This window comes from Curcuma longa, chromosome 17, assembly GCF_044706935.1.
Source record: "Curcuma longa cultivar G26 ecotype Majalengka, Jawa Barat chromosome 17, ITB_CL_G26_1.1, whole genome shotgun sequence".
Lineage (NCBI taxonomy): Eukaryota > Viridiplantae > Streptophyta > Magnoliopsida > Zingiberales > Zingiberaceae > Curcuma > Curcuma longa.
This window is the reverse complement of record NC_133877.1, coordinates 544,907-688,170: the sequence shown is the minus strand read 5'-3', so window position 1 is coordinate 688,170 and position 143,264 is coordinate 544,907. Positions and strand designations below refer to the sequence as shown.

At 37.4% G+C, this 143,264-nt stretch overlaps 5 protein-coding genes and 3 pseudogenes across 7 annotated transcripts; 4 read left to right on the top strand and 4 right to left on the bottom strand.

Moving 5' to 3' along the window:
- Positions 1 to 1,461: 1,461 nt before the first annotated feature.
- LOC141811818 (transcription factor bHLH144-like) lies at positions 1,462 to 2,848 on the top strand. The gene is made up of 4 exons (XM_074699874.1): positions 1,462 to 1,581; positions 1,677 to 1,750; positions 1,828 to 1,978; positions 2,063 to 2,848. The coding sequence occupies exon 4, from the start codon at positions 2,204 to 2,206 to the stop codon at positions 2,714 to 2,716; it is 513 nt and encodes a 170-aa protein (XP_074555975.1). The 5' UTR covers positions 1,462 to 1,581; positions 1,677 to 1,750; positions 1,828 to 1,978; positions 2,063 to 2,203; the 3' UTR covers positions 2,717 to 2,848.
- A 4,032-nt stretch (positions 2,849 to 6,880) lies between these two features.
- On the bottom strand, positions 6,881 to 9,189 carry LOC141811389 (aspartic proteinase nepenthesin-2-like). Its single transcript, XM_074699436.1, has one exon. The coding sequence runs from the start codon at positions 8,786 to 8,788 to the stop codon at positions 7,145 to 7,147; it is 1,644 nt and encodes a 547-aa protein (XP_074555537.1). The 5' UTR covers positions 8,789 to 9,189; the 3' UTR covers positions 6,881 to 7,144.
- A 3,198-nt stretch (positions 9,190 to 12,387) lies between these two features.
- LOC141811595 (RNA-binding KH domain-containing protein RCF3-like) lies at positions 12,388 to 21,959 on the bottom strand (annotated as a pseudogene).
- An 11,911-nt stretch (positions 21,960 to 33,870) lies between these two features.
- On the top strand, positions 33,871 to 42,922 carry LOC141848613 (uncharacterized). The gene is made up of 5 exons (XM_074736661.1): positions 33,871 to 34,430; positions 34,631 to 34,825; positions 37,999 to 38,028; positions 38,125 to 39,234; positions 42,045 to 42,922. The coding sequence occupies exons 1-5, from the start codon at positions 33,969 to 33,971 to the stop codon at positions 42,594 to 42,596; spliced, it is 2,349 nt and encodes a 782-aa protein (XP_074592762.1). The 5' UTR covers positions 33,871 to 33,968; the 3' UTR covers positions 42,597 to 42,922.
- Positions 42,923 to 44,404: 1,482 nt separating this feature from the next.
- Positions 44,405 to 46,425, bottom strand: LOC141848583 (putative pectinesterase/pectinesterase inhibitor 34; annotated as a pseudogene).
- Positions 46,426 to 71,833: 25,408 nt separating this feature from the next.
- On the top strand, positions 71,834 to 112,330 carry LOC141811781 (DNA polymerase zeta catalytic subunit). The gene is made up of 16 exons (XM_074699834.1): positions 71,834 to 71,918; positions 72,025 to 72,193; positions 72,277 to 72,368; positions 72,439 to 72,858; positions 78,449 to 79,676; positions 85,123 to 85,377; positions 85,446 to 85,891; positions 86,002 to 86,144; positions 93,105 to 93,669; positions 94,301 to 94,447; positions 103,569 to 103,838; positions 109,035 to 109,142; positions 110,515 to 110,720; positions 110,807 to 111,110; positions 111,213 to 111,866; positions 112,101 to 112,330. Exons 1-16 carry the CDS (start codon positions 71,889 to 71,891, stop codon positions 112,272 to 112,274), a joined length of 5,211 nt encoding a protein of 1,736 aa, XP_074555935.1. The 5' UTR covers positions 71,834 to 71,888; the 3' UTR covers positions 112,275 to 112,330.
- Positions 112,331 to 131,189: 18,859 nt separating this feature from the next.
- LOC141811862 (DNA replication licensing factor MCM6) lies at positions 131,190 to 136,675 on the top strand. Of its 3 annotated transcripts, none has more exons than XM_074699931.1 (18): positions 131,190 to 131,266; positions 131,368 to 131,520; positions 131,593 to 131,733; positions 131,855 to 132,017; positions 132,162 to 132,355; positions 132,442 to 132,637; positions 132,733 to 132,810; positions 133,100 to 133,329; positions 133,445 to 133,559; positions 134,538 to 134,612; positions 134,686 to 134,826; positions 134,963 to 135,166; positions 135,250 to 135,411; positions 135,496 to 135,551; positions 135,629 to 135,756; positions 135,848 to 135,973; positions 136,332 to 136,462; positions 136,535 to 136,675. In XM_074699931.1, the coding sequence occupies exons 1-18, from the start codon at positions 131,190 to 131,192 to the stop codon at positions 136,673 to 136,675; spliced, it is 2,511 nt and encodes an 836-aa protein (XP_074556032.1). The 3 variants fall into 3 exon arrangements, with proteins under 3 accessions (XP_074556032.1, XP_074556033.1, XP_074556034.1); XM_074699932.1 differs by having other exon boundaries at positions 135,845 to 135,973; XM_074699933.1 differs by having other exon boundaries at positions 135,629 to 135,759.
- A 281-nt stretch (positions 136,676 to 136,956) lies between these two features.
- The window catches only part of LOC141811891 (protein phosphatase 2C and cyclic nucleotide-binding/kinase domain-containing protein-like), an 18,118-nt pseudogene continuing 11,810 nt past the window's right edge, over positions 136,957 to 143,264 (bottom strand).

Below are 143,264 nucleotides of genomic sequence, written 5' to 3'. Positions count from 1 at the left end.
TTTACACTAAACACATGTAGAAGCTACTGATAGATTTCATACACGTTATAGTAACTACTGAATAACTTTCACATATTATAATAGTTACCGAATAGCTTTTACACGATTTAAATTCTAAATCATAAATTAATTTAAACACTTTGTACTACAACTATTGGATAACTTCTACACAATATAAATCATAAATCTTAAATTCACTTTAAATACTTTATAGCAGCGATCTGATAGTTTATACACATTATAGAAACTACTCTCGACAGCTACTACATTTGTTAAGTTACTCGTTTTTTTAAAAGGTATTTTCGAAATAAAATCACTGAAATAGAATGTCCATTTAACTTTTTGTTTTTTAAAAAAAGAGACATCAATATGATATTTCTCATAATTTGGAGGGCCCATTTAATTTTTACCCGATATAAATTGTTTATACCGGTTTTTTTTCAAACCTATTGGGACGCCTTTTGATTTTCCGAACGCCAACACATCATGTCGACCTTCCAAATTCCATCCCCAGATGTTTACCCATCCAACGTGGCAGCCTCACAAATCCGACGACCATGGAAGAGAAATAAAGGTCCCACAGCGGACAGGGAGTCCACGTAGGACGTGATCGATTCTGCAAATTCTTGCGAGAATCGTCGACGGCACATCCTCCGATGCAGTGCAGCAGCGATCGATCGCCGGCCTTCATAAAGCTCAAGAAGAGGCCAGATCACGCTCTCACTTCCTATCGACGGAGGCGGCGGCGGCGGCGGCGGCGGCGGCGGCGGCGGCGACGGCGACGCCATAGCAGAGCAGCGCAGCGCAGCGCAGGCAGCGGCAGCTAGCGCCACAGTCGATCGCCACCCACCTCCATCCATCCATCGAGCTGCAGTCTCACCGCCCTAATGGCGGCCACTCATTCCCCACGCGTGCTCCGTTAGCACTCCCTGTCCTCATCCCCACACACCGCACACCACACTCACTCTCCATTGCAGGCAGTGCATTACCCACTGCAAAACGCATGATGACCGCACCGCACCCAAATGATGCTCATGCTCCCCTTCCTCCACTTCCCCGGCACTAATGCCATCACCCAGCCATGAACGAACCATGGAGCCTCCTCCGCCATGGCCCCACCGCCATGCATCCCGCCGCTCCTCCCCCATCCCACGGCCACAACGCACCCCGAGCCACCAAAAGCATTGTCCCCTCTATACGGCCGATGAGCGGGCACGCGCAATGACGACATCGGGGGCGAGCACCTCCGTCCGCCCCCATTGGCAGTTGCCATTGCCTCCCTCCTCTGCTTCTGCCGCTGCCTCCTCCACGCCGCATTTATTGCCCTACCTCAATTTTAATGAAAGCGCACGGCTTTGGAAGCTCCCATCATTAGCCACCCCACAGGAAAGCGACGGCCGCTGCTCGCGCTGGTACATATATAGGGCAGGCAGCTCGACCTCCTCCACAGTACCACTTCTATGCCTACCATCCATAGCCCTCCCTCGTAGGCCATCCAGCTCCTCCCATTGTCTCTTGCTGCTCCAGCTTCGTTCGTGGCTTCCTGTACTTGCGCGATTCGATCGAGCTCCGCTTCTTCCAGTAGGTCCCCTTCTATATAATCCCTCTTCTGCGTTTTTACTGCGTTCAAATTTCAGCTCAAGATCGACGCCGCTCTGTTGCAACCTTGCATGCAGGAACTAATTGTGTCCATGGCGGCCGGCTACTACGAGAAGTGCGTTCTCTTGGTCGTCTTCTTCCGCGTCATTCTGTAAAGTTCTCTCTTTTATCGCCTCCTCTGCTCCGTTTCCTGCTAAGAACAATTTTGATGGGTTTCTTTTCTCGCAGGTGAGTTGATCTGTCGCCTTCCATCTGTTTGAAGAAATTGAGAATGCACATTGAGGTCGGTCCGAAGGGATTTCGAAGGGAGGAGAAGGTTGTTAAGATTATAATGAGAGTCAGGATCATTGCTCACTCTCGATCGTTGCGAGTTTGCCAGGTAGTTTCATCCTCGTTTTGCTGCATGCAGTTCGAAATCTTCTCTCTGCGATTAATCCGTTTTCCTCGAAACTTTTCCTTGCAGGCTGAGTACTTCCGCCAGTTGCTTAAGCCCGTTACGTAGAAGCTGCTCTGCTTCACCCCTGTCTTCTTCCTTCTCCATCTCTTACGTAGTTAGAACATCTCTTTCCTTTTACAGAAAGGTTCGGGTCGGTCCTTCTGAACAATGCGAAGAAACACAGGACACTTCACAGGGAAAGGGAAAGGGAAAGGCTCGTCCGATGACGAATACGAGCACCACGGTCACTACCCTGCTCCTCTCAACGACATCGAGTTCGAGCCTTCGGAGACGTGCCCGAAGAACTACGTCATCTTCGACCAGACCCGTCACAACAGCCGAGTCATGTTCCATCCCTCTCTCGCCCACAAGCTCGGCTCGCCAGGCTTCGACCCTCGCGAGGCCGGCAAGAGCTCGTACAGAGACAGCGACGAGGAGGCCGATGGCATCGACGCTTTGCTGAGCTCGGAAGAGGACGACGACGACGTCAGCACAGGGAGGACGCCCAGCAGCAGCAGCGGGAAGAAGGCGAAGGTAAAAATGATGGTGAAGACGTTGAAGGGGATCGTCCCCGGCGGCGACCGCATGGACACTCAGGCGGTGCTGGACGAGGCGGTGAAGTACCTCAAGTCTCTCAAGGTGGAAGCCAAGAAGCTCGGAGTGAAACACCTTGACCATTAATTTGGCATCAGAATCATGCTCTTGAGGCTTCGCAAAGATTGATTCGAGCACCAGCAGTTCATTCATGTGATTGTGGTGGACCTAATGAAAGCTTTGAGCATGGCTATGACGATGCTCGCTCTGTTTGGTTTCTATTTATTTATTTTTCTTCCGGTTGAATCGATCAAATATTATGTTGCGAAAGTGTTGGAGAGATCCATCAGACCATCCTTATAACTAAAGCAAAAGCAGTCGGTCAGTATCAGACTGCTCAGACGTGGATCAGCTTTGGTGGTCCATTGGCCACTCATTTCTGTTGGATTCGTTGGAGACGACGAGCAGCAGAATGAATAGAATAGACTAGTTGAAGGTTGGGCGTGCAGGTGGAAGATTTAGGGCAAAAGTCTGCGCAGGTGCATATTTCCTTACTTTATGAGCTTAAACCTTATCGTGATTGAGCACTTGGTAAAGACTAGTAAAGTAAGTAAAAGGTATTCTACGCGTGCTACGTGTTTTTGTTCCACTCCAGCGGATTCATATATCAAAAAATTATAATGGACCGCTTATACGAGATTTAAATTATTATCTAAATAAGCATATCAACTTAATTAATATTGAATTTCTTAACTAAAGTAGTATAGATAACTCGAGTAATCTTTTAATGATTGTAGTCGAAATACAGTAATCCTAAGGGGTATTGCGATAGGGGATTTGAATTTTTAATTGGACAGAGTACGAAGGGGGGGTTGTATTAAGTTCTAAATCATCTAACAATGGAAAAAACACAAATATGAGTAAACATAATGTTGGTGCCTCGATTAGTTTTAATGTGATCAACCAGGTTAAGTTAGGTCCTGTGTTGTTCTAATCCCTTTGCTAAGTGTGCAGAAACTTAGGTACGAAGGAAGTTGAGTGTAAGACATAGCGAATGAGAAAGGTTGCGCGAGGAAGTGAGCTAAAGGGCTCGGTGCAATTCGAGGGACACAGAAGCTATGGAAGAGTATGCCGGTGGAGTGAGAAAGGACGTACACGACGTCCAAGGGATGAGAAGCTGGGAGGAAGCACGCTCGAGGGGCGAAAGATCGGAGTCGGGTTCGGGTGAACCTAACTCTGGTTGGCTAGAAATCACTCAGAAGATCTACCTACAAAAACATTTGACTTGAACCAGACTTGATCAAGTTGGAAGTTTTCAAGTTACACATGCATGTGCACGTTGGAGTTAATGTTGGAGACTTTTAATGGTGCATGGCTTAGAGATTAACGTTGGAGACTTTTAATGGTGCATGACTTAGTTAGAGACTTTAACGTTGGAGGCTAATCAGTTGGAGATTAACATTGGAGACTTTTTAACGGAGGCTAATTAGTTAGAGATTAACTTTGGAGATTAACGTTGGAGGCTTATCAAGTTGAAAGTTTGAAAGTCTTTTATCAAATCAACATTTGAGATTTAAGATTATCTCCGATCAATGATTAAGATCGCATCAACAGATTAACGACCAAGAGGAAGTTCATTTACGATCAATGATCCAGATCTATTTTCTTAAGTTATAAATAAGACTTAGAGTTCTAGAAATAAGATCATCAATTATTTTTGTAATCTTCTCTCTAAGTCTCAATGTTACAACTGTAAAGGCTTCTCTGTCTAAAGGACTTTTGATTGAGTGCTAACTGTCTTGAAAGCAACGATCCAGTTGCAACCAAATTTTTTTAAAGACAAGTGTTATTCTCTTAACCGTCTATTCACCTCCCTCTAGCCGGTCCAACCCGATCCTATACATAATTGCTAAAATGAAATGAAAGTATTAAGAACAAAGTTCATGAATTTAAACAAATATTTAAAGTGCAAAATCAAACAAGAGAAAACAATATCTAAAACTGTAAGGAGATGGATGCGATGCGAAGCGAAGTGAAGCTCCACGGAAGGTATGGCGAAGGAAGGAATCCTCAACTTCGACACTCCACATAGATGATGCAGCAGGTGGAGAAGGGAATTCTCTTGACTTCCTTTTGGTGGTGGCGATGAGGATGGATAGTGATGGCGGTGAAGGTGTTAATACCAATGGAATTAAAATATCTCCATAATGACATAAGGTGTTAGTACCAATGGAATTAAAATATCTCCACAATGACATGATATTGTCCACTTTGAGTCTAAACCGACTTTGTTCTTGGGCTCTCCCCAAAAGGTCTGGCTCTCCCCAAAAGTCCTCATATCAATGGAGATATCTTCCATCCTTTTAAACCCATGATCTTTTCTATGTGTTTTAGATGTGGGACTATGTTTGCACTCTTGCAACTTAATAATCCCCCCTTTAAACAAAGGACCACAGGCCCCCCCTCAAACGGAAAGCCTCTGTTTGATGTCTTAATCCTTGACCCACCAGGACTTTCTGCCCCTCGGTCCACCCCTGCCTAGCCCCCTTAAACGGAAAGCCTCTATTTGATGTCTGAATTCTCGATCCACCAGGACTTTCTGTCCCTCTCCACCCCTGCCTAGCCCCCCCTCAAACAAAGGACCACAGGCCTCTCCCCAAACGGAAAGCCTCTGTTTGATGTCCGAATCCTCGACCCACCAGGACTTTCTGCCCCTCAGTCCATCCGATCTACTAGGACTTCCTACCTAGTTGCAACTAGGACATCAAACAGAGGCTTTCCGTTTGGGGAGGCCTGTGTTTCTGCCACTGTTTGATACTCTAGTTTTGCCCCTTGGTCCATCAAACAGAGGCCACAATCCGGCCAGAATCCGACGCCGATCGACGCACCGACAAGTGGCGCGTCGATCGGACGGCGCGGCGAGGGGCTGCGGCAGCGGCGGGGGTCGGGAGGCGGAGCACTGTACATTCTCAATTTTGGACGGTCACATGCGACGCGCAATCAGTGATGAACAGTGGATTCAGCGTCGCGCACGAGCACGCAGGAAACAGGCGCGCAGAATATCATTTTCGTATATATATATATATATATATATATATATACAGAACAGCTATGCTGGGCGTCAATCCATACGCGCCCGCGTGAGCGCCAGCCAACCTCTCCTCATTGCCGCCGTCGCCGTCCGGTCACCGCCGACCGTCGGACCGGGTGCGTTGGACGCGCAGCTCGCCGGCGCTCCGGCCGGCGTCGGATTCCGGCCGGATGGTGGCCGGAATCCGGTCGAAAACCGCCAGGAAACGCGCTGTTCGTGAGGCGCCCACCGCCTGGCGCGTCGACCCCGGCCGGTCTCTGGCCCCGATTTGGCCGGAAACCCGCCGATTTCCGGCCAACAGTGGGCACCAGCGGTTGACGGGCGATTTCGGCCGGAATCGAACGGATTCCGGCCGAATCGGGGCCGGAGACCGGCCGGGGTCGACGCGCCGTCGCCTGGCACGTCGACCCCGGCCGGTCTCCGGCCCCGATTCGGCCGGAATCCGTTCGATTCCGGCCGAAATCGCCTGTCAGCCGCTTTCTCCTGTTTCTGGCAGTTTTCGGCCGGATTCCGGCCACCATCCGGCCGGAATCCGACGCCGGTCGGAGCGCCGGCGAGCTGCGCGTCCAACGCACCCGGTCCGACGGTCGGCGGTGACCGCACGGCGACGCGGCGACGGCGACAATGAGGAGAGGTTGGCTGGCGCTCACGCGGGCGCGTATGGATTGACGCCCAGCATAGCCGTTCTGTATATATATATATATATATAATGGGAAGTGATGTTATTTTTTACTATCTATCTGATCTGCTTTATTCTATTTTCCCTACCTGATTTAATTTAGACATCAAAGAGGTCTCGTCAGGATAACTTCCAAGGAGTTCTCTAATGCCTATTATCCTTTATAGAGTCGATCACGTTATGAGAATTATGAGAAGAAAATTTCGATGTCATCGTCGAGACAGCTATGTGATTCGCGATAGATAAACAATATTTTTCGCAAAGTCTTACAAGTCATAGACTGATCGTGCATACTGGCTGCAAGTTCTATTATTGGAACGTGACATAAACTAAACTAAACTAAACGAGTGGGAGTAGATTGTGAGACTCGGTCCAAGAAATAAATGTTAAAGACAGAAGAAAGAGCCGCCACACACGGCTTTGACTATCCCTTTCCACTTCACATCTGACGACCATCTGACTGGCATTTCTGGTCAGCATACAAAACAAAGTTTCCTCTACGAAGACTTTGAACAACAACAACAATTCGAGAGTCGAAATCAGAACAAAGATTCTGAATAAACTGCTCTATCTTTTATGAAATCTTCCAATATCTAGCCGCCAGCCACAGCCAGGAGTAAAGAAAACAAGAACCAGTTCGAATAAGACTGATTAAACTGCACAGAATCGAACCAGAAATTTTCTGATTAACAGGAAAAGAGAAAGGAAAAAATATTATGAATCTGTTGTAGGCTGAACTCTCCATCTGTCGTTGCAGAGAAGAAGAGAGAATCTGTCTGTAAGCAAAATTTCTGGAATTGACTGCCTACATCTCCGCGCACCTCGTCGGCGCGAAGCCCAGCCGGGAATTCTTCATGTCGTACAGGATGTGGAAGTTCTGCTGCAGGTAGTTTCCCAGAATGGAGAGCGGGGACTGCGGCGTCGGCAGCACGGCGAGGCAGATGATCTCCTCTGGCTCCAGCCGGATGAAGTAGTTCTCCGGCGGGAAGTTCCAAACCGCACCGTCCGCGAAGAGGATGGCGAACTCCGGCACCTCCACCTTCCCCGCCCCGGACACATTGTAACAGGGGTCGAGCACCGGGAAGTCAGTCACCGCTGGGTATTTCACCTGCTTCGTGAAGGCTTCTTTAATCCTCTCGTACGCCGGGGCGGCGAAGTAGCTCAGCGTCGTGCCGGAATCTACGATAGTTCCGCCGCTGCTGTCCTTGGCTATGTCCCATGTGGTGGGTGGGATTGCCAGTTGCTCGCCGCCGACAAGGATGGACTTGATCTGGACGTAGTAGAAGGTCTCGACGGGGCTGTCCTTGCCGGCGACGAAGGTGGTGTAGTTCAAGAGTGGGTTGCGGGCGACGGTGTCGTCCTCGCCGAAGATGAGCTTGCTGCTGACGCTGAGGTCGCTGTTGCGGTCGACGAGGCAGTAGGAGAAGATGTTGCCGTAGAGCGAGCGGAGTTGGGAGGAGAACGAAAGTTGGCCGCGGCCGAGGCCCAGCAGCCCGGCCGCGCCATGGAAGAGCCCGCGGTTCCAGTGGCCGCACCCGAAGATGACGTCGTCCACCCTCCGGTACTCGCCGACACCGGTGAGGTTCATGGTGAAAGTCTCGAGCGCGAGGTCCCCGGTCGTGTTGGAGTGGTCTCCGTACCAGTAGAAGTAGGGGCAGGCTCGATCTTGGCCCGTGGCGGCGAGGCAGGGGCGGAGGGGGTCCGGCGAGGAGACGAGACCGCAGCGGCTGTCGCCGCAGCTGACGTTGCGGTAGGAGGAGGAGGCGGCGGGGTCGTAAACAGGGCCGTGCTGCTCGAAGCAGTCGTAGCACGGGAGGCACTGGATCCAGTTGAGGTCGCTGCCGGTGTCGAGGATGAGCGAGAAGTGGCGCGGCGGCGTGCCGACGAACACGTCGATGAAGTACTCGCCAGATCCAAGGGTGACGCCCGACTCGACCTGCGCCATCAGCCGCCCGGCCAGCTCCGGCGACTTCGCTGACGTCTCCTTCTGTCCGACCTCGACGCGACTTTGGTCAGCGGTGGCGGCGGCGAGGCCGGACACGGCATTTCGGTTCTTCTTCTCGGTGATCCTCCTAAAGAGGGTCTGAATCCTGAGGCCGTCTCGAAAGCTGGAGTCTTCCAACGCTTCCTTCTTGCTCCTCTCCGCCGCCTCCGCATCCGTCGCTGACCGGTGCTTGAGGTGAAGTTTCAAGGCCGGCGCCGCGCCGACACGCTCATCGACATGCGACGCCCTGCTTTCTCCCCTGCCCCGGTCGCAGCTCGAGTCGCCGGAGGATGCGCCGGAGCCGAAACTCATCAGGTGGGTGGGCAATTCGATCCCATGAAGAGGCGTCCTGTGCGAAGCGGAGGAGCTCCAGTTGTAGGCAAAAGCGGAGGAGTTCGACGGCTGCAGAAGACAACAGCAACAGAATAGCAACCAAACCAGAATCCGGCCGTCACAGGGAGCCATTTCAGACCTCAAATTTCATGAAAAATCAAAAAGAAAGAAGAATGGCAAAAAGGAGAGTTGCAGAGATGGGAAGAAGCACAAGACGAGATGGAATTTTATATCCCTTCCCTCGTTCTTCCACAAAGTCAGAATAAGGGAACACGGCAGGAAACGTAGATCTTTGAAAACGCGGCTCTGGTGCGGATGTGAAGAAGAACAATAGCTATTTCTGATGTTTGAACTTTCAATCTTCTGCGAGTGAAAATCTAGTTTAAAGGATGCGACCCAGAGCTCGCTGACTTGGTCATGGCTGACCACCGGCTTTGATTCCACCATTGTTTCTTCCTTTGCTGCAAGGACTATTCTCTTCTACAATGAAACAGTTTAGTCTGGCTCCTTTGATCATCTACCCTGCTCCCAACACTAAGTTCATGGTTTTGGGGCTGCTCGAATGAGAAGGTATATCCCTTGAAGCTATTGAATTTCTATGATTTTTGCAAGACGTTAAGGAGAAATACATAGAAAAAAGTGGAGGTCAAAGTCAAAGAATTGCTTCCTCACCTAAAAGCTTAGAAGGAAAAAAGTCAAAACCTTTAAAGTTGACTAACGGTAAGATCAAAAGAAGAAACTCAATTTAAGCCTAAAAATGTGTAATACAATAGGTATTGCAAAATTATGACAATTCTATCCTTCTTTTTTTTCAAATTTTTTTAAATAAACTTGTAAATTGGTCGAACGGTAAGATGGAAGGTACTAAATAATCATACTTAACTAACCAACCTAACTTAGAATAAAAAAACACATATGCCCCCAGATATAGTTAAGTTGGTTACGATAAAACAGAATTACAAAAATAGACAAGGATTTGAATCTTGATGAAATTGAAATAATATCCACCTCCGTCGTGGCCAACTACATCTTCTCGATTTACCTCCTTATAGATGATTGTGATGCCGATCATATAGGACCAGATGAGATGACAAAAAACACATATAACCTTGTATATGAGCCACACGAGCTGCGAGGAAGAGGATAAATATCATAGGGCCATAAGAGAGGAGAACCACTAAATCCCTAATCCAACTTGTACCTTAACTTAAAGACCAAGGTATTGAGATGGGTCTTAAATCGAACACATGGCACTATAATACCCTTATTTTTTAAATAATTTAATAGAAAATTAATTAAAACATTTTTAATAATAAATAGAAAGGACATAGGAGTTTTCAACCCGTACCGAGCTAAATCTGAGTGGTCAAAATGTTTGGAAAAAGTAAAAGCACTGCGACTCAGCCTCCCCACCGTGTAGCCCCAGCTGCCTTCAACTTGGCCCACGTTGTCGCCTATTGTCGTTGAACTCGGAAGCATGTCCCAGCTCTAGTGTGTTCTCGATTGGCTGTTGCACTTTAAAGCTTAAAAGGGAGAAGTTAATTTGTCGTCAAAAGCATGTAAATTTGGGGGTTGGTCATGAAGCAATCGGTGGGAATTGCATGGCCGGTCAATTTTGCTGGCAAATGAATCATTCACTAGGGGCAGCATGTGGATTACGGCCACCCGTGTCTGGTCTGGTGGTGGCCAAACGCCACCTTCCCCGAAGCTACTCGCTTCGCCGACGATAGTCAAGTTTGAAGATGCATAATTAATGAACAGGTAAACAAGAGACGTCTTTTACATTTTCACCTAAGAAAACATCAACAAGATATGGGCAATCCAGTTTTCTATAAGTTGGTTGAAGAAAATAAGCCAGAGAGAACAAATAGAAAATGATAATCAAATCAGTAACAACCGAAACAAACAAGATTCATACCCAAAGTACATTATCCTATGCTAGGTACGAAGTATTAAGTTAACAAAGCTAAAATATTAGTGCATTCAGAATTTAAACTCAGAGCTTATTTCCACCTCATGCTGAATTATAAATAGTATCAGCATTCCTCCTTTTTCTTTCCCCTTTGTAATTAAAGAAGCAGTGTATTGGGAAATCAATAAGAGTAGGCATAACCAATTAAACAAACTACCAAACCATGGTTCAGTTTGCAAACTAAGTAAATCAATTTCCTTCAAATTTCTGTTTGAGCCAACACAAATTGTCAAAACCCTTCGACTATAAGTTGGTTTACTTGAAGGCCAACAATTACACACACACACACACACAAAACTTGGTATCTGTAAACTAGATGTATCTAAAATGACAATGGACAACCTTCGAATATTAGCGTAAACAAGTTGGTTTACTTGAAGACCAACAATCACATTATTGCACCATCTAATCCGGAAAATGTATGTTGTGGTTTCCAAAATTGGCTGGATGTTTCACTTTTCGGTAAATAAAGATTACATCCAATCAAATAGGAACCCGAGATAATGTACTTATCAGTTTCGAATGTGGTAATTCAGGACTAGGCAAACAAATCTGATATTTCTATCAAACACAACAGGCAATCATGAAGGGAAGTATATAAATGAAATTATATATATATATACATTTTATGTGTACCTTCCTTTCCAGGGTAATTCCTTAAAGCAAACAGTGGGAGTCCAATCAAATTCAAAATGTAGAACCAACCTACAAATTGCACCATGTCTATCAATCAAACAACTAGAGTGCTTACCTGATAAACAAAAGGAGGAATGGAAGAGGAACTAAATGGAAGCCCAACTAACTGATACCAAAATAGATTGAATAAATTTGTCCAGTGTTCAAAATCTCCCACCATTTACTTCTAGTAAAGAAATGAATCCTCATAGCAGTTAGCACCTTTCCACAAATTACACTAGTTCTCATTTCCCATACAAATACTGATAACCCAAATGCATCTTGAGGTGTTGACAAATTCTAATTCCGTGTATTTGTACCATAATATCCATGGCATCTCAGCCAATTTCTTGGCTTAACAGCCTGAAACTAGTGAGAACAGTCAAATCTGTTTTTTTTTTTTGGTTGTTTTGACCACACAAAAAGAAAAAGAGAAGATGGTAGAAAAGAGAAGAGTGAAGGTAGAGGAAAAAGCACCTTTCCTGAAAAACTGTTACTATCTATTGGCTTTTTGTCACAACCAATAGCTTCCCATCTACTAGCATTGTTGCTAAATCAATCTCCCATCATACTGATACTTTTTGGAGAAAACCCATCATACTGGCACTCAAGAAAGAGTGTCTAAAGAACAAAGGAAATGAGAAAAGTGATCCTTAATTATGCATTGAAATTACCCTACATACTAGTAAAAATAAGAATGTGAGCATGTACTAAGATTGTTTTCATATCCCCTGTACCACAACAGTAAACCGAACATTAAATATTAAATATAGAACTCCATTATATGCTCTAGAATGTACAAAATCCATGATGATGCTCCATATCAAGTTGAACACTGACAGCAAAATTACAAGTAAAAAAAGGGAAGCACGTTGAGAAATGTCTGAATTATGATGCTTAAATTCTCTGGAATTGGCTGCCTGTATTTGCTAGAAACTGATGTTTAATATGGAAAACTATTGTATTGTAAATCAACAACATAACCAATGCACAGCCCCAACCATCTGTATGAAAGCAAATTACAGGAAGCAATTATTCTTAAGAAAACAACTAAAAAGTATAACCTCATTGTCATATTCTTCCAGAAAACCAAAACTCATTAGAGAATTTAGAGATAATAGCTTAAGATACTTTACTATGTTTACTGTTAACATGTGCAACATCCACAAAAGCAACCAGTAAATGTTGCATCTTCCTAACAGAATTAAAAACACACACACACACACACACACACTTAAATTCAGTTCATACAAGGAATGTAATGATCCTTTCTTGGCTTGTCTGCAAGGTAAACTAACTCATTCAGTTAAATATCCATAATTTTTGTGACCTCTCCAGAAATACTAGTCTCAATAAAACTCATGAGTTCTGACAAAAACCTACTATTGTTTGAGTGGAACATGAACCTTTAGAATCTCTAGGCTGCAAACATGTCCTCCCTTGAAGCTTCTTGATTTGCTGATGGCAAAAGTAAAGAACCACAACAATGAAAAAGTATGAATCTGACATTTGAAAACCCCAGCCAAAAGTGAAAGGATTGTAAGACAAGAAATGCATGGTTTTTCTCCACAAAACTCAAATTTTATTTTAAAAGGAAGGAAGCTCATTGAAGGTAAAGCAGATTGAACATAAAAGAAATATTAATAAAATAAAATAAAAATCACCTCAAGATTTAGCTGATTCTATGGAACTAGTTTCACTCATCACAAAAGCTTGGATGAGACTTTGAGCAGCATGGGTTTGTTCTGGTGTCCCAGCTATTATGATCACTGTTTCGGTTGCCTCTGCTCTGGGTTCAGTAATTGTAATTTTTGCTTCTGAGATCTGAAAATGAGACAAAAATGTTAGCAATAAAACAATCTGGTTTAATGCAATACAATAGATATTGATCCAACCTCACGGATCCGCCTTAGGCAACCACCATCTTCACCATACAAATTGGGTACAAGAGACCGTGGAACAACAACATCTACACTCGCAATAGGAACTAGTTGGTTTCCACTGCATGCACACCAAAAGAAAGTGGGATTGCAGCTTAAATATAAAAATATGACAAGTAGGAAATTATGCTGGCTAAAAGAAACCAGACCTAGCAAATCCACCCATCCGTCTGTGTGGACCTCCTCCAGGGTAATCAGGTAAAGGCAAAGGGCCACCAGAATCCCTCATTCCCTATCAAGTCAACAGATGATATTTAGTTAAAAAAATACAATCTGTAAGATGTTAGATACTAGATTATTCAATAAATCATCAATAAAAAATGAGCATTTGATGACTATTATAAGGTAGAGACTTAGAGGGGGATTAAAACTAATTTACATAGATAGACTTAATTGAAATTTTAGCAGCAATTCTTCAATTCCCAAAACAATGAAGCCACCACAATCACTTACATGGGCCACTGTACATGACAAGGAAATTATAGATGTAATGCATGTTACCATTCACAACATGTAAATCCCAAATTAAGGGCACTGCTTCCAGTGGGTTAGATGATCCCTCATGCTACTTGGCATATCAGAGATAATAGGTTTAATACTAACAATAGAGAGTGGTACTCAAAAGGTTGAAATTATAATGTTCCACGTCTATTTTCTTAATCAAAGAACAAAAGAATGCAAATACCTGAGGTAGCCATGGTCCAGGTCTCTTAACACCAAGAGAAGGAATACCTGAACCGTGCATTTGATGAGCAAAGGAAGTTCTTTCTTCAAATGGGCGACCAAAATCTTTCTGAAATGGGGGCAAATTAGAGTTCAACCTGGAGGGTGAAGATTCCCTCCTTCCCATGTGTAAGCCATATTTAGGTATTTGCTCAACAAAAGGAGGATGCATGTTGGGATTCATAGCAGGCAACTTATCACGGAAAAGATGCTGCTTCAGCCTAAACGTTATTTGCAACAAAGCATCCTGAACTGCTCCAAATTCTCCAGATATCTACCAAAAAATATTCAAAAGAAATTTTGTGCTAAGACAAATCTAAAATACCCACAGGCAATATACATGCAAAAGAAAGAAAAGAAATACTTTCAAATCAAATGATTTTATACAAACTACACAAAGAGAACAAAAGGATGAAGCAGCTAGAATACAAAACCTGAGACAATCAAAGCATACCTGGACCATACCATAATTTTCAGGCACACCCGTCGGAATCTGATCTTTACCAAGAATACGTACTTGAGCTCCAGAAAGCTTCCTTATTTCAGTTATTACAGCCCCACCTTTACCAAGAAGACAACCAATTTGGTTGGAAGCAACAATCAGCCTAGACAAGACAGTACTCTCTTTAGGATCAGGTACACCCATTACTATCCTTTGTTGCACACGGAGAACAGCATCCTGTACTGGTGCAACCTCATCAGATGGAAGCTACAAAGATAAGAAGTATATTATCAGACCTTGAATTTTCAATAACAAAAGTATATTTGGCTACAACCAGAAGTGACAAAATAAAATGGCTTGAAAGCAATCATTCTATAGACCTGATTTCTCTTTTTAAAGACAATGTATGACAGACAACAATAAGTAACAACGATAGAAGGTCATAAGGATGCTTTTGTTCAGAAACTTTTCCACCTTTTCCTTTTTTTCAGTAAAAAGAAAAGATTTTTGGCAAACATCAATCATCTTTCATGAAACAAAAAGAATTTTTATTTTATAGAGAAATCAAAAGGAGATGATAAGAAATATTTTTAAATTCATAGAACTACACTCTATGTATTGCAGCAAATAAGCTAACATATAAGAAGGAAGATCTGCAATCTATACATGAAAACTAAGAAAAAAGTGGCCCAGAGAAAAGCTATGCCAAAGCAAGGTCTAAAGGCCAAATCTTGCAGTCATGATCCTATCTACTGGAGATTATTCCATAATATAAACTCAAGACCAAGTTGCAAAGGAAAGCCATATCATGGCAGCAACATCTGAAAAATGCAACCAAAAATATACATTCAAATTCATTTTCTTTTTCAACTCTTCTTAGAATGTAACTAAAGAAAATATAATAAACCTTGCATACAAGCACCAATCAAGCAACAATTATGCACTGAATTTCTAAAGCCACATCTTAATGCTGACAGTAAAACATTTTGAAATAAGGTATACCAGCAGAACCTTCCAAATTCCCATCATAAACTAAATATTTACTGTAGACCAATTTAACATACTGCAAAAGAAAGGGCATAACCAAGAAGCAAAAGTACCAGGGAGAAGGCGAAATGCTAATAAGCAAGATAGCAGCATACACATCAACTTGCAAAATTATTGTTAAGATATATTTGGTAATTATGACATCAAATGTATCAACTTTCTTGGACATTTTTAATTGCATCATTCTAGTACTGTGGCACAACAAAAAATTAATCATATTGTAAATATATGAAAAATACATATAATTGATAAGGTGTGGCACTCTATGTAGCAAAAATGTTCATAGGTGATATCATGCCAAGCTAATGCACAAAGGAAAATTACAAATAGTATACGTTAACGTATATGCAGAAACCTTTTTTTTTTTTAAGTGTTAGTTATATGTCCAAATTGAATATTGTAGGTCAAAAAAAATATCATAAGCAACTGTTCACTTAAAATTAATCAGTCATACTAAACAATCAATAATTTCATTAAAAAACATTTTGCATAATCAAAACAAAACTACTAATGCACAGTATATAATATGGATAAATGCATATTAACCAACAGATATAATACAGATCGAAGAAAAATTTTATGTGAACCTAAGGAATAAAAGTATAAGAATATGCTTCTCTTATATTTATTTGGCACTACTAATTTAATCATGCAAATCATGAACATTTATTTCAACATGACTTGGACTTTAACAATTTAGGAATTGATTAAGTCCACATAATCCATATGCAACCACAAGTGGATACAATGCAGTCCCTCACTGCATAAGCTTAGTGCAGTGACTGATGCAAAGGCCTTGAAAACAAAGATCTATAACAGTAAAAAATGAGGCTCTTACACCAATCAGTATGATATGCTTTTAAAAAGTGCCCTCCCCCTAGGTGGATTTTGACAGGAACGACAAGAGGCAATGGTGAAGAAAATACTACTTTTAATTTGAACTTGTTTCAACCAAAGTAAATTGACTTAAAACCCTAAACTACCTTAATTTATAGCTTATAAATGTTAACTTAAAAAGTTGTTTTTTGCAAGTAATTAATTATATGTGTTGTGCTTTTATATTTATAATTTATTTTACATTGTTAGTTAATATTGATTGTTATACTTTAGGTATGTTGCATTGTATGGTAGGTATAGTTTTTTCTATATGGAAAAATATGTATTGCATGTGTTGATTAATATAGTTTATTATATATTGCCAATCCATGTCTTAATATTTCACATACTTGTTATATTAATATGAGGTGGGTCAACAGCATACCAATTGCATATGACCTTGGGGTTTACTTAAGTTTTGTACTTAAAAATCCATTCGATTAAGTTGACCATCCTTATCTTGTACAATTTTGTTGGTTAATCCACTAACCAAAACTCATATGCAAGCTAACAATTATAAAAAGAATTTAGTAACCTAGGGAAAATTAACGGAAATGAGTAGGTAATACAGGTTAATAAATGTCAAAGCTAGCATCACATTTAACTTTCTAGGTAACAAAATAACTACACCTCAAACTCTCTTACACAAAGGTTAAGGTAGCTAAATTTACAGTGGCAGCACAATTGTAATGAATCTAAGTGCATGACTTCACCTATACCCTCAAATTGCACAATAACAATGTAATTCACAATAAGACACTATGTATCTAAACACTTGTGAAACATCATACAAGTTACAACAAGCAGGATTGGATCAATTTAATATTTTAACGTGAAAAGAGAATATCAGTCTTTATTCACTAACTTAATAACCAGTGTACTATTAAAAAGAGTGGGGACAAAGGAGCTCACTGCAACACCAGATATGATTATAATACGATTCTCTGATTCAGGAATTGTCTCTGTAACTTTAACTTCACAACCAGTTTCACTTTGAAGAGTTTTCACAATGTTACCTCCCTTCCCTATCACACTTCCAACCTTCTCAGCAGGGCAGAGTAACCTAAAAGTAATGGACTCTGGAGATATTTGAGGATGGATGGGTGGTCCACTTTCATGAAATTTAGGAAAAGGTGGGCCCATGGCCTGGATGGAAGTCAGGCATGTCATGGGGCCTGTTGGAGAATGGTGGCCCTTGAGGAGGATAATGAAAATTTGGTGGTGGAAGACCTTCTGACCGAGGAATAGAAGCAAATGGATGTGACAAGGGACCAAAAGAATTTGCCGGAGGAAAAGAATCACGATCACGTGGTGGGTTATCTAGCAGCTGCTGACCAACTAAATGCAGAGCTTTCTTCACTGAATCAACCCCTCCAGTTACCTGCAAAGTCATATGACAAGGTTTTAAATATTTAACTATTGAACCAAAGGATAATCATCATCATTAAGCAATGGTTGTCCCAACTATATAGGGTTGGACAGTGTATCTCCTAAATCTTGACTCTAAAAATGAATTAAAAAAAAAAGATAATTATAATACAATTTGCAGCAGAAGCATCAAATAAATATAACAATGGGAACAAAAGAATAATGTAAGTGGAACCTACAACTAATCCATTGTCTAAGGCATGGATTAAAATCTCGTGCCGTGTTGGCCGAAACATGTGAAACATTTCATTCCGCCCACCAACTAGCACTCGCACACCCAACGTGAGGCCCCATGACCGCCTCGGAGGCATCGCACAAGCCCCGCGGCTGCCACAGAGGCGTCGCACAAGCCTTGCAAGCCATCATGATGGCGTCAGGGCTCGTGGGAGGGGAGGGAGTGTTTTTTTTTGCCAAGGAAAATAATTAAACTTATATTAATAATTTCAATCAACTCCTAACTATAGTTAGGGATAATCTAAATAGACTTAATTAAAACCTAATAAAATTATCTCATTAATTTAATATATATATATATATATATATATATATATATATATTATAATATATAATAAAAAATTTTATTTATTTATTAATCATATGGGAGTGGCGTGATCCTTTTTTTTCCTTTTTTAAATTTTTTTATATTTTAAATATTTATGTTATATTTTTTTATTTCTAATTAATATATTTTATATTAAAAAATACTGAAATTATATTGGAATGGTACGATACAATACCGAAACCGTATCATTCCGATCATAAACTGAAACTCAGATACGGCTTGAGATTTTAAATCATGGTCTGAGGAATGGTATTTGCTTCTTAATAAATAAAATAAATAAATAACAATGCTACTGATAGAAACATGTTAAAATATCTCCAAACACTCTTACCTGGACAATTTCATCCTGTTGTGTGCCGCACAAAGGAAGTTTCTCTTTTGGAAGTATGCGAATCTGGGCCCCACTGTCTGCTGATATTTGCTTAATAACACTCCCACCCTTCCCAAGTAGACAACCTACTTGATTAGACAGAATTAACAATCTTGCAGAAACTGTAGTTTGCTTCTTATTTTCTTCTTCATCCACCACATTGTCCGGTTCATTTTCAATAATTCTCTCAAAAATAAGTAAGAGAGCATTAACTAATAATGGTGGTCCTCCATCTACCTTTTTACTTTCTGGAGCAGAAGAGACCTCGGACTCACCAACATTCTCAGCACTTTCCTTGAGATTGTCACCACCTTCAGAAACAAGGGTGCCTTCATCTTCTTTTTTAAGTTCATTGCCAAGTTCTGCATCTTTCTCTGATCCAGTGATAAGAATAACTCTCTCGTCACAGCCAGATACAATTTCTTCAAGTCTAATTTTGGCACCAGTCTCTTTCTGTATCCTTGCAACAATTTCTCCACCGTCACCAATAAAACTGCCAGATTTTGAAGCAGGACAAAGAATACGAAACATGGTAGCCCCAGGGGGGGCTTTTTTCTGTTTCTGCTGTTTTGAATAAGGTCCTGTCTTTTGCCATTTTCCCCTCCCATTTGACTCAAGGGGATTTCTTTCATAAGAACGCTTGGAAGGTAAAAATGGAAATGACATGCTCTTCTAAACTACTGGAAATACCAGGAGTAAGGAAATGTAAACACACTGCAAATTGAAATATATATATACATATGAAGCAAAAAAGAAACCAGCACACTTAGAAAGAAGGCATTTAACATGAAAAGAAGGTAAAAAGCAAATTAAAAAAAGGAAAACAAATAGAAAATTATTTCCTGTAAACTAGTAATTATTGTCAGTTCTTTTCAGGTGGTTTACAGCGCTGTTGACTTTCTAAAGAACAATACATTGGACTGGTATTACGCAACATGTAAGTAAAAAAAGCAGGCTGAACTCAACCATGCTAAAATTAAAATAAGAGCATCATTAAGCAACACATAATAGTCCCCATAAGAAGATGCTATAAATTGTGAATTACCAACACAAGTATCAAATTTTCACTCTATGAAAAGAGAATAAATTAAAGAGAAATGAGGGGAGTACAAATAATATTCTAAGCCTGCATGTTGTTTCATTCATGTGTAGTAAAAACTTATTGAGTGAACAAGTGAAAGTTGCATTTTTGCCTTTCTATGTTTCATGCATCAGATAAGCCACTTGAGCAGCCTCTTCTATCCTTATATCATCAAAACAGAAGTGTGCATAACAAATTTTTCTGGTAACTATGTGAATTGTGTTTGCTGGTAAATGTACACGATCAGGATGACAAAACGCTCATAAACAACATAACAAACTGATAGCCTTACATCACTAGACAGACTCAAATATGGTCCATATCCATGACAAGTAGAGTGTTCCACTTCCAAGTAACAATAATTTAGTTAAACAAAAATGCTCACACATGACAGTCTAAAATGTGAATAAATGAACTCAGCATCTGCAAAATGCTAATTTTGAAAACCAAAATGCTCAGACATACAAACCTACAGTTTGAACAAAGTAATGTATAAAAAGTGGGGGATTTGGCATATTGCAGAATATTCTCTTAGCTGCTTGTTGGAAACAAATTCAAGAGCTTGGTTCCCAGATACCTCCTGCCTAAAAATGAGTAACATTGATCCAGTAAACAACAGGACAGTTTCTCAAAATCAGAATCATGCTGACATCCTTGCAAAGTAATTACTTTATTTAGATCAAAGCTGCTTCAACAGAAAAGTTAAAGTTGCTCTCAAAGAATCTGACTAACATATCTAGCCTTGATGGTTATATAAAATGTTTCCAAGGTATAAAAGACGGCAACCAATAGGCGGTCAGTCAATAACCATGCACCTAGGCATTACATGGGTGCCTACGCTGACAACCTTATAGGTAAGCATTAAAATGTATTAAAATAAATAAGAAAAGTAAATAAAATTGACTAATATTAAAGTGTGTATATATACCAATTGCATCTCTAATCAATCAAAACAAATTTATAATTTATAAGTAAATACTAACCAATAAAATCAATAAACCATTTCATTTTGCAACCAAGACAATAAAACCACAAAAAAATGTATAATTCAACACTTCATAGTCTAGTCCAAATGGCAAGAAAACATGTAGCTAACTTATGATTAATTTTATGATACAATATCAAAATATAATTTAAAAAAACTAATGTCAAATGAACCAACAACTTATAAAAATATTTGCTTTCCTTATACCCGCTTGGATTGCCTGGTAGAGAGATGGCAAGCTTGGATTGCCTAGGAGAGGGATGGCAATACACGAGGCAGGACAGGTTTTTTAAATTCTCATCCCTTCCCCATATAGGAAGCAAAGTGAGTCAAGGAGGTGAAAAAATTTCTTACCCATCCCCACCCTGCTTCTCAGGCAATGCGAGTTCAAGGTCAAGCAATAAAACATAAAGTAAAATACATATTCAGGATGTGATAAGGAGTAAGGGGGCAAGGTAAAAGGAATCTACCTCATACTCAGCCACCCACCCTTGTATAGTGCTTTTTTTTTCACATCCCCTCCGGGTTTACAGGTCGGCTAGCATCCATTGGTTGGGGCATAGTGGGCCTTAAAGGGGCAAAGCAAATTGTCATCCCTACCACCAAGGCCATCTAGCAATCCACATGGATTGCTTTTCAAAAGGGCCGCCTAACAAGGGTTGCCTAGTGACTAAACAAAATGACCCTTTGGAAAAACCTCCTAGGCGAACGCTATTCAAAGCATTCCTATTTCTATCAACGCCAACTCTAATTTGCACCGGCGAGCTATGTGGGAAGAACAAGAGAAAATTACTGATCTCATTTTCACAGTTCACAGTCCATCAAATAAAAACCAAGGTGACAATAGCAAATGGTTATCCTTAAATCTAACCATAACGCCTAGCTCACAAAACCCTAATTTGACACTTGATGGGAAAGAAGAAGCCGATATGATGGATGTACCAACCTTCCTTTACAATTGCTAGGATGAAGCCCCACGAATATGAAGGGGGAGGCAGAAGAGAGAACAATGGTTGCTGTCACCTGCGACGCAGTCGATACAAACAGAGCTTCCTACGTAGGGAAAACGCCGGGGTGCTTATCTTCGAAGGAGAACGAGGGCGCAGCCGCGTCTTCGTATGATCGTCGTCTACAACGGACGATGGTCGGACGAAGGAGGCGATTGGGGCAGCGGCGGAACCGTGAGGACGAAGGATGGGCGTGGGGTGCAGTGGCGCTGGGTATAGAAACTCTTTCACGTGAAATTCACGTGAGGCCACCAGTCTAATCCCCTGGAACGCCGGTTGGAGCCCCTTCATTGCGACCTAGATAGATCTCTCGGGGCTCACTCGTTCTGAGCCGTCCAATCCCAAACGAACGCAGCGCAGCTTCCCACAAAACGGCGGAGAAAAGTCGTTCCTCCACAGCTTGCCATGTCATCATCTTCATTTTTTCCTATTTTTTCCTATTTTTTATAAAGGAATTATTTTTTTCAAATATTCTCATTTGAGAAATTATACGTGATATGAACCCCATGCAATATAGTGTAAGTACGGAGAAAATTGCTTGATTTCGAACTTACTCCAGCACTATATTTGTAGAGGTGCTCAATCAAGTCTAAACATTTTTTAAGTACTGTTGAGGCAATATTCTTATCTGTTATTCAAAAAAATTCTTTAAGAGATTTTCTGATATGGAGTCGTTTCAGCGGTGGATTCATTAAATATTGGGCATTGAAATAGGCACCTTATGTGCTGTTACCATAGCCAATTCAGAAGTTTATCATTTTTTTATCATAACTTTTATAAGCACTCATGTAGTAGCTATAAGTCCATAGATCAATCATTTATTTAAAAAAAATTATCGTTAACTAAAGTTCGCCAACTTTCAAATGCTCACTTTTAGGATACAAATCGCTGCACCATTAATTTCGATAGGATTTTTATACATAAAACAATAACTTAGAGACTATAAAACACCACTATCTAATTTGAATAAGTAACGACTTGTATTCAGTATTCGGGTTGTGGTTACTATAATCATAGTAGCTATAATTTGTTAATGTAATCAATCTCTAGTCAAGGTTGACCAAGTCGACTAACTTTAGTGTGATTCAAGTTTGAGTTTTAGATGTTTAATCAAAATGTTACATAATTGAGTGAGATGTCAAATATGTAAAAGTTGATCGGATACTTAATAGTGGAAAGTCAAAGTGGATCACGAAGAATCAGACACTTAATGGTCGAAAGTTCAACATGCAATTAGCATGAGGTGAGAAGTTCAAGTAGGTCACAGTTGACTAACACATGGTGGTTATTGCTTTGTCTGAATGGGGTGAGGGAAAAGTTCATTAACGAAAATGAAAGGGAGGAGAAGTAAAATATTTATGTTCCCTTTATTTGCGAGAGAGGAAGGTTCATTAACGTAATATGTGTTACTCTATTTGAGAATAAATGAAGGGAGTGAAGGTTAAATATATAAAATTATAAAAATACTCTTACTTCTTAAATTAGACGTTGATTTGATTTTTAAAACAAGGAGGATAACATTGGAAAAAAAAATATTTTAGATTTCCTTCTCCTTCCTTCCTCTTCCTTAGAAAATATTTTTTTCATAGATAAAGAAGGTTAAAGCTTATCAACCTCTATCTTTCCTTTCCTTTAGTTCACTCATTTCCAAACAAGGTTCGAAGTTCCCTTTCCCCTTCCCTCACCTCCTCCCAAACAAAGTGTAAAAGTCCAACAAAGAGTTCGCAAAAGTGAAATCTAAATGAGCGGACTAGACACTTGGTAATGAAAAGGTCATAGTTGATAAAATGTTAGGCATGAGAGGAGAAAGTCTCGGTAGGTCAAGGTTGATGGAATACTCAGCGAAAGAAGTTCCAGTAAGTTAAGGTTAATTATATGCTAAGCAATAAAAAGTCATAACAGATCAAAGTTGACTAAATATTAAACAATGAGGAAGTCCCGATAAGTCAAAATTGATCGGATGTTAGACAACGAGAAATCTTGACAAGTCAAGTTTGACTAGATGTTGGACAAATAAAATCTTGATAAGTTAAGATCAACAAGATACTAAGCAAGGTGCGAATTCAACTTTAGTAAGATTGAAATATGAGATCAGTCGATTGATAGGGTGTATCAATCGATCGATGAACCATAAACTAAAATAAAGTTTGCTATAATAATTAGGGTTTGCTATAATATTTTGAGGTTTGTTGCAATAGTTAAGGTTTGCTGTAGTATTTTCGTGGTTTGCTACAACACCATCGTTTGATGAATAATGCAAAAGAAAATACTGTACAAACAAAAAGTTGTGGAATCGATTGATCAACTCAATTAATGTTAATCATGTCTAGTCAGTCTAGTCGACGGATGATATTGAATCAGCGAATAGAAGGTTTCTAAATCGATTACGACACTTGACTATTTGATAATCAATCAACTGATGAATAGTACAGTCGATGGTTAAATAGAGTTGTTGAGAGTGGCTCTGTAGGTGCAACCGTCGAATTTAATGGAACAATCGACTAATGGTGATTAACAGTTGATTGATAGATGAAAATCAATCCCAACTTGAAGGCTATAAAAGAAGGAGGTTGAGGAGATTTTCAAAGCCGGTTCTTGAGGGGTTAAAGACGAAATGTTGTTGTATTTCCTACTATCAAGAGGCAATTCTAAATAAGAAAGTATCCATAGCAAATTTTTTATTATAAAGTTATTTTTACTTTCATTTGTATTTGCAACTTGTTTGTTATTGTATTATTAAGAAAATAGGCTGTAAGGTTTTCTCGCCTCCGAAAGGTTTTCGAAAAGAAAAGGATTTAGTAGTAATAGCATCACTAGAACTAGGCTTTGGAGTAGCAATCTTAGGAGATTCTGAACTAAGTAAAATCCCTATGTTGTGCTTGTGGTATTATGGATTTATTTTAAGTTTTTGCTACGCAATCCATTGACATGATCAAAGTTATTTACCTCTTCTAGCTCGCATAGATTCTAACACAATCATAGTTGCTACAACCATAATTGCTATGTTGACTAGAGAACTTCCCAGCTCTCTTTACAATGCAAATCATAAAATAATAGAATTTTCTAATGCATAAATTTATCACATAGAGACTATGTGATTTGAATAGGTCATGATCGATATTTTAAGTCATAATTACTACAATTATAATTGCTACAATATGTAACAGTTATAATCATAATTATTACACCCTAATATTGACTACAAAATATAGATTCTAAAAGATAGACAAATACATACTTTTCTGATTGATTAGATACATGTTAACCATCAATTATTTTGAAAGCTTAAATACTTTGTTCAAAAATACTCAAAAACTCTCAGTTACTAACCTAATTGATAACACAAGATGTAAAGTTGCTTAATGGTTATACAACCATATGGAGGAAGTGTCAAAGTGCTATTGACTTCTTTTACTACAAAGGAGATTAAAAATTTATCTGTCTTTCCTCACATGAACCTCTAGCCATGATAAGAAGAATTCTAAGTCAAAGATCAAGAAGATGAAGCAACATGCTTCCATTGCATATTTGCATGGAGTCATTAGAAATGCAATTGTGCCCTTGGAGTTTGATACAACGGTCAGACACTTCGGTTATTACAAAACTGTTACTATATTTCTAATATAACCGACGGTGATACAATGAAGGGCGGCTATTATTTTAATTTTTTGTATGAATAACGGTGGATCTAACTTCATGTGTTATATATATATATATATATATATATATATATATATGAGAATTATATTCTGCGCGACCCACGCTGCGCGTGCACATAGTTGACCCCCACCATTTTCAACCGCCCTCGCCGTGCCGTCTAATCACCGCCGACCGTTGGACTAGGCCCGTCGTCCCGCATCGGATTCCGATCAAATTGCACCGGATTCTGACCACAATCTGGCTGGAATCTGATGTCGATCGACGCGCCGGCGAGTGGTGCATCGATCGGACTCGATCCGGTGCCCGACGGTGATCGGACGATGAGGCGAGGGCGGCTGAAATTTTATTAATTTTAAATCGATTTATTTTGGGCTTTTACATGAAAATAATTATTTAATGAATCGATTTGACCATATTTGTCCCATATTGCATAATTTGAGGTTTGATATAATTTTTGTGATTTAATGGTGATTTTTGGCATTAATTGGATTTTTATTGATTTTAGGGCTAAATCGGATCCGACTCGAGCTCAACCGCGGTCAAATCAAGTCAAATTTGTCAAATTGATCAAGCCAACATGAAGGACATGACTCGGATCGAGCCCGATCAAAATTTCAGAATTTTTTGGAAACCCTAAGAAGCCCTAAAGCCTAGATCAAGCTGACCGTCGGATTCAAGATCGGACGGCTGAGATTAATGGTTAATCAGCAGTATTAAAGCAAGATTTTAATCGATGAACAGTGGCTGCCGCACTGTTCATCGTCCGACCGCGAGACGCCACCCCTGCTCGACGACGTAGCTCCACGGGCAGCGACCCGTTCCACCCAAACTTCTTCCATTGCAATCCTTGATCCACGAGGAGTCCGAAACCGGCCGATTGGGTATATTCCGGCAGCTGAGGAGGCTCGTCGGAGAGGGTTTCACCGGCGGCCCGTTTCCTTGTTTCTTCGTTTTCCGGCCATCCACAGCAAATCCGGCGCCGAACTCCTTTGAGGGGTTCTCCTAGGAGCGTGAATCATTCCGGAATTACCAGCAAGTCAATCGGAGCACGGTGGAAGCAAGGAACTCAGTTTTTGCCAGCTTCAAGCGACTGTGCGGCGTTCTGTTTCTGCTCCGGCGAGGGTTTTTCCGGGGTTTTCAGGCATCGAGCAGCTAGCAAACCACCCGAAGACCGCGTGGAAGACTCCAAATTGATCAGTGAAGCTGGTTTGACACCCAGCTGAGGAGAAACAATCGGAGAAGGGAAGGAGGATGCAGTTTACAGTTTCTGTTTCTGCAATTTCTGATTTCTGAATTTCTGTTTCTGTTCAATTTTCTGAATTTTTTGATTGATCCTTGTTAATTAGCCTTTAGCAACCTTTCCAATTAACTTTAATGTTTATTGTAGTTTGTTTTTGGATTTGATTTAAGGTTTAGTTAGATTTTTAGAATTTGAATTGCTTCAATTTGAAATTCTGCTTTTTTCGTTCTGTGCCAAATTTGTCCGTGCCATGTGTTCAATTTTGCTGAAATGGCTTGGTTGATGATTTTTAGTTTAAGGATTAATTTTTGTTGTTTTGCCAATGTTGAATTTTGAAAACCTAAATAGTTCATTCCGTGCCATTTCTAAGTTTCATGTTCAGGTAATGCTAGGGTTAGTTTGTGGGTTTTCTTGCTGTTAGTTTTTTAAGCTAATGGTTTTGCATTTAATTAGATTTGGGTAGTGGAATTGCCATTGTTTGTTAGTGCCAAGTTGTTGCTTCATACATTTGTAATTTAATTCTTGATTGCTTTTGATTTTTCTAAAATTGATTTCCCCTCATTAGATTAGTTTTGCTTGTTTGGTTTGCTAGTTAGGTTGTTTTGCATTTAGTTGCATTTTAGGTTAGATTTTAATTGCATTGTTTAATTTTGCATTTTAGATTAGCAAATTGCATTTATTTGTTTTAATTTTTCATTACATTTCATTCAAAAACACCAAAACCCCCATTTTTATTCGAAAACCCAAAAAAGAACGACACGATAAGCTCAATTTAAACAATTTTCTACTAGTCCTTGGAAAAACACGACTCGAGGCCCCTATACTTCATTTATTTGAATTTATCGTGGGTTTTCGATAAAATCTATAAATTCTAATTTGAAGCCCTATCGTGACACCTAGTTTAGGGCTTTTCAAATTTTGGCGCCGTTGCCGGGGAATAACTAGTAGGAATTGTTTGTTTTGAGCTTATGAATAATTTGTTTTATTGTTACTTGGATAATTGTTGGTTTCTAAAATGTATGGAAATTCTTTTTATCAACAACCATCTTTTCAACAGTCTGAACAACAAAATTTTTATTTGCAGGGCCAATATCAAGGTTTTCAGGAACAATTTCAAGGTGGACAACCTCAAAATCAAATCCAACAGCTTTATCATGGTTTTCAACAAGTTGATCCACAATTTCAGCCCCAATTTCAGAATTTTCAGCATCATGATCAAAATTTTCAGCCTCCGTATCAACATCAACAAAATTTTCAGCTACCCTACAACAATTTTCAACCTCAAGACCATTTTTCACAGCCCTATGGTGGTTTCCAACAGCCCCTAAATCAAGGTTTTCAAGGCACAAATTTTCAGCAACATTCATGGAATTGTCAAGGGAATTTTCAGCATCAAAATCCTTCATTTCAAGCCCAAAATCAATGTCAATCGTCATTTTCTCAAAGTGGACAGATTTCAAACAATTTTCAGCAGCCAACCTATTTTCAAGATCAACAAAACTCATACCCAATCCAAGAAGACTATGAAAATTCTATTGAGTTTGTTCAACAACAACAAAGGCTTGAGGAGATGATACAACAAATGGCGATACAACAACAAAATCTTGAGAGGCAATTTGGACAGCTTGTAAATAGCATGAACCAAATACAAGCTCAAAGATCAAGCACTCAAGAATCAGAATTTCATGAAGAAATTTCAGCAACTCCTTCTCCCACACAAATCAGCCCCGAAATGGATTTTACAGTGTCACGGGTTGAGTTTAGTTTGGAGGATGCATTGGTTACTGAGGAAGATGACATAGAGCTTATTTCTGATGCAATTGCAGTGGAAGATGTTCAAATGGGTGTAGGGGATTGCACTGAGCCCCAGGGACCACCATTAGTGATTGAGGTATCAGGATTCTAGAGGAGAGATATTTAAGTGTAGGGGATTGCATGGAGGCAATACCCCAAGAATCACTTCCAGTTAGGATACATTCAATTGAGTCAGAGCAGGAATCCTCATCTGAGGAGGATGAAGTTGTGGAGCCACACAATCAGGAATTAGGGCTTATTTGTGATCACTCCAGTTTTTGCCATGCTTCAGGTACCTCCTATTCATCCTTAGATATTATTCATGCCCATCATTCAGAAAATGTCATGGAGGTACCAATTTTTGATTTTATTGGATGTGAGTCATTTCCTTATGCATGCCCTAAACATTTTGATATTGTTATTCCTGTTCTTTCTTACTCCACATGCGTGTGGAAGATGGGTTTTGTCCTTGGCCTTGCAGATTTATTCGACACACCAGATTGTGCACTTCCACGGTTGATAGAGTCTCCATTTATGTTGAAAAAGGCACCAACATTTCAAGCAACAATCGAGCTTCCCAAGTGGATGCTCCATCTGAATCACCTCCGACCACCTGAGATGCCATCCAAGGAGGTGAAGAATTTTGAAGAAAGCAACTCAGTACATTCATGACCATATTTTGAAGATGCTTAACTCACCCCGATCCATTCCATTACCGGCGTGGATTTTATTGCTAAACCTTCTACAACCGCCAGGATGAAGGGGAGTTTGTTCCAACTTTCACTTCTTTTTCATTGTTAATACCATATGTTGCTTTTACTTTGCATTTTCAGTTTAAATCAGTAATAAAATTCATTTTCATGAGCATTTTGGATTTTGCATGCATGGTTTAGGGTAGGGAATAAGAACCTTGAAAGTGTACCCCCTAGGACCTCTTTATATCATGTTAGAAGCTTTTGAAGGAAAATTACATTTGATTGATTATTCTAGGATTTAAATCCATGGATGAACACTTTGGAATGCTTGCATGACCCTTAGTAATGGAACCTAGATTGATGAACTTGAGAAAATGCGAATTTTTATACCTAGTGAGGTTAGCCATTTTGTGTGATGCACCTAGGTGATTGCCAACTAGAACTTGCTTGTTTTCTTTCAAGGCTACAATATCTATGATGGGTCCACATTTAATTAGGTTTAAAAAAAAAATTTCCCCCCATAAACCATCCACCTTTATGCTTTATCCATGTTTAGCCATTTGCATTTGAAATTTTTCTTCCCCATTTTCGATTCACTTTTCATGCTTTCTTGGACATGGGTATTTTAAATGTTATTGATGTTCCTTTGCCCGAGACGGTCAATGATTTAAGTGTGGGGGAGGAGGTTTGAAATTTTGAAGAAAAAAAAAATTTTTTTTTTGAGAAAGAAATGAGAAGTGTGCCAAAAAGTGGACTGTTTTGTGCCAATTTTTGGTTTGTAGCAATGTGTCTAATGAAGTTTTTCGTGGGAAACAATTCAGATCTTCATTTATTTGATGCTATGATGATTTTTGTGATGGATACATGATGCTATGGACTTTTTGAAGAAAATTGGAGTAGCAAGTTTCCATGTTTCCAAGTTGCTTAAGAAAGGATGAATCTGAGTTTTGTTTGTGCCAACTTGCAAATTGAACCATCTGATCAGTATGAACTGAATTCGAGCTAAAGGTGATTGCATACAATTTGAAATGTAGTGCAAGGATTAACTTTCAAACGATTGGGCTGAAATCTAAAAGAAGAGCAAAAATTGGCACATGAAAAGCTACATTCACTCTTTGAATCAAGAGGACTTTGAAGCCGCAAGTTTTTAATGGAAATTTCAAAAATTGAGAAATGCCAGAGAAGCAAATGTGATGTGATCAGTGAGATCAGAGAAATAGATTCAAAGGGGCGGTTTGAAAATCAAAAAGGAAAAAAAAAAAAAAGAAAGAAAAGAAAAAGAAAAAAATTGATGATGAGTTGAAGTTGAGAATTGTTTTGCTTGGATTTCCTTCAACAAACCAATTGCAAAGCAATCGAAGAAGTAGGTTTGGAATGGATACAAACAGATGGCATCAGTTCAAAAAGAAAAGAAAAAAAAAAAAAAAAAAAAAAAAGAAAAAAAAAAAAAAAAAAAAAAGAGGTTGTATTTCAAGGAGAGTTTCAAGAATCTGATCGGTTGATGAACCAACAAAACCTACTTCATTTCAGTTGCTTCCTAAACAACAAATTCAGATGTCAAGTTGTTCAAGATGCTGCTGCAACAGAAAAGAAAAATCGAAAAAAAAAACAGAAAAAAAAAAATTCAGAAAAACAGAAATGCAGTTTTGATTTTTCAGCTTGTGTTCTGAGCAATTTTTACGGCACTGATCCGAATCAAATTTCATGGAAATTTGCATGGCTATTAGCCTCATCAATCAAGCTTCATTGTGCAAAAAGAATGGAGGCAAAAGAGCAAGAAACAAGATAGAAAAGCAAGTTTTCGTTTTGAGAAAATCAGTTTTTCAGCCCCATTTTTTCAGCCATGTTCCCTAATTTGCTGCTATTAATCCGAATCTGGATTTCACGAAAATTTTGCATGGATATTAGCCTCATCAATCAAGCTTCATGATGCAAAAAGAATGGAAGCAAAAGAGCAAGAAACAAGGGAGAACAAGCCAAATTTCAAATGCAATTTCAATAATTTTCAGAATTAAGCATGCATTGATACATTGAAATTGTGGTTTCATGTGAGGTGAATTTTGACTCCTGAGGATTGGATGCTATTTCTTATGTCTTTTGAAACCTAAATGTGAAAGAATGGGGCTAGATTCGAAGAAGAAATGAAAAATGGCACGTTTGGGTGATGAAAAGAAAAGAAGAAGAAGAAAAGAGGAGTTTTGTATCAAGAAATGGAACCTCAAGTGAATTTTGATGTTTGATGATTGGTTGTCATTTGTTAACTCTTGCAAAACCTAGATATGAAAGGATTTGAGCTTGATTCGAAAGGAAACGCAAAATGGCACATTTGGTGAGTTTTGAGGAAAAAGGAAGAGAGGAAGTGAACTTTGTATCAAGGAGGAGAACTTCAAAAATTTAGATCAGAATTTCTTCATGGATTCGAAGAACACACTTAAACAAATGGGATACAAGAGAAAGAAATCAGAAAAAGGGCAAGGATCATTGATTAGCATTTAACTATACTCATGTCTACCACTTTCACTCATTTCCCTAATTGAATTTCTTTTCTCTTAGAATTTCATTTCTAAATTCCTATGTCATTTGTTTCAGTTCATGATCTCTTTACATTTTCAATAAGCCTAGTATATGTGGATTCCAAATCATAAATGGTAGTGGAGAGTAGAAAACAAGCAAGCCTATGGAAATGCATGAAACCTAAGTTGCTTGAGTGAGCTCCACTCTACATTGATCATGACTTAGCATTTAGGATGAGAGCCACTGATTTATCTATTGAAAACAACCTCGTGAGATTCAGTGTGATGCATTTTTCTCAATTAGTCAAGAAGGGTGAAACTTACTATGCGGTTAACCAAATACAAGTCTAATCCATGGATTTAAGTTTTTGAGACTTTACAAGCTTAGATAATTTTCTTTTAATTGTTTCTAATCATGATTGAGGATGATCTAGGGGGGTACAATCCTAGTTTATTTTGTTGACTTGAGCGGGACGCTCAAGGGTAAGTGTGGGGGAATTTGATGAGTTAGGGTTTTATTAATTTTTAAATCGATTTATTTTTGGGCTTTTACATGAAAATAATTATTTAATGAATCGATTTGATCATATTTGTCCTATATTGCATAATTTGAGGTTTGATATAATTTTTGTGATTTAATGGTGATTTTTGGCATTAATTTGGATTTTTATTGATTTTAGGGCTAAATCGGATCCGACTCGAGCTCAACCGCGGTCAAATCAAGTCAAATTTGTCAAATTGATCAAGCCAACATGGAGGACATGACTCGGATCGAGCCCGATCAAAATTTCAGAATTTTTTGGAAACCCTAGACTGCCCTAAAGCCCAGATCAAGTTTGACCGTCGGATTCAAGATCAACGGCTGAGATTAATTGATTAATCAGCGGTATATAAGCTTGGACTTTAATCGATGAACAGTGGCTGCGCCGCACTGTTCATCGTCTCCCGAAACCGCGACCGCGCCACCCCTGCTCGACGACGTACTCCACGGGCAGCCCCGTCCACCCAAATCTTCTTCCATTGCAATCCTTGATCCACGAGGAGTCCGAAACCGGCCGATTGGGTATATATTCCGGCAGCTGGAGGAGGCTCGTCGGCGAGGGTTTCACCGGCGGCCGTTTCCTTGTTTCTTCGTTTTTCCGGCCATCCACAGCAAATCCGGCGCCGCGTTCCTTTGAGGGGTTCTCCTAGGAGCGCGAGCATTCCGGAATCATACCAGAAATCAATCGGAGCACGGTGGAAGCAAGGAACTCAGTTTTTGCCAGCTTCAAGCGCTACTGTGCGGCGTTCTGTCAGCTCCGGAGAGGGTTTTTCCGGGGTTTTTCAGGCATCGAGCAGCTAGCAAACCACCCGAAGACCGCGTGGAAGGCTCCTAATTGATCAGTTCAGCTGGTTTGACACCCAGCTTGAGGAGAAGTTTCATACGTTGTTTTAGTTATTTGCATTTATAAGTTAGTGTTTTGCAATTTAGGATTCATAGGTTTAGTTTTGCATTTTTGCATTTAGTTCTTGAATTTGAATTACATTTCATTTGAAAAACACCAAAACCCCCATTTATATTTGAAAACCCAAAAACACGACACCTAAGCTCAATTTAGACAATTTTCTACTAGTCCTTGGAAAAACACGACTCGAGGCCCCTATACTTCCTTTTTTGGTATTTATTGCGGGTTTTCGATAAAAAAATATAAATTCTAATTTGAAGCCCTATCGTGACACCTAGTTTAGGGCTTTTCAGTTTCCTTCTCAATTGCCACTCACTTCAACCTCTATATCCACTCAATCTTTAGTCTTATCACTTTTCTTTAAATGAAAGCCAATGCACATGGTCTTTAGATTCCCTTTTTTTTTTTTTCAAATTTAATTGGATTAATATTTGATAAACAGTTAAATAAATAAATTAATTAAAATTAAAAATTTGATAATATCTAAATAAACCAAATAAAAAAAATTAATCAATTTGATTTCGACTTTAGTTGCATTTGACTTGTTTATTATTTGTTTCTTTACCATTTGTAACATATTCATAAAAGGCATTGCAAGTTACAACGTAGAACATTTTTTAGAGCAAAGTTTACAGGGACTTAATTGATATTTCAAAAAATATACGGGAGTAAATGCAAAAGACTGAAAGTGGCCGTGACTAGGAATATTACTATATTAGCGAACTAAAAGAGACCGCTGGGATTTCTCTTCGGCCCCGATCCGATCGCCATCCGTCCTAGGGTTCGCCGTCCGGCAGCTCCTTCTTGGTCCGGCGGCCCTCCCGGCCCTTCCTCCGCCTGCGTAACTGCCCTCCTTGATGCAGGACAGCGCGGCCGCGGAGGACGGCGACAAGGAGACTTTTGCGAAGAAGCCGCGCCACTGCGAAGCAAAGATGCCCCCTGCTGATTCCAACGAAGACTCCTTCCTCTTTCCCGTGGAGGAGATCGTCCAGTACCCGCTGCCGGGATACGTCGCCCCCTCCTCCATCAGCTTCAGCCCTGATGGGCGACTGATCTCCTATCTCTTTAGCCCCGATGGTACCCTCCATCGTAAAGTCTTCGTCTTTGACGTTGCTTCGCGGCGGCAAGAGCTGGTGTTTAGCCCACCTGATGGAGGCGGTCTCGACGAGAATAATCTCTCGGCTGAAGAGAAGCTGAGGCGGGAGAGGTCAAGGGAGAGGGGATTGGGTGTCACGAGGTACGAATGGAAGGCGAGGTCAGCGTCCTCTTCTTGCTTTCCTCCAGGGAAGCCCACTATCATGGTGCCATTGCCAAATGGGGTCTGTGCTCTGCCCTATTTCCTGATTTGATTGGCTAGTGTTGAAATTCAGCTAGTAGGCCGATTGTATTTGAAGTAGTTTCGGTTTGATCATTAAAATGCTTCATCAGAAGTAGTTATCCTATGTGCTGCTGAACTGGCTGACCTTAAACTTTCTTCTTTGAGACAGAGATATCAAGTGATCATTATCTGTTTCATCAGGTATATTTCCAGGAAATATCAGGCTCAGAGTCAGAGCTCAAGCTGACATGTTGTGCTGGTTCGCCAATCATTGACCCACATCTATCACCAGATGGAAGCAAGCTCGCATATGTCAGAGATGATGAACTCCACGTTTTGAATCTGTCTGGTGGGGAACCTAACCAATTAACTTTTGGAGCAAGTGCAAAACAAAAGGTTGGATGTTCGTATCTTGTTAATGCGTTACACATTGTTGAATTTACCTTTCTAGTTTTGGTGTTTGGAAAATAAAATCATGCGCTTGTGGTATGCATCCAATATTATCTTCTGTTTTGCTCTGGTAACCTTAAGTACTTTGGTTTGTCTTGTAACTTGACATTTAACCATTTGGACGAGTTCCATTTAGTATGCCAAATAATGAGCAATGAAGTGTACTTGTAGAAGATCATGGTTCAATGTTTTCTTTAAGTTCTCTCCTGTTTCTTATGTAGCTTGGTTGTCTCATCATAAGATGTATCAGGTTACTGAAACCTGTTTTCTATTCAAAGGACATTGATCTTTCTGCAGTTCCTATAGAAAAAAAAGCTTTCAGAAGGTTTCACAGATCAAGATGGTTGCTGGGTAGAAATGTTGATTCCTTGCACATTATATGGACTATGGAAGAACTAGGTTTTTCTTTTTGGTAGGGCATCACAAAAAGTATAATTAAAAGAACTACTGAAAAAAGATAGATCTCAAATTCGTATTTAAAAATAAAAATGATGTTTTCTTTTGAAATCTTGTTCTTATTGCATTAATTAAGAGAATCTAGGATAAATGTGCAACATATTTCCCTTTTTGTTCGGCATTGAACAATCGATGGACAACATATTATATCATTGCTTTGGATGTGAAGTACAAACACACTCAAGCTCTAATGCTTTTAGCAAACATATTTTTTGGTTCTTCCAATAATATGGTTGTGAAGTTTAAACTATTGCAATTCCCCACCACAAAACAGAAATAATTTCAGATGACCATTTTTTGACTATTGTACTTGAATTTAGATCTATTTCACATCTACTCTAATTTGTAGGATTCTTCTATTCTTTGTAGTTGTCATATTAGCATAGAATGAAATAAGTATAGTAGGATAAACTTTGAAATGCTGTAATGAAACTATACTTTTGAGGTTGTACCATGCATGTGGAAGATTGATGGTGGAAGTTGAAACTATTCAATATTTTTTTCATATAGAAACTAGTATAGTGATACATAAATAATAAAAGAGGCAATGCACTTTCTCAAAAGACCGAGTTACCTTTTTCCCCCAAGATATCAAAGGCCAAAATTTATTATTGGATTCATGCATACCAAGCGAAGTTGGGTGAGAAGTGTGTTGGGATTACAATCAAAGTCCCACATTAGAAATACATAGAGAAGATTATGAGTTTATAAGATGGAAGATATCTCCATTGGTATGAGACATTTTGGGTAAAATCCAAAGTGGATAATATTATGCCATTGTGAAAATATGTTGATTCTATCGGTTCTAACAATTGGTATCAAAGTCATGGTCTATGTGGAACCATGTGGGGAACCTCAGGAAAAAACGAAGTAGGGGAGATCCGGACCATAGGGATAATGGTAGGGGGTTCATAGTAAAATCCATGATAAATTCTCGAGGTAGGTAAGTCCTAGTAAATTGAACTGGATACTAGGCAGTCTTGACGGATCAAGAAAATCGGACATCGAGACAAGGAGAGCTTGGGGGGTCAAGAGATCGGACGTTAAGCTGGTCTCGATTGGAGTATGGTGATCCTTCATTTAAGGGGAGGATTATTGGGATTGCAATCAAAGTCTCACATCAGAAATACATGGAAAAGATTATGAATTTATAAGATGGAAGATATCTCCATTGGTATGAGGCCTTTTGGGTAAAGCTCAAAAACAAAACCATGAGGGCTTAGGTCCAAAGTGGACAATATCATATCATTGTGGAGATATGTTGATTCCATCAGTTCTAATAAAGTGATGTCAACTTTATGGTCTCAGAGTTAACAGCCTCAGAGAGCACATAACGCAAGCAAGATCATGGATAGAAGTAGGAAAAGCTTAAGGATCAAGGAAGAGGTAGAAGGAAAGGAAGTGTTGGGATTTGGGAACATTCTAGGAGACCTTGATATGCCAACTAAATGCAAAGGATACTGATTTAGGTCCCGGAGACAAGGAAAATGGAGGTGGTCATTGCAATTACAATACGGTAAGAGGGGACTGCAATATGAGCAAGAATCAAAGGGATGACCATGATTTTTTCCCATATTCTTAGGGGAACACCTGTATTATTCTGTGGATTGTGTTGAGCCACCTCTCTATTTTATGAAAAGGTCCACTTATTTTCTGAACCCCCCCCCCCCCCCCCCCCCCCCCCCCCCCACGGATTGTAGGTTCAACAAATATAGTTGTTTTCCAACCAGGCTAGAATTGGCCAATTTCTCACTCCTGGTCCAATTTCTTCAGTTGGATTTTATTGTGTTTTCTCACTTCTGGTCCAATTTCTTCTGTTGGATTTTATTGTGTTGTAAAACTTGTTCTGTTATTGTTTAATGCACTGTTAATGTCAAATTGAAGTTGGGTGATTGGGAGGTCCATATCCATACATGCAAATTTTTCTAGACAAAGGAAGTTTCTGCTAATCCATGTGTCCAACAAAGATTATGCTAGAGAAGTTGTAATGCAGCACAAAAGAAGCCCGATACTCTACATATCTTTGTAATGACTGTTGAATGAAATACGGTGGCAATATGCGAGCTCCTAGAATTTCTTGGTAGCTGCATCAGCATAGTCATGGCAAGGCACCCAGTTCTTTTAGTTACACTGTGCAGGGAGTTGGGAGGTATATTAGCGTGATAAGGCTGTCTATATCCTTGGAATATGCTGATCATTTCTGAGTTTGCTAAAATAACTCATTGGTAAACCCTCTCTTTACTGTATTCTATGAGCTCATTAGATTGTCTATAGATATTATTGAAATACTGTCTTCAGAAATAGATGTTAGGAAAATATTCCTTCAGAAAAAAGATTAGACATAGTTCTATTATATTCAAGCAACATAGCATGTCACTAACTGATTTGGAGTTAACTCTTTGCAATGTTTGTATTCGGGTTCACTATGCACAAAGCAGTGCATCTCTTGATGTATTTTTTCCTGATTTTCTTATAAACTAGGATTATTTCTATGCAAACTTTGCAGATTGTATATGTTGTGAGCTTGAATTTATATGCACACATTTTCATGGTTGCTAGCACACCTACGCTTGTTTTTGTTAATAAACTTATTGTATATATGAATCTCTTATTTGATGTCTTCATTCAGAGTATCTAACAGTTCTGATCTGTTCTGTTTTCAGACTCATGGTCTTGCTGAATACATTGCTCAGGTGCAATTTTTCTCCTCTCTCTGAAATTTTAAACATTGTCATGCTAGACCATTGAAAATCACTTTATTGTCCTACCAATTCTTTCTTTGGCCATAGGAAGAGATGGATAGGAAGACTGGATTTTGGTGGTCTCTTGATAGCAAGTATATTGCATTTGCTGAGGTTGACTCAGCTGAGATCCCTCTTTTCAGAATTATGCACCAGGGGAAAAGCTCAGTTGGCGTAGATGCACAGGAAGACCATGCATACCCATTTGCTGGAGCTGCTAATGTAAAGGTTCGAATCGGAGTTGTTCCTGCCTCTGGCGGTGAAGTTACTTGGATGGACCTTATTTGTGGATTATCAGGTGAAGCTGGTGGAGATGCAGAATATCTAGCTAGAGTCAATTGGATGCCAGATAATTCTCTTATAGCTCAGGTCCTCAACAGGTCCCATTCCAAATTAGAGATTTTAAAGTATGATATTCAGACTGGACAAAAGGAAATTTTACTTGTAGAAGAGCACGATATCTGGATAAACTTGCATGATTGCTTCACACCTTTAGATAAAGGAGTGAATAATTTTTCTGGTGGTTTCATTTGGGCAAGTGAAAAGACTGGTTTTAGGCACCTCTACCTTCATGACAAGAGTGGGGCTTGCTTAGGACCCATTACACAAGGTGATTGGATGGTTGAGCAAATTGCCGGTGTAAATGAAAATGCAGGTCTTATTTACTTCACTGGCACCATGGATGGGCCATTGGAATTTAACTTATATTGCACTAGCCTTATTCCAGACTGGACTGTTCCTTTAAAACCACCAACGAGGTTGACTCAGGGCAGTGGAAGACATGCAGTTATCCTTGATCATCAGATGCAGAGATTTGTTGATGTCCATGATTCTCTTAACTCTCCTCCCAGAGTAACCCTTTGTTCCTTGCACGATGGGAGTGTGATACTTCCGTTATACGAGCAGCCTCTTACTGTTCCTCGTTTTAGAAAGTTACAACTTCTATCACCAGAGATTGTGCAAATATCTGCTAAAGATGGTACTACTTTGTATGGGGCTTTATACAAACCTGATGCAAAGACATTTGGGCCGCCTCCATATAAAGCATTGATTGGTGTTTATGGTGGTCCTAGTGTCCAGCTTGTGGTTGATTCATGGATAAATACAGTTGACATGAGAGCACAATACCTACGGAATAAGGGAATCTTAGTGTGGAAGGTAAATCTGTTAGCTATTATCTTTTGTTTTTAAGTTTCTAGACTAAAATATACTCTATGCTCTGCCATCTGATTTATTTTTTAATTAGTACATTTTTGTTAAAGATCCATATCCTATAGCAAGGTAAGATAAAATGGGAACTGTTTGTATTACTGGTGTTGATTTCTAGTACCGTGTATTCTTCCAAAAACACAATTAACTTCTTTTATTTATTTGTCATTTTTATACTTGTTCTTCATGGATTCTTGAAATTGTTGGGTATATAGTAAAGTTCTATTTCAAAATCAAAGTTTTAAAGTTATAGTTGTTCTAGATTTTTTTGATCAAATTAGTCTGAATATCGTGAACTATATAACTTCAGTTTGTGAATATTTCTTTGTGTAGTTAATATATATTTTATACTGTATATTTTCTAATTTTATTTGCTGAAAAATATAAGAAACTTAGTTTGCAAAAATAAAATATTGTTGTTGTACCTCATATTACAAGGTTACAACCAATATTAGGATGGGGCTAGAGTTTGTGTATCTTAAGTGCATGGAAGCTTGCATTCATCCTGTTCTGATCTCATTGGTTACCTGCAGTGTGCATGGCTTATATGCTTTTTCAGAGATTTTAGTTACTATTTTGAGGAGAAATCCAATCAATGGGAAGAACTGATGATAGAATGGTTCAATATGAGATAGAAGAGTCCCGACAAACTCTAATATTAGCCAATTTACCCTTTTCACTTCACATTTACTTTTTTTCTTTCTTTGTTGTTTGTTTGTGTATAGTTGTTTCTTCCTATGTTGACCTTCAAGCTACAAAATAGTCTCAATCTTTAGCACTCACTTCTCTTTGCAAGCTAGCCTGGTTCCCCATCAACCAACTCTTCTCAGAATCTAGGATAGAGACTCAAACCTGTCTCTTGAGCTTGGTAAACTCCTTTTGTTCGCATGCAGTTGTCTCTTTTCTTTCTGCAGTGACTTACATGATACAAAATAACTCAATCTTTATGATTCACCTTCTCTTTTACGTCTCTTTCCAAGCTAGTCCCAGTGTCCCATGAACAAGTTCTTCGCAGAAACTGGGGTAGAGATCAAAGCTGTCTCTTGAGCTTGGATAGTTTCTTCAACATTGATTACCAAATCAACATGGAATTACCAGTCAATTTTCTTTATTGCACGGTTAGCTACTTAGTTTTGTAGCATTTTAACCTCTTAATTAATTGACAAAGTAGAGCCAAGCTTCATAACCTTTTTTGACAAACTTACATTATAGGAATCTGTTTCGAGCTTTCATTTTGACCCTATTCGACCAGATTTGTAGCTTTTAAACCCCCTTAACTAATTGACAAAGTAGATCCAAGATTCATAACCTCTGTTGACTCACATGCTATGGGGATCTATTCCCACCTTTCATTTTGGCCCTATTTGACCTCCCTGAGTCTGGATGTGCTAACTGGAACTGGTTTGTGGCAATATTCCCACAATCATGAGATAGTATGTTGAATCTAGATAGTCAGATTTGTATATTAGCTAACTTTTTTGTCAAAAGCTGAGGTATATGACTTTTCAGCATAGGCTAAGTTTTGTTTTCTTAAGTAGGGTGCCTACAGTTACCTGTATTACAATCATTTCTAGTAAAATAAGTATTCTTTAGCTCACGCAGTGTGTATAAACTTATGTCAAATTTGATTAAATCGTCCAGATTACAAATTGAATTGGAGACTTTAGAGAAAATAGGAGGCACATGTATTTACAAGTAAACTACATGGGTTGTATATATAATTAACCCTTTTTATTTTACATCCAAATGAATCACATTCTTGTTAGCTGACCAGGTTATGTCACCATGGATAGGAGAGGAACTGTACAATGTCATTAACTTTATGGTTTAAGTGCAGATTGATATCGGTTGGCATGACTGGGATGTACCATTTTGATCACTGACTGATATTGCATGGGTAAATGTGGTTATTTTGTTCACGCCCAACACAAGTTCAGTGGTATATACCAAGATAGACACATCTCATCTTGTTGCCATATAAAACCTGATTGAGATGCTGCTGATGCTTCAATCATTGCTGCCAATCATGGGAAAGAGATGCTACTGGAGGAGGAGGAGGGGGGGGGGGGGGGGGGGGGGGGGGGGGGGGGGGCTAGTCTAAGTCCAACTGCCACCAATTAACTGACATTATTTATGGATATGGAGAAACTAGTTTCAATACTAGATGTCCTGAGAATACTATTTAATCTAGATTTTCAAAAATTACTATGTTCGCCGCACTAGGATGCTACAAGAATCAATATTCTCATTCGATGAAAGGCATTCATTTTGGAATTAGTAAGTATAATCATTAGTCTTGTTTGATATACTTTTCTAACTTATCACTTCAAAATTTTAATTCACTTTTTAATTGTTATAGATTTTTTATAGCTAAATAAGCCAAGTGGAAGATGATGATAAAAATGTAAACTTAATTAAATTGATCTTGGCATGCTTTAATGTGTGCCAAAGCTTTTTGTGTGTGCTGTGTTGACATGACAGAATAGAGTACCTAAACTGTATTGTTCTGGTTGGAGTCAGAATGATACTTCATTAGTTAACTGTATTCATGAATCTCTATGCCATGTCATAGTAGATAGTCATATGATTGTTTGTCATAAATGGTCCATGAAAAAACTACTGCTTGCATCTGACCTCTCTTTTCCTATTGCGATCAACAATTGTTTTGCCTATCTCTGCTATAATTGATACAGTTGCTCTATAATAAAATGATTATGGTGCAGAACATGACAAAGACAATTTTTTCTTCTGTAATGCAGCTAGATAACAGAGGGACTGCAAGGCGAGGATTGAAGTTTGAGGGCCATCTGAAGCACAACTTTGGCCAGGTAGACGTGGAAGATCAAGTGACAGGTGTAGAGTGGCTTGTGAGGCAAGGTCTTGCCAAAGCAGACCATATTGGTATATATGGTTGGAGCTATGGAGGCTTTCTGTCAGCAATGAGCCTGGCAAGGTTTCCCAACACTTTCTGCTGTGCAGTATCAGGTGCCCCAGTGACTTCATGGGATGGATACGACACCTTCTACACCGAGAAGTATATGGGCTTGCCGGATGAAAACCCTGAAGGCTATGAGTACGGATCAATAATGCACCATGTGCACAAGCTGAAAGGGAAGCTACTCCTTGTTCATGGAATGATCGATGAGAATGTGCACTTCAGGCACACAGCCAGACTTGTAAACTCACTCATTGCCGCTGGCAAGCCGTACGAGCTTCTGCTTTTTCCAGACGAAAGGCACATGCCGCGTCGGCTACGAGATCGAGTTTACATGGAGGAGAGGATCTGGGAATTCATAGAGAGAAACTTGTGAGAGGTGCAGAATTTTTCCTCCTTTGGCACGTCAGATGCTCGTTGAATAGGCATATACCATCAGTCTGGTAGAAGATCCAGTTGTGGAAGTCTGGAACTGGAAGGCAGGTCCAAACCTTTCAGATTTTCTCAAATAAGAAGATTTGAGGATCAGTTTCCTCATAGGGTCTGCTTGGAAATAAGTTACGTGGGAGCTTTTGTTGGATCGATGTACAATTTGGACTATGGAGATTGAGGGGGTCCCTTTCATGTATTTATTGTATGGCAATCTACAAATTCCCTTCTGATTCGAGATGAGTTCTAAAGGCATTGCTTCTGTTTAACCTAGCAATGGTTGAATCTCCCAGAGTATGGTTGAAGTCACGGTGACAGAGATTCGACAAATAATAATCAACTAAGTTTATTCATACTATAATCAATATTATCAGCCTTGGATGGATCTCAATGGAATGTTAACCAAACTCAAACACAGGTCCGATTGAAGGCTCAAACTAAGCCACAAGGTTGTGTATTCCTACCCAGCTACTTTGATCTTGCCTAAATTAAAATCTCTTAAGATTATAATTCACACTAGTAATGTCACACCCTCGTGCTTCTGAGTCTTCTTATCACATCATATCATCTTGCATTGGGACTCATGTTCGGTGAATGTGCCTTAAAACCGAACCGAATCGAACCGAATTAACCGAAAATCGAATAAACCGATTTTTTTTGAACCAACCGAACCGACCGAATTTCCCAATAAAAACCGAACAAACCGAACTGAAATTTTATCGGTTAATTCGGTTTTCGACCGAATTAACCGAATTAACCGATTTTTTTTAAATATTATAAAAAATTTACTAATAAATTAGAAATTTATATATTTATTTACTTAAATTTTATAAATTATTTTTTTAATTTAATTAATTCGGTTTATTCGGTTTAACCGAATAAGAAAATTTAAAACCGAAACCGAACCGAATTAACCGATTTTTTTAAAAAAATAACCGAATTTCCGAAATAACCGAACCGAATTAAAAATTCGGTTCGGTTTGATCGATTTATTCGGTTTATCCGAATTTTTGCTCACCCCTATGCCTACTCCTCAACCTTATTTCAATCTGTCTTATAGTCCACCTTGTGTTAGGCTTCTAATACATTGAAGTAAATAAACTCCCTAAGCTAGTTTCCTACCTCATCCGAACCATGCTTCCTTTTCTAGAGTGTCATTCAAACTCCAAAACTCCAACAACACTGATTTTGGACCTTTAAACCAACTTGACCTTTTCAAGCTAAAATATCTCCACTGGCTCTGTATGTACTATGTTGTTCTTTGTATGTACTGTGTTCTCCAAGGTGTGGCACTCCATTGCTAACATGTTGTTCTCGTCTCAAATGCGAAACACGTTGAAAAGTACACACACAGTGATGTGAAGTGAGGTGAGGTCGGGCATTAATGGCAGTGCGTAACCCCACCGTTCAGTTTCAGTCACCTCCATCAATTCCACCACCACCCCTGAAACCTCTCCAATCCATAAATTTTCCAATTAATTCTCCAGCCCTGAGCTGCCTCTCACCGACACTCCCACGAGCCATGAAGCAGTGAATCAGCGGGAACCTTCTTCCTCTGCCTTTCACTCTGCTTTCTAACATGTCGTGCAGCTCTCTCATCGTGCTGTTTTGGCCTCCTTGGCAGATGTTTGATTGATTGATAAATTCTGGGAATTGACTTGCTATCATCCTAAAGGACAGCTCGGTCCTACGTGCAGCTGTTCTTAGCTATCGCCCTTAAGTGAAGTTGCTATCCTTAGATACAAATCAACATATTATAGAACAAAGGGAATGGAATGTAGGAGAAAAGAAATTTGTAGAGGAAGGCACTGATTTTTATATTTTTACACGGACAAGCCGGCCAAGAAGGCGACGCCTGTGGAGGGCAACCATGAGGAACCGAAGATGAACTGCGCCACCGTGAACTTGCTGGCCTCCGCCGGCAGCGTGATCACCCGGTAGCCTGGCCACTGCACTCTCTTTCCGACGGCGGCCCCTGGGCCGTAGTTCATGTACTCGCCGTAGTACAAGGTGTCGAGGGCGAAGGTGGCGTTCCACTCCAGCCACCCTGCTGGCTGGATGTGGTCCTCGATGTAGGACATCATGACAACGGTCCTGGAGTAGAGCTTCCACGGCCGACCGAGGTAGGTGGGGTAGTTGGCCTTGGTCGACTCCAAGTCGGCCGCCGCCACCACCCGGCAGGCGTGGATGGAGATGCCGGTGTTCTGGTTGGGGTCCTTGCGGTTCTGTGCCGTGACGGTGTTCTTCTGCATCGGCATCGGGCGCCGCGCCCACAGGCTGCAGTTCTGCAGCACCACCGCCGCGTTGCCGAAGATGAAGTCGACGGTGCCGTAGACGTCGCACTCCCGGAAGAACTGCCGCTGCGAGTGCACGTATAGAGTGTCCTGGTACCCGATCACGTTGCACCTGTAAACCACCGCGTGGTCCGCCCCCACCCGCAGTGCCACCGCCTGGTGTTTCTCCGGCCCCGCCCAATTCTGCACCGTTATGTCCCTCATTATGAATCCCGTCCCTGTCGCCGCTGCAAACACCAAATTCACAACCACAACTTCATCCTCTGTTTCTGTAAACATCAGTAAAAGTCCCGATAATCATTATAAATACCGAAAGTGGCCGTGTGGAAGGTGGTGAAGTTCTCGGACACACTCCGGGACCCGGCGATGATGGTCTTGCTTTTGCCGTCGCCGATGAACATGAGATTCGTCTTCTTCCGTCCAACTTTGATGTTCTCGTCGTACTGCCCGGCCTTGATGTAGATGATGATGCGGCGAGTGCTGTATTCTGGTGCCGCCTTCACCGCGTCGGCAATGGAGGTGTAAGTACCGTTTCCGTCCTTGGACACGACCATGTCGGCCTGGATGCTCGACGCCGGCGCCTGGAGCAGTCGTCTGTCCTTCTTCAGCACCCACGAAGGGAACTCCAGTAGCTTCCTTCTCTTCCTGTCGTGGATCGGAATGCCGGCGAAGTCTTTATTGCGGCCGAAGCCGGAGAAGATGGCGAGGCAATTGCTGACGAGCTCGGTGAGGTCCTTCGTCTGGCTCTTCATGTGCCGCTTCACGCGGAGGTCGGTCACCTGTTGCAGCCCCTCGTCGCAGGTGTCCTGGTTGGTGAGCGCGGCGCTGAGCCAGGTGACCACGTCCTCGTCGGAGAACCCCTTCACCCGGGCCCGCGACCCCGCCGAAGCGCCGGAAGGGGCCACCGCCAGGAGCGAGTTGGAGAGCTGCTCCTGCGAGTGGTCGAGCAGCTCCATGCAGTCCTCGTACGCGGAGCGGGCGAGCGAGTCCATGGCCGCCCCGGCGATGGCGGAGGCGCCGTGATGGCCGCACTGACGCGGTGGAGCGTCATGTTGAGCGACACGTGGACGAGGTCGCGCTCCCGGGCCGCGTCGCGGGCCCCGGGAAGTCGAGCAGCGAGCGCAGGCAGAGATCCGGGTACCGAGTCAATCCGCAGGCGCGCGATATGGTCTGGCTCGGCGTCCGCCGGCGCGGCGGAGGCGTCGCCGCCTCATCCGGCTCCCGGCGGCGCACGAATAGCGCCACCGAGAAACCGGAAGCCACGAGCAAAAGCACGGCGACAAGGCCAAGGCAGAGGAACACCCTGCGGCGCGCCCTGGACGCGTCGCGACTCGCTTGCAGTTGCAGATCGGACAAGGAGGGGAGCGACTCGGACGAGGCGACTCGGCCGTAGCCCATGTGGCGATCTACACTCGAAGATCAAAAGGAAAGACGACGGCAAGAAAAGTAGAAGGACGTCGAGTCTCTGCGTGTGTGTGTGTGTCAGTGAGGTAGGTTTATAATTATAACAAGGCAACAGTAGTAAGTAATTACAAGAGTTTGGTGGGAGGTCCATGTCCTGCTCCGTGAGCTGGCTTCTACTTCCTCTCCCTCTCTGCTTTATCTCGCCCACAGCAGTGCCACAGCATGCAACAGCAGTGCCCTCTGTTTTCTGCTTCGTAGCTGCAGCTCTGGCTGGCTAGATGAGTTAAGCACCATCATTTACTCGACATGAAGCTTGGCTAGCTGCGAGGATTTGCAGGAGGCATGCATTTGCACCATGCAAGGCTGCCTGAAAGAGAAGCATGAGGAGAGGCAGGAAACAGGGCATGTGGCACATTATGAGAAATATTTAAAGTGGGCACATGAGGGACAAGAGCTTCCGGTTTAGCGAAAACCAACTAAGTGTTTGATTGTTGTCGAAGGACTCTGTGATCGGATCACCTGGGAAGAAGATAAGGCAGTGGTAGACCCTTTTGCATGTCGATGGCTTAGTGAATGGTTTCTTGGGGCATTGACTGCTTGATTTGAAGGCCAGGCGATCAGGCAAATGAAAAATGGTGGTAGGACACATGAAGACTTACGTGTTGTTGCCGGTGGCCTTGCCCAATATATCAGGACACAATATTGTAGATGAGCCTCATTCAAGTCATCCATTTAGACAAAATCAAAGTGCATTAAAAAGTAAGATCCAAAATGTTAAATTCTAAGATCAAATAACTTGTTTCACTATACTTGATAACTGTTATGGATTGGCATGACTGAGTCTAGAATGTCAAGATTTGATTCGAGACGATGACACGTCAAAAAAAAAAAAGATTCCAAGTTGACTGGCTTGATCCCACGCCCCAACCCATCAACTCTGGCTCAGTATCACGTTCGACTTAGGCTCACGAACTTGACTCAAGAGGCAGCCCAAGTCGAAGTCAAATACCCAACTCAGCATTCGCCTCAGCTCAGGATCTTACATCCGACATCTCTCAAAGCTTAGCTCTGAGCTCTGAGTCCGAGCCACTCCACTGAGTCACCTCTCCTGCTGATCAAGTCCTCGGCCTCAAGGCCCGTCTCAGTCGACCTCGACTCGGGCTCTCTCTGTCACCCATGCTCAACCGAATCTGCTCCATTCAGTCCACCGCCATAAGGACACATGCAATTATATGATATCTCAGGTAACGTATCACCCTATTAATGCGGCATGATAAGACTTTTCACTACTACGGCGGCGATGGAATGTTCCCCTTACCTGGATAGGACATTTTCCCTGATAAAATCTCCACTAAGGAATATACTCCTTAATCAAGTTGAAATAATTTTTCATTACTCTCTTATGACATGCATCTATATATCTCCTCCATCGTTCGTGAACGAGCCGAGCTCGAGCCTGATTTTGAGCCCGAAAATATTATCGAGTCGAGCTGAGCTTAACAGTATTTGGTTTGTGAGCTCGCGAACATGTTCGTTTAAAGGCTGACAAACCTGTTCGCGATGTTCATCACACGTGTTTGTTACTCACGAATATATATATATATATATATATATATATAATATGAATTATAAATATTATATATTAATGAACTAAACTCGAACTAAGCTCGTTTAACTTTTAAACGAACTATTTTCGAACCGAGCTCGAACTAAATTCATTTAACTTTAAAACAAGCCTTTTTCGAACCAAGCTCAAGTCATTCGTGAACTATTTAATTTCATTACGAGCCGAGCTCGAGCTTAAGAATTAAAACTCGAATCGAACTTGAGCTTAGGAAAAACAAACCGAGCTCGAGCCTCTTACTGTTCGGCTAGGCTCGGTTCAATTACACCTCTAATGACAGGTATGCATACACACTAAGAAACTCAAAAAAATGCTCATTCCTTTCCTTATTCTCTTCTCCTCTCCCTCTCTAATAAGGGAGCTGACTTGAGCATCGGAATGGTTAACCAGGACACTTCTGACTTCTGTTCTTATCATCTTCTTCCTTTTGCTATGCAGAGTTTGGAGGTGCATCAGAGTTTGCCATCTGCATCCTTCGCTTTGCATAGGCACCACTTGACCTTTAACCTATCAGCTAGATGGCCGACAACTCGTCTGGAAGACGATCTCAACAGGAACACTAATTATGAAGTATGTGCTGTAATATAATGGATAAATCAATACATATACTTCAATGAGTTTGGCTACTTTAAGTTCTTAAATAAAGGTTTTGCAGTTCTCAAGAAGTAATAAATTATATGGTCTTACACCTCTTGAAACTCTCAAACTTGCAATAAAGCTAGCTCCCAATTTAATGAGAAATAGTTGCACAATTTTAAATTGCATATTTTTTTAAATAATAGATAAATAATTTCTACTAAAATCTGTATACATATTCAAAATAAACTTTTAAAATATTCATCCCTAATAATATAAAATTTGAATCTTAATTCTCTTTATTACTCTAAGGATGATGAGTGCTTTATCACTGCACCCTAACTTTTAACAAGAGGATGATGAATTATTTTTTTAAATATCACAATTATTATAGGTCTAGACCCTTCTTTGTCATGTGTCCTAAAATCTAGAAACATAAGTTAACTAATTTTGTATTGTGCAAAAATTTATTTGTGCTTTCTACACTAACAAATTAAATACTCCATCTACCTAGCTAATAAAAATGATCCATTCAATCTCTAATCCACACAATCTAACTAATGTTGATAACCTTTTTTAATCAAAAACATCTATTACAATGAAAATCATTATATGCTTAACCTCCTTTTAATTTATAGAAATTTCTATGCCATTTTGGATATGTATATCACCATTCTCTTGCCCTAATATTTGTTTAATTTTATGCTCTCAAAGTCCTTAGCTCTATAACCAGTGAAGTACTCCCTCTTAAGAACACAGTTATAAAATGCCCTAACCTCATAATTCACCCTATTTCAAAATTCTAGATGTTTTCATAGTTAAGATAGATATCGAAGCATTTTCTCTCTTCTCTTTGACCTATTTGCTCACTAACCTTCATCCTTAGCTTTTTTAATTTTGCTCCTACCAATCTCTTTATGTCAAGTACCTCATCTTACTCCCTTTATTTGCAATCCTCATTCAAAATGTTGTCTCTAATTGTGGCTTAAGTCAACTTCCAAACTATCTAGTAAAGAAATGAGAAATACTAATACTTGCACCTTATTAGCTAAAGTAAGTTTTATAGCAACCATCTTATAAGTATTTTTTGAATTAATTTTATGTTCAAAAGCATCTTCTTCATCCTTAAATTTAGAATTACTAGTCTTTTATGAGTGTCTGATTTTCTACTAATATGGATTTTCAAGTCGCATTGGAGGAATATACTTTTGTATCTAATGCAACTTGATGAATGAAACTTAGGTATATCCATCTTCTAATCATAACACAATCTAACTAGCCATTTACAAAGTTGTATCATTCTTGTCCTTTGTCTTCATTCTTCTCGAACAATATATTCTACCAAACGCTTAAGATACAAGATATGTATCATTAATAGTTTCCAAATTCCTTAGTTAGCAAAGTCCAACTTAATTATAGTGGCTCCTATATCTTGATCATCTATCTATGCCTCAATTAAGATGTTATAAAAGAAATCTCAAATCGTATAAAACATTTTCCAAATGAACAACCATATACTATCTATCTATGTTAGTACGCATCCAAGTAGATGATCTCAAATGTGTTCTTTGAAGGATATGCACTAATGCCACAGTCTCTATATTTACCAGGCTCACCATCACTTATAACACAACAAACGATTGAGTGTTGCGAGGTCTAACATATCCACTACACCACAATGTCCCATGATACTTAAGGTCTTACAACCTTAAATTTTCTACTATTTTGCCACTACAAGAGGTTTCTTCTATTCCACTCCACTTCCTTTATCACTTTTGTTGGATATGAAAACATTGGAGCTAGATATTGGGTGATGGATGTAAGGGTATTGTCGATGAGAGTCAACCTTTCTCAAATAAAAGAAGCCCCACGCATGAGTCAACCTTCCTCAAATAAAAGAAGCCCCTCGCGTGACAGAGTGAGTCTTTTATGAACTTTTGACACCAAAAAGTTTCAATAAGTTTTATTGGCTTCTTACATTTCCAAGTTAGTACCTAAGATATGGGATTGAGAAGTTCATCAAAGGACAACCAAAGGTTTGAGCTAGCTCCTCTCCTTGACTCATGTTGTGTTACCAAGGTAAGGTTGACACTTTCAAATTTTGAGCATAATTGATGTTTGTTTTTTGGAATAGCAATCTATCATCCTTTCAAGATTTGGAAACCTTGTGGAAGGATATCTTGTCTATTGGCTTCTGAATGTGCTACATCCTATCCTAAAGAGTTAGTACCTAAGATATGGGATTGAGAAGTTCATCAAAGGACAACCAAAGGTTTGAGCTAGCTCCTCTCCTTGACTCATGCATGTTGTGTTACCAAGGTAAGGTAGGACAAGGTCACTTTCAAATTTTGAGCATAATTGATGTTTGTTTTTTGGAATAGCAATCTATCATCCTTTCAAGATTTGGAAACCTTGTGGAAGGATATCTCTACCCACCCCATGAATGTCCTACATCCTACCCTTTCAATAAAATATGATGGAGAACATTAATCAAAAGAATATAAAAGGTAAGGTGATAGTGGATTGACTCTCTCTAAGGTAGGACAAGGTGCTATAAAAGCTTTAAAATAATCAAGCTTTGTCAACATTGTCTCTTCTTTGCTATTTTTACACCAATTCACAATTTCAGTTTAGTTGCATTAATAGAATAAATCAATATCCCCCTTCCTTTAAAAAGGTGAATTGAGATTCTCCTACCCAACCTAAAATAATTATTTATAACCTTCAACTTTCTTGCCAAGACCTTGAAAATTATCTAAAATATAATATGCTCTCTCTATTGGATCGCGGTGATAATGAGGTGAACGATAATGCTGGAGGGGGAGGGATTAATAACATGTATGCAAATAATAAGGTCACAGACACAATTAGTAGTGGAATATATATACACACCACATGTTGAGACACAAGCAATATAATAGTGTTCGGCAACCCTTAGGGTCTTAGTCCATGACCTATGATCCTTTAAATTGATCACTTTCGAAATCCTTTATCTTTCTTCTCTTTGGTAAAATGATAGAGGTGAAGAAACCTATTACAAGATCGTGAAACATAGCTTTGGCGGCTTACAACAGAATTGATCAATTTATTATTGTTGTCTTCGTGACATCTTAACCCTCTTTTAAAGTCTTCTCTACATAGTGAAATCTTGACATGTTCTTATTGATGTTGCACTCGTTAGTTAATGGATATTTCACCATTAGTCGATTAATGCCACTAATTCCCATGGCAATCGATTCCTACAATGATTACTACTTCATTTAATGTTCATTAATCGATTAAAAACCATCCATCAATGGACTAATCTTGATCAAATCTTCTAGCTCATGATTGATTCCTTTAATTCTTTGAATTACACCTGCCTTAGTCAATTGATTACAAATTATCAGTCAACTAAAAATCATCCATTAGTTGATTAACTTTGATCAGATCTTGCTCCTCATAATCAATTCCCTTGATTCTTTGAATAATACTTGCATTAGTTGGCTTGTCATAAATCATCAATTGATCACTAGCCAAAATAGAAATACGATATTAAATATTTCTTAGTTGACTGATTATAAGTAATTAGTTGGCTGTACAATAAAAAACAAACTTAAAATAAAATTTTTAATCAACTTCTCTAGTCGACTTACCTTTAATCAACTACCCAATCAATTAATAATTTAACTTTAGTCCATCTAATGGTTGAATTTGCCTAAGTTAAGATCTACCCACACTTGATTAGATTTTCACTCAACTCTCAACTCATTTTGATGTAGAAGGATTTAAAGATTATTATTATTATTTTTGATAATTTTTATTTTTTAGTAATTTTTTTGATATTTAGAGTATTTTTGATAATTTTTATCTTTTATATTTTAGAATTTTGAGTATGTTTAAGATTTTTAAGATTTTGAATCTGTTAAAATATTTTTTTTGTTAGGATTTTTCTTTCTTTTGCATCTTAGAGTTTTGAGTTTATATAAGCGTCTATTTAGTTAATGTTTAAGGAGAAGTTTTTTGGATTAATAATATTTTTCAACATTGTTGTTTATTTTTTGATTTCCTGGTATTCTTTCAAATCAATAGATTTTAAAAAATTAATTTTAACATTTGCAATCAAATCAACGGAATTAATACTGCTTGTAGGATAATCACTATCACGTCCGACATCACACGTTAAGCTTCTCGCCCCTTGGATACACTGAACCCTCAGCTCCCTTCCTATACAATCTTTCTCACTCCATTGATGTAGTGAGTCTTCAATAATTTTACTCTAAGATATCAAATCCACTAAGTCCTCTGGCTCCCTTCTCGTGTCATTCTTCTCATTCCATCTGCATACTTTGCTATCCTTCTCATTCCATTTACATACTTTGCTTCCCAGGCACAACTGTCTCTAATATTCCTCATCCTACAGTCTTTGGGTATCCCATACTATCTTTTTCTCATCTTTCACAGGCTTTGAGTCATCAAACACTCCATCTATATATACATAAATGCTTGGCACACAAATCAAATATAAAGATAAAGTCTAACTTAAATCCTTTATTCAAACGGCAAAACTCATAGTCACACTGGACCACTCAACAATAAAAAATTTCAATACCCCAACTTTTAGAGTTAAAGTAATGTAAAAGCAATTTAAATTCTATGTCCAAGCTTTACTATCATGAATTCACTAAAAATAGTTGAATCTTGACTTTCATATCCTCCCTCATTAAATCCGCCATTGTTAGTCCCAAGTCCAGATGAAAAAGGGTGAGAATTGCATATTAGGTTGTCAGCTAGCATAGACTTTTAAATAAATTTCAATGAATAAATCCATCAAACTATTATACTAAGATGGTAGGAGTACAAGTATTAGAAAAAATATACGACAACTCGAATGCAACATGAGATAAGATGGAATCAAAATTGAAAATAGTAGCTAAGAGTACACTCAGTGAGTCAAAGGAACGTGCACCATCTAGTAAAGAATCTTGATGATGGAATGAGAAAGTATAGGAGAAAGTGAAGGAAAAATTAATAACCTATAAGATATTATATATTTATAAGAACAAGAAAAATTTAAAAAATATATATAGTAGCTAAGAAAGAGGCCAAGAAAGTAGTGAATAAAGCTAAAAATGAAACTTTTGAATACTTATATCAAAAATTAGATATAAAAGAAGAGGAAAGAGACATTTATAAAATAGTTAAAGTGAGAAAGAGGAAGACAAGAGATCTTATCCGAATAAGATGTATTAAAGATGAATGCAATAAAGTACTGATAAATGATGAGGAAATAAAAGAGTGATAGAAGAGACATTTTCATTAACTTTTTAATAAAGATTTAAGTATCCAACTTAACTTAGATAATTTAAGTAGGTTAAATGAGTGTAAAATTTAAATTTTTATCGTAGAATTCAAGCTTCAGAAGTTAAACATACTTTAAATGGGATGTAAAATGGAAAACATTTGGACTAGATGATATTTGGATCTTGGTATCGAAGTGCTTAGGGAAATAAGCTATTGAATGATAATGCGGTGGAGATAGTTGTCCCCACATGACATAGTCAAGTCAACAGTCATATTGAGTTGGAGATCAAAGTCAAGATGAGATCAGCTCTTCTCCGAAATCTGACTTGAGCTTCAAAGTGGTTGAGCCAAGTCTCATCTTGGCAGTCCTCCTAATGTTTTCTTCAAGTCTCCTAAGACCTCTATTCGAAGATCTCCTTACTCGGCAATTGGAAGTAGATTCCTTTGGATGCCCAACTCCTTATGATGCAGTGGAGATAGCCATCCCCATGTGGTATATTGTCAATTAAACAGTCATACTGAGCTAGAGGTCCAAGTTAATACTAGCTCAACTCTGGTCAAAACAAGTTTGAGTCAACTCAAGCCAAGTTTAGGTTCGCGGATCAAGTTAGACTGAGTTCGGGTCGAGTCAAATGGAACTTGGATCAAATCAACCCCAAAAGAAGTATCTCTCGGCAAGTTGAGATTTGACTCAACAGTTATTGAAGCGCCAATCACCAAGGGACAAGGCAGTTAAGGCACCAATCGCCAAGAGAGGTATCTCTCGGCAAAGAAAGGAAGAGATGTGCTCTTTGTGAACCAGGGTGACCTTTTTGTTTTTTATTTAAAGGTAACAGGTTACAACACCAAGGCAATTCATTTTGTTTACTGCTTTCTACTTATCATTTTTCTTCGTTCTCTCCACCTTTTCTCAAAAATTTGACTTAAGCATTAGAGTGGCAGATTCGAGTCTCAACTCGGTGGTCCTCCTAACGTTTTCTTCAAGTCTCCTCATACCTCTGTTTGAAGATCTCCTTATTCTACAATTGGAAGTAGACTTCTTTAAATGCTCTGTTGGGATCGTCCCGGTGTAATGCGTGCGTTTACATGTTTCGTAAACGTACGCAGCGGAAACAAAACAAATAATTAAGACTAATTATCATCAACACACGCATGCATATAGGAAATAAACAGCGTACAAAGCATGACAAGAATTTAAAATTTTTTGAATAACAATTATTCTACGTGCACAAATAAAATTTACAGAATAAAAGATTATTCTACGCGTACCTCTTTGATGACGTATGAATGGAGTTAGTATCAATCATTCGGTCCTCGTCAGAGTCCCGCCTCTATTGGTGATCCACGCCAAGCTCCCGTCTGGACGGCTTCGGAAGCCACGGGTCGCGTCATCATCTTCGGTACTAGCCGATGATCGATGACTATCGAATCGAGAGAAGCCTTATTCCAGAAACCACGCAATAACGTGTGTCACAATCGTTCCGGGACTTTTAACTATCATCGAGAATCATATTCCCAATGTAGTTTATCAATGGTCAACCGGTTACCGTCGATTAGGACAAACAACCAGAAATTCTTTCCGATAACGATGGTGAAATAATATTCCGACAATGATTTCGTAAATCGTTTCGAGAAAAGAAAACAAAGCAGGTTTCTTCTTTCCTCTCCCGTACAACCACAGAATACAATTTCTCTCCTCAATCACACAGCCAAAAATAGAGGAACCAGATCTCTAGTTTCTCCGGTCACCTTCTCCTCCTGGACTGACAAAGAAGAACAAGTCTCTTCTTCTTCCTCTCCGGCGGTCTAACCTTCTCCCACGTGGTCGACTGAATTGAGCAGGGCGGAGGTGTGCATCTGGACAGCACCATAGAGCGCGATCGCCGGCAGGAAGGTATACCTCATCTAGGGTTTTCATCACAGCCAACCCCTGGCTTCTCCTGTGGCTTGGTGAGAAGAGCAGACACCGACACATTGAGAGGAGGAAGAACATAGACCACCCCTCTGTTTTGTCGTACGATCATCGTGCTCATGATTCTTTGCTGCGAGGGGTTGGGATGGAAGATTCGGCTAGCAAGGAGGAGGAGAAGAACATGGATTCGGCTCTCAAGCTTCCCACCACGGCGGGACCGAAGGAGTGTCGTAGGGTTTCTCCCATCGCGTGGAAGAAGCCGACGCCGGTAGCTTTGGGGTTTCAATCCTCTCCTCCCAATCGTGAGCCGAGCGGAGCAAGGTTCACCCATTTGCGTTCCGACGGCGGTGGCAGAGGAGAGGGCGGCGGTGGCAGAGGAGAAGGCAAGCAGGTGCGGTGAGGAAATAGAGTTGCGATGGAGATGATCTACAGTGCCACGCACGATTTTTCCTTTATAATGAGAAGCTAGATTTAGGGTTTAACTAGCCGGTGCAATTTGAATGAACCAAACTCAATTGAACCGGTTCATATGGGCTAAACCGAACTGGTTCGGTTCAGACAAATACTATCACAAATAAGATTTGTTTTGGTTCGCTCGGTTCAACAATCAAACGACCTCTGATTTGACCCAAATTAGTTTTGTTCAATTCGTCTTCATAAGACGAATCTTTTCATCGCATCCGTTCTGCCAAAATCTCTTCCATCGTGAACCAAACCAAGTTGGTTTAATTCAGTTCAAAATTGAATCATTTAGTTCATTAACCAAATGGTCTCTGATTTATACAAAGTCAGTTTCGTTCGTTTCGTCTTCGTAAGATGAATTCCATCATTTTGTCCTTTATCTGGTCCAATCAGATTTTATTTCTCTCATTATGAGAATCTGATTCTCAAACTCGTTTTAAGTCCTTCGGAGAACTTGTTGTGCGTGTGACCCAATAGGTTCCCGGTTATGTTGGCCGTCCGTAATTAATCATTAATTATGGAACGATCATGAGTGACACCTAGTAGTATATCATGATCCCCAATTGATCAAAAAATCAACGATTGATTTCAGAACATCTTCTAAACCTTTCAATAGCTACACTGAATCGTGCCTCGTTTCTTTCACCGTCTTATACCCGCTTGGTTTAGGACATGGTCTATGTGTCGGTCCCCACTAGGCTGACTACGTCACACCTAGCCTAAGCTGCTTTCTTGTCCTGTGGATTCAAGTTACTCATACACGTATCCAAGAGTACCGTACTCTTAACATGTAATGCTTTGGCCAAAGACTTTTAGTAACAATCCTGACAAGCGGCCGCAAGGTATACGTCTCCTTTTTAAAGGAGCGGTGAATCCTCTGTGGGCTATTCAAACACCTTCAGGCACTTCGTCTTATACCCAATCATCTCGGGTCTACACCTCCTCGGAGATGCTTGCTTAAGATGTCAAAGTATAAACCTTCCATGACCAAGGTAACTTGAATACCACAAGTCAAATGAAACTTGCACTTAAGCTGCATTGAGATCTTCATTGACATATGAATCGAACCATATGAAGTCTCATGGCAGGTCACTCCAATGAACTGGTTACCTTTAATCAGCATCCACGTTTAACTCTCAACATCGAATGTCTCCAACAATGAGATCAGCTGCTTGGCTAACCAAGGAGTTCAAAACGTGCTAGTCTCGACAGAATCGATAGCATTCGTACTCATCAATTCCTTGACTAGGGATAATTCTAATACATTCATAATTACACGTGTAGAGATGCTCAATAGTTGTAATCCAATCACAAATTCTCTCACGCTATGAATTGTATTACGGATATTCAGTATTCGAGTTTAAGATCCAATCAAATACATATGGAATGTGCACTCAAATAGTGAATTGCTATTTATTAAATAAATAGTATGACCGTAAGGCGATTGCCTTAAAACACCCCTCAAATTAACATGCCCAACTCCTTTTGACGCTTGACTCCTTTGGAAGTTTGACGATTGTGAAAGCTTGACTCCTTTATATCCAGCAGGTTAAAAGTACTTGACCATAGTTACTTTACTGAGTCATCTCATCCCTTAATCTCAAACTGGATCATGTTGATGTCGTTTATGCGAAATAACCGAGCTGAGATGTTGAAATGGAAGACACAAGCAAAAGATATTGAGGTCAAAGATTTGAAGATGAAACACTATTTGATGTACTACTCTGACTCACCGACCTAGTAGATGACCTCCCGTGGAGATCTTGCCGAGTAGAGATGACATCTAACTGAGCTCTTGCCAAGCAAAGTCGACCTCCCAACTTGCTGACCTCCTGACTCGTCAACTGGACGAGCTGTGAAGTTGTTCCCATTGACCGACTACCAAGTTCCAAGTTGGGAGTACTGAGCAACTGAGATCCTAAGTCTGAATGGGTTGTGCCCCAAGGTCCATATACAAGTGTAGGACCAAATTAGGCAAGAGGGGGCGGGGGGGGGGGGGGGGGGGTGAATCTCGCACCTTTGAAAATTTTCTTTTCTTTTCGTAAATCAAACATAGATACGTATCAGAAATACAAATTACAAAGACACGGTCATTTACTTGGTTCATAGTCCAGCGACTGCTAATTCAAGGTCCATGATCCCTTGGATCGTTTTCGATTGGGCAATCTACTAATGCTTTCCTCTCTGAAAACTTTTGGAGAAGATGGAAAGCTCATACAAAGGATGAAGAAGATAATAACAAGCTACTACCCTTAATGTAAATGCAAGTAATAAAGTTATCGATAACTAAGGATTGGAACTTCGTAGTAGGTTGTTAGAGAGCCTCTCGACATGTCGATGGCAACACTTGCACGAACAAAATAGTAGGAGAGAAAGACTAGTCATTCAGAATTGATTTTAAGTCTTAGATCTTGAGACTTCTTTTATAGGCTTTATCCAATTAACTAAACCTTGTTTAGTCGATTGTGTTAGTGCAAGGAGTACTAGTATGTTCTCAGAGTTTTGATGTTTGATAATATACCTAGCTCTGATCAATTTGACCAAGGATTAATCCAAACATGACCTAATATTTGAATGTGAGTGAAGTCTAGTCAGGTTAGTTTGACCAGAAGACTAGCGAGAAATCCTAGTCAGTTGGATCGAACAAGAAGTCCTAGTCGGTTAGATCGGGCAAGGAGAAGTCCTAGTTGAAGCTAGGCAGGAAAAGTCCTAGTTGCGGTTAGACAAAAGAAGTCCTAATCTGGAAGATTGGGTAAAGAAGACCTGATTTAGAGAATTGGGCAAGGAAGACCTAGTGAGTGAAGTTGGGTAGGAAGTCTTGGTTGGAGGCTGGGCAGGAAGTCTTGGTGAGTGAAGTTGGGTAAGGAAGTCCTAACTGGAGGTTAGGCAAAGGAAAGTCCAAGTAGGTCAAGGGTGATCGAATGTCTAGTAGGTGAGAAGTTTACCTATCGAAGTGACTAGTCCTAACTGGATGTTAGAAAAGAAAAAGTCCAAATAGGATGTTTGGTAGGTGGGAAGTCTACCTATAGAAATGACTAATCTTAATTGGAAGTTAGGCACGGATAAGTCTAGTAGGTTAAACTTATAGGGTTAGACTTAGGTAAGCCTAGTAGGTCAAACAAACTACAGGTAGGCTTAGATTGCTTGTTTGTTTATATGCTAATATTGCAGGAATCAAGAGATGGAAGCAAGACGGAGAAGAAGCATAAGAGGAATAAACCGAAACAGTCAAACCAAGCTCGGGATCAACTCAGGTCAAATTCAAGTTGATTGGATCTGGGTGCCCGAATGTTACTCCAAGCGTCCGGACGGTCCAGGTGCCCAGATCAAGAAGAATCGGCCCTAATAAAGACTTAAGAGATTGGATCGAATCTAGACGTCCGGATAAGAATTTAGGCGTCTGGAAGAGTCTATATAAGGGCCTCAATATGCACCATGATGAGTTAGGATTTTTATGCACTTTATCGATTCAATTTTGGGTTCTTTCATGAAAATAAATTGCTTAATGATTTAATTTGATTATATTTGTGATATATTGCATAATTTGAGGCTTGATTATAATTTTCATGATTTAATGGCGAATTTTACATTAATTGAGTTTAATTGATTGTAGGACTCAAATTGAACCGAGATCAAGCTCAACCATGATCGAATCGAGCCAAGATTGACCCAATTGATCGATCCAACTTCATGAATCAAGACTCAAGTGCGATTAGGATGGAACCCATGCGAACCGGAGCCAATTTGGAGCTAAATTGAGTGAATTTGATTGAAATGGGCTAACTCAGACTCAAGTCAGGCTAACCGAACCCACTGCTACAGTACCCAAGCTTTAATGAGAAAGCTACAGTAACCTAAAAATCGCGGTTACTGTAGCGTTACTGTAGCATCCAGCAGCGCCGCCGATCTTCTTCGTTTTCCTTCGTTTTTCTTCCTTTTTCGATGCGGTTTTTTTAGGGAAGCTCGGATTTCTTCATTCCACATTGATCTCCAGATTCCAGAGGGTGATTACAAGCTGTTTTCGGCGTCAATCGGGATCGGAATCGGCTGGTGAGGGTCTCGCCATTGCTCGGTTCCGCCGCTTGGATTTCAGCTGGGTTCTTCGGATACCACCAATCGGAGCAACCAAGATCGTGAGGAGGGGTTCTCCAAGGGTTCTTGAGGACTCCGGAGCATCAAATTGCAAGCAATTTCGAAGATTTTCAGCTGGATTTTCAGAACCTGATTGGCTCTGTTCTTGGCTTTGTTCGGCGCAACGAGGAGGAGGGTTTCTGAGCTGCGTTCGTCGGAGCTGATTCAGAGCAAGCTGAGCCAAGATTTAGAGCTATTTCTCTGGGATTTCTGATCATCTATCAGGCCTTGTGTGACGGCAAGGAGGAGATTGAGATGGAAGGGAGAATTCGAGTTTTTGATTTCATTATCTGAAGTTTCTGTTTTAGTTTTAGTTTCTGATACTATACTGTCTTTAGTTTCAGATTTTGCCAAATTCGATTTTGAAACATCTTGTTTGTTCAATGGAGTTGTTAACGAATCTTGAATTCAAATGGCTTGTTTAATTTATCAATTAGTGTAGTTGAACTCCATCATCTGATTTCCATTCTGAAATTTACTGTTTCTTGCCAATTTCATGCCATTTGACAGGTTTGCTAGGTTTAAATTTTGATTTAAGCATTTATGGTTTCAATAGCTCGGTTTTTGATTGTTTGATTCAACTCCACTTGAATTTAGATTTCATATGGTCAACTTAGTTTCATGTAGCTTGCATTAGGTTTAGCTCGGTTTAATAGTTTCATTTTTAGGTTAGTGACTTGCATTTTTCATATACTTGCTAATTTTGAGTTACATTTCATTTTTAAACTCCAAAACCCCATTTTCAGTGAAAACCCCAAAAAGAACGACACCCAAGCTTGAATTAAACGGTTTTCTACTAGTCCTTGGAAAAATACGACTCGAGGCCCCTATACTTGCTTGCTCGTATTTATCATGGGTTTTCGATATTTAAATTCTAATTTGCAACCCTACTCGTGACAAATGCACTATTCACCCTCTCCCCTTTAGCGTGCCTACCGGTCCTACAGACTGAACCTTATTAGTCGACTGAACCATCCAGGCAACGGAACCTCCTCTTTCTTTATGTGCTCTGATCTGATCTAATCAATCCCGTGAAATCCACTTGTTTGGTTGACTGATCCACATGATTAGTCAACTGATCCCCAAAATTTTCTTTGCTAATTGATTTGATCTCATCCGATCCATACTTTCCAAAGTTGTCTAAACTCTATTTCCATTTGGTCTTGATAGCATTCTGATATGTGCTTATTGGGTTGGATTAGTTGACTAAATCCTTTGGTTTGGTCGACTGAACCCTTTGATTTCAGACAACTTTATCTTAACTACAAAACAAAGTCAACACAATATAGAGATAGAATTCTTGAAAAATAGAGCTAGAACAGTTTATATATGCATGAATTATCTGACAATTCAGACTGTTTAATCTCGACTTAGAAATCTCCATTGGTTTCTTCAGTCGAATCAACGCCCAAGGTTCTGTCAACTAAGACACGTCCTCACTGTATCTCAATCTAATAGAAGTAGTAATGTAAAATATTAAACTTAGATTGACCAAATCCACTCATTCGGTCGACAATGCATGGTCAATCGAACCCTTTATTTCAGTTACACTTGCTTGAAGTTCACTCCACCAAGATTTCTCATTATCTAAGGTTCACTTCCTTGGGATTTTCCTTTTGCTTGGAATTTACTCCTCTAAGATTTCTCACTACCTAAGGTTCACTCTCTTAGGATTTTTCCTCTTGTCAAGCATCTCATCACTCTTAACTTGCTTGTGCTTTTTCTTTGTCAGACATTCAGTCATCATTGACCTGTCTAGACTTTTCCCTTACTAGTCATCCAGTCAACCTTAACATGATTCTTGACTGTGAAATATCTAGTCAACATTGATTTGCTTAATTTTCTCACCAACTTGGTCAACCTTGACCAACTCTCTTAAATATATTATCGAACAAACATCAAAATCATAGAGGTTGATTGCACCAACAACGATGACTCTTCTTTAACTCTTTTTAATTCATTCATCTAACCATTATAATATTATTTTTATCCATTTATAAATTTGTCTCCTTAAAGTGTCGTTAGAAATTCTCAAGTACTTCTATAATTCTTTTTGTCTTGAACAAAAGCGTCCAATAACAATTCTCTTTGTCTTGAACAAAGACGTTCATCAACAAATCCCTCTGTCTAGAACAAAGACATCCTTCAAACAACTTCCTATCTTGGACAGGCGTCAATCGACAAAATTTCCTTGGTCTCAAACCAAGGCGCCTAATTCTCTATCTCGGACATAGATGTTCTTCAAAGAATGTTCTCTTGATCTTGGACCAAGGCGTCCAATCCTCTATCTCAGATAGAGATGTTCTTGAAACAATATTCCTTGGTCGCTGACCAAGGCATCCAATCCTTTGTCTCAGACAGAGATGTTCTTCAAACAATATTCCCTTGGTCTTGTACTAAGGCGTCCACCTGTATTTCAGAACCTCTACTCCGGACAGAGTCACAAGTTTAATATTTTCATCTCATTTTTAACAAAGTCATATTTCTATTTACTATCCATAGTGATGATTTCTCCAATCTGATCGACTCATTGTATCTTACTGACTTGCAAAAAGTTAAAAATGGGATTAAGTCTTTCAACAAAGTCCTTTGTCTAACACACTCCAAAATTTTCTCCATCCTGCTTGAGACTGCCTCCAACATTCCTTTGTTTGGAATAATATCGCTGCTTGCATCTCCTCTACATCGAGCAGAGTCGCTATTTTCATATTCTAATTCCTCTTGCAATAATAAAGAAGCATACCATCATGAGTCGAGTAGAATGATGGGCGCCAAATGACTTCCCCGCTAGCCAAGCCCAAGTGGCTTATGGTGCCAAGCGACTTTCTGAGCTCGAGGCCAAGTGGGTTGTGAGCACCGAATGATTTCTTAAGTCCAAGTGGATTTCAAGCATTCAATAGTTGCCTGAGTGAGCAGCTCCCGAGCTCATTGTCCACCCAAGCACCATTCTAACTGCCCAAATGCTCGATCCCAAGTGGGTGATGAGCATTCCCGAGCACCATCCAAAAGCACAGTACATGTTTCTCTCTCTCACACATTACTGAGTGTCATGACATCCATCAAGGTGGGGTCCTCGGGACGTACTCTCTCCAAAAACCATGCATTAATGCTGAGAATCTCTCTAAAGTGGGACCCACTCCTCTTTCCATCAAAATATTGCCAAACACCCAAGCTGAGCACTCAAGTTACGTTGTTGAACACCACTTCATTCACTAAGAACACTTATCGCCTGAACAATCATCATCCGAGCACTTTGACTCCAGGCTAAGTCCTTGGAAGCAGAGGTTTGATAGCCCAACTGCTTGAGCATTGTAGCATCTTGAGCACCGCCGCAGCTTGAGTACTACAATATATAGCTCGAGCACCCTGAGCACTCGAGTGCAGATTGCTAACTATCAAGTATTGACTTGGGCACTCAAATATTGAGTACATAGGCACTCAGTGTCCAAGTTTGATCTCATTTACTCAATTTTTGAGTATAAATTGAAGCTCTTTCTTCCCGATCTACCTCGAGGTGCTCCACCTTAGCCGCCTCAGTGTTTCAGCGACGTGGACCCTACTATCATTCCCTTACAAACGAAGCTACCTCAACACAATAGTCTAGTCAGTCGGACTCCTACCTCCTTCGACTATACTTGGTGGGGAGATTTGTGATGTGGTAGAGATAACTGTCTCCATGTGGCATAGTCAAGTCAACAGTCATACTGAGATGGAGGTCAAAGTCAAGATGAGCTCAGTCTGATCAAGACAAGCTTTAAGTCAAGCCGAGTTTAGGTTCGAGTTAAATGGAACTTGGATCAAATCAGCCCCAAAAGAAGACCTTAAGCCAATTTAGTTTGAGTCACATCCGAATGTAGTCCATCTAAATTGATATTTGATTTGACATTTATTGAAGCACCGATCACTAAGGGACAAGGCAGTTAAGGCACCGATCACCAAGAGAGGTGTTTCTCTGCAAGGAAAGGAAGAGGTGCGCTCTTTGTGAACCAAGACCACCCTTTTACTTTCTATTTAAAGATAAGTAATTCATTTTGTTTACTACTTTCTACTTATCGTTTTTCTCTGTTCTCTCCACCTTTTCTTTGAAATTTGACTTGAGTGTCGGAGTGACCGAGCTGAGTCCCGACTCAGTGATCCTCCTAATGTTTTCTTCAAGTCTCCTTAGACCTTTATTTGAAGATCTCCTTACTCGGCGATTGGAAGTGGTACTTTGGACACCTGACTCCTTTGGAAGCCCAATTATTGTGGAAACCCGACTCCTTTAGAGATTGATCAGATTTGTATCCAGCTGATTAAAAGTGCTTTACCATGGTTAGTTGAGTCATCCCATCCCTTGATCTCAAACCAAATCAAATGGCTTACAAATTAAAGTTATTCAACCTGATATTGAAAATTAAAAAAATACCTAATCAGTAGAGGATAAGTACTCTAGTTCCCTTATCTAAGAATAAAGGAGACATACAAATTTGTATAAATTATAAGGGTATTAAACTAATGAGTCATACCATGAAACTTTGAGAAATAGTACTAATAGAAAAAAGACGAAGGAAAGATACCATAATGATCGAAAATCAATTTAGATTTATGTTTGGAAGGTCAATAATAGAAGTTATACATCTTCTCAGACAATTAATTAAAAGATATTGGGAACAAAAGTAAGACATATATATGATATTCATCAACCTAGAAAAAATTTATGATAGAGTCTCAAGATAAATTATATGGAGAATTCTAAAAAAGAGAGGTGTTAGCATAATATATATTGAATCAATTAAAAAAATGATAATCCCAGTTACTCGTATTGACTCAATCTCTGGGGGTGATCGGTCCAGTCCCACGAAAGTTTCCCATCGATCACTAGGGTAAATCGGGAAGCGCACGCAGCGGCCAACCCAAATGCCCAACATCTAATTGCGATCCCCATTTGGAGGAAAATTCCTGCAAATACGCCGTAATATATATTGAACTAATTAAGAATATATACGAGGAGGATTTAATGACAAGAGTGAAGAGTTCAAGTGATTAATTAAATCATTTCTCATAAAGATAGAATTACATTAAGGATCAACTCTAAGTCTCTATCTTTTTATACTAATCATGGGCGAATTCACTGGACATATCTAAGATATGGTACCATAGTGCATGTTATTTGCAGATGATATTATTTTGGTAGATGAGACACATGGAGTAAATGCTAAACTCATTTTAGTGGAAAATATTAGAAGTGAAATATTTTTTGCTTAGTAGAGTAAAAATAATATATGAAATTTAAGTTTAGTAATATTAGATATAATAAGATAATTATTAAGATAAGAGATGGTGAATTATCTGTAACAAATTTTAAGTATTTAATATTATTTTTGTAAAAGGATAGAGGGATTGAGAAAGATGTCTTATATAAAATACAAGCAGTATAATCGAAATAGAGAAGAGCGTCAGATGTTCTTTATGATCGTAGAGTACCTTTAAGATTTTAAAAAAAGTTTTATAAAATAGCAGTCAGACTTGCTATGTTATATGAAGCTAAATATTGGACTATGAATCAAAAACATGAGTGGAAGATGAGAATTGCAAAGATAAGGATGTTAAGGTAGATATGCGGGTATACAAAGATAAACAAAATAAGAAATAAAAATATTAGAGAGAAAATCAGGATTACATGTATTGAGAAAAAACTCTAAGAGACAAGTTTAAGATGGTTTGGATATGTACTTAGATGACTAATAAATGCACTCATTAGGCTATGTGAAACTATGACAAATATGCATATTAAACAAGAAAGAGAAAGATCAAAAAAGACTTAATTAATAATAATAAAATTAGATAAAATTTATTTAAATATAAATGATGATATAGTAGGAGATAGAATCCAGTGATATAAAAAGATTTATATATTCAATCCCCATCTAATGAGATAAGACTTGATTGTTGTTGTATTTGTCTAGCCACATACTCTTGTTCCTACCTAAACTTTTAATGGATTCAATGATTTATTCATTTTAAAATGATTGTACTAACCTTAAATGGTTGGATGCATCATAAAGGATGGAGTTAAGACCCCTCCTACTCCATGACCCATGACACATTCAATTCGCGTCACCTTCTAATGAATACATTAATCTACCCCTTTAAATGAATTGATGGAGTAAACCTTTTTAAGTATGAATGAGTTATTGTTAGAACTCAATGTATTGATGAGCTTTGGAGAACTCAATATGACCTTCGACTAAGAACCCTTGATCTAGGCTCCTCTTAGATTAAAAAAACTCTTGAGTAAAAGTGTATTCAATAGAGATGTTGTTAAAATTCATTGTCAAACAACTCTTCCCTGTACCCCTAATCAAAGGACTCATTTAATTCATTTGTTGCATTCAAAGGGGTGCAATTATTTATTATGCTTGAGATGCTATGCCTTTGAATATTAATCTCTATAAACTCGTCCTTATCATTGAGATGAGCAACATAATTAGAAGTGTTATCATATAAATGACATTTAAATATTACATAACATATAGTTTCATCAAAATACTTTAACTCAATTACTTCTTTAGTGTAACCATAGAAATTATTTACATCTTGATTACATATGACACAATCAATATAAATATTAAAACAATTCACAATATTTTTACCTTTTGAACAGTTATGAGAGTGAGATTTGTACCTATCCACAAAATAACCTTTGTACATTTGCAAATATATTGATTAATGGCCTATTAATTGCACTATCCTAAATAAGGCTTTGTTGAAGAAATTATGCTTATATTCATTTCCAACTATATATCTTTAGCTAAATTTGTTTGTGGATTGAACAAAATTTAAAGAAAATTTTAAAAATGGAAGAAAAGTTTTTATAGTAGAATATACATATTCAATATTTTTATTTGGTTCACTCTTTGCTCATTTAGATTTCTTATTAAAATCATTTATACTAACTCATCTAGGACTTTCCAAAATCTATCTTTAGTATTTTCATCTAATTCTACTTGAGTTGCATATATGTTATTTACTATTCATAATTTCATTTGCTACCATTATTTTGAGAGATATAATCCTATCTCCGTTTCTAAGTACTCCTACTTTGACCCTTAATGAACTATCTACAATAATACAAACTTATTTATTGTTTTACTTTTTGTTGTATACTTTAACTAAAACTAAGTTCTCTATTCCTTCTCCCCTAACCATTTTATTTCTTATAAACACAATATTAATTTTCTCCTAATCGTCATATCTATTATTTTGTGTGTACAAGAGACAAAATGGGTAGGCGAAAAGGCAAAGTTGATAGAGAACTCGGGTTATAAGTTATGGTACACAGGGAAGAGTAAAACAAGAAATGGAGTTGGTGTTATTGTAGATAGTTCGTTAAAGGATGAAGTTGTAGGAGTAAATAGAAAGGGGGATAGAGTTATAGCTCTCAAAATAGTAGTGGAGAAAGACACTATAAATGTAATTAGTGTATATGCACCTCAAGCAGGATTAGATGAAAATACCAAATTAAGGTTTTGGGATGATCTAGATGAAGTATTACAAAATATTCCATCAAATGAAATGATTTTAATAGGAGGTGATCTAAATGGACATGTTGGAGTGAAAAATGAGGAATATGAGAGGGTGCATGGGGATTATGGATTTGGAACAAGAAATGAGGAAGGTAAAACTATACTGGATTTTGCGATAGCATTTGATCTTATACTAGCTAATACGTTTTTTAAGAAAAGAGAAGAACACTTGATCACATTTAAAAGCGGGAATAATAAATCGCAAATTGACTTTCTTATGGTTAGGAAGAGGGATAGAAAGATTTGTAAAGATTGTAAGGTCATTCCTGGAGAAAGTTTAACTACCCAACATAGGTTAGTAGTATTAGATATACGTCTTAAGCATAATATTCATAAAAAGAAAATATCCACTACTCCTAGAATTAAGTGGTGGAAGTTGAAGGATGAGAAACAAAATATATTTAAGGAGAAGGTAGAAGGACAAGTATTAGGTGAAGTATACGGTGACCCTACTACGACATGAGATAAAATGGTATCAAAGTTGAAAATAATAGCCAAGAGTATACTCGGCGAGTCAAAGGGCATGTACCACCAAGTAAAGAATCTTGGTGGTGGAATGAGAAAGTACAGGAAAAAGTGAAGGAAAAACGAATAGCCTATAAGAAATTATATATTTGCAAGAATGAAGAAAATTTAAAAAAATATACATTAGCTAAGAAAGAGGCTAAAAAAGCAGTGAATGAAGCTAAAAATACAACTTTTGAGCAGTTATATCGAAAATTGGATACAAAAGAAGGAGAAAAAGACATTTATAAAATAGCTAAAGTGAGAGAGAGGAAGACAAAAGATATTAGCCAAATAAGATGTATTAAAGATGAATGCAATAGGGTATTAGTAAATGATGGAGAAATAAAAGAGCGGTGGAAGAGGTATTTTCATCAACTTTTTAATGAAGGTGTAGGTGATCAACTTAACTTAGGTAATTTAAGCAGGTCAAATGAGTATAGAAATTTAAATTTTTACCGTAGAATTCAAATTTCAGAAGTAGAACAAGCTTTAAACGGAATGAAAAATGGAAAAGCCGTTGGACCAGATGATATCCCGATAGAGGTATGGAAGTGCCTAGGGAAACAAGGTATTGAATGACTTACAAAATTATTTAACATGATATTGAAAACAAAGAAAATGCCAGATCAATGGAGAGTAAGTACTCTAATTCCCTTATATAAGAATAAGGGGGACGTACAAAATTGTGCAAATTATAGGGGCATTAAATTAATGAGTCATACCATGAAACTTTGGGAAAGAGTAATAGAAAAACGATTAAGGAAAGAGACTATGGTCACCGAAAATCAATTTGAGTTTATGCCTGGTAGGTCGACAATAGAAGCTATACATCTTCTCAGGCAACTAATTGAAAAGTATCGGGGGCAAAAGCAAGATCTACATATGATATTTGTTGATTTAGAAAAAGCTTATGATAGAGTCCCAAGGGAAATTATATGGAGGATTCTAGAAAAGAAGGATGTTAGCGTAGTATATATTGACCTGATTAAGGATATATATGAGGAAGTAACGACTAGAGTGAAGACTTCAGGCGGATTAACTGAAGCATTTCCAATAAAGATAGGGTTACATCAAGGGTCAACTCTAAGTCCTTATCTTTTTACACTAATCATGGATGAACTTACTGGACACATTCAAGATACCGTACCACGGTGCATGTTGTTTGTAGATGATATTGTATTGGTAGATGAGACACGTGAGGGAGTAAATGCTAAATTAGAATCTTGGCGAGAAACACTAGAAGAGAAAGGTTTTAGGCTTAGTAGAGTAAAGACAGAATATATGGAATTTAAGTTTAGCAATATTGAACGTAATGAGACAAGTATTAAAATAGGAGATGATGAGTTGTCTGGAACTGAGAATTTTAAATATTTAGGATTATTTTTGCAAGCCGATGGAGGGATTGAGAGAGATGTCTTACATAGAATACAAACAGGATGGTTGAAGTGGAGGAAAGCATCAGGTGTTTTATGTGATCGTAAAGTGCCTCTAAAACTTAAAGGAAAGTTCTATAAAACGGCAGTTAGACCTGCCATGTTATATGGCGCTGAATGTTGGGCTATGACTCGAGCACATGAGCAAAAGATGAGAGTTGCGGAGATGAGGATGTTAAGATGGATGTGTGGACATACGAAGATGGACAGAATAAGAAATGAGAGCATTAGAGAGAAGTTGGAGTTGCATCTATTGAGGAAAAACTCCGTGAGACACGTTTAAGGTGGTACGGACATGTACTTAGACGACCGATAAATGCTCCAGTTAGGCGGTGTGAAACTATGACAAATACGCATATCAAACGAGGGCGAGGTAGACCAAAAAAGACTTGGTTAGCAACAATAAAACAAGATAAAATTTATTTAAATATAAATGATGATATAATAGGAGATAGAGCTCAATGGCGTAAAAGGATCCATATAGCCGACCCCACTTAGTGGGATAAGGCTTGGTTGTTGTTGTTGTTGTTGTCGTCATATCTATTATCTCCATTGCTTTGCCAATGAGTGTTTTTATGCTCTAGGTTCTAAATCTAAGATAATCATAGTATCTATACCTAAGTTCTTATGAGGATATAGCGGTCCTTGTTAAGACGTTACAGTCGGACCCTATAATGTATCCTTTCCGGAGAACAACTTAACATAGCATAATAGTTTGATGTATTCATACATAATATTTGCTTATGTCTTACATTGATTGACAACTTAACCTAGCCTTCCTTTATTCGAGCTTGGGACTCACCATCGGCCATGGGGAGTTTATTCACCATGGGTGGTGTTATATTACCTCATTAGTGAACCCAGTAAAAAATTTCCACCAAGAAACTTTAGAAAAACCCATTTATTTCAGATGATTACTATGTAAATTTTCTAAGTCTTTGAGAGGTTGTATACTATTTTTGGACCATCTTGCATGTAGAGAATGTTAGGGGTCACGATAAGACTACCTATGAACTAACCTTACAAAATTCTCAGTCAAAACATAATTGAGTCTTGGAACGAGGCCATTACAATAAATTGTCGAGCTTGTCCATTCACACAAGCTCTGACTGTGAAGGTAATCTTTGGTGAGGCAGCATGAAGAAGGTTGAGACATTTATGGCATTTGTAAATGGTGAGCAACAATTTTTAGGTGCCCCTTGGTCCGAAGACGACAATTACAACCATTACATATTATCCCATCTCTTTTTGTTGCTGTTGCTTCCTCTTCTCTTCCTCTGCCCACCTTTGAACCACATTGACAAGGTTGACCAGTTTCGACCTGTATTATGTGTTGGCTTATATCAGCAATGGTATTGAGTCGTTCTGACTGAAACTGGTTTCAACACACTGATATTTTAAACCTGGCAATAATATAAAATAATACTGAGCTTGAAACTATGATGAAGCTACTCTTGGACTGAACTTTGGAAAAAAATTTCTTCATTCTACAACTCTATGTTAACTAAGCTTTGACTTGTGGATATTTGCAGGATTAACACTAGGATCCTCCCTAAATTCTGCAACTCTATGTTAAAAACTTGATGAGGGGGATTTTTTGAAATGACAATCCTAAAGGCGCACAGTGCTATTTTTTTATTATTCCTGTTTATTCTCGTTCTTTCCTTATCCTTTCTTAGTTTCTGTTTCTTAACCTCTGCCTTGCCTTTTTTTTTTCACATTCCAGCTAGTATCTTTGTTTATATATTATTAAACTTGTTAGCTGTTAGTCACATGGCAGGTGACCCTTAGTTTTTGTCATTGGTTATTTCTTATACAACTGATTACCTGGTACTTCATATAAGTTGTCTTAAATTGTAGTTCTGTTGGTTGTATTATTGTTCATATAGTTGTTTCAGTATGTTATAACTTAAAGGTAGACTTTATTGAGGATAACCATCATGTTTTGCTTGCTTATTTAGGTTGACTATAACTTGTATGGAATGAGCCATGCACACAGTTCGAAGATAAAGTTTCGCCCTCCACTACCAGATAGTTTTGTAGGGAAGATGGCTAATCAGAAAAAGAATGGCCTTGAAGTAATCACAGACAAAATTGCAACCTGCTAATTAGCTTGATAATACTTTTTTCAATCTGCTTATTTAAAATGTAGAGAACTTTATTTTGCTTTGTTTTGCATATCAGGGTGTAGGTAAGGAGGGAGTTAGGGAGTCAGCAATATGGGTTTCTTCTATGGTTTCAAGTTCTTTGATGTGGTCGGATTCAGTTATATCTCAACGTTCCAATGAGAAGCTGTCTACTATGCCTAGACGTCAGAGCATATGTGAGCTTGAGGGAGATTCAGTTGTAGATGGTTTGTCTTTTTGTCCTGTAACGTCAAAATCTGAGTTTACACATCTGAATTAAAGTTTCATTTGATTCTTTTCTGACTTGCAGATATTTTAAATGAGAAAAATAAGGTATTTACATCTTTCTCCCAGTCCAAGTGCGAGGTTAAAATGGTGCAATCACTGGTATCAATCTGGGAGGTAATATGTTGGTTAAAACTATGGAGTTCTGTTAAAAATTATTATTAACCCGACTATTCTTATTTTTTAGGAGTTTGCAAGGTATGGAGTTCAGGAAATGACAAAGCGACTTGAACTAACTCAACCTCATCCTGAATATGTCCTTGAAAAATTTGTACGAGGGCTGCAGTATGATAATCTGCTCTCTGATTCCCTTGCAACAATGCATGAATCATTTCCAGAGAATGCTCTTGCATCTGAAGGTGGTGAAAAATTAAAGGTGCACATTGAATCACAAATTAGAACTGATGTATACGGTACATCTAAGCAATGTCAAAACAAAAGCACTGTTTTGGGGGAGTTTACGGATAATCATGAAGGTAATAACACTTCTAATATGTCTCATTGTCTTCCCTCCGATGACAAAGAAGATATTCTGTTACATGCAAAAGTATCTGATGCTCATGAACTAAGAACCGGCAAAAAGATCTCATTTAGCTCTGAAGAAGAGGTATGCACTAATTTGATCATTCATCTTCCCCCACATGCCATGGTTTAGTCTTCCAGTTTCTATCTGTTGGAAATTAAATTGTATTGTCTCAGAAACATCATATTGTACAACCTTACTTATATATGATACTATATCTAGAAAATAAGGAAAGATAACTTATCAAATCTCCTAAAAAAAGAAAAAAGAACAATTAGAGTAATATATATCCATATCTATAAGGAAGCAAGAATATTTTATAATATTTTATACTCCCTCTCAAGTCAAGCTGGGTTATAAATGCTGATCAACCTTAGCTTGGAGCTTAAATCTCAAAGATCTTCCTTGGTAGAGCCTTAGTAAGGATGTCTATTACCTGAAGACTAGTTGGCAAATACTGATATGATTAATCGTAACTTGATTATTCCCTTTTCTATCTTTTCCTTCATGAAGTGACTATCAATTTCGACGTGCTTTGTTCTATCGTAATGTATTGGATTCTTTGTTATGATATAAAAGGCATGGTTCAAAATCTCGAGTTGTACCAAAGTTTCGTTCTTTGACTTGAATGATACTGTTTTAGTATCGCGGTAATGTTTCGGTGCATGGTGCTAGTAATGGATTAAAGTTGAAGAAAAAAGATGAAATATAGGAAGGGGACATTGGCAGTGCTAAATATGATTTTAAAACTTATACCATGCTGTGTGAAATGGTCGAAATATAATATTCTGGTAATTTATCGTTGTCTCATTTTGTTTCATTTCCTTTCTTCTTCAACCTCCAACTGTCATTGACATTATGCATTGGAGCTCGAGATGATATTAGAATAGTATCTTTCCAATCAAAGGTTGAAACTATGGCATGACTCGAGATTTTGAACTTTGGTGTCAAATGGTATCAAGTTCGGTGATTTGCCGGAATGATATATTTCAACCGTTTCGTCCGGTACGGTATGAGATTTCAAACTATGATAAAAGTTGATATAAAAGGGACTCATTATCGCAAAACATCTTTATAAGTTCTTCAACAATGATCGTAAACTCTTTTAAGAGTCTTCATAGCCACATCCCTTCACTTATATGTGTTTCATTGCTCTAAGTTGGACTTCTGCTTTGCTTCTTGACAACATACATTTTTTCTATGACATGTAACTAAAAGTTTTCTCATACACGTATAGCAGCCGGAAGTTGATCTTCGATCTCTCTTGCCCAATCAACATCATCGAATATCTTAATGCTTTTCTCTATTGATTTCCTAAAATTACAAGCCTTTTCCTGGGGTTAGTTTTAAATATATCAAAATCCTATAGAATTCCTTCATAATTGTTCATGAATTAACTCATTGTACTAATTGAGTAGCCAACGTCAGATCTGGTGTCTTTATCAACTGGTGCAAAATTCGCTTTGATTTCTAGTTTGATTGTCGAGTCCATGGCTTGCATCTGAGCATTTCAGATATTTTCAGAAGGTCCAGAATATATTTTCATCGGGAGACTCAGATTCCTGCGTTTGACTGAGCTATTTCCATTTGAAGAAAATACATGAGGCTTCCCAAATCTTTGATATTGAATTCTTTGGCTAGTAAGCTCTTGAGTGTACTTATCTCCTACATATGATCTCGTAGAATAATATCATCTATGCATACAATAAGGACGACAATTTTTCCTTGAGATGAACATTTAACAAAGAGGATGTAGATAATCATACTGGTTAGTCGCTACACTAAATCTGTCAAACTAAACTCTTGGGATTGTTTGAGTCGTTTAATGATCGTTTCAATCTATAAACTTTGTTGATTGTGGCTTGCGACTCAAATCCAAGAGCAATGCTCATGTAAACTTCTTTGCTAGGTCTTCGTTGAGAAAAGTATTCTTGATATCTAATTGATGAAGTGGTTAATCAAGATTTGCGGCTAGAGATAGGATAACTTGAGCTATGTTCAATTTGGCTTCAGGAGTGAGAGTTTCTTCATAATCAATTCTACAAGATTGTGTGAATCCTTTTACAACAAATTAAGCCTTGCATCGATCAACACTTGCATTTTCTTTGTATTTAATTGTGAAGACCCATTTACAACCTACAATAAGTTTTTTTGGTGGTAGTTCAATAATCTTCTTTTGTGAAGACCCATTTACAACCTACAATAAGTTTTTTTTTGTGGTAGTTCAATAATCTTCGAAGTTCAATTCTTTTCTAGTGCTCGGATCTCTTCTTCAAGAGCAACCTTCCATCTCGGAAGTTTGGATGTTGATATAATTAAGATAATTTTTTATGTTGATAATTTGTTAATTGCTTGAAGGCTATACTATTTTTTTATGTTTTATTAATATTGTATAATAATAAATTAATTAATATTTTCTATTTTTTTACTATGAAAATGTTTCAAATCAAATATATTTTTATTTTTTACTTAAAGATCACAATATAAATTAAGCGAATGTTTTGTCAAACAAGATTGACTTTTTTTTATTATCTCTTTTTAAACTTTTTTTGTTGTGTCATACCAAATAGATTTTATAAATTATATCTAAAATTGTTAATCATTTAAAAAAAATTTAAAAAAGTTTGGTTCTCAAATACATTTTTGTTCCCTTTGGAATTTGTGATAAAGAATAGAGTGCAATGTTAAAGAAGAGATGAAGCTAGAATGCCTAGGTGACAATATTCAAAGCTAGGATATAAAAATGAAATCTAGCAATATAATAAGAAGTAGAACTGTTAGACTGGAATTGCTGACTGGAGAGGGTTGATAGACTAGAGAGCATGAATATACTACTATTTTTTTAAAAATAATACTAAATTTGTTCAATGTGAGTGCATGACAATATATTAAGTGAAATAGCTAAAGCAAGTATAGTGCGTGCAAAAACAAAAATGAATAATGCTAACATGGGAGTCTACTCCAAAATAAAAACACTTACAAGCTCCTTTGTCTTAATTAACAATAAGAGTATAGATCTAACAAACCTCACTTTTCTTTCTATAGCACAAGAAAGTATGCTACCACAAAAATTTGAAACTTGAGAAAGTTTAAAGTTTTAATCAATCGAAGCTTTAAGTACTTGACAAATCCACTCTGCACAAATCCACTTAACTCTAAGTCCTTATCAAGTCGTCACATATTATCACGTGCACAATAAGACCCAAAACATTATACCTACATAAAAAGTAACTTGTCAAATTAGAACATGTTGATCTTAAAACACCTATTATTAGTGTTAATCACTAATCATAGAGGAGCGATCAACAAGAACATAACTTTTTAGAGAGCTATAGGGAAATTCAAATTCGAGGTCGATATAGGAGGTGGTGCTAAGTGAGCACTTAAGTCTTGTGGCTGCCTACACTATCCTTAATAAGGCTTTAGCATTTAAGATTTTGTTGGGGAAGATAAATGAATAAACCAATGTGTTAAAGTCTTAAAAGTAGATGAGTTGAAAAAGGGTAACATAGAAAAAAAAAAGGTTACGTGATAGAGATAAATATACATTGTAACTCATGGGACTTGCAAGTACACCTTTTGCAATTAAGAATGACAATGGAAGACATGCCTTTTTATATTTGCTTGGAGATAAAAAAATAAACAAAATATATAAACTCAAACACTTTTGGTGAAATCTAGTATATGTAATCATGTGGAAACAAGATGGTAAAAAACCTAACTATAATAGAAGAAGACAAGCTAGAAGAGGAGTAAATACAACATCATCCCTAAGCGATATGTCTACGTGAATAAGAAGTGTACGAGTAGTCTCAAGTCTCAATCAATTTATGATTATTCCTTTTAGCTACATCATTCTATTTGGGTGTATGAGGGCAAGAAGACTTATGAAGAATGCTCTCATATAGGAAGGATTGAAAGGGGTTAGAAATATTTCTTAGAAGAGACTAATGAATACACCAAACTAGATTAAATCTTAGCGTCGAAGAAGAAAGATTAAGTAGACATTAGAACACTATTTTAATAAGAAAATCAAGTCATTCTTGGCTAGTTAGCAATAAAAACAACTGATTATTTATATCCAAGTTTGAGCAAACTTAAAGAGAATGATGTAATCCCAATAACATTAAGTAAACTTAAAGAGAATTGTGTTGAAGTACCTTTTTTGACATTAAGTGAATCATAGATGAAACACATTTTCCCAACTGATAGAAAACTCTCTTGTAAGATGACTTAAATGAGACTCCATCTTCTAAAATATACTAACCTTTGGATCGCTAAGAGTTGTGAATTTGTATAAAAAGCACAGAGGGTTCAACCACAAGAGTAGATGGATAAGGTGCTAATAGTCTATACACACTTCGAGATTTATGCTCAACGTCGTTCACCTTGTTTGTAAATCTTGAATTAGAATAGAGTTGCTGATAGGCAAAGGTAGGAGGCTCCATGCCCATTGAACCCATATGAACAAGTGTGGTGATCCATCATGTAAATATAAATTGCCACATTTTCTAATAGCTCGAGCTTCTGGGATAAGTGATTAACCAATCATCTTTAACATGGTGTCACAATAGGAATAGGCCCATAACCTTTGGGTCATGTGAGCATGAAGGGGTATGTTGAAGAAAGGAGGCTTTATGGCTACTGGTCCCATATGGACAATTACGGTGCAATTTAAAAATTTAATAAACTTATTACTTAATAATAAAATCAAAAGGAAATTAGATAGAGAAAATAAGAGACCCAATAAAAGGATAAAAAACATAATAACTTGTCTAGATGTCTGCTTTGCGAATGCCAAAGAACAATTATCACTTGAACTCAGTAAGGAGTATTCGACAAGGGTATCAAGCTAAGTGTTACACTCATCATCTTGTAAAAATGTGGACATGGAGTAAAAAGATTTAAATTTGTGTGTATGAGGACACATTGAACCTTAAAATTTACATATTAATATTAATCTAAAGCTAAAACTAATTTATAAGTTGTATTATAAAACCATAACTTAAAACTTATAATATAACCAATAGTAGCTATAACCTATAATATAGCCAATAGTAGTTATAATAATCGAGCATTTTGGTGATCGTGGTGTGTTATTTGCTTGCAACAGTAATTGAACTGCAGATAATGAGAGAGGTTGACGTGCGAGCAGATCCATCATTGGAGAAGGAGCACGATGTGATGTGATTGGGATTATGTATCACGACAACCTAGATCCGACACATTAACCTAATTCTGATACCATGTAAAGGTTGATATTCAACCTCAAGTAGTCCTTTTACCTCTGTCTATTATTCATCAATGTAAAATTACACTTTAGTAAATACAAGTAGATTCCTAATATTTATAGTTCGTTCCCTAACAATTATAATGAGACAAACGTAGATGACTGCACGTCCATTTTGAACTTGGGAAGGCCTTCATCATCACTATCCACCAAGATCAGTTGCATTGTTTTATTTATGATATCTTCTTGTGCTAAACAATTTCTTTGAAGTCTTCTTTAACCTTTTTTGCTTTCCCTTGTGATTTTCCTTTTTTGACAATCCTTATTTCCACACTAATGGGAAAAAAAACTTGATACAAATCCTATAGTGTGCTTTGTGATTTGTTTACTATACTTTATTGAACTTCCTGAACTTTTTGTGGATCGTTTCTTTTGTTCTTACAGAGCTTAAGTACAGAAGCTATTAGGCTTTTAAGCTGGCTAGCATCATCACAAGTGGCAGAAGACTTGGATATTGATGACGAATTAGTTCAGGATTCTATCCTCAGTCCTTTGCTTTCTGTAAAATCCTTCAAAAGGGCTCTAGAGATGGCCAATTTGGACTATGAGCATGCTTCTCAGCAGGAGTGCCAGGACATTCTTGATTCTGTAGAACAAAAATTGCTGCCTGATGTGGATAAGGAGCATGCCTCACATACAGCTTATCATGAGCAAATAATCACTGCTTCCTCAGGTAATCCCATTTTCCAAGCTGATGGATCATGGGATGATAGCTTTAGTATCCCTAAGCACAATTATGAGATGAGTTCCAGTACTAGTAAATTGAGATCATCTGCAGATGCCGGTGTTTCTTTTATGTATACAAACATCAGTTTGAACAAGAACAAGAACACTAATATGCAGGGTCAATTACCTTTTTCATCTAGTCAAAAGGAGCAGGAATTTGATGAACTATATTCTTTTCCTGATGACTCAATTAAAAATGATGAATCTAGCATCTTATATAGAAGTAAAGGGGATAATAGAATTGATTCTTCAACCACAGACTCAGATTCATCTGGCAAGAATCTGCAAAAGAAACTGGGCTCTTGTTCTGTGAGGGACTTGATGAGGTGGAAACGTAGCTCCAGGGCAGAGTTTATGGAACCTGAAAGGAGTTCAATAGAGTGTTCTTTTGAGGCTAACAATGATAAAAGTAAAAGATTATGTTTGGAAGGTTCACCTAGTTGTGTAGTCCCTATCATGTCAAATGTTAGATCATCTTGTGTTGGTCAAGAGAATTCCAAAAACTCTGCGAATTGCATGCTGAGGCACTCGACATCACACATTGATGATCATGTAGTTTTGGATGATGACATCCAGGACATGAGTAAATACAATCTTCATAATGTTAGAGACATTTTTCACGATGCACATGCTAGTAGTGACATGATGAAAAGAAAGAAATATAATCGTACTGGTCGTAGCACATGTATCCCTAACAAAAGAATGCTTACAACTTCTGAGTTGGAGAAAAATGATAATGACTTCATTGAGATGAGTTATAACCAGAATCCACCTTCTAAAGATCAACTAATGGATTCTTTTGCAGTATCTACAAATGCTACCAGGTTTGAGGATAAAGCAGATGCTCATAAAGAGTTACTTGCCATAGATTCTTGCTCCATGATTGGTATGTTACTGTTTCATGAACTGTTAAACAATTCAATAGGATCTTAAACAATTTGTAAGAGATAACTTTTAACGTGTCTATATCATCTCAATGTGACCCGTTTTATTTGACTTTATCCTCCATTGGAGCTAAACCTATTTGCTTTAGAATGTATGAATTGGTTGTAATATATTTTTCATAAGTCAATATATCTTTATTATCTTCTTTCTAGTCACTTACACAAGCATCTTAGCATTTTATACTTCCTACATTAATTTTTTTGTATGAATTTTGTACTGTATAGTTGTAATATATTTTTTTTCCATGTGGAAGTATGATTTAGATGTGTAAATCAATATTTATTTTGTATACGCTTCTCATTTTATTAATATAAATATTTTTTAATGTTAAATGCAAATTGCTTACACACCACATACCATAAATTATGCACTGGGTCCACCATATGTCGTATGCTTTCTAGGATCTAGATCATTGAGCTTTCAATTTCACTTTGATATATTGACTTAAACTTATTGATTTGTTTGGGTCACATATATGAAGATTTTTTATGCAAATTGAGCACTAAGTGATAACCGTTTTTGTTGCACTACGGTTTCAATTAATTATCAAGTTTCAACCAATAATGTAATATAGAGTTAACCCGAATCGTCTCTCAAGGACCCAATACAATGCTTGCAATCTTCAAATCTAATGAAGTTTTATATGTTGTGAGAAGAATAGAAAAGAAAACTAAACTAATGCATGTTTTGGGGGGTTTAGATGCTAGGAACAATAAAAACTCAACCACCTACTTCTTCTTAACAATCCTAACTATTCAGAATCGAAATTTCAGTTAATTACAATTCAAACATGATCAAGAAACAATAACGAACAGAAATGAACAAAAATGGACAGCATGAAACGAAACATTATAGATTTGATACGAAACATAACAAAATTTCTACTAGGCAATTTAATGAACTACTTGCATTCAGAAAGGAAGAATTCAACAAACTGTAACAAAGTAAGCTGTAAGGAATAATAAAGTAACAAAGTAACAACTGCAAGGGAGCTAAATTAACACAAACAAGAGAACAATCAAACAAAAGAAAGCTGTAAAATGCTGGAATTTGCTGGAATTGTATGCTGTCCACTCGCGCAGGATGAAATGGGGGGCTGCTGGGCTCTATCCGACCGACTAGAGCTTCCGCAGATGGCTGTGGCTTGAGGTTGCTGAGGCGTTGAAGGGCTGCTGTACGTGAGGGAGATGGCTGGCTGTGGTGTTCGTGAGGGAGGCGTGGAGGTTGCTCTGAGGTTGCTGCTGTGGCTGATGGCGTGAGTGGAGGATTTGCTGTGAGTGGAGGCGTGAGATTGAGAGGGAGTTATGTGAGTGGGGAGGGCTGTGAACTAGCTGCTGAAGGAAAGGTGGGCGTGAGTGGAGAGATGGAGTTGTGGCGTGAGTGGGTTGGCTACGTGGTGGAGTTGTGAGGTTGTGTGAGTGGATGGTGAGGATGTTGTGGGTGGAGGCGTGAGGAAGATGGGAGAGGAGCGTGAGTGGCTTGAGAGATTCCGGATTGGGAGCTCCTCTTCTCAATCTTTTTGTACCCTTTTTCTCCACCCTCCATTTTTTGGATGTAAGGTTCAGATTCATTGTAGATATCCTCCTTGCCTTTAGTAACCTAGATTCAAATGAAGAGTTGAGATTAAGTCTTCATTATGATGCCCAACTTAGTGCTTGATGTGCCACTTAGACCTTGATGACCAAGCTGCCCTACAAATCAAATTGGATGAAACATGAGGTTAAAAATATAAAAAAATTCAAATATAATCAAAATACATCCAATTAACAATTATGTGTCATCCAAGGCATAAATGTACACTTAAAACCTTAAAATTCTTTATTAATGATGTCAATTTGATCATCAATGTTGTTAATCATCACCAAGTTACATCATTGTACCTAAAGTTGGGATGAACCCAAATTTAATAATTGAGTTGATTTCATGATTATAAGTTTTTAACATCAGCCCATTCCCATTTTTAGCGAAATGAATCAACTAATTCTTTTATTTAAGTAAGAGAGATGTTGAATAAAGAAATAGATCCAGAGGCTAAAAGAACTTGTCTTGAGCAATTGCAAGAACTGAGATCATTGTTGTTCCTGCTATAGTAGATGCTATCACATATACAATCATATGATCTCTTTCATGATTTTGTCCAATCATGATAAGTTGTTTACTTTTGGATAATAGTAGATGGAACAACTTTATAAGGGGGCCCTATTAAAATCCATAAATATTATGCTTGCCTTTGCATGAAATAAAATTTTAGGTGCAGGAAGTTCTTAACACAAATTGGCAAAAGGTGTCAATTATTTTGTCGATATATATATATATATATATATATATATATATATAGATAGATATAGCAAAAATTCTCTAAACCCTTGTCGTTTTGTTTATAGTTTTTTTTTTTCATTTTGTGGGAATTTATTACTTATATGCTGTTCTTAGTAATAGACATATAGGCATACACATCCTCAATTCAACACAAGAAAAAGCATTCCCCTCATATAATATATTATAGTAACAATAGACTATGAAATATTATAAGATAATAAATTGCACCTATATTATATGAAAATTTAAACATTGAATAGAATTATATATTCTATTTCTTATACTAGTACTTCTAATAATAATTCTAGATGATTATTTTAAATCTAAATAACATTTTAAGAATATTTTATAATTTAGTTTGTATTTAGGTTTCTTCTTCTAATTATTATTTTTTCACTTTTTTCTTGAAGTAGAGAAGTGAGCTTTAAAACTAACTTTTATCTTTAGTAACCTTTTTTTCTTCTTATATTTTAGAAACTCATTTTGAAGAATGCAATTTTCAAACATGGTCTAAAATCTATCCTTTTTCAATATGGAATGTAGAAATTGGGTAAAAATGTTCCAACCAATAGGGAATTAGTGATTCACTTTTTTTTTCTTATATGGATGACATTAGTGATGACACTTTAGAAATCACAAGGTTGAAAACATACATCTCAAAGCAAGGATTTGGGTGTTATGAAGTGTTTTACACATTTAGTGGTTGCACAACTAAGGGGAGACATATATATCATAGAAGTATGTGTTTGAAGTAAATATAGGAGCTATATCTGTTCAAGTTCTTGTGAATCTAAGCATTAAACTAATGTGACGACAGGGGAGCCGTTAACAGATTCTTCAACTAAGTACTTGAAATTTAGTGGTTTAATGGATTTACTAGTTGCTTGAATCTTCATGCCAAGACCATTGGGAGGATCCTCTAAGGTTTCTTTTTTTTTTTTCAAGAATTGCCACGGGTAAGAGCATCTATATTGTGATCGAGGTCATCTTTAGGTTATAGGGTATATTGCTATAGATTGATGACAGCTTGACCAATAGGTCTGGAAATTCTATTTTAGGGTTTATGGCTTGTTTTGTGCTACTTTAATGAAATTTCAATTGAGATTCCAATTAGTTATTGGCTCTTCATTGTAGGAGCATTCTAAAGGTTTAGAGATGCCTTGGGGTGAATGTGGAATCTATGGGGGGCATATTGTTAGTAGAGAAAGTTTGTTCTTCGGATATTTTTTATATTTTAAGGAGTGCTCGTGTTGAAGTTTGCCTTGTCCACTAGTATTGAAAGAGGAATCTATAGCACTTTACAAGTCTCTAATATAAGATGGGTAGTGGATTATTTTCAATTTTTTGCCATGTTATATAAACTTAGATTTTCTCATGGAATCTCTGCTTATGTCGATTTACATTAAATTGCTCTTTTTTTTGTTATTCTATCATAGAAAACAAAGATTTTACCATTTATTCTTGTTGTAGAGGTGATTCAATGATCTAGCAGCATTGATTTAATATTACAAATGTGAGATTTGGGAGGGTGGATTTAAAATAGTGCTAAGAGAGGCATTGATTATGTTAGAGATACTTGCAATTGCAACATTTGCCATAAAAATATTATTTTCATAATTAAATATTTTTTAACAAATAATTGTACTAAAGATGTGATACTATATAAGAAAAAAAAACCAATAAATAATATTTTCAATATTTTATTAGGAACCTGAAATCATATTATAATAGGTTTATAATGAAAAATAATAGTTCAATCACTAAGTTTTTTATATTTTAAGGTAAGAATAACACAAAATATTATATTTTACAAATTTATAAAATACTAAAAAATAATATGCAAATATATGATTTATTTTAAATTTTACTTAATAATGCATTTTATTCTAATTGTCTATTATATAGTCATTGTTTTACTTAAAGCTAAAAGTCTAACTATACTTTTATCAGAACAATATAGGATTACTTTGCAAAGCAACCAAACACTAAACTAGTTTTGATGGTGCATTTTAACTTAGTTTTTTTTTTTCATATGTGCACTTGTAATGTCCATCACCGTGGTACTGCTTGTTTGTGTTTTGCTGCTACAATTGCTAATTGCCTTTTTTATTCTTTTTCTTTTCTATCTTTTATTTGTGATTTATCATTTTCCTTTGGGAGCAAACTGCTGAAGTAATCTATATCTACGGTAATTCTTCCACTTAATGTTTAGGTCTGACATGCAAGAATATGCCCAACAATTAACATAACGCTTTGCATTTGGAATAGTTAATCAAAACCGCTTGTCTTCATCTAGTTCTTCCATCATTTTCAAACATGATGTGGTTTCATCTATATAGCGAATGGAAATCATTCATTTTCTTCAAACTTATCATTGTGGGTTCTTTCTAATGTTTCATGGTTGAGATACTCTCAAGGTTCGAAATCTCGAGCCATGTCGAAGTTTCGGTCTTTGATTGGAACGATACTATTTCAGTATCGTGCCAATGTTTTGATGCATGATGCCGATAATGTACTAGAGTTGAAGAAGGAAAGAGATGAAACATAGGAAGGAGACATTATCTATGTCGAGTATGATTTTGAATCTTGTACCATGCTGATAAAACGGTCAAAACATATCATTTTGATAAATTATCAAAAACTATCATTTAGCACAGACACTCTCTTGTTCCTTTGTTTCATCTCCTTCCTTCTTTAACCTTCAATATGTCATCGACATCATGCATGAGACATTGGCATGATATTGGAACAGAATCTTTCCGGTCAAAGACCAAAACTATAGCACGATTCGAGATTTTAAATTTTGATGTCGAGTGATATCGAGTTTCGATGATTTACCGAAATGATACGTTTTGACCGTTTCGCTCGGTATGGTACGCGATTTCAAACCATGGATACTCTATTTGAATTTTGTTAGGAACTATACTATTTAGAGACTTGAGATGCACCTATTCTGTGTGTTGGTATTCATACTCACATGCTCAGCTGGAGATTATATTTTCTTCTAACTTATATTGCTTCCTTTTTCAATGGCTTCTAAGTTTTTTTTTTTGAAATGCTTTTATTAGCTGATTTGCAAGGAACAGACAATTTACTCCCCTTTTTTAGAAGGGATTTTGAGCATAGGAAATCATATCAGTCTCCATCTGGTGTGGAAGGCTCTGAGTTTCATGAAGAATTAACATTTGGTGTTCCCACCCACTTCAAGAATGATGGTTCTTTTCTCTACTTGCTTAGTCATGCAATTTCACCTCCATCTATTGAGTCTGTTTGCCAATGGCTTTTGGAATTGGAGAACGGAAGATATTCAAACAATACCCATGGTTGGTTCTCTGTAGAATGATTTATTCTCTTATTTTGTTGGCAATAACTTCATGTTTTGTTCTTTCAGGTAATTCTATAGCATTCCTCCCACAAGCATTGCGACATCATTCTTTGAAGTTGCAGAGTAGTTCTAAGGATGCTAACAAAGAGATAAGTTGCCTTCATGGAATAAGCAAGGATCGACCAAGTAATATTTCTGGAAGTGATTCTTCTGGAACTACACCAGAAAATAATGTTTCTTTACTTGTGGAACAAGATAAGTGTCATTCAAGTCATGACAACATAAAATATCTGTTGGTTGCTGATCATGTTCATACTGTTACTTCTGGAAAACATGAATTTTCTAGTTCTTTTGTGATGGAAAACATTTCATGTAGTAGTTCCCAAGATGTTTCCCAGTCTCAGATATCAGGCCCAGATACCAAATTGACTCTTACTCCTCTTAGTCAAATTGGTTTTTGTGATCCTGCAAGTATTGGTTGTGGTCAACAACTAACCATAATGAGTGTTGAGGTCAGTTCATTTTCTATGAACTGCATAGATTTATTTTTGCCCCTTATGATTTCATTGTTTATTGTGTAACTTTTTTTTGAAGAACCATCTAATAATCATTTTATCATCAGGTTCAGGCAGCATCTAGAGGTGATCTCCAACCTGATCCACAATTTGATGAAATTAATATGATAGCTCTTGTAGTTCAAGAGGATTCATGTCAGTCATTAGCAGTTCATGTTTTAATACATGACAACAATGCTGAACCACAAAGGTGATTCTTTTATCCTTTTATTGCATTCCTCTGAATCTTCTAATCCAATGCAAATAGTTTAGTGTCTTTCCTACACATCAATTCCCTTGTTGATAAACACAAATTTTAGAATGGAGTTCTCCAAGTTACTGGATTCACAAATAAAGCATTGATTTTTTGCTTTCTACATTTGAAATAATCATTCCATTGAGTTTTTTTTTTTATATTTTTATTATTCAAATAGATTACTTGATAATAACATATGATAATGTGTATTATATATGATAATTTTAAAATATTTTTTATTATATCTATATTTATAGATGTGTGTAGTGATTTTTAGGCAAAGAGAAGTTATGTTGGCTTTTTGATTGAACTTTGTTATATCTACTAAAGATAGTTTGTTTCCTCATTCAATTTCTATGTTAAAGTCCTCTTTATATTTATTAGAATCTTCTATTTGTCTCCTATTTAAAGGAAGCGTAGAGAGAATTGCACAATTTTTTGTCATTGTTTTTTGGATAAAGGTAAATTGTATTATCCAGTAAATTGTAAAATTGTTCATACAAGCCCAACCATCTAAAGCTGGACTGTTAATGATCCCTCAAAGGGAGAGCAGCCCAACTCCTTGGCAGCCCGGTCTACTCTGGGCTTTAAGTACAGTCCCCATCAAGCTTCCAGGTTTCAGTCCCAGCAATGGCCCAAAATCCTGGGCATATCTCCAAGCACCAGTCTGGTATGGTCAGCCCAACCTACAACCTATAAGCCCACTGGTTTTGGCTCCAAGAAGGTAGCCTTGTGGAGTTCAAATTTTGAAATCGAATTTGCCTCCACTTTGCACGCTTCCCCAAGCCCCTTGTGCGTGTGCTCAGTACGTGATAGCCCTCGCCACCAGCTCGAGCAGGCCACTGAGCTCCGGTCACCCAACAAGGTAGATGGAGCAACTCCGGTCAACTACTGCCCAACACTAGTGGTGGCCAGCAGCAGTCAGAGGAGCTCTGACCTCTCCTCAGTCAAAGGAGGCAGCAAGAGGGGCTCTTGTCATTCCTGGCGTTGTAGTTCCACCAGCAACAAGTTGTATGGGGCGGATAGTGAAGAGGAGGCTGACTAGGTCCGGTTTTCCCCTTGGCCCTTCCAACCAGCTGCGAACTCCGGACATTTTCACTATATCTCGCTGCCAAGACATTGTGGCAAGACCAAGGAAGGGCCATAGGGAGGCGGCAAGGAGGCCCCATGCTACTTCTTCCTCACTGCCGGCCATGGCAGTTTGCTGGCGTGACCGTTGTCCATCCCCTCCATCGGCCAAAGATGGCAGCTGCTGCAGCCTCATACTGCAGCATCCCTTGGGTTACCTTCAGCCGTTACCAAGGCCACAAATCTCGATGTCTCTCGGCAACCTTTTTGGTGAACTCAGTCACCATACAGTAGCATGGGATGAAAGGTTTGGATCTCCTCGTTTTGATGACAACACCGGAAGCTCCAAGGCAGGCTGAGAGCTTCTCTCCATAGCCCTGTCACCTAAACGGGACAACAATCTTGCCTCGTTTTGATGCTATTGTTAGATATGTAAATAGTGTTAGTGCAATCGTGCCTCTTGTGATCAAGATCGATAATGCATTTTGATGTTTGGGCAAATAATTTTAAGTTAAAATGATATTTGCATTTAATATGTGTATGAGGTCATGCACAACTTAATCAAGATATGCATGGAGGGTTGCTAGGTGTGGCCAAGGTTATTTGATAATCCATGGAGATTGGAGAAGGAAACTATATGATATTTGAGGTACCATGGGACAAGGAACATCTGACTGCAATTCAGCTGGAGGAGGTGGACTACGTAGGTAAAGGCACAAAAAATGACACGTGAAGTGAGTTAAGGGCTCGAGTGCATTTGAGGGATGAGTAGAAGAGGACCTCGCGGCAAGGTAAAACTCCTCGATGAGTTGAGGATTGTGAGACATCTACATGGGAGAAGATAGATCTCAACTTAGGCAGACTAATGGTCGAGTCAACTAATTAATCGACTTTAAGTGAATCAACCATGTTTTATTTTGGGGGCATGTTTGGTGTCAACCCGCTAATGAGGCAAGTCATTCAATTAATGGTAGTTGACTCAAGTTGATTAGCTAATGAACAGAAGTGCGTCTGTTTGTGGCTAAGTCAATTAGAGAGCCAACTAATGTCTAGATCCAATCAAGTGTTGCTATAATAGAAAAGTTAGAGAAAACCATTGATGAGAAAAAGATGCATGACAACAATTGGATGGCTTAATGGTTATAATACATTGATGGTGCATTCCGGTCGATTGATTGACATTAGCAGAATAGAACGGTCAAGAACAAATGATGATGGATGAAGGCTATAAAAAAGGAAGTTATGGAGTGTATTCAAAGGCTAACATTCCTAGATATAATTGTTGAAATTATGAGCCTAAATTGTATACTTCTTAATTTTAGGCTTCACTTGTAATCATCCAAAGTTCTTGTAAGACGTTTCTCCACTTTCAGATATTGTTCAAGAAGGAGAAAATATTGTGTAGTAGGAATGAGGTTTGGAACCATGTTAAATTAAAGTGTTAGCTTGTTTTCTCTTGTTAATTTCATTTTCTCTGTGTACCTGTATTGAATAAACTTTGCTAAGGCTTTAACAAACTTTGCTAACAAATAGTAGGGCAAAAGTCAAAAGAGCACCTTATTTTTCCAAATGTTAAGTAACATAACATATGTTTTACCAAAACATCTAAAGGATTCTCCATTTAAACTCTTATGTTATAAATACCCTCAAACCAAACCAGCTACTATACTTTTGTACACTAGCCTAAAATTAACTGTTTGATTACTTAACCAATCTAATGCACATTCCTAAGTAGACTTATGTCGCAGTTTTCATTAAAACTGATGTGTGATTTCATCAAAAATATTTAAAATATATCTTTAAAAAAATAAAAAGGAAAAGTGATATAAATTCTCTCATAAATTTTTAAAACTACTACATGAATTATAAATTATAAAATTATTAAATATAAAATTTTTAAAAAGAAATATATAAAAATTATAAAAAAAAGCATATAACAATTTTTGCCAAAATTGCTATATGATCATTTTTTGTTCAAATTTTGAATCTGAATATATAGATGTGCTCTCTGAGACAATTAGAATTGAACCATTTTAAAGTGACCAAATGACTCAAAAATGGTTTTGTACAATTTTGGGGAAAAGTATTATACGATCATTTTCTGCCCAAAATTTGAATCTAAATATATAGATAAATTTTGGGGGGCCATTAGAGTTCAACTATGCTTTCGAAGTAACCAAATGATAAATTATACTTTGGCCAAGACTACTATATGGTTATTCTCTATTAAAATTTGAATCTAAATATATAGATACACTTTAGAAGGCCATTGAAGTCCAATTATTCAAAATTGCTAGATGTAGCAATATTTATCAAAATTTAATATGTAGCAATTTTAACTTTGTAAAACTGCTACATTATTATTTTAAAGTCATTTAGTCACTTTGGAAATGTGGTTGGATTCCAATGGCCTCTTATAATGCATCTATAGATTCATATTTAAATTTTGAACAAAAAATAACCATGTTGTAATTTTGTCTCAAACTACTACATCGACCTTTCTGAAATCGTTTGGTCACTTTGAAAGCATGGATGGACTGAAGAAGTCGGCAAACTTGGGCTAAAGCGATTAGGAAGTCAATCTAATGTTGGATCTTGTCTTCTGATCGGTGACAGATCAGTCAGTTGATGGTAGATTCAATCAATGATGATAGATTCAATCAATTGATTGGTGATAAATCAATTGATCAACAAGTGGAGTTTGAAGAGGATTAAAGGCTATATAAAGCGGAGTAAGATGGATATTTGAAGGTTGATAAAATATAGATTTGTTAGATTTTATTGAGTCTCACATCTTGTAATCCTTTAAGCCTTTCTCTTAATCTTCTTGTAGTTCATCTTATAGATGTTTCTCCACTTTCGGAGGTTATTTTGAAGGAGAAAATAGTGGATTTCCAGTAGTGACTCATTGACGAGTTATAAGCCATGGGTAGGAACAAAGGTTTTGAACCATGTACATCTCCTTATTAGTGATTGTGGAAAGATAAGTGTGTATGATTTTTTTTCGCTGCTAATGAAAATTGTGTGATCTTGCTAAGCTTGTCGAACCACGTCAAGACAAGTGTTTATAATTTTATTTTGCTGCTAATGAAAATTGTGTGATATTGCTAAAGCTTGTAGCAAGAATAATATTAGCAATAGTGGATTTCCAATAGTGATTCATTGACAAGTTATAGGTCGTGGAGTAGGAACAAGGGTTCTGAGCCACGTTACACCTTGTTGTTAGTGATTTTGGTAAGACAAGTGTGTCCTCCTTGTTAGTGATTGTGGCAAGACAAGTGCGTATGATTTTATTTCGCTGCTAATGAAAATTGTGTGACCTTGCTAAGCTTGTAGCAGGAGTAGTACTAGTTTGTAATCGCAGGGAAAATTGCTATTTAACCCTTGTCTAGCTCATCAAGTCATCCATCACACCAGTCCCAACAGATTTTGACCATTGGGAACACTGAGTTTTTTGATAAGATCTCTTGATCTTTTATCACTGGACATCATTCTTCATTTTGAAAAAGAATTGCAACTATCTAAATCTTGAGATCAAGGCTTTTCTTTAGATCAAAAAGCTCTTATTCAGTAGCCTTATTTCACCTGTGGTGATCTCTAGGGTGAGTTTAAGTTTATCGTTTCCCTAGGGTGAAACAATAACAAATACACACATTAAACGAGGAAGAGAAAGACCAAAGAAGACTTGGTTAGTAATGACAAAATAGAATAAAATTTATTTAAATATAGATAATGATATAGTAGGGGATATAATCCAATGACGTAGAAGGATTCATATAGCTGACCTTATTTAGTAAGATAAGACTTGGTTGTTGTTCTAAGAGATTTGTGATTTTCAGAGATATTTTAGAGGCGTTCTTATTGTTATTGAGCAGATTTAGAGGCTTTTCTAATATGTTGTAGGGCTTTCTTGCTCATGTCCTTTCTAGGGTTGTAGAAGTTTACTTCACTGCATTTTGTAGAGTGATGTTAGTATTTTTTTCCAATCAATCCACAGCACACACAACAGGCCAGGAACATATAGGTTTGAACCAAATCAACCTTCGTGTTACTGTTGTGTTATTCTTATCCTCCCTTTTTCTGCTGCTTGTCATTTTGATAAACACATGCACTTGTTTCCTCTAGCCATTAGTCTCTCATTCACTAATACCATATTTAAAAGCTGCTGCAATTAATATAAAGCTAGTGCAACTAGAATGAATCTAACTATATTATTCTAACCTTCAACCAACTTGTAGCTGTCTTCATCTGCTTTGTTACTTGTCGATGACAGATCTTATTGTAAAGTTGAATAACCAGATGGGCATGACATATGGCTTGGTTTTCTTTTTTTTTTTTTTTTTTGTTGTTGTTCAGGAAGACAGATGACACATTGTTTTTTCCCCTTCTTTTTGGTTCAGGAAGACAGAAAGACTAAAGAAGACTTGGTTAGTAATGATAAAATAGAATAAAATTTATTTAAATATAGATAATGATATAGTAGGGGATATAATCCAATGATGTAGAAGGATTCATATAGCTGACCTTATTTAGTAAGATAAGACTTGGTTGCTGTTTTAAGAGATTTGTGATTTTCAGAGATATTTTAGAGGCGTTCTTATTGTTATTGAGAGGCTTTTCTAGTATGTTGTAGGGCTTTCTTGCTCATGTCCTTTCTAGGGTTGTAGAAGTTTACTTCACTGCATTTTGTAGAGTGATGTTAGTATTTTTTTCCAATCAATCCACAGCACACACAACAGGCCAGGAACATATAGGTTTGAACCAAATCAACCTTCGTGTTACTGTTGTGTTATTCTTATCCTCTCTTTTTCTGCTGCTTGTCATTTTGATAAACACATGCACTTGTTTCCTCTAGCCATTAGTCTCTCATTCACTAATACCATATTTAAAAGCTGCTGCAATTAATATAAAGCTAGTGCAACTAGAATGAATCTAACTATATTATTCTAACCTTCAACCAACTTGTAGCTGTCTTCATCTGCTTTGTTACTTGTCGATGACAGATCTTATTGTAAAGTTGAATAACCAGATGGGCATGACATATGGCTTGGTTTTCTTTTTTTTGTTGTTGTTGTTCAGGAAGACAGATGACACATTGTTTTTTCCCCTTCTTTTTGGTTCAGGAAGACAGTTTGCATCTCCAGGAAATTTGGTTTTCTAACTTTCAATCTTTATTCTGAAAATTGAAAATAGATTTATTTTTGATGTGCACTGTGATCAGAATCTCTAGTGTTTTTTTAATTATTAGATTTATTTTTGCGTACAATAGACTTCCCGGGGATCCCGCATTGGCGGGAGCTTCGTGCACTAGGCTGTTTTTTTTTTTTTTTTAGGTATGAAACATTTTGAAGTCTCTTTTTGTATGGTCTTAGTAGGTTTCATTACTATTTGAACCATGTCTTCAAATATACGGTAATGGATAAATATTTGTATGTTAGATAACTGTTTATTTGTTACCAATCATTGACCACATTTGGGATGTTAGACATGGTTTCTCCCTCATACAGTTTTTTATTCTCCTTTATGTTTTCCCATTTTTGCTGATGGTATATATGAGAAATAGAAGGAATGCTTCTAGACTTCACGAGTATGATTTGTATGACTTTACTGCAACTTTTCATCTTTTTACATGGAGTTGCAACTTGCAAGTATATAGACAACTTGTTATTAATGGTTCTAGGGATCTATTTGATCCCTGGTACCCTCCTCTATTTAGTGCTTTACTGAGTAATAGATCCCATCGATCAGTGAGAAGAAGCTAGTAAAGCTTTCTCTTCATGTTTCTCAATAGGATGTGCTGTACTTACAGTTAACATACTGAATTATTCATCATTTTTTTTTTTGCAGAAATAAATACAGAAGAGCTGGTTGGGAAATCTGTAGTTTTATTGAGGAAAAACAACTCCTCCTCCATTTTGCAAAGATTATTTCTTCTGTTGATCCGGATATTCTAATGGGATGGGAGATCCAAGGTGGATCTCTTGGGTTTGTTGTTGAAAGAGGTGGATACATGGGTATAAATTTAATCAACATCATTTCTAGGACACCTGATTTCGAGTTCAGCCAAAGAATTGGAGATTCAGCTAATCCTGAATCATTTAATGAATTTTCTGAAGCTTCAATCACTAATGGGCTTCAGGATGGATGGGCACATTCTCTTGCCAATGAGTTACATGTTGTTGGGAGAATTGTGCTTAATCTATGGAGGCTCATGCGTTCTGAAGTTAAGCTAAACATGTACTCTATTGAAGCTGTTACTGAAGAAGTATTAAGAAGAAAGATCCCATCAATTCCTTGCAAAGTACTGAATCACTGGTTTTCAAGGGGTCCAGAACGGTTAAGATATCGGTGTATTGAGCATATCATAAAGATGACTAAGCTAAATCTTGAGATAATAAATCAACTAGATATGGTAGAGACCATTATATTTTATTATATATTTACTGATCTAGATCTTTCCTTATTGGGAGTCATAGCCATTGGCTGGCAATACCTTTTAATTATGATAAACAATTTATTTATAATGTTAGAGGACTCATTGTTTTTAGTTTCTATTTTTAACCACTATATTGCTGCAAGCTCTTTTAAGCAATGTGAGGGGGACTCAAATTCTATATTATTCCCTAAAGAATTGCTAATTCATCAGATAATTGATCTTAATTAAGTGTCCTATGGATTCTTTATGCCTTTCTGTTTGCATTAATTGATTTTTTACTGACTTTGGTTTTGTTTAAGCATAAGATATGTTTTATTTGATTTCTTGTTTAGGGTTTTCATTAGCTATTTGTTTTACCTGTCTTCTTTGCTGCGTTCTTGGTCCTCTGAGATGATTCAGCCTTTTTTCTGCTCTATGGTAAGAAAGAACAACACACACCTCTGTTATTATTTTATTGATAAATTATTGGATTAAAGTTGAATGTTACACAGACCAATTCAAGTTTTTGATAAAGCCAACTTTACAAGAATATGGGAATTTCAACTTGGACTAGTAGAAACTGGGATTCTTTTGCTTTTGGCAATGATTGTACCTATTTTGTTTGCAGATAAACAGGACGTCTGAGCTTGCCCGTGTGTTTGGCATCGACTTTTTCTCCGTTCTTTCTCGAGGTTCACAATTTCGAGTTGAGTCTATGCTTTTGAGGTTGGCTCATACGCAGAATTATCTTGCTATTTCTCCTGGAAGTCAACAGGCATGTAAGCCAATAGTTTCAATTCATTTGCAAAATCATAGTGCTTTCCTTCCAATGATTATCAGTATGCTTTCATATCCACTGTTTCTTTTACTATTTCCTCAAAAAAATTTTGATTATATATCGCAAAGCTGGGGGAATAATAAATTTATTACCTGGAAATTTTAATAATGGACTTTGAACTAATGAATGTTCTTCACATTCATTGAGAACAATTGCATGAAAAAAGAAAGGCTTGAAATTTATTTACCTGAGAAGTTTCTTATTTGTCTGGAAATTTTAATAGTTAGACTATCATTTATTGCAATGCTTTGGCAATGAGTTGGCAATTTGGACTTGCACTTGGGGGTAAATAAATGGGTATTGCATGATTTAAAATCTTGGTCCTGTACTATCTCATTGAAGGATCGTTACTATAAATTTTTGAAATCATATTGAGTTGTGGATAGTAAGTTTCAGCAAAAAGTTTTAAAATATGTCGAGAGGATTCCTATCTTGGAATTGTTATCTAATAATATAATATGATTAATGAAGCACATTCATAATGATTCATAGCAAAAACATTAAGTTTTTAGTTTACCTTAAACAGAAAAGGTTAGAATATTGTCGTATTGTAGTTACTTGTTGACTTCGACTTGATCGCATTGACATAATTGAAGTAAAAAAGAGAGAATAAAAAAACACACTATGTGAAGACAAGAAGAGGAAAATGATTTTTGGTTTGACAATTCTACTTGTCGCTATGGTCTCCACCTTCATCATTGAATATCTATATTGATGCAACATATTTGTTCTTCTTAGTCACCATTGAGTCTAAACACACTAGTTGGCTCTAAGTCTCTATGATGCAAATTAGGAAGCAAATTAGGCATTTAATTTTTAAAAGTTTTAGACCTCAATGAAGTTTATTTTGGTTAAACTTTTTTTATAGACTATGTTAATTTTACTACTTTTTAAGGATTTTTACTATGATTTTATTTCTTTTCTAGAATATTTTTTTTGATTTTTTTTTCTTGAGTTGGAGTCATTAAAAGGGACACCAATCTTTATATGTTAATCATCTTCCCATTTATTAATATTTTTCAATGTCATTTTTGATTCACTGAACACATCTAAGGCTCATTACTATAGTGCATGTTGTTTGTAGATGATATTATTTTGATCGATGAGACACATGAAAGAGTAAATGCTAAGCTTGAATATTAATGGGAGATATTGAAAGTTAAAAGTTTTAGATTTAATAGAGTAAAGATAAAATATATGAAATTTAAATTTAGTAGTAGTAAACGTAGTAAGATAATTGTTAAAATAGAAGATGACAACTTATTGGTCACTAAAAATTTTAAGTATCTAGGATTGTTTTTGTAAAAGGATGGAGGAGTTGATAAAAATATTTTACATTAGATACAAATAAGATGGTTGAAATGGAGGAAGACATTAGGTATTCTTTATGATCATAAGACACCTCTAAAGATTAAAGAAAAGTTTTATAAAATAATGGTTAGACATGATATATTATATGCAGTTGAATGGTGGACTATGAAGCAAACACACGAGCAGAAGATGAGAGTTGCAGAGATGAGAATGTTAAAGTGGATATGCGGAGATACAAGAATGAATATGATAAGAAATAAGAATATTAGAGAGAAAGAGTTCTACCTATTGAGGAAAACTTCGAGAGATACATTTAAATAGTTTGAACATATACTTAGGCGATTAATAAATGCCCTAGTTAAGGAGTGTAGGGACATGACAAATATGCACATAAATGAGGGGGACCCAAAAAAACTTATTAGCAATGATAAAATAGATAAAATTCATTTAAATATAAATGAAGTTTTTAAAAAAATCTTGTCATTTATTTCAATAACCTTGCTTCTTTTATATACAAATTACATACTCCTATTTAAAAAATTAAAATCACATAATATCTCCTAATCAATTATAGCTATTATCAAATCAAATCAAATCATCCTAATTATACAATATCAAATCAAATCTTCAATCTAGGTGGTTGATGCTTACCAACCCAAGAATCATGTTCATCTCACTTAGATTAGATCTGAACAAGGCCTTGGTAAGGATGTTAGTTGCTTGATGCTTTGATGGAATGTAGTTGAGGATGATTGACTGATCTTCAATTTTCTTGCTGATGAAATGTCGATCAATCTCCGCATGTTTAGTACAATCATGGTGTAGAGGATTCCTGACAATTACAATAGTTGACCGGTTGTTGCATAAGATTTGAGTAGGGCCTGATGTCTCAACTTTGAAATCATTTAACAACCGCTTTAGCCATATCCCATCGCAAATACCTGAGGCTAGTGCTCTAAACTCAGCTTTTGTACTACTTCTAGTGACCACAGTTTGCTTCTTGCTTCGCCATGTTACTAGGTTTCCCCAGATGAAAGAGCAATATCCTGATGTAGACCTTCTATCATTTGTAGATCCTACCCAACCAATATTAGTATATACTTCTAAAGTCTGCTATCTGATTTCTTGAACATAAGACCTTTCTCTGGATCTTTCTTTAGGTATCTCAATATACGATTCACTTCCTCCATGTGATCCATAGATGGATTACTTAGAAATTGACTCACCCGACTCACTGAAAAACTTATGTCCGGACGTGTATGAGTTTGGTAGATCAACTTTCCCACTAATTGTTGGTATTGCCCCTTGTCAGTCGCTAATTCATCAGTTCTAGGCATAAGCCAAGTATTGGGATCCACGGGAGTTTTAGCTGGCTTGCACCCACGCATTCTAGTTTCACGCAACAGATCAAGTATGTATTTCGATTGGGAAATAGATATGCCATTGTTGCTTCGTGTCACTTCCATTCCCAAGAAATACTTTAAGTGCCCCAAGTCTTTGATCTCGAATTCTTTAGACATGAGCGATTTGAGTCTTCTAATTTCGTCACTATAATTTCCTGAAAGGACAATGCCATCAACATATACAATCAAAACTGTGATTTTCCCATTTGGGAAGTACTTAGTGAACAAAGTGTGATCAACTTGTGACTGAGAGTATCCATCATTTTTAAATATTTTTGTGAATCTGTCAAACCATGCTCTCGGTGACTGTTTCAGCCTATACAATGCTTTTTTGAGTTTGCACACTTTTCTTTGTGTATCACTTGTCTCAAAGCCAACTGGGATGCCTATATATACTTCTTTAGTTAAGTCTCCATTAAGGAAGACATTTTTAACATCGAGCTGATACAGTGACCACTCCAAGTTGGCAACAATGGATAGTAGAACACGAATTGTGTTGAGTTTAGCCACCAAGGCAAAAGTCTCCTGATAATCAATTCCATATGATTGAGTATATCCTTTCGCCACTAAGCATGCTTTGTACTGGTCTATGCTCCCATCTGCTTTTTGTTTAACTAAGAACAATCACCTACACCCTATAGTTTTCTTTCTTAGTGGTAGCTTTGTTATCACCCACGTGCCCTTCTTTTCTAGTGCATTATATTCCTCAAGAGTCACCTTCTTCCATTCAGGAATAACAAGGTTGTTTTCAATCCTCCAGATTGATACTTCGGGCTACTTATTTTTGGTATGGAATAACCAAGATAATCATCTTTTCCTTGTCCGCTAATGAACATCATTATTGTGACCACTGAAGATAATTGTGGTCATTTAATTTGTGAATGGGAATTGAGTCAAAGTTTCTGGTTGAGTTAGGAAGTGCGACATCATGGGGTGATTTGGAGCAGAGTTGACTGTGGAAGAGTTTGCCGGCATTTGTTCGGAGTTCGACATGATTGGTTGTAGTCTCAGTAAGTTGACAGAGGTGGAAAAGACATTCTGACTGAAAGTTGTCGCCCTGAATGGTATGACAGAATTGGGCTTGCGAACATAAAAACTTCTAGCCTTTCACTGCTAGGAGTTACAAGGAAGAGACAAATTTGCCTTCGCACCAGGGCTGACCTCGAAGATTACAATCTCCGATGGTTGATAAAGATCGAAACCCTAGAGGTGGTGGGCAGCAGAAGGAAGGTGGCTTTGATACCATGAAGTTTTTTAGAAAATCATGTCGTATATTTCAATAACCTTGCTTTTTTATATACAAATTACATATTCCTATTTAATTAATTAAAATCATATAATATCTCCTAATTAATTACATCTATTATCAAATCAAATCTTCCTAATTATACAATATCAAATCAAATCTGCAATAAATCTGTCTGGATTGGTTCTCCACAATAAATAAGGATATAGTAGGGGATCGAACCCAATGGCGTAGGAAGATCTATATAGCCAACTCCATTTAGTGGGATAAAATTTACATTGTTATTGTTTTAATGTCATTTTTTATTCCTTTTGTGAGATTGATTTTGGTGCTGCATCAATTAGTATCAAAGCTGAATAAGTTCAATAGTTTTAGTAGTTTCTTCTTGGTACTCACCTCTTGTTTATTGTCCATGTTGTTACTACCACATCAGATTCCTCTCTCAGATCTAGTGACCTATGAGAGAAATATATCTAAACCCTTAGGACCACCTCTATAATTCCTTGGGCATTTGACCACATCGTTTATCTGCCATCTTACTCACGCCACTGAACTATTCGCCTTCACAAGAATAACAACTCACCGCCACCAGATCTAAGATTTTTCCTGAGGTGGCTTTCCCTTTCCTCCGACAAAGTTGCAAAGTCTGTTTTCTCTAGGAATCTGTTCTAGATCTGTGGCCACTCTTTTGTAGCATCACCATCTCTGCCTTCCTACAATCTATGACACTGCAACTCAACATGCATGGAGTCACTAGATTTATACAAAGGACACTGATCCAATTGGCATTATCCCTGCAACCAACCTATTGCTGCCCAGTTTGAAGAATCTCTGTGTGATATAGTCACCATCTAACGAGGCCCCTCAATCTCGCTTGCGTGCTCATCCTCTTGCCTCATCCAATGTCTCATCCATGCAAGATCACACCAGAAAAGTCATGGCTTTGTCTTCATGACCTACATGACAAGTGAAACTGGAGCAGTCATCTCCTCTTCCATTATGAACCAGGTGCTTCCTTTTCCTTCTCCTTAACTTTTCTCCCTTACAGCTACATTGCCGCAAAATCATCCTTGTCCTTACTTTCAGCACGAGAAGTCTCATCCTTGGTCTCTATCAACATCCACATCAAACTTTCCATGTATGAGCCTTGTCCTGTTGTCTTTCCTTCTGCATGTCTTTTAACAAGCTACCTCTATATTCAGTGGGTTATCACTGCAATATTCCTACTGCACTTGCATAGGGATGTTTTTTCTACTGGTGGATGTTCCATCATTGCCACCAACCTTGTTGTCGTGACTCCCTCACTGCATAAGTCTGCATCCTGGTGAACCATCTCCACTCCACTTGTGACAATTTGAAACATCAGCCTTGTGTTTGGCAAGAGCCAGTTCATAGCACCCCCATATGAGGAATGGGTCCACATGAGATAACCTCCTATGCAGAAACTTACCGGCCTTCTTCTGCAGTACTTCTGGTTCTCTCTGAGGATCATCACTTAATCCTCTTGCTTTGGGGAGACTTCAGATTAGGTGAAGACTCCAAGTGATTAGGCCTTCACCATGAAGATTTGAGCTTAGCAAGAGAAGGATTGGATTCCTTTTCTTTCAAAAGAGACTACCAATATCTGCAATCTAGTGCCTTAGAGAATTATTAAAGGAAAGATTGAGATCTTGTGCAAAATTGGGATCAGCCCAAGATAACTGTAAAATAAAAATTGTAAGGGTGATTAGAAAGGAGAAGATAAGAGGCCTTCTTCCATCAATTGTTTGAATTTTGATTATGATGACTACAATTGTGGTCTAGGACCTCTAGATTTGCATAATAGCGTTTAAATTGCTACCTCTCTTGTAAGAACCACCTCATGACTTAATGCTCACAAATTATAACTAGTTTAGATTATCTAGAGACTAGAAGAGGAGATTGAACATATTAAGTTTGGTGAAATATGATGCCTCTATTGTTAGTTAATAAGCAAATTAAGACTTCCATTGCTATGTGCCATTTTTTAGTTATTTAGGACCCCAAAGCTCATCTAGGGAGTTGGTTTTTTGTCTACTACTTGCCACTACATTGAGTTTTTTTTCTACTACTTGCCATCACATTGAGTTTTTTTTCTACTACTTGCCACCACATTGTGATTTATATCGTGTTGATATGAGAGGCACCATATGGATACAAGGAAACAAATTATACTCATAATCTGAATATTATAAAGTACTTAGTAATATCCTTAATTTAAATGGTCTCAAAATGCCTTGTTTAGGACTCTCCTTGTCTATATTCAGCCGAGTTGTAGAAATAATGATTCTAAGCACGTTTACTTGACTTATCCAATTTTTGAAGTAGATGATATGCTAATTTATTAGGATATATCCCAGCTTTCTCTTTGCATGTTGACTTTAACACAAGTCACACACTTGTATAGTTGCATCCTAAATATTATAATGATACAATTTAGCTTCTAAGTTGGAAGTGTGATCTAGAAAGTTTTTTCCTTAAGTGTTAGGTGACCTAGGTCTTAGGTAGCCTTTACCTTCGAGATGAAGGTATATAATCTTGGAGTGTTTGTGAGGTCGACTTAAGTGGCAGTTTCCTATAGTTAGGGCCTCTATCTAGAGGTTGGTCGTTCAATACATTTTATTAGGTTGACCAAAGTTGGCAATCACTTATATGTAAAATTTTCCTTAGGTAGATTAACATATAACCTAAGAATCACACTTTGAACATCTGAGTTATATAATGTAAAATAGGTTACCCTAACACTTTTGGTAAGTTGCCATTTTAGGTTGACCTAAAGTGAATGTTGGCTACCAATGATTGTCGAATTTCTAAGAGCTAGGTTGATCCAAAGTTTTTGATAGGTTGAGCTAAGTGGCAAAATATGATCGTTGAGGCTGCATAATTTTGCTAGTTCCTGCAGTGTTAATGCTTGCACAAGAACATCTTTAACTCTCTTGTACTTCCATTCAAGTGTCAAAGCATCACCAGAGAGAGCTTTGGAAATTAAAAAATAAGGATTTGTCTTTATATTTGAAGTCTAAAGAATGCTACTTTTATCCATAAAAGGGGAAGGGAAAGGCACGACACTTAATGAGGGTGCTTTCTGTGGGAAGAAAGGAAGTTGGGATGGGGTTGCCCTTCATTCGAGAAAGAAGAAAAAAGAGTTGTTGGGAGTTGTTAGTAATACTCCTATATGGGTGCAAGTAGAGCGTTGTGACAACATGATGATCTATGGTGGCGGAGCTAGTTGGATGGCAGATCTATGCAGGTGATTTGTCATAAGTAATTATTTGTAGTGTTAATTTATTCTAAACAAATCACCATCCATATAATTTTTTGATCAAGCACAATGATAGTGGGGGTGGTGGTTGAATAGCGTAATAAAACTATTTTAATTTTTTACAGGAAAACATGCATATAGAAAAACACAACTAAAATATGATATTTAGTACAGAAAAAAATGTAATGTCTTCGGCAATTAATACAATGAAAATGTGATAATCAGCATAGTGGAAATATATGTTAGTGAGATGTAGAAAAATGAGTGCAGTAAGAAAATAAGACAAGAGCAGAAGACATAATGATTTATGTGTTTTTGAACTCTTGGTTCTTACTCCATGGTTTATGAATGCATAAAATAAGTCGACCCTCGAAAATTCACTATTTTTTCTCCTCTCAGAAACTTTCCAAGAGAAGCCTTTTACAAAAATAAAATAATAAAATATATGAAATAAAGATAGCAATGTATATTTGAAGAATATGGAGCTTAAAGCTAAAGAGCTTGAGCTTAAAACTAAATCATTAAGATAATAAAATTGATAATGAAAACTATGAAATCTCTAAGATAATGAAACAAATGTTGTAGACTCACAATATGTTGTTGTGGACACTATAGAATTTGTATGAGATTGATATCTTCTCGAAGTGCTTTTGCTTGGTACTTTTAAAGTGTGGTTGGTCACTATTAGTCAACTCACTGATCTTTAATAGTGGATTGATTCATTGTTTTTGGAACTATATCTGCAACAACCGTTACTCAACTCAACTAGAATAAAACCCCTTTCTTTCTCTATCTCTATCTCTATCTCGAGCATTTTACCTTCAGTCAACTAACTCAACTAGAATAAAACCCTTTCTATCTCTATCACTATCTCGAGATTTCTACCTTCAGTCAGCTCACTTATTGAGTTTGATTCTGAAACTCTTGTTTCTTGTTTCTTGGTTAAGTCCTCACTAAAAAAATAGAACTACACGTCCAATTATACAACTCCCTTTCTCTCACATCTCTCTGACAACTCACATGCCAAGAGTTTAGCTTTAGGACTTCTTGTGTGCTTAATATCCAATTAATGTTAACCTACAGAGATATCTCGTTTGCCAAGAGGCATTGCTCTGACCTTCTTATCTGTCAAACATTTAGTCCTCCTTGACTTATCGGGCCAAGAGGTTTCACCTTCGGTTTTTTCTCTTCTTCTAGGTATTTGACCCTCATTGACCTACTAAAATTTCATTTGTCAAGTGTCTAGTCAATCTCGATTCACTTGGGCTTCCACAACTAATTATACTTTCCATACCATAGAATTTCCTTTACCAAATGTGCCGTCGACGTTAATCCACTTGGACTTCTGCCAACACCTATTCAACTTTTCCATTTGTACCTGCAATGTAACTGTCAACACAATCTGCACTTGCACACACATAGCAGGACTAATATCAACTTACTTTAAACCTTTGCCAACCATATCAAAACATATTAGACTCATATGGTCGGAGTCAACCATTGGGTAAATGACTGCACCTTGCTAGTTTACTTAATTTTGATAACTTGTAAAGAAGTTAAAATTTAGTTCTAGCTAGTCCTGTTCAATCTGTTTTGATAATAAGGCCTACAGATTTGACCATTATTGTGCCAAATAATGAGTTTGCAGAATGACTACTTATATGTAGCTACGGCAATAACGTTTGGATGCATTTGGGAACAATATTCCATTCAGTTCATTATGCTGTCCTCATACATTTTAGCCTTTTTAAACTGTCTTCTGATGAACTGACTTCTCTTTATATGCTTATTATTATTAAAGATGATTATATGACGCAGGTGGCCTTGCAACCTGCAATGGAATGTTTACCCCTTGTAATGGAGCCAGAATCTAATTTTTATCAAGACCCAGTTGTTATTTTGGATTTCCAGTCTCTTTATCCTTCAATGATAATTGCTTATAACCTCTGCTATTCTACATGCTTGGGTAAAGTTCTTCCTTCAAAAACGAATGTACTTGGTGTCAGCTCTTACTCAGCAGATGCACTTCTCAAGAATCTAAAGGAACAACTCCTAGCTCCAAATGGAGTCATGTATGTTTCATCAAAGGTGAGCTTTTAATGCTTTCTGCTTATACATTTCTCTATTTGTATATGACATTGTACATGGTATAAACTTTACTATTCAATTAGGAACAATCTATGCTCAGAAGAAATATCAAGTGTGGGCTGTGTTAAATGCAATGTGTTTGAATATAGTTCCCAAAATTTCCAATGTGTTTATTTTTGCCTTTGAGGTTATCATGTGTCTAAATTTGATCTAGACCGCCCCAATCACATTACATCACCTACAATCTAAATTAAAATGCTTATCTTCCTGTTACAGGGATGTGTGTTCTTCAGTGTTAAATCATCTTTTCCTCTTTTATGCTTAATTGGAACATAGATATGAGATTAAAATTCTATCACCTTTCTTTATGATCCCAGCCAAGAAACCCTAATACATCGAGAAATGATATTGTGTTAGTCTCATTGATTGATCAATGTAAGTTAATCCTTACTTTCATTTTCAATCAATTTTACAAAAATTCTTAAATTTATTTTGATTACAACATGCTATGAGTGTTAGCGAAGTAAATGTTAATATTGCTAATGTTGACTAACATGCTAGCAATGTAAATTTATACAAGTGTTATTTGCATAGCGGGTTGAGGGAGATAATGACAAGAACAACACAAAGGGGAAGGATCTCCCTTCACTGGGAGAAGACAGTTCAAACACAAGTTAATCAATAAGACATACACTCACATGTAATGTACCAAAACAAACTACCTTAGCTTAATTAACATAATCTGGTAAGTGCATTCCAGTTTCATTTTGTGAGGCTGATGACAACCCATAATCGAATTACTATCAAAGCTAGCATACACTATTGTTGCAAAACTATTGAATTAATGTTATATCTAGATATCAACAGTTTTCACTTATGATAATGTGCCTACTAGCAAAGTTAACCATTTACTTGTAAACTGTGGTTAAATGTAGATTGCAGTTGAACATGTTTAAGAACTTGTTTATAAGATTGATATGAAATATGATAGTGGTTATATTTGAAATAACCCTTATAATTTATGCTATATTTTTGCATTAAACTAAAACCATCCATGGAAAGTTATTCTACTATAAGCATGATTTAAAATCATGACCCGTGTTGAGATTTCGGTTCCGAACCAGAACGATACAATTTTAGTACCATATTGTGCCGTGCCAATATAGTTTTGATAAAGGGCAGTCTGATGCACGAAACTTCCACCAATACGGGATCTCGGAGAAGGATCTATTGTACGCAACCTTATCTTGTTTTATAAGAGATTATTTCTGAGGCTCGAACCCATGACTTTTAGATCACACGGCAACAACTTTACTGCTGCGCAAGACTCCCCTTTGCTAATATAATTTTGGTATTTTTTAAATATAAAATATATTAATAAAAAATTATTTAAATATTTAAAAAATAAAAATAAAATATTTTTTAATATATATTAAATTAATGAGATAATTTTATTAGGTTTTAATTAAATCTATTTAGATTATCTCAATCATTGTTAGGAGTTGATTAAAATTATTAACATAATTTATTTAATTAAACCTAAGTCAAAAGCTTCCCACCTATTCTGTGCCTCCAACAATCGTGGGCTTGCGTGACGCGGCCGGTCCACATGACACCTCCGTGGCGGCTTCCAGCCAACGCGACGCATCTGGATGCGTCGCCGGGCCAACGTGACGAGTCCGCGAGGCCTTGGGGTGTGTCGACACCGGAGGCGTGCTTGTGCTGGTGTTGGTCCACGGGCGGAATGAAATGTTTCGTTTGTCTTGGGCGAAATGACATGAGATTTTAAACTGTGTATAAGTGACTTTTCTTCAATTGATTTTGTACATGATATTATTTGATAGTTTAAATATTTTAATACAGAACTTTAAGATCTTGATTTAATACTAAAAATAGAGTAATTTGAAGTTTGTTTTGTTAATCAAAAGGCTGAGTAAGAAATACAGGATATCCTTTTATACAGGAAAGCTACATAACATCAATGGGGTTTCATACTCATCTTAATTAAGTTTTACACTAGATGGATGTTGGAAAACATTTGGCTTTCCCAAAGCTAAAAGGGTCCTGTTTTCATATTAACTGATTAACTAAAGGCTTATACACATGCTCCAAGTCAAGTCTTAGTAGCTGATCAGTCCTTTGTGATATGCTCCAAGTCAACTGAAGTGAATCAAGGAGATTCGTGACTCAATTCAAATGAGGTGTTTATGAGCCACACCTTGAGAATATAATTTTTCATATGAGGTGGCAGTCTGATTTGGAACACTTTGCAACCACCTTTCTCTTGTCAAAACCTCTCCCCTTTGTAGATACTAAACAATTTCATACATCCAACCATGACATTTTTCCACCTTGACACCAAGTTTTTGTTGCTTTGGGCTTAGAACAACTGATCCAACTATCTACATGCAACACCCATCGCTGTTTTTGATCAAATTTTTTATAATAGTTGTTTTGGTGATGGAAGTTGTTAAAACCTTTTTCCATTGTGGCTGACCTCCTATGGAACACCAGGTCAAACTTGCTCAATCCACTAGCCCAATAAAGCATCTGACCAACTGCATCTGGCCTATGCAGAATATACCAGAATTGCATACCCTGACAAGTGTACCAGAAACTTCCTGGTTTCTAGCACAAATTTATACTTTTCAATAGGTGAATATCGCTATCCATCCCCTTCATTGAACAACTTACATAATCAATTTGACTCTCCAACTCTTCTTCCTCTAGTGAAATTGTGCTCAGACATGCTTTGATACTCTCAAATATATGATCAGTTGGTCCCCTTCTTCAGAATGCACTAGTTAGGTAAAAGAGCTCAGTACACACTCCAATTCCTCAAAAGGTCTCGCTGATCGACTTAGTACTCAAATTGCTTTACCTTGAAAACCTTAAAGAATGATTCACATCTCTCAGTTGATTTGGCCAAAAATCTCATTATTGCTATGTGCTTATTCAACCTTTATATCTCAATCTTATCGTCTAGTAGCAGTTCGTCTTCAAGATCATTTTAATCTTCTTGGGATTGGCATTCCCTTTGATGAACCATGAATCTCAAGAAGTTTTTGAAAACCAACTCCTGAGTTTCTCATCATCAAGTCCAATCTCATCCTAGTTTCCCTAGATATGTGCAAAACTTCCTTCAAGTCTCCAACATATCCTTCTCTTGTCTTGCTATTTTACCATCATATCACCAATATATGCCTCCAATGTTCTTTTGATCAACTTCCCAAAAACAACTAATTAGCCAACCTATGGTAAGTAACCTCTACATTTTTAAGAAAAAAGAAACACTAAAAGCATAGTAGCTGAAGTGGATTTAATTCAATGGAAGTGAATAGCATCATGGTATAAAATACTGTCGGTCGCCATGGGCAGAATTTTCTGTGCCACCCACCGATTGGTACTAGTACGACCTCGTGAGATTGTGGGGGCAATCGTGGCATTACGGAGGATGCTGTGAGGTCGTGACTCTCTCTATTTTTTTTGTTAATTTAATTATTATATATATACATTTTTCCATTTTTATTTTTATTTTTAAGATATTTAATTTAAATTTCTCTTTTTAATTTTTTTTCCTTGGTCTGTTAATTTTTTTTGCCTCCTTCATTGTTAATTCCTCCCCTTCCTTCATCCATCCGTGAGGATAAAGAGAGAGAAAATCTCTCCAAGATAAACAAGAAAAAAAAATCTTTTTTCCCTCTATCTGTCCATGAGGTAATCAGAGAAAAATAAACCTCTTTAAGATGGAGGGAACAAATTGTTAAAAAAAATATTTAAAAAATAAATATAATATAATTTTTAACTTTATAAAATATACTACTATGAATTAAAATAATCTATATAAATTTGATTTAATTTTAAACGGATCAAAATAAATCCAAATTAAATTCAGTTTAAATCTACTTGATCTTGCTATTTCTATTTGGTGGACTTTAACTAACTCTAAATTAACTTTTACTCAATAAACATCAAATATTTTATGAGATAATATCAAAATTTGAACTCAACATTTAACATCTTAAATATAATTCAATAGTAAGCATCTATAACAATCAAATATTAATAAAAATATTTTTTAATTAATATATTTATACTTAAAAATATATCGAAGCTATATCGTTTGGTCATAAATCGAAATTTTAGCACGACTCGAAATTTTAAACCTTGAATAACATTTATCTGAAGTTAATTATGAGGACTCCTTTTATTCATCTCGGATGAGGTGCTAGTGAGCCATAAAGAGCATGTTTGACAAGCTGAATGAGCAGGCTAGATCTAGCAAATCATTCGAGCTCCATGTGTTAGTCTGGGTAGATAATTTGAATTAGCTAGGAGCTCTACATGGTGCCAAAATGTTGATTTCTTTAACTTTGACCCACCCCATTGACTGTCGGGGTCAAAGTCAATTGTAGTTAATTAACTAAACATTCTCCCAGAGGGTGCTTAATGTGGGTAATTATATGCACATCACATCCATTATTTATATTATCATCTTGTAGTTCTTTTTATAACTCAATATTAAGTCTTATTTTTTCAGTGTTTACTTTCTTTATGGAGGAGCTTAGTCGTGAGATTGATAGTGGTGCTCGACTTTTATTCACTATAGTAAGTGACAGTCAGTACATTAAGGATAATCGAAGCCCAACGTGGGATTATAAACTGAAGAAAGCTATCTCAACTATTTTTACAACCTCACTTGTTGTCTAGATAGATTGTGTTCTTGATAGTGAATTGGTGGGCATCCCATGCTGGTCTATAGATAAACCAGTGGACTGCAACTCTAGTGATTATTGATGTTTAATCTATACCTCTCAGTGTATTAGAGAAGCAAGACTAAATGAAGAAACCTATTTTTAATAGCGAACAGGTGTAGCTTTCTAGTTTTTGCAAGATATAATGCACGATAATTAAATGCATCATGAAGCTACTAGGCATGTCAGTGTGCAGATGGAAATTAATTGATGAACAATTATTTTCATTTGTTGCTTTTGAAGAAAATTAAGGGGATACATCGACAAAAATAAATACACTATGTTGGGATTATGCAATCTGTCCTGACTCAAACAGTGGGATACATGTTGGCACTATGGCCTGATTTGATTTGGGTCCAAAACTGTTACAGTTAAAATTTTAAATTTTAACCTTAGGTAACTTTATCTTATGTTCAATTATTTTGATTTATTTATGTTGCAGGTTCGTAAAGGTGTGCTTCCCCAACTCCTGGAAGAAATATTATCAACTAGAATAATGGTAAAGCAGGCAATAAAGAAATTAAAGCCCTCTCAACGTGTTCTGGAAAGGGTATTCTCATTCTTCCCATGGTTGTACAATTTTTTTGTATGCCCTTTACATATATCCATCATCTCAAATTGACAGGTTTTATTCTTGACGTGTTTTTAGTGAGAGATTATGCAGTTCAGTATGAGAATTTATCCCTTTTAAGCATCAAACATAAGAAGTGCGTGGTTATATCATTATACTTTTGAGTTTCACCAAAAACTACACAAAACTACTATTAGAACAAATATACTATTTCCCATGCCTTCGCTACACCAAGACAGTTCAAGCTTGCAACCAAATGATTCATCATTAACCACTATCTCCAAATTATGACACCAAGATCGGTCAGTCAACTGAGTCACTTTAGACACTCTTAAAACAATCTAGGTCACTCTACTGACCACAGAGGGTTACACAGTCATACATCCAAATCAGATCAAAATTCTTTGAGCGACTAATAACATCGGTCGATAAGTTAACACATGGTCTGGTGTACATGATTAACACAACTCACAAGGTCATCAAGCAACTTTTACAAGATCAACAGAATACACGCGTAGTCAACAAACTCCTTAAAAATTAACACTTCATATGATCCACCAGTGCCTCTTGGATCAAAATTGAGGCACTGTTGTAGTTTCCCATGCCACACATTCATGCACTTAGGGCTTGTCCTTAGGCTACACACCTCACACAGGCTGCTCTTGAGTGTGATTGCTTGATGGAGTTGTAATCCAAGCAAGCAAGATGCCTCCTGACATGAAGTGAGAAAGGGAAAGGCTTTGTGGATCTATCTTTGAAGATAATGTGCCTTCTGATTGCCTCAATTGGCATTCCATCTATCCGTCTTACACGGAGGGAAAAGGCAAGGGGAAGAGAAAAAGGGAAGTCAAAAAATAGCAGAGTTGGGAAGCAAAATAGGCAGGACAAAGAAGGGAACTGTTTAATTGTCAGTTTATGGTTCTCTTCATCCACTTCAATAAAAATATAATTCTATTATATTTGTTCAATTTAATTGCCTCAAACAGAATGCATCCCCCTGTAGCTGCTGGGCACAAGCTTGCTTAGCTTCCGAGGTTCCATACCTTATCATTGGTTCCATAACTAATTGTAAGAAATGCGATTACATGGTTATAACCTATCAAGTTACTAATGCACTTGAGTGGAACTAATGGTTAGGTTTGGAACCTTAAATATGTTTTGGTGGCAACCAATTGTGTATCTGCAACAATATACAGGCTAGGAAAGTATAAATCATCATGGTATATTGTCAACAGGTGTTTGTCAGAATATTCAGGACTTGAGTTTCTATGATATTTAAATAAAATTGCATGCTTCAATCATGCTGTTGTCTTATAACTGTGCAAATAATTTTGAGTTGTCTAAATGTCAGATATTTAATGCAAGGCAACTTGCTCTGAAGCTCATTGCAAATGTCACTTATGGTTACACTGCTGCTGGATATAGTGGCCGCATGCCTTGTGCAGAACTAGCTGACAGCATTGTACAGTGTGGTCGCAGGACACTTGAGGAAGCAATTTCATTCATAAATGACCACTCTAAGTGGAAAGCCAGGGTCATATATGGTGATACAGATAGGTACATTTTTACAGAACCAGACACATCCTAGTCATATTTCTGGGCCCAAATTTCAAAGTTCTAATGTTTCCTTTTGTTTTTTTTAGCATGTTTGTTCTATTGAAGGGCCGTGATTTGGAAGAAGCATTTAAAATAGGAAATGAGATAGCATCTGCAGTAACTTCCATGAACCCATATCCAGTGACTTTGAAATTGGAAAAGGTTTATCAACCATGCTTTCTCCTGACAAAGAAGAGATATGTTGGTTATAGTTATGAGAGTCCTGATCAGCGAAGTCCAAAATTTGATGCAAAGGGTATAGAAACTGTACGTAGAGACACATGCCAAGCTGTTGCAAAAACATTGGAGAAGTCCATAAGATTGATTTTTGAGCAACGAGATATGTCAATAGTATGATATCTAATTTCCTGTGCTCGTGTTATTTTTTAACCCTCAGATTTTTATTCCTAGGATCCTTGTTGGGTATCTAATCTCTAAGCTCTATTTTTACAGGTAAAGTCCTATTTACAACGCCAATGGACACGTATCTTATCTGGAAGGATGTCTCTTCAGGACTTTATTTTTGCAAAAGAGGTACACCTAGGAACTTACAGTACCCAAAGATCCTCCCTTCCACCAGCAGCAATTGTTGCTCTAAAAGCAATGAGCACAGACCCCCGATCAGAACCACGCTATGGGGAGCGTGTACCATATGTTGTAGTTCATGGAGAACCTGGAGCTCGCCTAATTGACATGGTTGTTGATCCACATCGTCTTCTTGACCTCAATTCTACATTCAAGCTGAATGACCAGTATTATATCAAAAAACAGATAATTCCTGCACTGCAAAGAGTGTTTGGACTTCTTGGTGCTGATCTGAACAAGTGGTTTCTTGAAATGCCACGGCCCATCACACCGGTATCAGCTGTATCCCATGTTGGGTTCTCACAAGATTCCGATTATAATGGGCTTGGAAATTCTAGTAAAGGACAGGCGAAAGGTAGGATAGACACCTATTACTCCTCCAAACATTGTAGTCTTTGTGGCAACCTGGTTCAGAATTCCAGATACCTCTGCGAGAAATGCTTTGAGAAAAGTTCATTTGTTGCAACAGCTGTAGTCCTTAAAACTTCAAAGTTGGAGAGAGGAATTCAACATTTAACTGCTGTAAGTATTTATTGCCTTCTTTTATTCATAAAATAAATTTGTTCAGTATATCCAAGTAAGGATTCATGCTCACACCGAAGTACACTAACATACCTAGGTTTGTAGTGCAGTTGCAGATACCATTCAATATTTCGAATGTATTTGAATTTTATTTTTCACAACTTTGGCAGTTGGTCGTTGCAGACCAAATGCGGGTTCCGGGTGTGGTAGAACTGATTGCTGTGTTTCTAACAGATATGTAGGCATTGCGGCGGCGGCAGCTGTATGCCAGAGAGCACTGTGCAGTGCAATTCACTTGCTTGTTCTGTCTTCTATGAGAGGAGGAAGGTTCAAAAAGAACTACAAGCAAACTCTGTAATTGCAGTGGACGCAGGATTCTATCCCACTTGCGTGGCCGAATGGTTCTAGCATTAATTTATCTTGTGCTTGTATTATATTATGTACATTTCTGTAACAGATGAAATATAGATCTTATTCAGTTGGAGATTCAATCATCCTTGAAGTGCTCCAGTGGTCGATGTAGAAAAAAGAGGAGTGCCTCATAGAGAGTGTTCGCCTTGCGGGGCAGAGAAAGAGACTTGTTCGAGGAAAGAAATCTGGGTATGCCTCTGATGACGGAGTAAGTTCAGGAGAGGGCAGATCCGCGAAAGATAGGAGAGCAAATCAATCCATAGGTTCGGGGGGCGAGCAGATGCGAAGGAGTCCGTTGAGTTCCCCGATTCAATCGTTGCCTTCTTCTATCCCGTAGCGGAGAAATCCGGTATGAAAGAAGAGAATTAAGGCAAGTGGCGGATCACGGGCATTCACATCGCCTTAGCCAGCCAGTGAATCAATTAACTCGTCCCCGGGCGGTAACAAAGGCTTTTTTCAAGGGCCGACTATAAGGGGGCTCAGAAGTCATAGGGAATTTGAAGAGATAAGGAGCGTTATATTCTTGTGTCTTGGTGCAGTATATATTTCAACGGAGGAACAAGGTGGGTATTTCCACCATTAATCAATTATTGCACTGTAGCCCGCCCCTAGATCATCTGATAATTGTAGTCCAGTTTTGTTAAATCAACAGTCATCTTCTATCAATATTGTTCACTGATTTAGTCCCCTAGACATTAGTTGACTGAATCATGTCATCTGCTAACTAATTCAACTCTAGTCAACGGTTCAATTGATTTAGCCATGAATAGAAATAATGTGTTCGTTGATTAATCAGTTGAATCAACTACACAATTGATTGTGTAGTTGATTTAACCACCAATTGCTTGTTCTATTAGCCAATGGCTCTTTTGATTGACTCATCTTGACTTTAATTGACTAAGGTACTTCATCGTGTAATCAATATGAAGTCTACAAGTTTTCTTTGTCCAATCAGTGGTTTTATTTTCTTCTAACTTCTATTAAGGATTTAGTTGACTACCTAATCACCTTAACTTAGTTAGTCGACTACACAGTTGATTAAGCTTCAAAAAAAAATAATTTGTTCATGAACCAACCAACCTAAGTTCATTTCCTACTCGATTCAATACTCTAATTAGTTGAGATTGATATTCACTAATTGGATCGTCAAGTATGACCAATCTAATGGTCAAGTCATTGCCCAAATCAACTCCACCAAAAATCATAAATATAAGTCACTCCTTTTACAATTCACCCAACTCTTATAATTCACTTAAAAGTTTACCTTTAGAATTTTACTTTTGCTCATGAGGTCGTCTCTTTTAGGTCATAAGTCAAATGCACTTGACTCTTAACTCATTCAACATGTCATCCTTTCACTTACATAATTTGTCTTCTTGTTCTACCTCTATACTCCTTGTTCTATGGTCCTTCAAATGTTCCATACCATCCTTTTTTGATTTTCAATAGATGATTGAGCTATCATGCCCTTGAGCCAACATCAACTTTATTACACCATGTCAAGCTCTGCGAGCTCCTTATCAATTCTAGCAAAGTCCTTTCACAATTTCATCCACACATCAAAATACAGGCCAATCTAACTTAAACCATTTTCCCAACACATCAAAACACTTTGTTTGAACATGATTAATTAAGGTGTAATTGCAACACCAAGTAGTAGTCCAAAAGATAATTGGCAAATGTGGAACAAGTTCAATAGGTCTTTAGGTGTTGGAAGAAATACAATAGGGGCTTAACAAGTTGAGGAAGACCCAAACATAAGATCTCTTAGCATAATAATTATGGAGTGGGTAGCTCATGGTTTGGCAAGTTTGGAGAGCTCTTGTCAAGGACTCCAAGGCAAGGAGCATTGTAAGATGAGAGATTAAGAGTGAATGTAATCTTAGAATTTTGGGTATATTTTTCACTTATGAGTTTAATTGACCAAGGCATAGGTGTTCGGTCAATGTGGATGAAAAGTTTAAAGTTAAGTAGCTTATTTTAGTTGATTCAACAATCAAGTGGAATAAGTAGTCAACTATAGATGTTTTGCCTATGAATAAAGATATTTTATTAAATAGTTGAGTTGATTAAAATGGTCTCGAGTAGACTTAAGACTTATCCTTCATAGTATAAGGTTCTCAATAATAGGATTTGAGACAATAGTGGACGAAACTGACTAGAACTGAGACATTACCTATTTGAGCATTGTAGGTCTGCTCAACACTTTTGCACATAAGTGCTTGATGACCTAAACATAACAGAAATAACAAAAGAGCATACATGTACTTTTAAATCTTATTGAAGATATTCTTGGTGAACAATGTAGGTTCACTAAGAACCTTTGAGCATGTGTCTCACGGCTTATATGTAGTAAAAAATGACAACTAGGAGTAAATATGGATTCCTAAAATCTTAAAGAAGACATCTATATTGAGACATCATATATCAAAGCATTGTTTGTCCACTAATCACTTTGGGCATAAGTACTTGATGACATCATATATACAATGAAAATACCAACTAAAAGCATACTTGTTTGAGTAGTATAGATCTACTAAATATTATTAGGCAATACAATATACAATGTAAAATGTCAATGAAGTGCATATGTAGACTCCTAGAACCTCAAGAAAGACATCTACTATAAGAGATTTCTTATTTGTTTAGTCTAGGTCCATTAAACACTTTTGGGCAAAAATATTGATAGTCTGAATGTAGTCGAAAATGCCATCCAAGAGCATATGTTACTCATCTTGTAATCTCGAGGAAGACCTCCATTGTGGGATTATCTTTTTGAGTGCTATAGGCTCGACAAACACTTTTAGGTAAAAGTGCTCCATGATCTATATGTAGTGAAAATGTCAACAAAAAGCATACATGTACTTCAAGAATCTCAAGGAAGGCATCCATGGTAAGAATTTTGGGTAAAGGTGTTTGATAACCTATATATGGTTAAAAATACTAACCAAAAACATATGTAATCATCGAAAGTATCAAGTAAGACATCTATAGTGAAACGAGTTGATAATGAAACAAATAAAATAATTAATTAATTAATCAAAGTAAGCAGTAAAAATGAAATAAATAACTAAGCAGCGGAATTAAAACTAAGCAAAATAAACTTTGTTAAATATGTAGTTTAACAATAACTTGCAATTACTAGCTTAATTAAATTGTAACTTTCTTAACCAAACTTAAATTTACTAAATAGGTAATAAACTTAATCAACCTTATAATAATCAAACTGACTAAGATTGAAATGATTTAACTAATAAAAAAATAAAGATTCTTATAAATGGTCTCCTTTCTAGAAACCTTATGGAGATAAAGAAAAAATCTTTAACATAAATCTAAGTTAAACATAAGAATATAAGATGTATAAAATGTACAACAACTAAACAAAGATGTAAATTATAAGTTTTAAATTACTAATTGAACTTGAAGAGCATAGACACAGCCTATCAACACAAACAAAGAAGAAAACAAGCAATGAAAGAGAGGCTTCGAATGAATTGTGATGAAAACCCAGTGTGTCGAGCCTCCTTTTATATAGTTTTATCAAACGTTGACTTGGCACTATTCCGATCAATCGGAAGCCTTTTCGATCACTTGGAATATGTTGACTCAGTTGTAAACTTGATCAACTTTGATATTAGATTAGGATAACTTTGCAAACTCCAATCACCTAGACTCTCTCCGGGCACTTGGAGCATAGTCAATTCCTATCCTTGATCGTCTCCTTTGGATCGTTGGATCACATCTTCTCTGATTGCCTGAAAGATGCTCTAGTTACTCGAAAATTGAGGTTGTCGAAACCCCACTCTGATCTCCTAGAAGTTCTTGACTTGATTAATCAAACTTATCTCCATCTGATCACCTAGACACCTTTCAATCGCCTAGGATAGCGATATGAAGTTAGTGCACAAAATGTACTAATATAATTTATAGGTTTCGAATAACACATATTGCTCAAAACTCAACTTACCTTGCCTAGTTCCTCTAGGATTTTACCTTTGTCAAGTGTTCATCTCCTCACTAACCCATCGGTACTTCCACCGCCTAGTGTTCAGCTCCTCGCTAACCATTGGGACTTCCACCACCTAGTACTTGGTCATCTGACCTATTAGGAGTTCCACTACTTGGTACCTACCAAGTTTGTCATTGTCATTGCCTAGTATCTGTTATGACTTTCCACTACCTATTTGGTTTCCGGTCACCCGACCTACCAAGACTTGTTGGTGCTAGGAGCACCACTTCAAATCCAAGTTTTGATGTATGACTAAAGTTAAAGTTAGTCTTGTTGAGATCTAACAAAGTTATGTCAAGTGTGTAAGGTACAAGTAACTTGACAGTTGGTAAAGTCCTGGTTGGAAATCAAGCATTGACTAATACCTAGTAAGACTAGGCAACTTAGGTCCTGGTTGGAAATCAAGCAAAAGTTAAGTCATAGCGAAGCTAGATGGTACAAGTCTTGGTTAGGAACCAAAAAGTAAGACCTAGTTGGGAACTAGGTGGATCAAGTCCAAGTGCAGTCAGCTTGGAACTGAAGTCTTAGCAAACAAGTCCAAGTTGAGTCAGTTAGAAGCTAAATTTTGACAACTCGCACTAGATGGATCAGCTGAGAGCTGAACATATAGCTAAGGTAAATATGAAAAACTTTAAATTTCATGTTATACTCATTACGCGTAGCAAATATAGGGAAGCAAGTTTTGACAATTTTAGATGACCAAAAGAGAGTTTAAGCGACTAGTTGGGGATAACTCTCTACTCACGGAGTCGAGAGATACTAGGTGACCGAAAGGGAGTCCGAGCGACTGGCTGGGGATGACTCTCTACTGATGAAGTTGGGAGGTACTAGGCGACCAAAGCGAGGAACAAGGCAACCACATCTTTCAGATGACCAAAGACACTTCCAAGCAACCAAAAGCATGCCACGTCAACCTCAATATATTCTATAAAAGGAGTCTCGAGGCAAAGCTTTCAAAACAACTCTTCATCTTGTTGCTACTCTGTTCGTGTTTTTTCTTGCCCACCTTTCTCCTTGTGTTCTACTATGACGATGCACTACAATCTTGAGCTTTAACTTCAATTGGCAACCCTAAGCTTGTAACTCTTTTGTTCTTTCTATTGTCGTACTAATTATTGTTTTTTTGTGCTCAATTATTTTAGATTCTTTTAGGATTTCCCCACCTCCATAGGCTTTCTAGAAATGAGAGATTTATAATAAGAATCAATTTATTTTTAGTTGTGTGTGCCCATATTTGCATAGTTCATACTTAATCTCTACATGCTTTTTGTGATCAAAGTTAATTAAGTTGTGCATGCTTAATTCTAAGTAGATAAAATATTTGAATACTCGATTGCTATAGAATTTGTTTAATTAATCCTATGCTTAAATTAATTTTTCTATTATGTTGCATACTTTTTATTTAATTTTAAGTTTAAATTTAAATAATTAGTTAGTAAAAGTTGTAATACTATTCACTCTCTCCTCTAGTCTCAAGTTTGATCCTAAAAATTAGTATCAAAGCAGGTTGAGTTGATAGTACACTAGGAAAATTTAGTTAGGTGTATGTCTATGCTAGGTAAGGAGTACCCTACCTGGTGCATCTAATCGAGTGAAATTAACTGAAGCTAACTTACCTTATTCTAAACCAGTTAAACCAAGGGGTTGTACTAAAATTAGTCAAGTTCAAGTTTCTTAATTTGACTTTAGCTTAAAAAGTGGTCGTTGACCTAATCAAAAAATGCCTCTGTACCTCACCACAACCTGGAAGTCAATTTAGGAGCCTTCTATTTAACTAGCTCAAAGCAAAATCTGAATCTAACTTAGGATGATTTTGCATTTTGAGTGAGATCAAACCAATTAAAATTACAATTAATTTAATTTGAGCCTAGTTCAAGCCAAATCCAACCCCTAATTACAACTAGACTAAACTCAAACCAAACCTTAATCCTGACCTAGCTCTAACTCAACTTAAACAATTTGTTTGTTGTACTAACCCAAGATTTGCAAGTCTTAGAATCATGTCTATGTAGGATCGAAAATGAGTGCTAGAGGGGGTCAATAGTGCGTTTGTCACTTTTTCACTTATTCGTAAAACTTCATAAAATATAGTAAGTATAACACAATGGAAGATATAATCACACAAAATTAACACGTTTATTTTACTTAGTTCACAACCACTGGCTACTACTCCAAGGCTCACGGTCCTTAACTATTTACGATGGACAATCCACTATAAAACTCTTTCTCTTTCGAGAAAGAGTTTCACCTTTATACAAGAATGTAAGATCGATAAATCTTTATCATCCAAATGATGTAAGTACAGAATATAGGCGAAAAATAAGTATTAATTTTACCAACAATGAAGTAGGAAGTTTGTGCAGATGCTAGTGCAGCTTTCTGGCATTACGACTACATCTTGAGTGCTTCGGTCACGGGCAGAATGGATGCCAAGGTAGTGTGAATGAATGTCTTAGGGTTTCCCCTCGCAGTTACTTTTATAAGGTAATTAGAGGTGCTTGGAACTCCTTCCGAGTGCCTTCATGTCATCACGTCGATCCACTCTCGGCACTGACTTGCTATCTCTGGGTGTTTGTATCCCTTCTGGGCGCCTGGGATACTGACGTGGAGGTTGCTACATCAGGTTTGACTCTGTCGCGCCTTATCCATCTCCGAGCGCCTAGAGCTTTCCGAGCACTTGGAAGCTAAGGTGTTTGATAGATGTGTTTTTGTTAAGTAATTTTATTTGTCATTCATATCCTTCAAAATTAAAATTTATAATTAACCACAACCCCTAATTATTCCCTACCAATGGGGACTCGCTACCTTATCCACCTCGCTGGCCCAATCGGCTGACATCCGGGCGCTTGGACCCAATTTGGGCGCCTAGACTGTCCGATCGCCCAGATCCAATAAGGGCACCTATAATCCGAACTTTCAGCCCCTCAATTTTCTACATCACAAAGTTAGTGGAAAACATATATAACAGGAAATTGACAATTTACCAACTGTGTAGTCTTGACTTTTAGGTTCTAGTGAAATTATAAGTCAGCCCGACATCTACTATTCCTTTCAAGGGAACACATCCACACCTACTCCTCTCAAAAGAGTTTACCTATGTCAACCATTCGATGCTCCAGACTTGATTGGACTTTTGCTCAACATTCGATCCTCAGCACCCACCCAAGACTTTCCTCAGATGTTTAGTCCTCACTAACTCATCGCTCTACTAAACGTCTGATTCACGACTTGCCTAGACTTTCTGTCTGGTGCTTTGATCTGCCAAGTCTTTCTGCCCAGCCCTCCTTATTAAGACTTCCTTACCTAATTCTCCCGACTTGGACTTTCTTATCCAGTCCTTCAGACTAGAACTTTCCTGTGCTACCTGCATACTCATTTCAACTCGTTAGTATATACCATAAGTTTAACTTGAACTCTTTGTCATGATCAAAATCACAGTTCGATTATCTGATGTTTTCTGCGCTAATAATATATTCTTTTCTATGGTACTCTTTAGCATTCCTATAAACTTTATTATATCTTCTTTTTATAAAAGGTTTCTTCGCTTTTGAAAATTTTCAATGAAAAAGAAAGATAATGAGATTTAAGAGTGACTCACTGAGTATACATCATAGAGTAGGAACAAAGGTTCCACACCTCATTACATGAGCTAATAACTGTAGTATACAATCTTGTGCATGTTTATTTTTATTGCTAATTATTTTTGTACGATCTTGTGCTAAGTTATTTTTGTACAATGTTTATTTATTTATTTATTTATAATAGGAGTAAGAGTAGATAAGTTTGAATTTATAGTTATAATTACTATTTGTGTGAAAGATGCAAAGAATCAATAGGAGATGTGGTGAGACTGCAACGGATGATTTGATAGGTGATGGATTTAACATAACTTTTACAGTAAAAATAAAATCTATCATTTCAATAGTTCGACGCAATCAATCATATGATCATCTCTTATGCTCATAATTATGATTTGAAGTATAATTTGCTTCCGAGGCATAGCTGAGTTAGTTACGACGTAATAGATTTACAAAGGGTTCGAATACAAAATCTGTGTGAGATCATTAAGATGACAAATTTTTAGTGGAAAGGATTGATTCACTTTTGGCGGTTAGAGGAGCATTATTTTGACATTTTAGGAAGGTTTTTTTTTTCCTTCCGGATATTTGCAGAACTTAGTGGTCACTCAGGAAATTTGCCTAAATTTTTTGCCTTAATGGTTGGTAGCTCCTCGTTTCATCCTCAATCTGCGTGCCAATGGGGAGCTCGCTACCTTGCGGCAGCTATGCCACTGCTCCGCCTCCACCTCCGGTACCCGTGCGACATCTGGTGAGACTGACACACTTCCTTCCCCCGGCTACCAAGGCACATACCGCGGCCACTACGAGTATAGGCAGACGGAGCTCCTTCCTCTTCCCTTACCTCCTTTTGTTCACCTTTTCTTCTTCCTCGCCAGCAGCCACTTCTCTTCTTGCTCTAGAGTACTTCACGGACCAGGAGAAGGGGTTCGCCGTCCTGAAGCCGTCATCCTGGATGCAGGTCTTCCTTCTTTCCTTTTCTCCTTGTGTTCTTACTCCGTAAAGATTTCGCCTTTCGATATCATGCGGTGGACTTGGGTTGGTGATAGGTGGAGAAGGCGGGGGCGACGGCTCTATTCGAGGAAGGGAAGGGGAGAAACAACATCGGGGTGGTGGTGAGCCCAGTCAGGCTTTCATCCCTGAAGGAATTTGGGACGCCGGAGTTCGTGGCCAACAAGCTCATTCAGGCTGAGAGAAAAAAGGTTCTTTTCTTTTTGGACGAAATCTCTTCTACTTTTCCATTTCTGTTATGCTTCTGCAAACTTGGAATCCAGTAAGTTTCTTGAGAAAATTTGTTGCTGGGGCTATGCTAGAGATTGCGTCCGATTCCTGTGTAGAAATCCGTTCTCAACTTATGCTTCTAAATCAGCGACCACAATAAGAGGACCAGGTTTGAATCCCAAATGAGTTGAATATCTTGAAGCTTGGCTTCTAAGTGTTGATAAATTGTACTTTGAATTTACCTAATACATGAACTAAGAGAAGACCGGAAGTAGTCTACTTCCAGGATTAGTCTTGGACACTTGGATTATCCAAAAACAATCAGCAACCGCAATGCATTAGGGTTGCTTAATGTGTGTGTTGAAAAGAAGCTACAAAATACCATGATTTTCTTGCCCCAAAACAAGGGAAATGGAGATGAGTGAGGAACTTAGATTGGACTCGCTGATTGAAAGGAGTGACATAAAAGTTTATTTCACAACAATATCATTTGTAAATAACATGCATTATAGTACTGTATCTTGGATGTGCTTAATAAGTTCGCTCATAATTAATGTAAAAAGATAAGAACTTAGAGTTGATCCTTGATGTAACCTTATTTTTATGAGAAATGTTTCGGTTAATCCACTTGCAGCCTTCATTTTTGTTATTACATCCTCATATATATTCTTAATTAGTTTAATATACGTTATGCTAAAACCTCTCTTTTTTAGAATTCTCCACATAATTTTCTTTGATACAATCATAAGTTTTTTCTAGATCGACGAATATCATGTGTAAGCCTTGCCTCGATTCTTGATACTTTTAAATTAGTTACTTGAGAAGATGTATAGTTTTTATTGTCGACCTTTCAAGTATAAATTTAAATTAATTTTAGATCACTGTGGTTTCCTTCGTTAGTATTTTTTTATTACTCTTTCCTAAAATTTTATGATGTGACTCATTAATTTAATACTCCTACAGTTTTCATAATTTTGTATGTCTCCTTGGTTCTTATATAAAGGAACTTAAGTACTTACCTCCATTGGTCTGACATTTTTTTATTTTTAATATCAAGTTGAATGACTTTGTAAGTCATTCAATACTTTGTTTTCCTAGACACTTCTATACCTCTATTGGAATATCATCTAAGTTCAACTACTTTTTCATTTTGCATCTCATTTAAAGTTTGAATTCGACGATAAAAATTTAAATTTCTATACTCATTTGACCTACTTAAATTACCTAAGTTAAGTTGATCACCTAAACCTTCATTAAGAAGTTGATGAAAATACCTCTTTTATTGCTCTTATTCCCTTATTATTTAATAGTACCCTATTGTATTCATCTTTAATACATTTTATTTGAATAAGATCTTTTATCTTTCTCTCTCTCGTTTTAACTATTCTATAAATGTCTCTTTCCATTTCTTTTTTATTTAATTTTTGATATAAACATTTAAAAGTTTCATTTTTGACTTCATTCACTGCTTTCTTGGCATTTTTCCCGGCTACTGTATACTTTTAAAAGTTTTTCTCGTTCTTACAAGTATATAATACTTTATAGGCTGTTCATTTTTCTTTCATTTTCTCTTGTACTTTTTCACTCCACCACTAAGATTCGGTGCACGTCTGATGTGAGCTCAGATTTGTTATCGAAAATGAGTACATCAACTTAGTTAATACCGAATCCCCTCAACTAAAATAGTATAGGGTACTCGGGTCGTCTCCCAACGATTGTAGTCGGTGTGCGGTAATCCTAGGGGTTATTAAGCAATTGGGGATTTGGATTTTTGATTGGACCAGGGGGGGTTGTACTAAATTCTGAATCTAGATAATAAAAGGAACACTAAGTATTGTAAATAGATTTGCTAATACAAAAGTACTAAGAACAAATTGCATCAACAAAGTAACTAAATGCATTAACAACCAACAAGTGAAAACTAATGACAATCAACTTCCAAAATACTATAAGATGGAATTAAACAAACAGTTAACATGCAAAATCTAATCTATGCTCAGAAATAGAAAATAGAGTGAATCTCCCTATGTCTTTGCCCGGAGGTGGATGTGAAGCGAAGCGAAGTCCAACGGAAGATGCGGCGAAGGAAGGAACCTCCAACTTCGATGTAATCTCCATAGATGATGTGGTGGAGAAGGGAATTCCCAACTCCTCCAAGCGATCGAGGCAATCCCTCGTAGATGAAGTGGAAGATGATGGTGAAGAATGGAGAGGATGAAGTCGGTGAGGATGAGGGTGGCGACTCCTAGCTCAGATCCGAAAGAGAGAATTAATCCTCCAAGCAATGTTGCCAAGCTCTTTTCTCCCCAACACAACCCAAGCTGCCCACATGACCCGCTTAAACTTGACCCAATTTCATGACTCTTTAAGTATCCTACAAAGACACATTAAGAATGGTAGATTCAACCCAAAAATCTATAGGAATAATCAATATAATTCAAAATAAGTTCCTACTCGTATAAGGTGTTAATGCTCAATAGTTACACAACGATAGGATCAAAACATCAAGTATTAGGGCCAAAGTTATCAATTCCTTCACACTTATTCTTGCACGTCTCGGGCAAGTAAAGAAAAACAAACATCTCCCTAAGTAACTCATATCAATGTTTCAAAGAAAGTAAAAGGTAGTTACTTAGGACTATCAAGTTTTCATAGATCAAGGCACAAAGAGATCCAATTCATATACAAGTCAACAAGCATGATGATTTCAAGCACATGATTAAAATAAACTTGATGTAATCCTCACAAGGTAGGTATATGGTGATGCTTTTACTCTTAATAGTATGTATGTAAATGGAGTTCTCACTCAATGCAACTCATGATGTTTCACTACCATATACTTACTTGTCTCTTAATCTCCACCACTATAAACACAAGTGTCTGATGGCTTATCAAAATCACAATGAGGCACAAGAAAAACATATGAAGAGATGGAATGAATGTGGAAAAAGAAGACGTAAAATAATAAACTGTTATGATGTTAAACATGTCCATAAATAGTTCTTACAACAAATCCACTTCCTTCTCCTAAAAGAAAAATTGAACTCTCATCCTTCCTCAGATGCACATCACAACCTACTAATCATCATCACACTCTACTTCTAGAAAAATTACACAATGTATCAATTATTTATTTATTTTTTTTCAATAATTTTTTTCAATGAATTTTTTTCTTTTTTTTTTCAGAATTCCCCCCTTTTTTCATGTTTTTTTTTCTGATTTTTTTCTTGTTTTCTCCTTTTTTTCCGAATTTTTTCTTTTTTTTTTCAATTTTTTCTTTCAACCTATCTAAAGAAAATAAAAACCTATCTAAAAATACAATAAAACGAAAATAAAAACCAACCATGATATGATGTGCTATCAATACAAGTCTCTCAACAACACTAACCAAATCTTTTAAACAAAAAATATGGCTTCAAAGAAAATAAAGCATGGTTCAATTATGGTGATCAAGCATGGCTCACTCATGTTATCGATTATATCTAGTCTCATTTTTTTCAACCACATCTCCTCTTTTTTTTTTCAACTACATCTCCTCCCCCACACTTAAAATTTGACCGTCTCGGGTAATAAATTCAATAAGATAACAGTAAATTGTTTCAATCAAGGTGTACCAAAGAAGGTCACATAGAGTAAGGGAAAAAGAAATGAAACTATCAATAAGGTAAAAGAACAAGGTATTTACACAGAGAATTACAAAAGTATAGATATGATAGCCTTCATCATCACATAGCTTATGATATTGTGGTCTTAAAAAGAAGCATAACAAGTTCTAGAGTTCCACAACATGAGTGCATATCACACAACAAGGAAAAAATGACTAAATCCTTACTAGGTGTATAAAATCATTAAGTAAAGTCAATCAATTAGGATCCATCACCACACTAATGACCATATGAATGTAAAGTATTTAAGCATGGCATAAAATCCAAAACTTGATAATCAAACTTAACTAACTTTCACATCTCCTAAAGAATGGTACGAACACTTAAGGAAATGAAACCACAATTCCAAACATTATGTGTAAATGAAAAAACCAAGTATGCTACTCACAAAAACATGAATGCAAACAAAACAAAACAACTAAGTAGGAAATAAAAAGAAGAAATGAATGAACTCCCTCAAGTTGGGTAGGTGGGGTTATTGAGCTTTTCTCGTTCCATCACCGTTTGCACAGCTCCATCATGAAATTTTTTCAGACGATGTCCATTCACTTTGAAGGTGCTCCCATTTGTCGTGTCCTGCAACTCAATCACTCATAGGGAAAAATATGAATAATGTAGAAAGGACCTTTCCACCTGGATCTTAATTTACCTGGAAACCATCGGAGTCTAGAGTTGTATAACAAAACCTTATCGCCTACTTGAAATTCCTTCCGCAGTATATGCTTATCATGATATTCTTTGGTCTTCTCTTTATAAATCCATGAGTTTTCGTAGGCTTCAAGTCTTAGTTCCTCCAATTCTTGTAACTGTAATTTCCTCTCAACTCCCGCTCGATCCATGTTCAGGTTACAACACTTGACTGTTCAGAATGCTTTGTGTGCCATCTCTACTGGTAAGTGACATGCCTTTCCAAACAAATCCTGAATGGTGACATCCCAATTAGTGTTTTGAAGGCAGTTCTGTAAGCCCACAAATTGTCCTCCAGTCTTTTGCTCCAATCTTTCCTGTCAGGTCTTACCATTTTTTCCAGGATCTGCTTAATCTCTCTATTTGACATTTCAGCTTGACCATTTGTTTGGGGGTGATAAGGTGTGGAAATCTTGTGCACTACCCCGTACTTGCTTAACATGATCTTTATGTGTCTGTTGCAACAATGAGACTCTTGATCGTTGACGATCGCCTTGGGTACCCCAAATCTACAAAATATGTTAGACCTGACAAAACTCATGACAACAAAAGAATCATCGGTCATGATGGATATGACCTCCACTCATTTGAAAACATAATCAATTGCTAATAGTATGTATATAAATCTAAAAGATGTAAGAAATGGACCCATGAAATCAATACCCCATACATCAAAGATATCATAATATAACATATTATGCTGAGGTATTTCATTCCTACGTCCTATGTTTCCAGTTCGTTGACACCTATCACATGATTTACAAAAATTATATGCATCACGAAACAAGGTAGGCCAATACAATCTAGAATCCAATACTTTTTTAGCAGTCCTCTGAGAGCTAAAATGTCCACCACATGCAATAGAGTGACAAAATGATTATATAGACTGAAACTTAGAACCAGGAATGCAACGTCTAATAATTTGGTTAATACAAAATTTTCACAAATATGGTTCATCCTACACAATATTTTGCATTACTTGTTAATTTTTCCTTCCGTGCTCGTGTAAACTATGTGGGAAAAACATGTGCTACTAGAAAATTTACCAAATCTGCATACCATGGGGGCTCACCCTACAGTTGTAAAAGCTGCTTATCTAGAAAATCATCTATCGGTATGGATTCCTCGTCCCTAGCAATCCTGCTCAAGTGATCTGCTACCAGGTTCTCCCTCCCGCTCCTATCGCGTATCTCCACGTTGAATTCTTAGAGCAGAAGCATCCATCTGATTAATCTTGGCTTTACATCAGGCTTCTTTAGGAGGTATTTGAGGGTTGCATGATCTGAAAAGATAACTACATGAGAACATAATAAATACGAACGAAATTTATTCAATGCAAACACAATTGCTAGAAGTTCTTTTTTTGTGGTTGTGTAATTTGTTTGAGCAGAGTATAGTGTCTTGGACGCATAATAAATAACATGTGATGCTTCATCCACTCTCTAAACTAAAACTGCACCCGCTGCAAAATTAGAAGCATCACATATTAATTCAAAAGGTAATTCCCAATTGGGAGCATGCATAATAGGGGCTGAGATGAGAGCGCCCGAGTTGATTGAAAGCGTCCTTGCATTTTTGATCAAATCTGAATTCCACATCCTTCTGCATTAGGTCTGAGAGTGGGAGGGCGATAACACTAAAATCTCGAATAAATCTCCTATAAAAGCCTGCGTGATCAAGGAAAGCTCGAACCTCCCGCATGCATGCGGGGTAAGATAAAGAAGAAATCACATTTATTTTAGCAGGATCTACCTCTATGCCCTTACTTGAAATAATATGACCTAAAATAATTTCATGCTCAACCATGAAATGACATTTTTCAAAATTTAAAACTAGGTCAGTTTCCATACATCTTTGCAAAACATGAGAAAGATTATCTAAACATGCATCAAATGATGAACCATACACAGTGAAATCATCCATAAATACTTCCATGCAATACTCTAAAAAGTCTGCAAAAATGCTTACCATTCATTGCTGAAATGTACCTGGAGCATTGCAAAGTCCAAATGACATGCGTCTGAATGCAAACGTCCCGAAGGGGCATGTGAAGGTAGTCTTTTCTTGATCCTCAGGTGCTATATAAATCTAATAATATCCAGAATAACCGTCCAGAAAGTAATAATGAGTCTTTTCCGCTAGTCTCCCCAACATCTGATCAATAAAATGTAACGGGAAATGATCCTTCCGTGTAGCTTGATTAAGCTTCCTATAATCTATGCACACCTTCTAACTGTTTGGAACTCGAGTGGAAATCATCTCATTGTCCTTGCTAGCAATCACTGTCATCTCAGATTTCTTTGGCACAACTTGCACTGGGCTTACTCACTGACTATCTGAAATGAGATAAATGATACCGATTTGCAACAACTTTTGAATTTCTTTCTTCACCACTTCAGAAAGCATTGCAAATTAGACAGATTAAATCATAAATTTATCAAGAAATTAATTTGATGGGTAGATTAGACGGATCATGAGCCACAAGCCAATTGTTTCGGAGTTTGCAAATTCAAGGATGGAAGAGAAGGATTAGGAGGTGGGAAACAGGGCATGTGCCACATAATGAGGAAATATTTAATCAAAGTGGGCACATTCAACTGAAAAATTAATTTGACGTGCAGATTAGACGGATCACTCCACGAACCACAGGCCCATTGTTTAGGCCCTACAAATGTTCATTTTTCATTTTTCTACAAATGTTCTTGTTCTTGCTACATTTGTCTCTTCCTCTATTCATCTTTTTTCTTCTCCTATATATTTAGACTATTATTCTTCTCTAAATATTTTTTTACTTAACACATAGTGATGTTTATTTATGAAATTTAACTATTTTAGTAGTTTCATATAATAGTTTTGTCATTGCCCCCGGTACAGTACAAATGAGGGTTTGATTCCCACATTAACATTCTACACCCACGGTGCTCAAATTACTTGTGATATTGGGGGCACTATGTCACGACCCACTGATATTTTCTATATTTATTTTGATGGTTAATGAAAAACTTATTACTTGTAAAATTTAATCAATTTTGATTCATATTTTTTTCTTTTAAATTTATTATGTATATTTAAATTGGACTAGATTGTAAAAGGAGAGCATTGTATGAGACTGATAGGTTCAGGGAATACAGAAGAGTAATTATCTTTTGAATTAGATCAAATTTAGTAATATATATATATATATATATATATATATATATATATATATATATATATATATATATATATATATATATATATATATATATATATATATATATATATATATATATATACACGGTTTTGATATCCTGCGCAACCGCCCGATGCGCGATCCCGATCTAGCCGTCCATTTCGCGATTGCACAGTGTTTCTCCTCGGACGCTCGCCGCTTCCCGACGTCCGTTCATCGCCGTCCGACCACCGATTGCCGCCGGACCGGACCCATTGGAACCGCAACTCACCGGCGGTCCGGCGGGTGCCGGAGTTCGGCCCCGATTCGGCCGGAATCCGGCCGGATTCCGGCCGAAATCACCGCCAGACGCTGGCGGCCGATTTCGGCCAGAATGGGCCGCATTCCGGCCGAATCGGGGCGCACTCCGGCCGCGGTCGACACGCCGGTGCCGGGCGCGTCGACCGCGGCCGGAGTCCGGCCCCGATTTGGCCGGAATCCGGCCGGATTCTGGCGAAATCGGCGTTCATCGCGTCTGTTGTGTTTCGGCCGGAATTCCGGCCGGATTCCGGCCCAATCCGGCCGGAATCCGGTGCCGATGTGTGCGCCGTCGAGTTGCGCTTCCAACGAGTCCGGGATGGTGGCCGGCGGTGACCGGACGGCGAAGAACGACGGCGATGAACGGCGGAAGGTCGGCGGTCGCGTACAGGAGTCGCGATTTTCTGTCGCGCGGCATATCATATATATATATATATATATATATATATATATATGTCTTTGATAAAACTATCATATGCACCCAAACTATCTGAATTTTAAATATATAACCTTTTTGTTATTATTCAAAGATATTATAAAATTTTAATAATATATTTTTATTTCTAAATGCTAGATGGCTTGAAATTCTTCTTAGACCATATGTTCCCGTAAGAACTCCAAATCTCACAAAAATTATTATTTTATTACACTTTTACTTTTGAATTTCTCTTCCGTACTATTCTGTTCTAATAAATCTCACAGCGATAATGCATCAGTAAAAATCCCCCGCAATTTAGAGTAATAACATCAAAATCTTCTCCTTGCTCTTTTCTTGTGATATGGTGATATGGTGATTATCCTATGGAGAATAACAAGTGTTAAAGGACTCACTCAGAGTTATCTGAAAATCTCTTCTATGTCTAAGTCATCATGAAGTCCAAAAGAATATAATAGAAAGACAAAATAGAATAAAAGATGAGTAAAATTATATGATAATAAATGAGATTAGATGATAATCCCCTTTAAAGAGTTCTCTCATTTCTATTCTATATAGCAAGAGGAGCAGAAGAGATGCGTCCCTTGTGGAGATAAGTCCAAGAGACACACCTCTTTAAAGGGTACTCTTGTAACACCGTGTCCTTTCATATTGATAACCACCTTTCGTATGCTAGGAGATCGGGAGGTCAACAGGTCGAATCATCTCGACTAGTTAGAGAGCGTTGACACACGATGTGAAGTTTATATTGACTAAGTCTTGGATCACATCATATGATTTCTGTGTCGATCAAGTCCTATCACATGGCTCCTATTATCTTCATCGCATCACATACTATGAACACTTGATTGTTGTAATGAGCAAGGGTCAAATTTCGACGAATTGAAGACAATGCCCTTTCCCATGGTCAACTATAATTTCTCATTTACTTTTTCATAGATAGTCATGAGATGACTGTGTTGAATCGCTGGAGTGGTAGATGTTGCAATAAACACTTGGTTATACTCATATTAGGACTCATTTTCTAAAGATAAAATAATTCAGTTTTCATCATACTAATGGAAAATTTTGCATGGACCTCCATTTAGATCTAAATTAAAAAATGCATTTATCAACTCATCAGCATACGTTCTAAAAGTTTCATATAGTACATCGTAATTGGAATTCGAACTCTTACCGTGCCCCATTGCTCGAGGGCAAATGGAGTCCAAGAAATTACTATGTGAACCTATATTAGTATAAATTAAAAAAAATCATTAAACATCTCCATCGAGTCCAAAACATATAGAGAAGTGTTTATTTGTGATTTTGATTAGTTTGTGCTCGTATAATAGTTTTGGATAAAAATATTACATAAATTATAGAGTGGGTATTTATTTGTAAATTTAAACTAATTGGGTCCATTAAACAATTAAACTTAGCCTTGGGCTAGCCCGTTTACACCCTTGCTTCTCATATTTTTTTCTCTATTAATATTAATATTGAGCGAGATATTACGTAAGGTGCGGAAATAGATTTATCTATTTTTTTAATATTTTTTTTCTTTTATAACCAATTATACAGAAAGTGACTAGGCTGCGGACAAAGTATCATTGGCCAATGAGCAGGCAGACATACGTAGGCCCCACACTTTCTGTCGTGCAGTTAGTGGCCGTTCATGGTGCTCCGTGATCCTGATCACGCAGCTGAATCCCGATTCAGCCCGCGCAGGTTGTTTTCTTGGCGCCAATTCCTACTTTTCCCGCCAAAATCTGCCCCATTATCTCGCTTTGTCACCTCCGAGCAACGAAGAGAAAAGAGAGAGAGAGAGAGAGAGAGAGCGCTCGCCTGTAATCGAAAGAAACGAGATGGATGCCTTCGGAGGATTCTTCGTGGACGAGAAGGCGGTCCGGGTGGAGAATATCTTCCTTGAGTTTCTCAAGAGGTATTTCGATGCCATCCTTGTTTTTTTTTTGGTTTTTTTTCTCCCTTTCAATTTGGGCTTCCGTTTGATTTGGTCTATGTCTGTTCTACGCGCTACCCAAGATTCAAGCTTGATGCCAACGCGGTGGATCCCTATTATGAGGCGGAGATTGAGGCCATGCGCCACAAGGAATCGACCACCATGTACGTGGATTTCTCCCATGTCATGCGCTTCAACGATGTCCTTCAGAAAGCTATCTCAGAGGAATACCTCAGGTAGGCCATCGTCTGACGCCCCTTCCTATTGATCCCGACTACACAAATCGATAAAGTCGTGACTTTTGCCAGATTCGAGCCCTATCTAAGAAATGCCTGTAAGAGATTCGTAACGGAGCATAAATCGAGCGAGAATAGACAACCCGTCATAACTGATGACAATCCTAATCGTGATATAAATGTTGCTTTCTGCAACATTCCGCTGTTGAAGAGGTATTGTATGTTCTTGAAATTTCGTTCCCTCGTTAATTCGATGCATTGGCTTGTATATTTTAGTCCAAGAGATGGTTTTTCCTCTGCATTTCACATGATGGATGAAAATGCACACAAATAGGTTAAGAGAACTGACGACGTCAGAGATTGGGAGGTTGACTTCTGTAATGGGAGTCGTAACTCGGACGAGCGAGGTCCGGCCTGAGCTCCTGCAGGGAACCTTTAAGTGCCTCGAATGTGGAGGAGTCATTAAGAATGTAGAACAGCAGTACAAGTACACTGAGGTGAGGGCTACTTGTTTTTTCTCTTGCATGAATACCATTCCAATATTCTTTCACTGCAATCTCATTTTCGTTTTCTCTCTCTTTTAGTCATTTTACGTGAAAGATGCTTTTGTTAAACAAAACTCTGATTGCTATTCTATATAGCCTATTATATGCATGAATGCTACATGTGCATCGAGGAATAATTGGGCGTTGCTTCGACAAGAGAGCAAGTTCACAGATTGGCAGAGGGTAAGAATGCAGGAGACTTCTAAAGAAATACCTGCCGGGTCTCTTCCTCGTTCCTTGGATGTTATTCTGCGGCATGAGATTGTTGAGAAGGCAAGGGCTGGAGACACGTAAGCTTATCTGCAAACTTTAGCCTGATGCATTGCAAATAGAAAGGTGGTCATCCTTTTGTTATTCTCATTCTTGGTGCTCTCAGTGTTATCTTCACGGGCGCTTTAGTTGCTGTGCCGGATGTAATGGCGTTGACTTCACCTGGTGAAAGAGCAGAATGCAGGCGCGAAGCTCCTCAGCGTCAGAACATAACTAGTGGTCATGGAGGTGTCAAAGGTCTTAAATCTTTGGGTGTGAGGGATCTGTCATATCGCCTTGCTTTCATTGCAAACTCAGTGCAGGTTAAAATCGGTTCTGATCCTTTGAAAATTGTGTGCTCCTACGTCCTCATTTAGTCCAGCATTGCTAAAATGCATTTCATGCTTGCTTGGTTTAGATAGCAGATGGTAGAGGGGATGGAGACATTAGAGACAGGAAGATGGACATTGATGATAGTGATAAACAGGAGTTCACAGTAAGTTTTTTGTTTTAAGAACTATTAGCTTATTAAGTTTCCCATGTCGAGTATGTGTTACATGAACGATGATATGTTCATGCATTGCTTGGTACTTGAACATGATTTTGTTACTCAAGTTTTCCTTCCATTGCTTCTTAATTTTCTATAGTCTTTTACTTGCCACCTTACTGATAACAAAAAGCATGAATATTGATTCTTCATTCTTAATAAAAGTAATTGAAGATGATGGTGTCATTCTCATCTATTTGACTTAGTCGGTCTTTTCTAACAATGGTATATGTTGTAGCCAGAAGAAGAAGAAGAGGTGATGCAGATGAGGGACACCCCTGATTTTTTCAATAAATTAGTTGATAGCATATGCCCCACAGTTTTTGGCCATCAAGAAATAAAGCGAGCAATTCTTCTTATGCTAGTAGGTGGTGTTCACAAGTTAACCCATGAAGGAATTAACCTTAGAGGTGATATCAATGTGTGCATAGTAGGAGATCCGAGCTGTGCAAAGTCTCAGTTTCTGAAGTATGCTCTAACTTTTGCTTAGTTTTATTAGATTGAATTCGCAATGGGAAATATTGATTTTTCCCATTCTTCTATTGTTTGCGAAAGCTTAATTCCCATATTCTCAACTAAACAGGTATACTGTTGGCCTTGTACCCCGATCTGTTTATACATCTGGCAAATCTTCTTCGGCTGCTGGTCTAACAGCAACAGTGGCAAAGGAGCCTGAGACTGGGGAATTCTGTATTGAGGTATTAATGGTTTTACTCTTTGACATGAGAAACATTAAAATAGTTTACTGATGATCATCCAACAATTGCTTAGTGCAACACTCCAACTGCTTCACTGGATTTTGTTTGCAACATTCTGCATTGCCAACAATTTGCTAATTTCCTTGCATGATTTAGAAACACTTCACATTTGGGCATCTATAGGAGAAACAAAGTAATCTTATTTTGGATCCAATAGTTTTAACTTTTTCTCAATTTTCTTCCTATTTCTTTGTCTCAATTTCATTTATATTCGCAACAGTGCATTTTCAAGTATTTACCTTTTTAAAGAATATGATTTCAATAAATTTGATTTGGTATATTGTCTATCTAAGTAAAATGAAAAATTTCATTTCTTGAAGGCAAACTGTAGCTGTTGCTGTGATGGAAGCATTTGTGCCATTACATATTGTTTTTGTAAACTCTAGGGTTCATATTGAAGCAAAAAATTTGATGAACAAACTGAGAAATATAAATTGCAGGTACCAAAATGGAATTAATCAATGAAAAATGATTGGCATTGCCACATTGTTGGGCAGATCTCTAGCTATTAGAGCTAGTTAAATACTCTTTCAATAAACAGAAAAAGTTCAATTGGACTAGTTTTTAGTCACTATTAAATATCTGGAAAGCATCTTGTTCAGAATACACTGAGAATTTGCACTCCTCGGTATTTCTTGAAATTGTAAATCATGATTGAATTTTGAATTTCTGGTTGGCTGGTGGTTCTGACTAATATTTGTGAAACATCAATTGGAATTTAACGAGGAATTTAAGTGTACAATTTGGAAGAGTGAATTCTTTCTATTGTCCTGCGTCAGTTGAAGTCCTACATTGAACAACTGATGTTGATGATGGAAATAAAAATTGTCAAAGATCAATTTGCTTATTCTTGACGTTGCTCCATCTCATTATTTCTAATCATTTGCTTTTCAAATGATCTCTCTTTTCCCTTTGCAGGCTGGAGCTTTAATGCTTGCAGACAATGGTATATGTTGCATAGATGAATTTGATAAAATGGACATCAAGGACCAGGTAGTTCTTTTCCAGTTCCTATATTTGTATGGCAGTCTAAAGATTTGAAGCACTAACTTGAGTGTATTTCAAGGTTGCTATACATGAAGCCATGGAGCAGCAGACTATAAGCATCACCAAAGCAGGTATACAAGCTACACTAAATGCAAGAACATCAATTTTGGCAGCCGCGAATCCAGCCGGAGGGCGGTATGACAAGTCGAAACCTCTCAAGGTGAATTTCCCTCTTTGAAATTCTGAAATTTTGTTCGAAATGTTGGTACAGTTGATATCTAACGACTTGAGACTTTTTCATCCTTTCTTAGCTCAAATAATGAAAACTAATATTTGTATTCATATCGGCTTTTCAGTATAATGTGGCTCTTCCTCCTGCTATTCTCTCACGTTTTGATCTGGTGTACATAATGATCGATGATCCAGACGAGAACACAGATTATCACATTGCCCATCACATTGTGAGAGTTCGTCAGAGGCGTGAGGATGCGCTTGCTCCTGCATTCACAACTGCGCAGTTGAAGCGATATATAGCTTATGCCAAGTCTATAAAACCTCAGGTTCATGAACTCAATCAGTGTTACCTTCATATTGCAAAAATGAGCTTCATCATTTGATTCTTAAGTGGGCTATCTGAATGCAGCTTAGTTCAGAAGCAAGAAAGGTGCTAGTACAATCATATGTCGTGCTGCGGCGAGGTGATAGTACACCCGGAACCAGAGTTGCTTACAGAATGACAGTTCGGCAGCTTGAGGCATTGATCAGGCTTTCTGAAGCCATTGCTAGGAGCCATTTGGAGAAAGTGGTAAGCATGTATCCATGGTGTACCAAGCTAACTTTCTCTGTCAACAATCTAATTTGTTAAGGTAATATATGTTTATGTTCGTAGGTGCTTCCAGCCCATGTCCGCATGGCCGTAAGACTACTAAAAACATCCATCATCAGGCAAGTTCTTTTTTCAGATATACATAAACACTGCTTTAGTTTCTTTATGTTCTTTAAATAAATCAATGCATATGCAGTGTTGAATCGAGTGAGATTGATCTTTCTGATTTTCAAGAGAATGAAGATGGTACTCCAGAGAGTGTCCCTACCCAAGATGCTAATCTGCCAGCGCCTGAAGAGAATATTCAAACACCTGACAAGGAAGGTAGTATGTCCTTTTGTAATTCAAGTAGCCAGAGAATCTATCTCAGTTTGAGATCTATGCAACTAACAGTAACTGGATGAATGACAAGCAGGGCACGGACAACAATCTGACAGTCATCAGAAAAAGAAACTTGTTATTACTGAGGAGCATTTTCAGAGAGTTACTCAAGCTCTTATTATGGGCTTACGACAGCATGAGGAATCAGTTTCCAGAGAAGGTAAAATTGCTTAATATTATGTTCCTATTTTCGTTTTCTGAATTTTAATTTCCCAACATGTTTCACAAAAAAATTTAATATTTTTGAGAAAGACCTGATGGATGGAAGAACGATGACTATCCTGAGTGGTCATAGAACGAAATGTGAGGTAATTTCTGGATTGTAAACCAACTTCAGTTAGAATAACTGATCGATAATTTGCGACTGTAATGAGATCCATTTTCCAAAATCTGTTGGAAGTGATTTTTTTGTTTTCATAATAGATACTTAGTTCAATCACCTAGAGAACTATCTGTATTCCTTGAAAATGTAAACTTGATGCTGATTAATTCTCCTACTTGTAATTTCGGCCTTGCAGGAAGTGGTTTAGCAGGAATGAAGCAAGGAGATCTAATTATATGGTATGTAGAGCAGCAGAATGCTCAAGGTGCTTATAGGAACACCGAGGAGGTGCGCGAGGAGGTTAAGTGCATCAAAGCCATAATAGAGGTAAAGCCAAACATTTAAATGTAACATAGTTCTCATTTTGAGTTTCAGAGATGTTCTTTCCATGTCATGCAGAGATTGATACAGAGGGAAGGTCATCTGATAGTCATTGATGATGGAGAACCAGCAGCTTCTGCTGGGGGTGATGGCCAAGCAAGAAGATCATCAAGTGAGAATCGAATTATAGCAGTGGCCCCAAATTATGTTATTGATTAGAAACAGACACTGCCGTCTCTGCATCTAAGTTTCTGAATGCAGCTGGTTTAATCTAAGTCTTCATTGTGTATCTCTACATGTTTTGAGATCCCTTTGTGAGAATTGTACTAACTGTTTATTGAAGTTTCTTCTGTTCTTCGTCAGTAAGAACAGAAGCACTTTAAACAAGTCAAACACAGTGAAATCAAGCATTTAAAGATTTGTTTGCATATGCATTTGTATGTTGTTGAGTGCTCAACAAAAGACTTATCGATTATAGTAAAAAGGAGAATATCACACGACAAAACTATAATTTGGTTTTGTAATCTCATACATGAGTTTGTATTTAATACAGAATAAAAACAACACTCATTTTTGTTTGGAGATTGTGCATTTCAAAACTATATATATATGTATATAACAGGATTCACAAATCATCATAACCCATCTACTTGCAGTCTTATTAACAGCTAAAAACTAGTACAACTCCATTATATGTATCACTCTACGAATGAATCTAAATCCTTGGTAAATTTGGGTTACCTGGAGATTGAGATTTGAAATGTTAGCTGCAGGAAGATACGTATGAAGAGCATGATCATCTGCAGCTGATGGATCATTTGAAAAATGGTCCAGTAATTCTGGCTATGAGATTATCGATATTGGTTTTCAAGTTAATCAAGAATTGGATGAGACCTGTCGTGGAAGCTTCACCAACCCTCAAGCCACTCTGGAGTATTAAGATCAGCTAGATCATGAGGGGAGGACGCAGGAAATGTAGCAGCCTCTTCATGGCTTTCAATGTACGAATCGATGCGAGTAATAACTTCATTTGGCACCGGGAAAGTGCCGTCTGTAATTAATTTCCAGTCGATGTCGTTAAACCATGAATGGCTCTTGATAGAGGCTGGACTGTCACTTCCTAATCGTGCAGCTTCGTCGACTTCTAGTAGCTGATGGAAAGTTCTTATTAAACTACTAAACATGGATATAAAGGCAACTTGGATGAAAAAAAATAGGTTAAAAAAGTGAGAAACCTTAGTGATAAGGTCAACTACTTCTATGCTGAAAGATTGAGGTAAAGTAAGTTGACCCTTGGCAATCTTTGTGAATGTCTCGAGTTCACTTTCTCTCCACGAGCCAAATGGCATTTCGGCTTGAAGCATGTAATAGATCAGTACTCCCAAAGCCCACCTGAGTGCATCACAAAATTGAGGCCAGAATCGTGAAATGCTGAGACATTACGAGTATCTTACCAGTCGGCGGTGAACCTGTGTCCTTTTCCCAAGATAACCTCTGGTGCTAAGTAGTCTGCATTGCCACATATAGTGAAAGTTCTTTCTCCATCTAACTTCTTTGAAAATCTGAAATCTACTAGCTAAGGACAAACAGAAGTAACAAATGGAATAGTGTTAAATGTCATACATCGAGCGACTTCATTCATCATAGAGAAAAAAAAACTACCTGCAAACGCCCTGATCGATCAAGCATTAGAACGTCCGGTGAAACACCTCTATAGAGGATAGACTTCTGATCTTCAATATTGGATATCATTAATATTCAATTTATTCTAACTTGATGATAAAATATTTAACATGCAAAAACAAAAGCAGCATCCTTTCAATGTTAAAAAAGTTGTATGAGTCATAAATTTCAAAAAGGGTGATCACTCCTTTGATTTTTACCCATATTTAATTGATAAAAGTACTTTCTACTAGGAAAGAAGTGTCTAACCATGTGTAGTTCTTCCAGTGCTACAATAACTGAAGCTGCAAAATATTGTGCCGATTGTTCATCCAAGGGTGAGTTAATTATAGAAGCCAATGGGCACACGAGACAGCAATTGAGCAGTATCCCGACATGCGAGTCATCAGCACATGTACATAAAACCTTTGGCACAAATGTCAATAAGCTCAAACTCTTCAGTAGTTCTCTCTCTTTCAAGACACATTCTTCCTTCCCAAGATCTTTGATCTTCCTCTTAGAGAACATTTTTAAGCTTCGCATAGTATCTGATAGGCACTCAAACATAGCATACCACAGTTAAATCCACTTTGTTTTGACACAAATTGGTGATCAAAAGAAAAGGAATATCTACAGTAATTACTTTTTTTTTTCGCAAAAAAATTCCTACCAGAAGAATTTAAAATGACAAGGCCAATCTCACAACAGTCAGTGGAGTATATGCTCATCTTCCATTCCTAGATAACATGTCATTATCAACTTCAATATTCAAAACTTTCCATTTTGTCTACAATATCATTCCAAAATTTATTTTTTGATGGCTTACCAAATCAGAGAACTGAATATTGTATGTACCAGCAGCAGAATTTGGTTCGACTTCTTTCAGAGAATCTTGGAAATCCTTCGACCTAGAAGCCATAACACAATTCATATAACCAGGTAAAAGAGTTTCAAAATTTTAATTTTGTTAAATACGTACTTGCGATGATTGTTTTGAGTTTTTGTCAAAGGGCCAACTATCAAATCGAAGTTTTCCTTTGTAAAAACTGAACAGACCACCTCACCAACTGCAACCGCAGTAAGAGAACTAATATGCTCATCAAGAAGAGTCCATTGTCCAAAATGGCTTCCCACCGAGATCTCAACTACATGTTCACCGTCTTCTTGAAAGTGGCACCCCTGATCAAAAAGAGTGGAAAGAAGACTGCATGCGTTTGGACTCAACAGCTCCGGTCTGTACATCAGCCTCACCTTACCTTTTTGGATTAGATACAGTGAAGAGAGATGTTGATTCTGCAAGATAAATAATCGTATTGAGGCAACCAGTAAACAAAAAATATACTAAAAGTGCTGGAGTAAATCAGGGGAATAGATGGATGAAGAAAAAAAAGAGATTGAAGAAGCGTTCTGAGTCCTTTGGCTTGGTGTACAAGTTAAAGCATCTATCATCTGCTTACAGATTCGTATAGCCATGATCAATACATGATTGATGCAGGATCATTCCCCAAAGAATTTAACTCACATCAAGAGGAAAAATAGATGCACTCTAGACCAAATACTATGGACCTTGTCAACTATTTGTTGTCCATCTGAGAAAGAAACTTCGATAAGAGCCTCTGCAATGTGACTTAGTTGTAAGATTGTCAATTTGGAGAAAAGGTCAACTGATCGGAGCAACTTTAGTGATGATAAATTGGAGAACTCTGACATAAGAATTACTCGGAAGTCTTCCCTCTTCAAGCACCAAAGAGTTCCAGCAGTAACTGCATGAACTGATGCCTGAAGTGGCTTGTTGTACCTATGAGAGAACAGCTAGGCACAAAATTAGGTTTTATCTTAATTAGATATATTTTGATGGTTAGCACATGAAATATCAAAGACATATCCAGCTAGAATGATGAATGACAATGAGAAGCAATGTTGGTTAACAAAAATGTACTGATTATTGACATAAATCTTGAACAAAAATTATTCCAAAAATCAAAAGTTTCCAGGTGAAATTCAATACAATTTTATTAAGATGAGGCACACAAGCGTGCATAATCCCCAGAAAAATGAATATGACACTACCTCCAACTTCCAAGCAAGCCCCAATAAGCATAATGTAGCAAAATTCTAGAAATTCACAATGCAATGAGACAAAGAAAAATACGATCATATGAGGCCACAATCTAAAATTTAGCAGTGCTTACTGTCAAGGTTTGAACAAGTCAATTCAGCCACCTATGCAATGAGCATAATGTAGCAAAATTCTAGAAATTCACAATGCAATGAGACAAAGAAAAATACGATCATATGAGGCCACAATCTAAAATTTAGCAGTGCTTACTGTCAAGGTTTTAACAAGTCAATTCAGCCACCTATGCAATGAGCATAATGTAGCAAAATTCTAGAAATTCACAATGCAATGAGACAAAGAAAAATACGATCATATGAGGCCACAATCTAAAATTTAGCAGTGCTTACTGTCAAGGTTTTAACAAGTCAATTCAGCCACCTATGCAGCAGCTAGGCAGATTGGAACTGGATTCCAGTGGTTACTTATGCAGATTAAGAAGTGTGACCACATATAGCCACATGCAGTTGAAAAACAAAATCATATTTTTCATTGAGACCAATTTAGAGGGAACCAAATTGACTTAAAAACAAAGGGTATCCTATTTGGTAGCTCATAACATGTAAGTGTTATTCTAAACACTTGTTTCGCAAGTGATAAGCAATTTAGATTTAAATTATATGCATCATGATTGATAAACATTGATTGTGTATTTTGTGTTTTGCATTGTATGATAGATATAATTTTTATGATTGACATAATTTTCTGTGGAAGAATGAATAGCATTAGTTGATTAATATTATTTAGGTTATGCTAGTGCAATCATGCTCTGAGTGGCTAAGATGGACCTTTGGTTTGATATTTGTGCAAAGAGTTTAAATTAGGCTTGCATTTGCATTTCACATGTGTGTTAAGTTGTGCAGGAACTCGGTAAGACACACATAGAGCTTGCATAGCCCATGACTCAACAAAGGAGGGTGCATGAGGTATTTGAGGGACCGTAGAACGAGAAACATTGAGTGATATTGGAACATCTCGTGGAGCATGACTTGGGCACCAACTTGGTTGGCTTAATGGCTCATGGTCCATTAGAAATCGGAGAAGGATGGTATGAAGAACAACAGAACGAGGAGCATCAAGGTGCAGCATTGATAGTAAATGGAAGAAGGTAAACTACGTAGCAAAAGAGTGAATGATGACACGTGGAACAAGCTGCAGGCTCAATGCATCCGAGGAACTTGAAGACCTTGGGGGATGGCCTCAATGGCGAAATCAAGCTGCGGAAGTGCAGAAGGTAAGCTCATGTGTGAGCTATGAGGGTTGAGAGGCTTGTATCCTTTGGAGAGGTGCTCTAGTTAGCTGAAGGTGATTTCAATCAATTGGTGAGCTGAATCATAGTTGGGGCTCTAGTTAGCTGAAGGTGATTTCAATCAATTGGTGAGCTGAATCAGCTAAGGAATTGACTCAAGTTAATCAACTAGCGAATAGAAACGCCTCAATCAACTGGATAGTCACTAATCTAAGATTAGTCGATTGATGGTAAATTCTAGTGGACTGATCTTCCAATAAGAAAGTCAGTTTAGTAGTTTAATGAGCATGATATTGCAAGTTTGTTTGTTTATTTTGAGAGCTTCTTTATTTATTTACAGGTTTATTTATAAGCTTAATTTGAGCTTTGTTAATGAAAATAATGCATAAGCTTTGTTCATGGACATTGCTTATGAACATTTTTAACAAACTGTTTACCATATGTGTTCACGAACATCTACAAGCTGAACACGTGTTCAAGCTTGTTCATTTAGTTGACTTTATTTAATGAATTATTCAAGGATGTTCATTTAGCTCACCTTGTGCATATTGAACTCAAACAAGTTCTTACCAAGTCAAATACTAAACTTTGTTATGAACCTTTAGTTCATTTACAGACCTATAAAAGACAACACAGAAGCCCTTTATTTAATGGTGGATAACATAACAAACATTGGATTTGCTTCGTGCTCTCATTACATCATATTAATAGCAATACATGTGCACCTCCAACAAGAAAAAAGAAATCAAAAGATAATTGCCAACTGTATACATATTTCTTTATAGTTCCGACTATGTGCTTTCCTTCCGTAATGCTAAATAACAAGTTTGTTCTTCTTTTAGTAATTCAGCAGGCTGTTTTATTTATTAAAGATTGCAATCTTCTTCCATATCCTAGTCATATAACCTTGCTCAAGTTTATGAATAAGAATTTTATTGTAAATGCACTAGTTGGTGAAAGGCTATGTAAGTCTCATGGGGGTTTACGACAGTTATTCATCATATACTAGTGTGAATCTGCATCTCAAAAAAGCAAAATGTTTCATGTTTCTTTCTTATGGACAATTGAATAACATGATTGCCTAATAACTTGATATTGGGAGTATGTTGTGAAATATGCATTTATGTAAGAATTTCAGTAATATCCCTTGATGATGTTGATACTATTTTATCATCCAGATGGGAGTGGAAACGATTTGAGAAGGATAAATTAATCTATAGCTGTAACATACATTAGTGCTAGTTCTCCAAAGGATGACAGTTTCTCTGCTGTATATCGATGTAGAACTTTGGTGACTTCTTTCCCTTCTTCTTCCTGTTTACAATATCTGATTAGTGCCTGCCCTAATTTCAATATTAATATCACACAAAAAATAACTTTTAAATAGTTCATTACACACAATTTTAAGTGGATACGCCACATTAATACTGCATGATTAATGTTAGCTGATCACGAGAACCCTACAATCTAGAACTTCAGAAAAACAAAAATTAGAGTACACCTATCGTTATAGTCAGGTTCCCTTTGCACTTCTCCTTGGCAATAAATATTGGACAGTATGTATGTTTTTATAAAAGGGAAAGGAAGGCCCAAAGCCTGCCCATTAGGTTAACAAATAAATATGTACAGGACGGTGTTTACAGTGGAGTAGTTAACAATGGGAAGCAAAAAAAAAAAGTTTTAATCCTTCAGAATATTGTAAATCTGTCTCAGCCACATCCAAATCACATTTTCTTGCTATCATGGTCTGAAGAGACAAAGGACCTGTGCAAGAAGGTGAG

Coding starts and splice junctions, on each gene's coding strand:
- LOC141811818 (XM_074699874.1), top strand. CDS start 2,204: ATGCGAAGAAACACAGGACACTTCACAGGGAAAGGGAAAGGGAAAGGC.
- LOC141811389 (XM_074699436.1), bottom strand. CDS start 8,788: ATGGCTCCCTGTGACGGCCGGATTCTGGTTTGGTTGCTATTCTGTTGC.
- LOC141848613 (XM_074736661.1), top strand. CDS start 33,969: ATGCAGGACAGCGCGGCCGCGGAGGACGGCGACAAGGAGACTTTTGCG. Junction 34,431..34,630: donor TGGTGCCATTGCCAAATGGG/GTCTGTGCTCTG, acceptor CTGTTTCATCAG/GTATATTTCCAGGAAATATC. Junction 39,235..42,044: donor AGGGAATCTTAGTGTGGAAG/GTAAATCTGTTA, acceptor TCTGTAATGCAG/CTAGATAACAGAGGGACTGC.
- LOC141811781 (XM_074699834.1), top strand. CDS start 71,889: ATGGCTAATCAGAAAAAGAATGGCCTTGAA. Junction 79,677..85,122: donor AGATTCTTGCTCCATGATTG/GTATGTTACTGT, acceptor TGCTTTTATTAG/CTGATTTGCAAGGAACAGAC. Junction 111,867..112,100: donor GAATTCAACATTTAACTGCT/GTAAGTATTTAT, acceptor TGTTTCTAACAG/ATATGTAGGCATTGCGGCGG.
- LOC141811862 (XM_074699932.1), top strand. CDS start 131,190: ATGGATGCCTTCGGAGGATTCTTCGTGGACGAGAAGGCGGTCCGGGTG. Junction 132,638..132,732: donor TCATTGCAAACTCAGTGCAG/GTTAAAATCGGT, acceptor TGCTTGGTTTAG/ATAGCAGATGGTAGAGGGGA. Junction 134,613..134,685: donor AAATGGACATCAAGGACCAG/GTAGTTCTTTTC, acceptor GTGTATTTCAAG/GTTGCTATACATGAAGCCAT.